The following is a 113,679-nucleotide window of genomic DNA, read 5'->3' as shown; positions in this document are numbered from 1 at the left end:
TACAATTTAATATACAGATAACACAGAAAACGGTACTCATCATTACCTACTCTTGCAATACGTGCTATGGGATCTTTAGTGATCACTGAGTTGGGACACTCGTTTAAAGTCCCATCTTCAATTTCATTGAGGAACATTCCATAGTTTGTACTTCAACATTATTAAAATTAAATGAATGTTGTGAAAGTGTATGGTTTAAACGACAGTGATCTGTCTTTGAACCGGTGATGCCACCTGGTTCATTGCAGCAGCATATTTCTCTTTGGCTTTTGTTTGTATGTCTTTCCCCTGGTGGCATGTATATGTCTCTGTGCCCACAACTTCCAACGGAACACCATTGAATGGGATATTTTTACTCTTCCAACTGAGTTTTTTCCCTGCCAGCTGCTGTGCATCTTTTGAAGGTCCAGAATATGACATGTCACTATTAGAATGAAAGGCTTGTAAAGAAACGATCAACGTTGGTCTATCAAATAGAATAACTCATTTTAGCCCTCTCAAACTCTTGGCTCCATTCTGCCATCTCTCTAGTTTTCAGCCATTAGCTTAGCACATATATATACATATATAATATACCTCATATAAAATACAATCCCAATGCTGTTTTTTAACGTTTAGAAACGTCAATAATCATTGCCTGCAATAAGGCTTTCGAAACATATGGACATGTTCTCTTTCATCAGCGAGAAAGAATCCTTAAAAAAAAAAATATTCACTTACTATAGCAGTTTTGCACAGATCCACACAGCTATGGGTGCATCCATCCAACAAAACTACACTTCAGCTACACTTTCAAAACAGGTGTTCGGAGCATGCTAGAAAGCTACAATTAACAAAAATATAAAACGCAACAATTTCAAAGATTTTCCTGAGTTACAGTTCAATTGAAATACATGCATTAGCCCCTAATCTATGGACGTCACATGACTGGGAAAACAGATATGCATCTGTTGGTCACAGATACATTAAAAAAAAGTAGAGGCGTGGATCAGAAAACCAGTCAGTATCTGGTTTGACCACTATGTGATATCTCCTTCACATAGAGTTGATCAGGCTTTTGATTGTGGCCTGTGGAATGTTGTCCCACTCCTCTTCAATGGCTGTGCAGTTTGTGCAGAAATTCTTCAGTTGAGCAAACCTATAGTTTCATTAGCTGCCCAGGTAGTTTGTCTCAGACGATCACGCAGGTGAAAAAGCCGGATGTGGAGGTTCCTGGGCTGGCGTGGTTACAGGTGGTGTAACGTACTGGGTGTCGTGAGTATGAAGTCAGGCGCAGGGAAAACAGAGAGTTCAATATAATGCTATTTTAATGCACACACGGTGAACCACGGCCACCCCACTAAACACTGGGTACTCAAAACCAAAATGCCCCAGACACGGGGAACGAAAACAGTCCAGCACTATATACGAACATACACCAACACGTTCGTCTGTAACAAACACCAGGGTTACAATAATCAATCCCGCACAAAGAAACGGGCGGGCCGGCTGACTAATAAAGCCCAACTAATTACAACCAACTCAAAACAGGTGTAATCAAAAAACACATAAGGAGGGGGAGAAAATAATCAGTGGCAGCTAGTAGGCCGGCGACGACGACTGCCGAGCGCCCCCCGGACGGGAAGGGAAGCCACCTTCGGTCGGAGTCGTGACAGGTGGTCTATGGTTGAGAGGTCAGTCGGACATACTGCCAAATTCTCTAAAACGATGTTGGAGGCGGCTTATGGTAGAGAAATTAAAATATCTTGCAACTGCTCTGGTGGACATTCCTCTTGTCAGCAAAACAATTGCTTGCTCCCTTAAAACTTGAGACATCTGTGGCATTGTGTTGTGTGACAAAACTGCACATTTTAGAGTGGCCTTTTATTGTCCCCAGCACAAGGTGTACCTGTGTAATGATTATGCTGTTTAATCAGCTTCTTGATATGCCACACCTGTCAGGTGGATGGATTATCTTGGCAAAGGAGAAATTCTCACTTACAGGGATGTAAACAAATGTATGCACAAAATTGAAGAGAAATACAACAAATATTTCAGCTCATGAAACATGGGACCAACAATTTACATGTTGCATTTATATTTTTGTTCAATGTAAAGTTGGTCGCTTCGTCTTCCGTAGTTTTCCGTAAATAAGCGTTATAACATGAAAATATGGCTGTGTGGGAAAACTAACCAAAACCCTATCAAGTTGTGTATCAATTTAACCTTTTTCTTTTTTGATAATTATTTCTCTCTGATATGAAAAACAAGGTCCTTATGCTTCCAAAACAGTACCGCAAGCATTGCATGTTAATGTTGGGACCAAACATGTTAATGTTGGGACCAAAACTTCCCACTACAGCGGACTCCATTCCAAGCACACAAGTTTAGTGCCGCGTTCAAGTGCTAGTCGGAACTCTGAAATTACCGACTTGCTAACTGGTTGAACGTGGTTCGTGTATGACTATAACCATTTAGCAAGTCATACATTTCAGAGTTCCGTCTAGCACTTGAACGAGGCACTAAACTCATGTGTGCTTGGAATGGAATCCCTTATTATACCAGTGGAATGGCACACCAAGCAGTGACGCAGCCAGTCAAGATGCTCTCAATGGTACAGGTGTAGAACTTTGAGGGTTTGAGGGCCCATGCCAAACCTATTCAACCTGCTGAGGGGGAAGAGGCACTGTAGCGCCTTTTTCACAGCTGTGCGCGTGTGTGGACCATTAAGTTCTTAGTGATTTGGAAACTGAGGAACTTGAAGCTCTCGACCTGGTCCACTTTATCCCCGTGTATGTGGATGGGGCGTGCTTGTCCCCCCGTTTCCTTTAGTCCTCGATCAGCTCCTTGGTCTTACTGACATTGAGGGAGAGGTTGTGTTACGGACCCACACTGCCAGGTCACTGACCTCCTCCCTGTAGGCAGTCTCATCACCGTCTGTATTCTGGCCTACCACCGTCGTGTCATCAGCAAACTTGATGAGGATGTTGGAGTTGTGCGTGGCCATGCAGTCGTGGGTGAACAGGGAGTACAGGAGGGGACTAAGCACACACCCTTGTGGGGCCCCCGTGTTGAGGGTCAGCGTGGCGGAGGTGATGATGCCTACCCTCACCACCTGGGGTCAGCCAGTCAGGAAGTCCGGGATCCAGTTGCAGAGGGAGGTGTTCAGTCCCAGGGTCCTAAGCTTGGTGACGAGCTTGGAGGGGACAATGGTGTTGAATGCTGAGCTGTAATCAATGAACAGCATTCTAACATAGATATTCCTCTTATCTAGGTGGGTAAGGGCAGTGTGGAGTGGAGTTGAGATTGCATCTTGTATGGATCTGTTGGGGCAGTATGCACATTGGAGTGGGTCTAGGGTGTCTGGGATGATGGAGTTGATGTGTGCCATAACCAGCCTCTCAAAGCACTTCAGGATTACAGATGTGAGTGCTACAGGGCGGTAGTCATTGTGGCATGAACAGGAATGATGGTGGTTCTCTCAAAACGTGGGGATTATAGACTGGGGACAAGGAGATGTTGAACATTACAGTGAATATACCTGCAAACTGTTTTGCACATGTTCTGAGAACACACCCTCAAATTGCTACAAGTAATATAAAAAAAAAGAAAAGACAACTTGGCCTTTTGCCCAAAACTTTCTCAATGTTATGAATTTTAGTGATGTTGTCAATTCTTGCTCCTGAATGTATTTACTAATTTGGTCTTCAAAACTTGAACTCAAGGTAGGCAATTTAGAAAATGAGGTGTTTCCTGCGAACTGGAATACGCGGCATCACACTCCCTCATCTGATTGGTTGAGTAAGCGGGCCTTCTGACTTTGTGGCTGTGGTAACTAGTGACTACCTCAACACGGCCCCTTTCTTGCATATTCCACCTGTGGGCTACTCTCGTTGGACAGAAGGAGTCTGGAAATGTTTACTCGAAAGTAAGGACAATTAGGCTAAATTTAATTTACCAAGAGTTTGCCATTAGTTTGCAGCCAGTGACAGACATTGTCAAACAATCCTCCGACTCTGTAGTAATCAGATATAGAAAATCAGGTTGATACATTTTCCTTTCCCAAGAACAGTAAGGCCCTAGTTCAGGGCTCTCCAACTTAGATTCTAGGGCTACTAGGTGTAGGCTTACATGCATTTATTCCAGCACATCATTAACACACCTTGTTAAAATAAAACATAGTGGTATTTAGTCCATGATTAGCTGAATCAGAGGGATGTAACGAAAGCCTGCTCGCTCTCCCGTACCATTATTTGCTTTGAATTATTAAATGAGCAAACTAAAAAGCCATTAACTAATTTACAGTAACTCAAGATCAATGTACTTTGACATGGGATAACGAAGACATAGGCCTAGATGTGGCACATTCAATTCACTTTGTTGGTTCTTCTTAGTTCACCAAAATGGAAAAATATTGGTTTCCTTATCTTGAAAGTCTATGTACCAGCATAGATTGTGATCCACACTCTAGGTTTGCATACCTAGCCACACCCAGTATTTACATACATTAGTATTACCAACAGGGTTGGGTAGGTTACTTAATACATGTAATCCATTACAGTTAGTTAGTTAGTTACTTGTCCAAAATTATAAATCAGTAACGTAATTTTTGGATTACACAAACTCAGTAACGTAATCCAATTACATTCAGTTACTTTTAGATTAATTTCCCCTTAAAGGCATTAGAAGAAGATGAAAATGTATGTTACCTATTGAACCACATCTATTGCAGGATACATCTATGTTAAAGTTTACATAGCTGGCCATATGGATATTAAATTTTACTTTATGGATTGGTTATGTAGGCTTCTTCTAACCCATCGCCTTCTATTACATATAATAATGATTAAATTATATCTTTACATTAAAAACGTCTATCAGAATTCCAGTCATTACAATAAAATGTTATACCCCTTGATCTTCAAGAATAGGATTTATGGAAATATGGAAGTATAGATTAGCCAAATTGTTTTACCTCAGCATAACCCCAAAACTAAGGATTTACCCTGCTGTTTATGATTTTGGTGTCATGCAGGACTGATTAGGCTCATTGATTCAAGATTAAAAAATAAATGTTGCGCTCATGCTTGGAGCGCTACTGAAAAGTGATATTTACATGTGAATAATGAATGCCATATGCTGCATTTGCTATAGGCCTATTGTTTAACTTTTTGTTGGTGACACTTTGATATCCTGATAATATGCAACTGTTTAAAGGGAAAAGGAACAGAAACAATAACAAAATGGATGCCCCGCCTGTTTTGGTAAAAAGCTGAGGGATGGGCCTGGAGAAATGTATAGAGCTATAGATGTAAGGACTGACCATACATGATATAACAATTATTGTTTTATTCATGTTATGAGGCTATACAGTGTTTGTTTACATTTACAATGTTTACACACATTGGAGAAAACAAGCTTATATTTTGGGTTCTCATGGAGTGTGACAGTTGAACTAAGCTCATGAGGCATTTATAAGTTATATTCTTCAAGAATGTATTTAAGTCCAAAAATGGTTGTAGCAACTACTGATTGCCCCTTTAAGTCTATCAAAAGTGTGCGAGTTTGAACATATATCCATTAGGCCTATGGACAAAACATTTTTACCAGCATGAATTACATTGAGCAATAAAAGCCCCACTTTTATTCCATAGGCTGAGATCCGCATTTTTCACTGGCTGTTCACTGGTTTCAAAAACAATGACAGGCAGCTTAATCTTCTTGAATTCAACCATTGGGTTCAAATACACATTTAGATTTGTGAACAGCCATCCACAACAATCACAATCCGTAAGGCGCTAATAGCTAAATGAGAGAGCAGCAGTGTGATTCACATCAATGCGCTATGTAGATAACAATAAGTGATATCCGTATCACCGTAGGCTACACCACTGCTGTCATTCTTACCTCCAAGCGTTTATTAAAGTTGGATAATCTTTGGATGCTGACAGCAGTCTCACCATTGGAAGACATAGCTTGGACTGTAGCCTACTCCTGCTCTTTTCCCGCGATCCATCAAACACATTTGGTGTGTCATCATAGTGGTCTCTGACTTCTGGTCAGAGTTGCTCAGGTGGAACAAACTTAAATTTGCGGCATTTTTCAATGCTGATTTGAATGTCTGAGAAAACAGAAGTGTCAAAGATTTTTCACAAACCTCATTTCTGAATAAAAGCAATCCATGAAGTAGTCTAGATTTTCAAAAGTATCTGTAATCTGACTACAATATTTTAGCTAGTACGCAATGGATTAGTTATTGTATTTTGTAATCCCTTACATGTAATCCGTTACTCCCCAACCGTGATAACCAACAACAATGAAAGTGACTGGACCCCAGGCAGCATGCTCATATATTTGCATGCACCTCACCTGAAATCAGAATGTGACGTAAACAAAGGCAGATTCTCTTAGTCAAACCAAGAGATGCAAAGCAATCACAGGCAAACTGCTATTATGGTGTGAAGGATGTCAGCGAAGGCCACTAGTTGACACCCCACTGTGTTAATTAGGGGGCATTATTGTCAGCTCTTTAAAACAGGACTGGCATTTATCATCTGTTGACACTTCATAATGAGGCCTCCAGTGGCACATCACCAATCCTGTTGTTCAGTTATAATTCTCTGCCAATCAGTTCCCAGTCAAGTAGCCTTCTAGAATTCACTCTTGATCCATCTGGCACTAACTGTGGCTATGAGCAGAATATTGAGTTATGCTTCACTACAGCCAAAGCTGTAGTGAAGGGCACGGCGAGTGACATGTCCCCTTATTCACGTTGGCATTTATAGACAGAGGTATTCAGAATGAGTGATTTGTGAATAGCATAGGTATATTCTAAAGACGAAAGTTAACCTGTCAGTTTGATTTATCATTCACTGTTATCCATCACCTTTAGATGGCTGTGACTAGTCAGACAGAATTACGACCAAATATTGATTATCTTCAAGTATTGTTTTAAGCATATATTTGTATTAACAAAGTCAAGTGAGAAATACAACAGGATATTATGTAGCTAATGTGATAGAAGTAAAAAAATTGAGTCGTTACATTTTAAGTGTTAAAACGGGCATAGACTTGGCCAAGGTACAATATGCAAGATGATAATGCTGGACCAGTTCACCCTGCACTGTCCTGTTTTAACAACAGAGGTCCAATTGATTTCCAAAATAGGCAAGCTCCTCGGCCCAAGGTCATGGAAGTTGTTTCCCAAAATAGCGGCGCGCAGCCGCGTCCCAAGTGCAACACTTTGTACGCGGTTATCTTTAGACATATAGATTGGAGCTGTATTCTTAAAGATGTGTCAACAAATATGGAGGCTGAGGATTTGTTTGAAGTCAAAGAGCCAGAGAGTTAAACCTCTTATCCGTCAGACACCTTCTGGATCATGTGTTCTTTCAGTTCTCATCAGGCACCTCTCACAATATCATCATCAGAAAGGTGCTCCTCACGGGAGAAAAATCTGTTAAATGGAACTAAATCTTAGTTTGGGATTATTCACAGAGAACATAACTAGCTAACTAAACCAGGATCAACACAGATTGGTTGAATTGAATCCTTTTAACTTTAGGCAATGAAAGCAGAGATGTTTTGATTACATTAAGAGATGAAAAGTACCTAAAATAGATAAAAAGCGAGACAGACTGATGAACTATAACTGGAGAACGAAGTACAGTAGTGAGATGAGTGAGAAGTCCTGGTCATTGTGGTAGAGCTTAGTGTACCAGAGTTGGCCCTGCGTTGACAGTCTCCTCCTTCTCACAGCACCAGCCTATCCTCACCGCCCTCCTGGATGACCTGACCAATGGAAACGTTCTGGGTTCTGGGCCCTCTGCCATGCACTTTCTCCTCTCTGGCCCCATTCTGATCAGGGTGAGGAAGAACCTAAAGTATGGCCACTGTGTTTGCAGGGGATCTATGTCAGATGCCATTGGCACTGTGCCTGCACCCTGACAAAGCACACAAAGCACCTATCTGCTCACCTTGCCCAGGGACTCCTGCTCTGCAACGTTCTTCATGTACTGCTCCCTGTGAAACAGCCGGAGGGTCAGTGGTCACGTGAGCCTATTAACTTTCACAAGATCACTGCTGCCATTATTGTTTCACAAGGGAAAGACTACCTGTTAGTTGAATAACACAACATACAGTAGCAAACATCCATAACAGATTTTATTAAACCAGTATTTTACTTACATATTTTTCTAAAGAAAAGCAATAGTTTTGGACACACTTTGAAATGCATAGATATAGTATATAAAATACCTATGAGGGTGAACCTACTAACGGACTGCTGCAAGTGAGGGAGGTGTATGGGGAGGTGTGTGGCAACATTAGCAGATGCACACGTGTTGTAATAGGAGCCTATGGGGGGGACTGCGGTAATAGAAGTCCTAAGCAGCAGGCAGACTCACCTGATGGTTTTCCTCCTCTCTTGCGGATCATCCTCTCTTCATCTCATCTGCTGCTTGCTGCATTTGCAACTCAATGATCTGTGAAGAACAGAGAGAGATGGTGAGAAGAACAGGAGCTCTGGTTGACTGTCGCAGCACAGATCAGGTGTTGTTTGCTACCTGAGCCCCTTACCTCTTTCATGCAGTTGATGTAGTGGTATCAGTTTTCCTCCCGAGTCGTCGCCTCCCTCAGAGCTCTCACCTCCTGCAAGAAGAAACTGAACTGTTCCTCTTGGAGAGAACATTGCAATTGTGTGGTGTATGTGAACCAATTACATATAGAAATGTCATATGTGGTGTTAGGTCAGGTGTCTACACATAGCATTTAATATTGTACCTGGTCCAGTGGATCGGTTACTCTCCAGACCTGCAGCACAGCTGTCATACTTGGCCTTCTTTTCCTCATACTCTTGAGTTAGCTCCTGTGAATAATGAAATCCCCATTCACAGATACATGAACAGAGAAGTACACATAGATGCGCATATTCTACAACATTTAAGTACAATGACAATACATTTCACTGTTATAGTATGTATGTTATGTACATTCGCAAAGTATTCAGACCCCTTGATTTTTTCCACATTTTGTTACGTTAAAGCCTTATTCTAAAATTGATTTCCCCTCATCAAATCTACACACAATACCCCATACTGGCAATGCAAAAACAGCTTAAGAATTTTTTTCAAATGTATAAAATAAACTGAAATACCTCATCTAACCGGTGCCCCCACACAGACTCTGTACATGTACCCCCTGCATAAAGCCTCGCTAATGTGATTTTACTGCTGCTCTTTAATTATTTGTTACTTTTATTTTTTACTTAGCACTTATTTTTGTTAAAACTGCATTGTTGGTTAAGGGCTTGTAAGTAAACATTTCACTGTAAGATCTACACCTGTTGTATTCGGCGTACATGCCAAATAACATTTGATTTGAATATCACATTTACGGAAGTATTCAGACACTTTACTCAGTACTTTGTTGAAGTACCTTTGACAGCGATTACAGCCTCGAGTCTTCTTGGGTATGACGCTACAAGCTTGGCACACCTGTATATGGGGAGTTTCTCCCATTCTTCTCTGTAAATCCTCTCAAGCTCTGTCAGGTTGGATGGGGAGCGTCATTACACAGCTGTTTTCAGGTCTCTCCAGAGATGTTTGATCAGGTTCAAGTCCGGGCTCTGGCTGGGCCACTCAAAGACATTCAGAGACTTGTCCCGAAGCCACTCCTGTGTTGTCTTGGCTGTGTGCTTAAGGTTTGAAGGTGTTTGAAGGTGAACCTTTGCCCCCGTCTGAGGTCCTGAGCAGGTTTTCATCAAGGATCTCTGTACTTTGCTCAGTTAATCTTTCCCTTGATCCTGACTAGTCTACCAGTCCCTGCCGCTAAAATACATCCCCTTAGAATGATGCTGCTACCACCATGCTTCACCATAGGGATGGTGCCAGGTTTCTTCCAGAGGTGACGCTTGGCATTCAGGCCAAAGAGTTCAATCTTGGTTTCATCAGACCAGAGAATCTTGTTTCTCATGGTCTGAGAGTCTTTAGGTGCCTTTTGGCAAACTCCAAGCGGGCTTGCGAGTGGCTTCCATCTGGCTACTCTACCATAAAGGCCTGATTGCTGGAGTGCTGCAGAGATAGAACCTTCCAGAAGGACAACTCCCATCTCCATAGAGGAACTCTGGAACTATGTCAGGGTGACCATCAGGTTCTTGGTCACCTCCCTGACCAAGGCCATTCTCCCCTGACTTCTCAGTTTGGCCGGGCAGCCAGCTCTGGAAGAGTCTTGGTGGTTCCAATTATGGAGGCCACTGTGTTCTTGGGGATCGTCAATGCTGCAGAAATATTTTGGTACCCTTCCCCAGATCTGTCTCTTGACACAATCCTTTCCAAATCATGTCCAATCAATATAATTTATCACAGGTGGACTCCAAATCAAGTTGTAGAAACATCTCAAGGACGATCAATGGAAACAGGATGCACCTGAGTTACATTTCGAGTTTCATAGCGAAGGGTCTGAATAGGTATTTCTGTTTAAAAGAAAGTATACATTTGCAAACATTTCTAAAAACCTGTTTTCACTTTGTCATTATGGGGTATTGTCTGTAGATTGATGAGGGAAACAAATTATTTTATCAATTTTAGAATAAGGCTGTAAAGTTAAAAAAAATGTGGAAAAAGTCAAGGGGTCTGAATACCCCCTACTAGTACAAATGTACTATATGCAAAATGTAGTTTCCCCAACCCCTTTCATATCACTATCAGATCAAAGCCCATGCATATATTTTCACCGTTTTACTGAATCTTAGCCCAAGCCTAGTATATTAAAATATTTCTGACGCATCTTTTCATCATTAGTTATTGTTAGCCCGTAAGATTTTATACCAAATTAGGGAACACATATTGGAAAATATGATCCCCTGCTTTAGCCAAGAGATGTGAGGGGCTTTCCCTATCGTATACTTTACATATAGACTCTATTGAAACTATCGTTAAAGTACTCCACAAAAATCCTGCAAACCTTATTCTTATTTCTCGTATGTTTTTGTTCTACCTAAAGTTATTTTTAGTGCTACATTGATATTGATGACTGTATTGTTGGGTTTGGAGCTTGCAAGAAAGGCATTTCACCATACTTGTGCATGTGACATTAAAACTAGAAAGTGAATAGCAGCTGGTGGAAGCATCAGGGTTTTCCCCTTCCTTTGATAAACCTATTGACCTCCTGTCATGCTTTGCTAATCTTCTAGTTTCGCATAATAATCTGGGGTTGTACATTTGGCTAATTCTATAGACACAGCTCTGTGTAATGACGCAATCTGAAGATGAAACTACAGACAACGTTTCACAGCGTGTGACGTTCACCTGACGTTGCTGTCTCAAAGGCCTCGGTTCCTTCATGGCCGGTGCAAGGGCAGACTTCTTCTCCACTATCGTCGAGTTTAGTTCTTTGACCTGAAAAAAAGTAACACATATTTTAACCCATATGCCAACATCCTGGTTTGGTGCGAAAAATTATCCACAGAAATGTAAGATTAAGATCAAATCAAATCAAATGTATTTATATAGCCCTTTGTACATCAGCTGATATCTCAAAGTGCTGTACAGAAGATGGATAACTATGCCCATAATAACATCTAATAATCATATGTCACCTGTGTTTTACACAAGCAGGGGTCGTATAGGGTGTGCATGGAGAGGCAGAGCTGTCTAAGGCCAACCAGGGGATTGGAAGATTGTGAGGTGAGTGAAAGTCTACTTTATAGCGACAGGTGTTGCAGGTCTACGCACTTTGAAGGGTTGAGCAAACAGGCAGGGCTCAGCTCGACACCTGAGAGTACAGGCCACCGTTCTCCAGTGTGTGTGTGTATAGCAGTGTGTGTGGTTATGTGGTCTATTGTATATGAGGAATGAGTAATCTGGAGTTGAGTGAAAGTCTACTTTATAGCTACAGCCAGGAATGCTTGAATCCATCATTGGGAGCGGCAGTCTACTATCTTCTAAGTGTGAAACCTGCCAGCTTCAACCACAAACCCTGACTAACCTTTAAAGAATTTCAAAAACATATTGAACTGGGGTCTAATCATTTGCAACTGGTTCTACTTGGACTTCATTGCAATGGAATGACATATTGATAAAACAGGTTGATTTGGTTATCAAACCTGGCTTGAAACCCACCAACTCCTCTTTTCCCCTGAATACATGTAACGCTCCGGGTGTCGTGGGTGTTGAGTCAGACGCAGGAAACAGAGAGTGCAATGCTGTGCTCTTTAATGCACTAACGCAACACTGGGTGCTCACAACCAAACGGCCCCAAACACGGGGGACGAAAATAGTACAACAGAAATACACGACCAGGAACAACACGTTCCTCTAGTACGGAACCGAAGGTCACAATAATTAATCCCGCACAAAGAAACAGGCTGTCTAATAAAGCCCAACTAATGATTCACGAACAGGTGCTAACAATAAACATACAAGGAGGGGGAGGAAAGACAATCAATGGCAGCTAATAGGCCGGTGACGACGACCGCCGAGCGCCACCCGACCGGGAAGGGAAGCCACCCTCGGTCGGACTCGTGACAGTACCCCCCCCCCCGACGCGCGGCTCCCGCAGCGCGCCGACACCGGCCTCGAGGTCGCCCCGGAGGACGAGGTGCAGGGCGATCCGGATGGAGGCGATGGAAATCCCTCAACATTGATGGATCCAAGATGTCCCCCACCGGTACCCAGCACCTCTCCTCCGGACCGTACCCCTCCCAGTCCACGAGGTAAGGCAGGCCCCTCACCCGGCGTCTTGAGTCCAGAATGGCCCGTATCGTATACGCCGGGGACCCCTCGATGTCCAGAGGGGGGGGGGGGGGACCTCCGGCACCTCACTGTCCTGCAGGGGACCAGCTACCACCGGCCTGAGGAGAGACACATGAAACGAGGGGTTAATACGATAATAGGAAGGGAGTTGTAATCGATAACACACCTTGTTTATTCTCCTCAGGACTTTAAAGGGCCCTACATACTGCGGACCCAGCTTCCGGCAGGGCAAGCGGAGGGGCAGGTTTCGGGTCGAGAGCCAGACCCTGTCCCCCGGTACAAACACGGGGGCCTCACTGCGGTGGCGGTCAGCACTCCTCTTCTGGCGTCCATTCGCTTGTTGGAGAGATTCCTGTACGGCCCTCCAGGTCTTCTTGGAGTGCTGTACCCATTCCTCCACCGCAGGAGCTTCGGTCTGGCTCGGATGCCATGGTGCCAGGACCGGCTGGTACCCCAACACACACTGAAAAGGGGACACGTTAGTAGAGGAGTGGCGTAGTGAGTTCTGGGCCATTTCAGCCCAGGGAATGTATCGTGCCCACTCCCCTTGCCGATCCTGGCAATATGACCGCAGAAACCTACCCACCTCCTGGTTCAATCTCTCCACCTGCCCATTACTCTCGGGGTGATAACTGGAGGTCAGGCTGACAGAGACCCCCAAACGTTCCATGAATGCCCTCCATACTCGGGACGTGAATTGGGGGCCCCGATCAGAAACGACGTCCTCCGGCACCCCGTAGTCCCGAAAGACGTGGGTGAATAATGCCTCCGCAGTCTGTAGGGCTGTAGGGATACCGGGCAACGGGAGGAGACGGCAGGACTTAGAGAATCGATCCACAATCACTAGAACCGTGGTGTTCCCCTGAAACGGCGGAAGATCGGTCAGGAAATTTATGGATAGATGTGACCATGGTCGTTGTAGAACGGGGAGGGGTTGTAACTTCCCTCTAGGAAGGTGCCTAGGAGCCTTACTCTGGGCGCACACCGAACAGGAGGAGACATAAAACTTAACGTCCTTAGCCAAGGTAGGCCACCAATACCTCGCCCGAAGGCTCCCCACTATCCTCGTCACCCCAGGGTGACCCGAGGAGGGTAGGACGTGAGCCCACCGAATCAGTTGGTCCCGAACACCAAGCGGCACGTACTTTCGCCCCGCCGGACACTGGGGAGGCACGGGTTCCGCCCGTAACGCCGGCTCGATGTCCGAGTCCACCTCCCATACCACTGGTGCTACCAGCCTTGAGGCGGGAAGGATGGGAGTAGGTTCGGTGGACCTATCCTCCGTGTCGTAAAGGCGGGACAGTGCGTCAGCCTTTACGTTCTGGGAGCCCGGTCTATAAGACAAGGTAAACCGGAACCGGGTGAAGAATATGGCCCACCTTGCCTGACGTGGGTTAAGTCTCCTAGCTGCCCGAATATACTCCAGATTCTAGTGGTCGGTCCAGATGAGAAAGGGGTGCTTAGCCAGCAGTCTACCAAGCACCTTGCATACCAGAGACACATGCGTGGTGTGAGTGGCCGAGTAGATCAGAATGTCATCGATATAAACAACCACTCCCTGCCCGCACAGGTCCCTGAGAATCTCGTCTACAAAGGATTGGAAAACGGCTGGAGCATTCTTTAACCCATACGGCATGACGAGGTACTCATAGTGGCCCGATGTGGTACTAAATGCGGTTTTCCACACGTCTCCCTTCCGAATACGCACCAGACTATACGCGCTCCTAAGATCCAGTTTTGTGAAGAACTGCGCTCCGTGAAATGATTCCACCGCTGTAGCGATGAGAGGTAGAGGGTAACTATACCCCACTGTGATGGCGTTTAGACCTCTATAATAAATACACGGACGCAAACCTCCCTCCCTTTTTCTTCACAAAAAATAAACTTGAGGAGACGGGTGAGATGGCGGGCCGAATGTACCCCTGTCCCAGCGACTCCGTGACATATGTCTCCATCGCCAGCGTCTCCTCCTGGGACAATGGGTACACGTGACTCTTGGGAAGCGCAGCGTTTACCTGGAGATCTATCGTACAATCCCTTCCCGGTCGATAAGGTGGTAATTTAGTCGCTTTCACTTTACTGAAAGCGATTGCCAAATCGGTATACTTGGGGGGAATGCACACCGTGGAACCCTGGTCTGGACTTTCCACCGACGTGGCACCGATGGAAACTCCCAAACACCTTCCAGAACACTCATCTGACCACCTCTGGAGAACCCCCTGTCTCCACAAAATTTTAGGATTGTGCCGGGCCAGCCAGGGAATCCCTAGCACCACTGGAAACGCAGGCGAATCAATAATATAAAGACTGATACGTTCCCTATGATTCCCCTGCGTCACCATGTTCAGTGGAACCGTGGTCTCCCTGACCATCCCTGACCCTAATGGCCGGCTATCTAGGGAGTGCACAGGAAAAGGAGAATCTATCGGCACCAGCGGAACCCCTAACTTAAGGGCGAGTCCGCGATCCATAAAGTTCCCAGCTGCGCCTGAATCGACTAGCGCCTTATGCTGGGAAGAGGGAAAAAAGTGAAGGAAAAAAGTTAAGACAAACATGTGGCCAACAGGGGGTTCTGGGTGAGTTTGATGCTGACTCACTTGGGGTGATCGAGAAGCGTTCCGCCTGCCATCTCTACTCCCAGACGGACCCCCCCAGCACCGATCGGCCGTGTGTCCTCTCCGACCACAGTTGGTGCAGGGAAGGCCTCCTCCTCCGGTACCCCTCGGCACGGCCCCTCCCAACTCCATCGGAATGGGAGCGGAGGGGCTGGGTGGTGGAACACACAGGACCCTCTCCGAACGCCCACGGGCAGCCAGCAGATTGTCCAGTCGGATGGACATGTCAATCAGCTCATCCAGGGAAAGAGCGGTGTCCCGACACGCTAGCTCCCTGCGGACGTCCTCCCGGAGACTACACCTGTAGTGGTCAATAAGGGCCCTGTCGTTCCACCCAGATCCTGCTGCCAAGGTCCGGAACTCCAGTGCGTAATCCTGGGCGCTCCTCCTCTCCTGCCTGAGATTAAATAGTCGTTCTCCCACCGCTCGGCCTTCTGGAGGGTGATCAAACACGGCACGGAAGCGGCGGGAAAACTCTGGGTAGTGCTCCCTCGCTGAGTCTGGGCCATTCCAGACTGCGTTCGCCCACTCCAGAGCACGACCCGTGAGGCAGGAGATGAGGACACTCACCCTCTCCGCTCCCCAGGGAGTGGGTCTGACGGTGGCCAGGTATAACTCCAGTTAGAGTAAAAACCCCTGGAAACCCGCCGCCGCTCCATCATAAGCCCTCGGGAGTGTCAGACGGAGGGTGCTGGAGTCGGGAGATGGGTCCGGAGTCGGGGGTTGCCGAAGGTGGAGAGAGGAGACCACTCCTCTCCCATCGGTCCATTCTCTCTATCACTTGATCCATCGCCGATCCGATCTGATGGAGGACGGTGGTGTGGTGGAGAACCCGTTCCTCCATCGATGGGAGAGGGTTGGCTGCTGCTCCTACTGATTCTGTAACGCTCCGGGTGTCGTGGGTATGGAGTCAGACGCAGGAAACAGAGAGTGCAATTCTGTGCTCTTTAATGCACTAACGCAACACAGGGTGCTCACAACCAAACTGCCCCAAACACGGGGGACGAAAATAGTACAACAGAAATACACGACCAGGAACAACACGTTCCTCTACTACGGAACCGAAGGTCACAATAATTAATCCCGCACAAAGAAACAGGCTGTCTAATAAAGCCCAACTAATGATTCACGAACAGGTGCTAACAATAAACATACAAGGAGGGGGAGGAAAGACAATCAATGGCAGCTAATAGGCCGGTGACGACGACCGCCGAGCGCCACCCGACCGGGAAGGGAAGCCACCCTCGGTCGGACTCGTGACAATACAAGCACAAAGGACAGTTGAAAAATGCATGAGGGGTTTCAAAGACACAAAATCAATGCGAAGTAATCAATGACACAAACAAAACAGCACAGTCAGACAAGGAAGGTTCTTGTAAAACAAATTGTGCATCTGGACAAGCATCTGAAGGCAATGAGCATGATCCTGTGACTGAGTATGGGGGTTGTCTGGAGTGGGTAAAGATCTGTCCCTGTGGTAAAGTGACATGCTACTCAGACAGTGGCTCCGATCCCCTGGTATAGTCACCATTTCAGACACGTCGTCCAGCGAGCGTGCCTTCATCTCGTCCAGTTCACCCCTTGATGGCCGACACCCTCTCCAGTTCCTCCTGGGTGTCACTGTACCCAGAGATCTGCTTCTGTGCCTCCATGGATTGCTACACAGACAATAAGAGCATGAAAGGGCATATGGGGTTCCAGTCATCCGTTAGTACACAAAATATGAGATCCTTGTGCCTTGCAATATGGCAGCATAACATGAGATTGTGTCCAGTTTTATAATCCTAAACCAAATGTCAGTGTAGGGACCTGGCAAGAGTTCATTAGAAACACCTGGCACTTAAAGCAATGTAGTCTATCTACACCCACAGGAGCTGCAAGGCAGTGGGATATTTTAATGAGTGTAATCAGTAAATACAAGTTAATATTTTGAGGTGCGTAAATCTCCATGTAATAACATACAATGGCTCAGCTAATTAATTGTTTATAATTAGTTTGCGCCATATCGACAAATGTAAGTCTATAGCTGTGACTCAGTGACTAAGTTACTCCCTCCCTGTCTGGGAGGATATAGCACGGAGCCTAATCCTGAACTGACCTCTGGCACCGGAGTCGCAGCTCTATGCACTGTGAAGCGTTGTGTCCACACAAACAGTCAGGGCTCAGTTCCACACATGGGAGTACAGGCCACTTTGTTCTCCAAGAAGAGAAGGTTACATGCGGTTGAGGTAGCAGTGTGTATGTGTGTGTGTGTGTGCAGTCTATTGTATATGATGAGTGAGAAATCTGTGACCTATGAAAATAAACACAATTTCCTTCACACGTATCCCCCAGCCCTCCATTGCAAATCTGTTCAAACACTGATAAAGACTGAATGTGAATGACCTAATTAAACTAAATGTATTCTAATATTTGGTTCTGATATGAATAGATCACAGTGGCAGGCTGGGATTCTAGCATGTTCTGGGTTATACGGTAGGCTATAACCAACATTGTTGCAGCGAATGGTTCGTTTCATGTGGGAGGGGTAACAGTTGGGAACAGGAATGCAGGTAGCGAGAGGAGGGGGCTCAGGCATCAACAGACAACCAGCCGTGGTGGTGGGGGGATGCAGCCACTGATAAAAAAAATACCAGCGTCATAGAGAGAAATAGATGCAGCCTTCGCAAATAGCAGCAGCCCAGCCCTCGCTGCGTCAACCAGGCTTTTAGCAAGTCAGGAGGTGGGAGGGTTTTGAGGTGTGAAATAATTTCCAGGAAGGTTATGTCACTTCACTTTTAATGCAATTTACATCAACATGGGCAGGATGGAAAGGCACGTGCAGCACTATAAGAGGGCTGATGCGGTATGGAGGAAAGCAGGTAGGGTGGATAGCTGCCCATAGCTGATAGCTGTGAAAGGGGATTGGTGAGGTGCATTACCAGTTGCTGTTGGCTGACCTCACGCCTCTGTTTTAGGATCTCCTCTGTCCGCTGCAGGATCCCGTGCTCAGCTCGGTAATCTCCTGCCTCTTCTTCTTGAACACCGTCCCCTTGCTGCGCAGTTTCCCAACAAATCGATTGAACTGAGAAGAACCGAGGGAGACTGTCATGAAAAAAATATGCTAAGAGAAAGGGAATTACTAAAAGTAGTGACAATAACATTGCATTTTTTTGTGTCTGAAAATGAGACTGACATGTTCTCTTTCTTCCCAGATACACACAAACAACCACATATTGAAGCAAGGTCATCCTCTCCAATTCCTACCAAGACAGACATGACCCGTGGCAAACACAAACATTGGCTCCCCTTCTCTGTAGGGGTATGATGAGAATCCTGTGCATGTCAACATTTATAGCTGTTGTTCATTCTGGAGAACCCCAGAAATCACAGAATGTTACGTCACTTCGAATATATGGTTTGTTTTATTTCAGGACATCAAGGGCAGACAAGGTTGAGAGGGAATTAGCAGGCAGAAGAATGCTGCATAGCATTCTCTCGTCACATACAATGTGTCCCCAGAACAACTGCTACTAAATTAGCCAGTACTTTGAAGAGCTTGAACTATTTATCATGACAGAGGATCGTTTTTGAAAATGCAGCACAATGGGGATAGTAGATAATTAAACATGGTACGCACTGTGCATATTTATAAATAGCAGTAGCCTACAGTGTATGTGAAATCTATTTCGGCAGGGTGAATAACCTTTCCAGATTGAGCAAACACATCTGTTATTTATGTTGGGGGAATTTGGGGTGTAAGTGAACAGAGAGCCAAGCAATGGATGATGGAACACTAGACACATGGTGGACCAAAACCAAGCTAACTAAGGATGGGCACCCAGGGGCATAATACAGACGCCCTCCTGCAGCTGCTGGGTGACATGTGATTACATGCACGCTCAGAATGGAAAATACCTCTGATAAGGTGATCATTTCCACCATGACCCATGACTCCAGGAGAGACTGATAAGTCCTTTCCATTTACCACAGAAACCCTTCTTGTTCTCACCTACTGTTTTACCACACTGAGAAGGAGTAGGTTTAGAGTTCCCTTTCCCATCAAAACACACTCACTTATTATCCAGGGGAGCAGATGAAACCACCCACATGAACAGGGCATTGGGGAGAGCAGGGAGGAAGTGGCTGCTATTTCAGACAGGCAGCTTATGTGCCTCGCCAGCCTGTCTCAGCACCATGATCTCACTGCGTGTGGAACTCCTGCTCTCAAAACAGTCAGACATGAACATATGGGTGCAGTACGTGCCTTTTATCCAACAGCGTCCACCAACTATATAGACCTGCTTATGGCCAAAGGTTGCTCTGAAAACAGGAACAGGCATAGTTTGAGATGTGAAGAGTGGTCGTTTTTCCTTATCATCCTTGAACTTATACAGCCAGGCACAGGGTGTGTTGACACAGGAGTGATGGCTCCTGGCACTGTGTTGCAGAGGCTAAAAAGCCACTCAAATTTGAGAGTCCACTCTCTGCCAGTGGTTCAGAGGGATCTAACCAAACATAGCGTCAAAGCTTGTGTCAGTTTGTTTCGATTGGGGTAAAATATCAGCCATCGAGTTACATTTAGTTGAAGGATTCACACTGCAATGGTTTGTGTTTTGCGGAATTAATTTAGAAGAGATTTGAAAACAGTTAACATTTCAGACAGTTTGTTCAATACTGTCCTGGTTCTAGGTAGTCCATGCTGTGGTCTATTTTTAACCTTGCATGGGAATGTGGGAGAGTGAGGGGAAAGGGATAAGTAGCTTTAGCCAGTAAGCCCCTCTCTGTTTACATAAGAGCAGAAATAGCATCTCACGTTCAGTGCGGCACACAACTCTACCGCGCTTCACTCTTATCAACAAAGTTTGACGTAAGCAAACAGTAGAATGTTTAATCCATCTACCCCTAAAGATGGAAAACATACCATCTCTGATGCATTTTGCTTTATCCTCAGAGAGTTTGGATAGTGATGTTCAGTTTTGAGTGGTGAGCAGATGTACAACGTAACGTGCGAATACAGAGCAGATGGTATCAGTGGAGGCTGGTGAGAGGACAGCTCATAATGGCTGAAACGGAGCGAATGGAATCAAACACATAGAAACCATGTTTGATACAATTCCACTCATTCCGCTCCAGCCATTACATGAGCCCGTCCTCCACAATTAAGGTGCCACCAACCTCCTGTGGATTGTATAAGGGTAGCAGTCTTTTTGCTGGACAATGACGATACATCACTCCCCATCGAAAAAGGCTCCGAACCTGTTCCAATGGTGAGGAAGGGGATTACTATTGGTGTGGATGATGATGATGTTCAGACCAGAGTACTGAGCTGTGAGAGGTGGTTAGCTACCCCGTCTCCCTCCAGGTCTCGTGCTTGGCTGTTCTCACCTAAAAGAGACAAAAAAATATTCAAATATCAATATGATAACCTGAATAAACCTTTTGATGATAAATAAAGCCGCCTCCCTTCATCAGACAACATCAATCATCCTTACAAGTTCAAAGAGCCAGCAAACGCTTAACAACACACAGACAGCCAGCGCATACAGATTCATATAACTGACAAAGACTTGTGTGATTTAGTATCAATGACAGGGAATGGCATTCTGAAATGGACATAACCTTCATCCTATGTAATTGCTGGTGTTATGTCATATAAATGTGCTGTATGTTTAGAGAATGTGAGACAAGGAGAAACAAATCACCTGCTGCCTGAAGAGACAGTTTATCATCCATTAATCATTTCTCATCATTCTTTTCTCAATCAGCAGATTTATTTCAATGGTGTTCTCTCGATTCTGGACAAAAAGGGGAACAGTCAGACTCAAACTTTCAATTTGTCAGAAACAACCTGTTTGGTTACTGTCAGTCATTCTTGAACCAAATTGACATGGCTCTATAGCTTAAATACCCAGGTAGGTAGATAGCTCACCTTGTCCTCTAGTTCCCTAAACTCAGCTTGGCCCATGTCTGGCTTGGACACCACCTTCTGCAGGTACTGCACCATCCGCCTCTTACTCTCCAGCTCCTTGGGCAGTTTGTCAGACACCATTTAGGAGTTGAACTTGATCTCCTCTTCAAGCCTCTTCATTAAGCCGGAGACAGTAACATAGACAGTAACAGAGACAGTAACAGAGACAGTAACCAACAGTAACAGAGATATTTGATCAGGCTACATCATTCTGAAAGTCTTTGAAACACAATGAGGCACACCTGCTCATAGAAGAAAAGGAGGATAATATGCTGATCTTGAGTTGAGCACATCTGCTCATCACAAGAATTAACATTAAACAAAATCAAGAGAGCGTATGCAAAACATTGTTTTAATTAATCAATGCAGGAGCATAACCTCAACATACAGTGCGTTCGGAAAGCATTCATACCCCTTGACTTTATCCACATTGTTACGTTACACCCTTATTCTAAAATTGATTCAATAGATTTTTTTCCTCATCAATCTACACACAATACCCCATAATGACAAATCAAAAACAGTGCTACTGAAATTTTTGCTAAATTATAAAAAACAGAAATAGTACATTTACATAAGTATTCAGACACTTCACTCAGTACTTTGTTGAAGCACCTTTGGCAACGATTACAGATTTAAGTATTGGGTATGACGCTACAAGCTTTGCACACCTGTATCTGCGGAGTTTCTCCTATTCTTCTCTGCAGATCCTCAAGCTCTGTCAGGTTCGATGGGGAGCGTCGCTGCACAGTTATTTTCAGGTCTCTCCAGAGATGTTCGATGGGGTTCAAGTCCAGGCTCTGGCAGGGCCACTCAAGGACATTCAGAGAGTTGACCCGAACGCACTGCTACGTTGGTTTGGCTGTGTGCTTAGGGTCATTGTCCTGTTGGAAGGTGAACCTTCGCCCCAGTCTGAGGTCCTGAGCACTCTGGAGCAGGTTTTAATCAAGGATCTCTCTGTACTTTGCTACGTTCATCTTTCCCTCGATTCTGACTAGTCTCCCAGTCCCTGCCGCTGAGAAACATCCCCAAAGCATGATACCGCCACCGCCATGCTTCACCGTAGCGATGGTGCCAGGTTTCCTCCAAATGTGACGCTTGGCATTCAGGCCAAAGAGTTAAATCTTGGTTTCATCAGACCAGAGAATATTGTTTCTCATGGTCTGAGTGTCTTTAGGTGCCTTTTGGCAAAATCCAAGCGGGCTGTTATGTGCCTTTTACTGAGGAGTGGCTTCCATCTGGCCACTCTACCATAAATGCCTAATTGGTGGAGTGCTGCCGAGATGGTTGTCCTTTTGGAAGTTTCTCCCATCTCCATAGAATAACTCTGAAACTCTGTCAGAGTGACCACCGGGTTCTTGGTCACCTCCCTGACCAAGGCCCTTCTCCCCCGATTGCTCAGTTTGGCCGGGCGGCCAGGTCTAGGAATTGTCTCGTGGTTCCAAACTTATTCCATTTATGAATGAGAGGCCAATGTGTTCTTGGGGACTTTCAATGCCTCAGACATTTGATAATACGCTTCCCCAGATCAGTGCCTCGACACAATCCTGTCTCTGAGCTCTACGGACAATTCCTTTGACCTCAGGGCTTGGTTTTTGCTCTGACATGCACTGTCAACTGTGGGATCTTATATAGACAGGTGTGCCTTTCCAAATCATGTCCAATCAATTGAATTTACCACAGGTGGACTCCAATCAAGTTGATCAAGGATAATCAATGGAAACAGGATGCACCTGAGCTCAATTTTGAGTCACATATCAAAGGGTCTGAATATTTATGTAAATAAGCTATTTCTGTTTTTATACATTTGCAAAAACCTGTTTTCTCTTTGTCTTTATGGGGTATTGTGTGTAGATTGATGAGGGGAAAAAAATATTTTCATCCATTTTCGAATAAGGCGTAACGTAACAAAATGTGGAAAAAGGGAAGGGGTCTGAATACTTTCAAAATGCACTCTATCTAGTGTTCTTCCATGCTGCTGTTTAACTGACGCACAGTAGACCTACATGAGACTGAAAACCTTTACAAGAGGGTCACATCATTTGATATGTGGTATTTTGAGTCATTGTATTGTCAAATGCTTTGTTGGTGTGACACTCACAAAAGCTTTCATGTCTGTCTGTCTTTACTTTGGTCATTTTGGAAACTATAAATGTGCAAATCTCCTGTGTAAAGAGATTGTAAAGAGACCAACACTAGATGATTATGGGGCCTTAATAGATGTGAATCTGTCACGTCCTGACCATAGAGAGCCCTTGTTTCTCTATGGTGTAGGAGGTCAGGGCATGACTAGGGGGTATTCTGGTTTAATATTTCTATGTTGTGTTCTATTTTATGTTTTCTATGTTGGTGTTTTGTATGATTCCCAATTAGAGGCAGCTGGTATTCGTTGTCTCTAATTGGGGATCATATTTAAGTAGATATTTTTCCCACCTGTGTTTGTGGGATATTATTTTGTGTTTGTGCATGTGCACCACGTAGTCACGTTCCGTTGTTTGTTTATTTGGTTTATTGTTTTGGCTTATGTTTCAATTTTGGAATAAATATGTGGAACTGCGCCTTGGTCCTGTTCTTACGACAACCGTGACAGAATCAATTAACAGAGATTCAGCCTAATCTGTCGTGTCCTTGACCTTTCAACCTTTTCAACCAGCTGTGGTGTGGAGGGTGATGCAGAACACACCTACTCACTCTTTGGCTTGGAATCTACTGCTGTTGCCTGCTGCAGGTTCTTCAGCTGCTGCTGAGATCTCTGCAGTCTCTGCTCTGCCTGGAAAAGCTGGACATATCCAAATGACAACACACCTTATCAGCATTTTAAAAGAAACCAACATCATGCTTATAAATCTACTTGTAGGTGAATTTGGAATGTGTAATTGACAACAATCTTTGATAATATGTCAACGTTCCTTTTTCAGGACCCTGTCTTTCAAAGATAATTTGTAAAAATCAAAATAACTTCACAGATCTTCATTGTAAAGGGTTTAAACACTGTTTCCCATGCTTGTTCAATGAACCATAAACAATTAATGAACATGCACCTGTGGAACGGTCGTTAAGACACTAACAGCTTACAGACGGTAGGCAATTAAGGTTACAGTTATGAGAACTTAGGACACTAAAGAGGCCTTTCTACTGACTCTGAAAAACACCAAAAGAAAGATGCCCAGGGTCCCTGCTCATCTGCGTGAACATGCCTTAGGCATGCTGCAAGGAGGCATGAGGACTGTAGATGTGGCCAGGGCAATAAATTGCAATGTCCGTACTGTGAGAAGCCTAAGACAGCTCTACAGGGAGACAAGATGGACAGCTGATCATCCTCGCAGTGGCGGACCACATGTAACAACACCTGCACAGGATCGGTACATCCGAACATCACACCTGCGGGACAGGTACAGGATGGCAACAACTACCCGAGTTACACCAGGAAAGCACAATCCCTCCATCAGTGCTCAGACTGGCCGCAATAGGCTGAGAGAGGCTGGACTGAGGGCTTGTAGGCCTGCTGTAAGGTCCTCCAGCATCACATCACCGGCAACAACGTCGCCTATGGGCACAAACCCACCGTCGCTGGCCCAGACAGGACTGGCAAAAAGTGCTCTTCACTGACGAGTCACGGTTTTGTCTCACCAGGTGTGATGGTCGGATTCGCGAGCATCACCCCTGGAATGAGTGTTACACAGAGGCCTGTACTCTGGAGCGGGATCGATTTGGAGGTGCAGAGTCCATCATGGTCTGCAGCGGTGTGTCACAGCATCATCGGACTGAGCTTGTTGTCATTGCAAGCAATCTCAACGCTGTGCTTTACAGGGAAGACATCCTCCTCCCTCATGTGGTACCCTTCCTGCAGGCTCATCCTGACATGATCCTCCAGCATGACAATGCCACCAGCCATACTGCTCGTTCTGTGTGTGATTTCCTGCAAGACAGGAATGTCAGTGTTCTGCCATGGCCAGCGAAGAGCCCGGATCTCAATCCCATTGAGCACGTCTGGGACCTGTTGGATTGGAGGGTGAGGGCTAGGGCCATTCCACCCAGAAGTGTCTGGGAACTTGCATGTGCCTTGTTGCCCCACTCTTCCACCATCTCACAGCAAGAACTGTCAAATCTGGTGCAGTCCATGAGGAGGAGATGCACTGCAGTACTTAATGCAGCTGGTGGCCACACCAGATCCTGACTGTTACTTTTGATTTTGACCCCCCCTCCCCCCTTTGTTCAGGGTCACATGTTTGTGGAACTTGTTCAGTTTATGTCTCAGTTGTTGAATCTTGTTATGTTCATACAAATATTTACACATTAAGTTTGCTGAAAATAAACACATTTGACCGTGAGAGGACTTTTCTTTTTTTGCTGAGTTTATGTGTACTCTGCATGCAGCAAAGTTGAAAATATGGGTTACAAAGCCTGTAAATTGGAAAGTTGGACATGCCATATCATTAGTTGGTTCTTCTGCTGAGCCAGAGACTCTTCTCTCTCCTGTTCCACAAGTAGTTGTCTGGCCAGTTCCAGCATCCGCTGGTGGTTGAACACTGACTCCACCTAGTGGACACAGAAAACAACTGTGATACTGTTTCAGCACCTGAGATTGAGTTTCACCTCACACGACAGCCGGGAGCCACTACCACTGACCTCAGTTTCCCTTCTGGCATGGCCTTAAATAATGGTCCACTAAAATAGCACTCTATTACTATTCTACCCTGGAAAAGGGTGATGCCGTGAGCCTCTCAGATGCCTGTCTAGTCTCTTTACAAAAAGGAATCTGTTGGCGTGTATAAGAGGTCATGTTTTCATTACTCTGTGAGTCCCTGTGAGTTTCAGGCATTAGGACAGGGTGAGCTTTCTCAAACAGATTGTCTGCCTTACCCTCTTCTTCAGCAACTCCACTCGCTTGATCAGCTGGTCCTTCTCCTCTTCCATAGCACCAATGTCCTAAGGTTGAAAAGGTGTCACACCTTTCCACTGATCTCTGCAGTGGAAAAGCCAGAGCTCTTCAGTTGCTCACACTCCTTATGGTAGGTCTTGAATCGTTCCATTAGTTCTTCATACAACAAAAACAACAGATCAAACACTATGCAATGATTAAACTTATCTTAGTTATGCATTCCATCACATCTTTCTGAGCCATAGTGAACTTAAAAAATAATAAAATAAAGTTTTTAATCATGGCATCATAGTGTGATCTCTCTAGTCTAGCGAGAGGAGGAGTCATTATCCCAAGTTCCCATTTTCTCATGTTATGCTTGCACCTTGATGTCAGTGTTAAACAAACCTGGTGACAGGTGTCAGTGATGACACCACCCTGCAGGAACTCTGCAGGCACCTCCAGTTTAACCAGGAAGCGAGCCAGGTAAACTCTCTTCTTCAGCTCTGTGATCCTCTGCAGCAACCAGAAGGATAGGGTGAATCACAGGTCACCAGGCCCTGTCTGAAACTGCTCCTGTCTGAAGAAAGAGGACAGTGAGAAGCAAACACTCTCAGTGTTCTATTCAGTCATTGGTTCTACTGCTGAAATCTGCTTTGATTTTGTAAGTTGTCTGTCAAGAATACTTACAGATCAGACATATTCCCAGGTGGTTTGTATTTCAACATCCCTAGCAAAGTGAACATTATCTTTGCTGTTTGGTCAGGCATTTCTTCACGGATATCAATAGCTTACTGAAATGAATAAAATATGATTTACAATTCATTCACACATTTTACACACACTTTGGGTGACTGACTGATAATTGGAAACACAATAATAGTGGGGCTCAAAATGGGGTAGGTGTCATCATCAACATTACATTTGAAACATAATATCAACTGGGACAACTCAAAAGTATGAGGTTGTTGTTTACATTATCTTACCTTAGTGTCAATTTCAGCCAGAACATAACTGAGAATCTCCAGCAGTTGCATTGGCTCCAGTGAGTCGAAGGTGATGAGGTTAACGTTTTTCTTGAAGGGGTCTTTATTCAGGTGCTCAACAATAAATGTACGTTGCTTGCTCATCTTAAAATCAACTGGTCAGCTAACGTTAAAGCGGGGTAAATAATTTTAGATAATGTTAGCTAGTCAAGAGGATTAGCAAAAATACAAAATCAAAACTAGCATTACGTTAGCTTGCTACGTACTGTAAAGTTAGCTATTTAGCTAGATACTGCTAGATAACGTTAGGTGAATAGCTTGAAGCATAGCTAGCTACACGCTAACAAGAGAGTTCGTATGCACAAAGTGGCCAGCTGGCTTGTCCCCTTGTTTATTTCTAGAAATACTCGTTTTAAACACCATAACAACGTTCACAGTCAGCAAAACAAGACCATTCGTATCCGTTTTGGTAACCAGGCACAAACGTACTCGAGCTGGTTGCTAACAGGAAGTCTTTCAGCTTGTTCAAGAGGGCAAAGATTGTTTGACAAGATAGTCGAGTGACTGCTCTAACAATGGATATAGCTTAAAAATAAAAGTTATCCTCTTACTTGACCACAATATCAGACATTATAGTGTATTTTGCCTGTTGCAAGATGCGTTCAGTTTCTCTGATTTTACCCTCCCCTTTTCATAGGAGGGATTGAAGCTTATTTTTTAGTTCTAGTGGTCTGCCAAGGTGAGTAAAATTAAATAAAAGATACAATCAGTAAATGTTTTAATAACGGGACATCGAAATGTGTTTTAAACAATAATGTTAAATATAAATTAGTTAAAAAGGAATTCTTGATTGAAATGTAAATATTCTTCATTAAATAATATCTGGAATAGTAGTTTAATTTCCATTCAACTAGATAGTACTGTCCCCATGCTGCTCCCCGCAAGGGGTCTGAGGATTCTGAAACTAAACTTAGGCTCTTGACACGCATCCGTGCATTGGTAGATGTGCTGTACATGGTTATAAACAGTTATTACACTGCTATAAACGGTTATTCTCACTGTTATCGAATGTTACAAACACGTATTACAAAGTCCCCCAGTGTCCGGTGTGAGGCGTGAAGTCAGGAACTCTGCTTGTCGGTTACTGCGTAGCAACCTTGCGGTGCCAAAAGCCCTGGTCTGCCCTAGAAAGCCTATGTAAATTACGATCGCCAGAACGGCCAAATCCATTTATTTTGGACAGCCGTTTTGGGATCTAAAATTAGCTTATGCTCACATACACCAATCACGGGCCTTCAGACATGGAGGCTCGTGGTCTCATGCCTAATGGTGCTTTAAGAAAACTGGGAACTCGGAGGGAAAAACGAGCTAAAATCATGACACCAGTGTGCTCCATGTCGGAAAATCGGAGCTCTAGAAAGAGTCCTGACTTGGAATTCTGAGTTAGATGACCGTTCTAAAAATCCGACCTGAAGATCACTGACATGAATTGACCTCGTATTTTTGAGTTCCCAGTTAGTCACCACGATAGGCTGTAACGCGACATCATCCAGGTATTCTTAAAAAAAACTCTCGATGGCGCATGAAGCTGAAAGTATTGGAATTTGAAGCATGCCATATTGTTGAATGGGCCTGCAAGGAATTGCTAAGGATCATGGTGAAAGTGGCCATAACTAGCAAAGGATCATGATGTCGTAGTTTTCATCCTGCCAGAGAGCGTCCGTTTAGGTGCACCTGCAAAGAGCCTGCATGAAGGCATGAGCCTCCTCGTAACCTGTCGGCCCATGATTGGTCTGTGTCAGCACGTGGTCATGTGTGACAACAAATGCAGTAGTTAGAGTGGATCACTATTTAATTAAGTATCGCGATTTGTAGCGAACTTTAAAATCATTCAACATGGGGAGCGAACTTGATCATTATATACACATTTTAGAGCCCAAAACAGCCTTCAATTTTGTGGGGTGCGGCCATTCTGGCGATCATAATTTCGGCTTGGCCCATAAGACCCTCACAAATTTCTACAGATGCACCATTGAGAGCATCCTGTCGGGCTGTATCACCTCCTGGCAAATGTACCATCCGCAACCACAGGGCTCTCCAGAGGGTGGTGCGGTCAGCCCAACGCATCACCGGGGTCCCACTCCCTGCCCTCCAGGACATTTACAGCACCCAGTGTATTAAATCAAATAAAATTGTATTAGTAACATGCGCCGAATACAACGGGTGTAGACCTTACAGTGAAATGATTACTTACGAGCCCCTAACCAGCAATGCAGTTAAAAAAAATATGGATAAGAATATATAATAAATGTAACAAGTAATTAAAGAGCAGTAGTAAAATAACAATAGCGAGACTATATACAGGGGAGGGTACCGGTACAGAGTCAATGTGCGGGGGCACCGGTTAGTTGAGGTAATATGTACATATAGGTAGAGTTAGAGTTATTAAAGTGACAATGCATAGATGATAACAACAGAGAGTAGCAGCGGTGTAAAAGGGGGGGGGGGGGGGGGGCAATGCAAAAAGACTGGTTAGCCATTTCATTAGATGTTCAGGAGTCTTATGGCTTGGGGGTAGAAGCTGTTAAGAAGCCTTTTGGACTTAGACTTGGCACTCCGGTACCGCTTTCCGTGCAGTAGCAGAGAGAACAGTCTATGGCTAGGGTGGCTGGAGTCTTTGACAATTTTTAGGGCCTTCCTCTGACACCGCCTGATATAGAGGTCCTGGATGACAGGAAGCTTGGCCCTGGTGATGTACTGGGCCGTATGCACTACCCTCTGTAGTGCCTTGCGGTTGGAGGCCGAGCAGTTGCCATACCAGGCAGTGATGCAACCATGCTCTTGATGGTGCAGCTACAGAACCTTTTGAGGATCTGAAGACCCATGCCAAATCTTTTCAGTCTCCTGAGGGGGAATAGGCTTTGTTGTGCCCTCTTCACAACTGTCTTAGTGTGTTTGAACCATGATAGTTTGTTGGTGAAGTGGACACCAAGGAACTTCCACTACAGCCCTACAGTCCCGTCGATGAGAATCGGTCCTCTTTTTCCTGTAGTCCACAATCATCTCCTTTGTCTTGATCATATTGAGGGAGAGGTTGTTGTCCTGGCACCACACGACCAGGTCACTGACCTCCTCCCTACAGGCTGTCTCGTCGTTGTCTGTGATCAGGCCTACCACTGTTGTGTCCTTGGCAAACTTGATGATGGTGTTGAAGTTGTGTCTGGCCATGCAGTCATGAGTGAACAGGGAGTACAGGAGGGGACTGAGCACGCACCCCTGAGGGGCCCCCGTGTTGAGGATCAGCGTGGCGGATGTGTTGTTACCTACCCTTACCTCCTGGGGGCGGCCCGGCAGAAAGTCCAGAATCCAGTTGCAGACGGAGGTGTTTAGTCCCAGGGTCCTTAGCTTAGTGATGAGCTTTGAGGGCACTATGGTGTTGAACGCTGAGCTGTAGTCAATGAATAGCATTCTCACATAGGTGTACCTTTTGTCTAGGTGGGAAAGGGCAGTGTTGAGTGCAATAGAGATTGCATCATCTGTGGATCTGTTGGGGCGGTATTTGGGATAATGGGATAATGGTGCTGATGTGAGCCATGATCAGCCTTTCAAAGCACTTCATGGCTACAGACGTGAGTGCATGATCACACAGTCATCCAGAACAGCTGGTGCTCTCATGCATGTTTCAGTGTTACTTGCTTCGAAGCGAGCATAAAAGTAATTTAGCTCTTCTGGTAGGTTTGTGTCATCATCTAGATGGCAGAGACTGTGCAGGTGCATCAAAGCTGGGGACCGAGAAAATAAAAAACAGCTTCCATGTCCAGGCCATCAGACTGTTAAATAGTCACCACTAGCCTGCCTTCGCCCAGTACCCTGCCCTGAACTTTAGTCACTGTTACTAGCCAGCTTCCACCCTGTACTCAATCCTGCACCTTAGAGGCCCTATGTACATTGTCATTGAACACTGGTCACTTTAATAATGTTTACATATAGTTTTACCCACTTCATATGTATATACTGTATTCTAGTATACAACTACTGCTGTACACACCTTTTCTATTCATATACGCTCCATACTGTCTATGCACACCGTCATATACTGTACATATACAGTGCACTGAGTATACCAAACATTAGGAACACCTTCCTAATATTGAGTTGTACATGACCAAAAACATTTTATTTGGATTTGATTTAGGCTTTCTAAGACACTGGGGGCCTGTGCCATAGACATTAAGGTTGGCTCTCTTTGGCAGGATGAAAATGACAACATTGACCATGATGCTTTGCTAGTTCCGGCCATTTTCACCATGATCCTTAGCGATTTTTGGTGCCATTTAGCCCAATTCAGCAATATGGGGTGCTTCAAATTCAAATACTTCTGGCTTCTTGAGTTTTCCATATAGGACACATTTTTTCTGTAATTTTCATTAGAAGAGCCCTTTTATATTTCTGGATTTGAACATTGTAAATAATAGTTCCACAACAGACACTATCCTATTGTTCTCTGTATAGTTGAGGGTATTTTGGTTCAACAATACTGAAGTCAGTTTTGGTCCCAGAGGGGATCTCAATGCTGTTACACAAAACCAAGTTAACCTGACTTAATGAAACCTGAATTTAAAAAATAAAAATGTACTTGTCATTATTTTAATTTTAACTTTACATTATATTATTATAGTAGATCATTGGTTAATACAGACTACACCTTATTTATTTCTACCCACATTTCTGTCCACAACTTCTGAATCAGGTAATAATTAAACAGATACATGTACTGCCTTTCCAATTGATGTAAACTTTCCACACAAATATTAATTAGAAAAACCAAAAGACCTGTTATTTTGTCTGTTGTTTTAACAATGTAATAATAATATATGCCATTTAACAGATGCTTTTATCCAAAGCGACTTCATACCAATTCAGGTTAGTCAAACAACACCAAATTTGTAGCGTCGTAATGCTGTAGCTAATATTTGACAGGAGGTCGTACGAATGGGGCTTGTACGGAGAGACAGGGTAAGGAGTAGTAAAGCCCTGACCAGGACCTCTCAGCCCTCCTGTCCAAAGTTCTTTGTGAACTCCCTGATCTTGAACAAGTCCTCCGTGCTGACTGTTGATCTTGTGGTGGATAGTGAGCGCAACATGTCAGACTGGATGACAGAGGGACACAGAGAAGACAAACAAAATCATGGTTCAGCAATTACACAAATATAAGCATCGGTTTGCAATGCCTGGATGTGTATGTTGAAACAGCATGTTCCAGTCTGTCAAATCAAATCAAATTTTCTTGGTCACATACACATGGTTAGCAGATGTTAAAGCGAGTGTAGCAAAATGCGTGTGCTTCTAGTTACGACAGTGCAGTAAAATCTAACAAGTAATCTAACAATTCCCCAACAACTACCTAATACACACAAATCTAAAGGGGTGAATGAGAATATTTACGTATAAATATATGGATGAGCGATGGCCGATCGGCATAGGTGCAATAGATGCTATAAAATACAGTATATACATATGATTTGAGTAATGTAAGATATGTAAACATTATTAAAGTGGCATTATTTAAAGTGCCATTGTTTAAAGTGACTGATCCATTTATTAAAGTGGCCAGTGGTTGGGTCTCAATGTAGGCAGCAGCCTCTCTGAGTTAGTGATTGCTGTTTAGCAGTCTGATGGCCTTGAGATAGAAGCTGCTTTTCAGTCTCTCTGTCCCAGCTTTGATGCACCTGTACTGACCTCGCCTTCTGGATGATAGCGGTGCGAACAGGCAGTGGCTCGGTGGATGTTGTCCCTGATGATCTTTTTGGCCTTCCTGTGACATCGGGTGCCGTAGGTGTTATGGAGGGCAGGTAGCTTGCCCGCTGTGATGCGTTGTGCAGACCTTACCACCCTCTGGAGTGCTTTGTGGTTGAGGGCGGTGCAGTTGCCGTACCATGCTGTGATACAGCCCGACTGGATGCTCTCGATTGCGCATCTGTAAATGTTTGTCAGGGTTTTGGGTGACAAGCCACATTTCTTCAGCCTCCTGAGGTTTAAGAGGCGCTGTTGCGCCGCCTTCATCACACCGTCTGTGTGGGTGGACCATTTCAGTTTGTCTGTGATGTGTACGTCTCACTCTCCACCTCCGACAGCTTCCTAACCATCATACAATCTGCCAGAACACTGAGGACAGACTCCCCTGCCTGGGAGAGAGAGAGACAGACAGACAGACAGAAGAGAACGAGAGTGAGAGCGAGAGAGAGGAGAGTGAGACAGAGATGGGGGAGGGAGATAGATAGCGAGAGAGACAGAGAGGATAGTGAGACAGAGATGGGGGAGGGAGATAGATAGCAAGCAAGAGAGAGAGAGAAGGGGGGGTAGAAACAGCTGGTCCGGGACAAGGTAACCCGAGAGATAATAGAGAGAAAGAGAGAGACAGACAGAGCCAAATTACAGAGAGAATGCATAAGATCACACAATATACCAGATAAGCCAGTTTTTGAAGCCGGTTTTTAAAGGGACTTTAAGAAAAAAATTGTTGTTTGGGTCATATAGTAAATAGCTCATTGATTTCTATAATATATTGTTGTTATTTTCAATAAATGTTTTTTAACTTTAAACAATTTTTTTTTTTTTGGTGATTAAAAAAAAACATCATCCAAGTAAGCATTTTTCAGAGGGACTTTTAATTTGAAAAAAAAATCTGTATGATCACGTGACTCATGGGCTCCCGAGTGGCGCAGTGGTCTAAGGCACTGCATCCATCTCAGTGCTAGAGGTGTCACTACAGACCCTGGTTCGATTCCAGGCTGTATCACAACTGGCTGTGATTGGGAGTCCCATAGGGTGGCACACAATTGGTCCATCGTTGTCCAGGTTTGGCTGTCATTGTAAATATGAATTTGTTCTTAACTGATTTGCCTAGTTAAATATAGGTTAAATAAAAATAAATAAATACAACTTTAATGTCTCTAGTTTCACATGGAAGTCAGGGGGGAGGTGAGATCAGGTGGGACCATTCTAGCCAATGAAAGGGCAGATACACGTTTGAATAAAGGGGCCAATCTGTGTCTGTGACAGCAAGGGCAGCGCCATTGAGACTATCTCCATTTTAAAGTAGTCAATTTCTTCTTCTTCATTGGCTGATTGCTCCCAACTCATAGGAATCCTCACCCAGTTGACTACTTTAAAATGGTGGAAAGCCTCAATGGCAATGTCCATAATAAAATCGTATATATCATGAGTCCAACTCCAATATCAAAGTTGTCGAAATGTTTATTGATCAAATAAGCCCCACGTAGAAAATTAGCATTTCAAGTTTTTCATGGCCAAATTGACAATCTTTCACTGGCCTCCATAAAAAAAAATATTTCGTGGTCGTGTTTAGTTTAACAGATAATTTGGCGGAGAAAAAGGTAGCCTATTAGTTAGCGCGTTGGGCCAGTAACCGAAAGGTTGCTAGATTGAATCCCCGAGCTGACAAGGTAAACATCTGTAGTTCTGAACCTGAACAAGGCAAGTTAACCCACTGTACCTAGGCCCTCTTTGTAAAAAAATAATTTGTTTGACTGGCCTAGTTACATTTAAAAATCTCGCTTCGCCTCTTTCTCTCTGAAGAGAGAGTGGGACAAGCTGCGCAGACTCTGCCACCAGCGCACACGCAGAGTTGTACACAGGTTCTTGTCTGTCTGGATTTCTCTATTGTACCATTAGATGGAGACAAATATCGATATTTCAGACGGTATATATACCGTAATAAAACATGTCTGTTTTTAATCTTACAAAATGGCAATAGATTAGTCTACATTATTACTTACATAATATAGACCATATCATTATCAGGTTTTCTTCAGCTTGGATTTCTTGTTTTGCCGACGTGCCTGTGTCTTTAAAACTGGACAGACCCTCAATCACATCAAAGTCCCTCCCTCTCTTTTCAGCACTAACTCAACCTAAATAAAATGAGCAAAACACAGTAACTGTAGCGTGCTATCCAACGAAGTGTATATCATGTGTGGTGGATTTAAGGTTAACGAGAGAACATTCGAACTAACTTTCAATTAGATGCGGAGTAACGAATTAACACGAGAAACAGGAATTACACTGGACATGTAAAAGTGTTTCACTAAATCATTGGACGGAACGTCTGGATATAGCACAGTGCTGCTGCTTTTACGATGAATGAAGGACAATTGTCTACTGACATTACTTACAGAAGATAAGGACACTTTCTTTATGTTTTTGTTGTTGCAGGTATCTGAAATGGGTCGTCATTCTCAGTCCTCATGGCATTCTCTACTATGCGAGCTGATATTATGTTGATAACTAACGTCAGAACCATAAGAAAAAAATGTGCACGAGTCTTCTGAAAACTGTATTCAGTCAGTGAAGTGTGGAAATAGCTTCTAATGGCCATTATAAGTCATACTTTAGAAATTATTTTGATTGGAAACTAATCATATCGTTGAGTAGAAATTTTAGTAGAAGTTTCTACTCTATTCTCAGTGAACAAAGTTATTAAAACAAAAATGGTTGAACCAGTGGGTTTTGTGGAGGCTTGGAAAGCCCAGTTCCCGGAGTCAAATCCCCCAAACATGGAGCTGAAATCATTGGGGGATGTTGAGCAGGAGCTGGAGAAATGCAAGGCATCTATCAGGCAGCTGGAGTTGGAGGTGAACAAGGAGCGCTTTCGGATGATCTACCTGCAGACGTTACTGGCCAAGGAGAGGAAGGCATATGATGGACAGAGATGGGGCATCAAGAGGATGTCCCTAATGAATATTGGAGACCAATCCAGTGTTTCAGACACCCAGAGATCCCACTTAGATGAGCATTCATTGGAGGAGCAGCCAGGAGAGGCAGTTGACACAGGGTGTAAACAGTATCCAGAGGGAGAGGTGGATGGGGTGTCTCCCTCCAAACAGAGTGGTGGCTTCTCCCCTCACAGGTCGACAGCGGGTCCTCCAGACACACATCTGGACAGGGTAGGCATGGGCTCAGTAGCAGCACTGAGGTCCAACTTTGAGCACATCAAGAGAGCCAACTCTCACACGGCAGGAGATGGGAAAGGGGTTGGTGGGACAGAGAGACCCTTCTACGTGAACATGGAGTACCACCATGAGAGAGGCCTCGTGAAGGTCAATGACAGGGAGGTCTCAGACAAGATCAGCAGCCTGGGCTGCCAGGCCATGCAAATGGAGCGGAAGAGGTCCCTGCACTCCCTGCCCGGGAACCTATCCACTGCGACGGGGGAGATCCGCAAATCTGTCCTCCGAGGCAGATCCACAGAGGGCGGCTGTGGCTACAATGGGCTGTTTGATGATGCAGCAGAGGTGAACCCACATTTCTTCAAGGACAGTGTGAGCCGTTCCAATGGGGGGAGACAACCGGCAGACTGTCAGCCCTACACCAGTGTGTATGTCGGGGGGATGATGGGGGAGGGGAGGATCATCCACATCAGGGACCACAGTGTGGAGGAGGACTCCCACCTCACCTGGCCAAGGCGCTCCTACTCACCGGGGAGTTTTGACGATGTTGGGGGCGGCTACACCCCAGACTGCAGCTCCAATGAGAACCTGACGTCCAGCGAGGAGGACTTCTCCTCTGGCCAGTCAAGTCACGTGTCCCCAAGTCCCACAACCTATCATATGTACAGACCGAAGAGCCGCTCTCCGTCCCAGATTTCCCAGCAGTCCTTTGACAGCAGCAGCCCACCCACCCCTTTGTCTCAGAAACGTCTGAAGCAGCAGGTGTTGGTGTCCGAGGCCTCCATTGTGGGTGTCCGTAAAACAGGTCAGATCTGGCCCGACGATGGGACCTCCACTACGTCTAGTAGGACCTCGCATGACAACAGTCTCCATGGAGATCTGGGTAGGTCTGCAAGGACATAGTCTCTGTCCTTTTGTAATCAAGATATTTTCTATCCTCTGTTTTAATTTCCATTTGATGAGACACTGTATAAAAGCACGAGAATTGTTAATGCACCCTAGGGCTCAATAACCACTGCCGTTTCATGTTTATTAGAGGTGCCTGTACTTGCCCTAACCTAGACCCCACCTCAAGCGCGGATGTGCTTTCAGTATATGTCCACCTGCAACATGTCGAAGGAAAGGAAGGAATTATTTAGATCTAGTGTACCATGCATCTGCCAAGAAGTTTTCCATATGAATACATTAAACCATTAGCACAGCCCAACCATTGCAAAGCACCCTAGTGCTTGTGTGGTTCTTTGTAGATTGTACGACTGTTTTCTTTTCACTTTGTAAACATGCCTGCCCCCCCCCCCCCCCCCCCCCCCCCCCCCTTCTGCTCTCCTATTGAGTGGCCTAGTGCTCTTGTGGACATGCCCTGATTGAGACAGTGCGTGCCCTCAGGCTGCCCAGTCACTCGGCCCTGTCCACCGAGTGTTTTTGTGTCAGCACACATCAGCGTTGTTGTCCTTGGCTAGAAGTAATTAACTTAAAGGGGCTTGTGTAGCGTGATGAATTTAGGGAGGCTCTTTGTTGGGGGTGGGGAGGAAAAGGGCTGATAACTCTCACTAAAAAGAGGACGAAGGGCTCAAAGTGTGTCACATGGCTTCCCATCAAAATCTCAGGCCTCAGTGTTTCCTGTTGTGATGTGTGAACACAATAGGAGAATCACTCATGCAGAGTATGTATTGACACTGCAACAATGTAGCAATGTTAAGTGGGATGGGGTGGTCTTACTAGGTGCTGCCAAGGACAGAGAAGAGAGTGAGTTCCCATGCAAAATATTTATGAAAGCTTTAATACATGAGAGGCTGTATGATTTGTCTATGATGGTGATTAAATTAAAGAAATACATGTCTAAGTGAAAAGGGGCGACTCAATGCCACATATTACATGATTTCACTGAAGCCTTAACTTCTGTTGTAGTGAATCAGGCAGGGTCATTCGTTGCTAGGCTCAACAACTAAAAAGCTATGCTAATTCATATGAGAAGAGCCAGAACACATTGTTTGACGCTATTACAAAAAAACACATGCTGTTTGGAGCAGATTTTCAGTAGCAATTGTTGAGAACAGGCTGTTATGTAAGGTGTTAGGCTGGAAAGCATTTTAAATCAAACATGCAATGAACAAGCAAATTGTCTGAGAACAGTAAGCCAGTGTTTGGCTCTTCTGACAGAAATAGAGATTCCTTTTGACTTGTGGTCAGATATTGAGCTTTTTGATATTACAATAACACTATCATGGGTTGTTTTCTACATTGTCTCACCACATTATTGTTTCTTCACAATAACACCCATTTACCAATGCTGCTTGACTTGTAGGAAATGGGGAAACGGGCTATCCGATACAAAGACACATGTTTAGACTGAAGCCTTAGTCAACTGGACAGTTAGCTTACTGTGATTGCTTACTGTGATTGACAGTTAGCTTACTGTGATTGCTGCTGGTTAAATGTTCAGCAGAAACAATGCTGCTGAGCCTGGCCCTGGAGTGGTGGTCTAAATGGCCGTGTTGCTGAGGTAACGGTCCTGCTGCAGGATCACTTCATGTAAACCGGGCTTCGTGGATTAATGGGAATCTGGATTTATTTTCTGATGTCGTAAGGACATTAGGGCTATTGCGCACATTGCTGGATCAGTGCTCTGGTAAGCAGTGGTTTTGAGGCGAGCATGACAATCCACTATTCTCTATTTTGGTCAGTGATTCTGAGCGAATATGGGAAAATCTGTTTTTCTTTTTGTTTTAAAACTCATTGCAACATTCAGTCAAATCCATTTAATCTGCTGAGTAAAGCTAGCTTATAATGTCAATGTTATAAAGGGCCACTGTGCTCCAGTTACATAAGTGTTCTGGTGACTATTTAGCTTTACAAGAATCAGATTGACTTTATTTGCCAAGTACATTTGCACATACCTGGAATTTGACTTTGTGAATAGGTGATGCCAGCCATAGACAATATGCAGACACAAAGCCAGCATAAATAATATAAATACAGTAAACGTAAAGCTGATTTACAGTGAGGATACAATTTACAGACATACACTGACTATACCAAACATTCGGAACACCATCCTAATATTGAGTTGCACCCCCCCCCCTATTTTTGCCCTCAGAACAGCCTCAGTTCGTTGGGGCTTGGACTCTACAAGGTATGCTGGCCAGTGGCGGGCAGTGCTTTTAAAAATGAATGAATTAGCATGACTGTCATTCATATTCCATTCACCCAGCTCAATGTAACCTTGATCGGTTTAGGCTACTACATGATACTCACGTTTTCCTGTGCCCATCACGAGGTTACTATAACCCTATAAAAATAAAAACAATTCAACAGAATGGGTGGAATGAACACACCCCTGATCACACGCAAACACAGTTCACTTTCATAGCAGAAATATAAAAACAGCATGATCACTTTGCTTCTTGCATATATAATTCCTTCTTGCAACTATCTACACGTTAGAGGTCGACCGGTTAATCGGAATGGCCGATTAATTAGGGTCGATTTCAAGTTTTCATAACAATCGGAAATTGGTATTTTTGGGCGCCGATTTTCAGATAAAAAATAAAAATAAATTATTTTGTATTTATTTAACTAGGCAAGTCAGTTAAGAACACATTCTTATTTTCAATGACGGCCTAGGAACGGTGGGTTAACTGCCTCGTTCAGGGGCAGAAAGACAGATTTCCACCTTGTCAGCTCGGGTGATCTAAATTTGCAACCTTACAGTTAACTAGTCCAACGCAATAACGACCTGCCTCTCTCTCGTTGCACTCCACAAGGAGACTGCCTGTTACGCAAATGCAGTAAGCCAAGGTAAGTTGATAGCTAGCATTAAACTTATCTTATAAAAAACAATCAATCATAATCACTAGTTAACTACACATGGTTGATGATATTACTAGATATTATCTAGCGTGTCCTGTGTTGCATATAATCTGACTGAGCATACAAATATCTTAAGTATCTGACTGAGCAGTGGTAGGCAGAAGCAGGCACGTAAACATTCATTCAAACAGCACTTTCGTGTGTTTTGCCAGTAGCTCTTCGTTGTGCGTCAAGCATTCGCTGTTTATGACTTCAAACCTATCAACTCCCGAGATGAGGCTGGTGTGACGGAAGTGAAATGGCTGGCTAGTTAGCGAGTGCTAATAGCGTTTACAACTTCACTTGCTCTGAGCCTTGGGGTGGTTGTCTCCCTTGCTCTGCATGGGTAACGCTGCTTCGATGTGGTGGCTGTTGTCGTTGTGTTGCTGGTTCAAGTCCGGGGTGGAGCGAGGAGAGGGATGGAAGCTATACTGTTACACTGGCAATACTAAAGTGTCTATAAGAACATCCAATAGTCAAAGGTTAATGAAATACAAATGGTATAGAGGGAAATAGTCCTATAATAACTACAACCTAAACTTCTTACCTGGGAATATTGAAGACTCATGTTAAAAGGAACCACCAGCTTTCATATGTTCTCATTTTCTGAGCAAGGAACTGAAACGTTAACTTTCTTACATAGCACATATTGCACTTTTATGTTCTTCTCCAACACTTTATTTTTGCATTATTTAAACCAAATTGAACATGTTTCATTATCTACTTGCGGCTAAATTGATTTTATTGATGTATTATATTAAGTTAAAATAAGTGTTAATTCACTATTGTTGTAATTGTCATTATTACAAATACATTTAAAAAAAAAAAAATTAATCGGCCGATTAATCGGTATCGGCTTTTTTGGTCCTCCAATAATCGGTATCGGCGTTGAAAAATCATAATTGATCGATCTCTACTACACGCTCTCCTCCTCTCACTTTTTCTCTTCACTTGTAGACTTCAGTGTATAACACATCCGCTGTCAGTGACCAGGTGAAAAAACCTTTCAAAGACAAACCTTCATATCATGACTGCTAACCGCTACGCACAGCTTGTTTATTGTCACCTCATAGTCAACATAGCTACTAGAACTAACACTTTAGTAAACCCACTACAATCATGCAATACAGTCAGCAAGCAGTTTAGCAGTTACAACAGCGGGCCCAGATGGTAATACATTATTAAAATCAAAAGCTTACCATGACTTGGAAGAGATTCAGTGTTGGATAGGTATAGTCAGTTAGCTAACATAACATACCACTCTCTGTCTTGAGCCAGGTGTTTGAGTAGGCTAAACTAACTAGCTGCATTCAGTTAGCTAAGTGAAAGTTACAAAAATAAAATACAACCAAATATAGCTAGCTCACTCTCTCTCCCACTGTCTCGCTTGTCCTTAATTTGGGAAGAAATTCATTTGTTCAAAACTGTTATGCTTTCTGTACTAGATTCATTCTCAGAACCTTTGATTGGGTGGACAACATGTCAGTTCATGTTGCAAGAGCTCTGATAGGTTGGAGGACATCCTCCGGAAGTTATAATAATTACTTTGTAAGTCAATGGAAGGGGGTGAGAACCAAGAGACTTCTAGGTTTTATATTGAAGTCAATGTACCCAGAGGAGGACGAAAGCTAGCTGTCCTCCAGCTACACCATGGTGCTACCCTACAGAGTGCTGTTGAGGCTACTGCAGACCTTCACTGCAAAATGGTGTGTGTAAGTATATATATATATATAGATAACATTTTTAATGTTTCACTATTTTTTTATGAAATTCACTGAGGAGAATGGTCCTCCTCTGAGGAGCCTCCACTGATGCTGGCCCATGTTGACTCCAATACTTTCCACATTTGTGTCAAGTTGGCTGGATGTCCTTTAGGTGGTGGACCATTCTTGATACACACAGGAAGCTGTTGAGCGTGAAAAACCCAGGAGCGTTGCAGTTCTTGTCACACACCGGTGAGCCTGGCACCTACGACCATACCCCATTAAAAGGCACTTCAATATTTTGTCTTGCCCATTCACCCTGTGAATGGTACACATACCCGATCCATGTCTGTCTCGAGGCTTAAAAATCCTTCTTTAACCTGTCTCTTTCCCTTCATCTACACTGATTTGAAGTGGATTTAACAAGTGACATCAATAAGGGATCATAGCTTTCACCTGGTCAGTCTGTGGAAAGAGCAGGTGTTTAGTATACACTTACCGGGCCAGTTTATTAGGTACACCCATCTAGTACTGGGAGATGCTCTATTGTGTTGAGGTCTGGGGACTGCACAGAATTTAAAGTTAACTGAACTCGCTGTCATGTTCCATTGCCAATGTTGTTCCACTCAATTGTCCAGTGTCGCTGACCGTGTGCCCACTGGAGCTGCTTCTTCTTGTTTTTAGCTGAAAGGAGTGGAACCCGATGTGGTTGTCTGCTGCGATAGCACATCCGTGACAAGGATGTCGTTCTGCACACCACTGTTGGACTGCGCCGTTATTTGTCTGTTTTTAGCCCGCTTGTTAGCTTGCACGATTCTTGCCATTCTCCTTCAACCTTTTTTCCCACAGGGCTGCCGCTGATTGGATGTTCTTTGCTTGTCGCACCATTCTCTGTAAACCCTAGACACTGTCGTGCGTGAAAAGCCCAGGAGGGTGGCCGTTTATGAGATAATGGATCCGGTGCGCCTGGCACCAACGACTTTAGCACGCTCAAAGTCGCTTAGATCACTTATTTTGCCCATTATAAAGTTAAATCGAATAGTGGCTGCATGCCTGTCTGCCTGCTTTATATTGCAAGATACGGCCACGTAACTCACTGTCTGTAGGAGCGATCCATTTTCGCTAATGGGGTGTACCTAATAAACTGTCCAGTGATTGGATACCCACAATATAAATGCAGAGGAAGGGATGCTGCTGTTATAAATGTATACAGTGTTGTGCAGAGGTTTTATATGTCCCTTTCAAATGGCAGTGGCTTCATTTGAATTCATTTAAGTTGCACTAAGTCATTGCTACATTTTAAGAAGAAAATACAACTCCAATGTTGTTTCTTTGGGGAGGGGAGGGGAGGGGGGCGTTTCTCTGTGACTGCATGAGCAGCGAACCTGTCAAACACATGGTGGCATTGACAGGCACCCTGCAGCCCTCCTAGTGTTTTACTACCTGGCATGGTGGCTGGCTCTGCCTGAAAAAGGTCAGCCCTGGCATTGGGTACAGTACTGACTAGCATAAATGGGCCTCAGTCCTTGCCACACTGACTCCACCAACCCTGGTTTACCTCTTGCTTGTAATCATGGGAAAACAGCCCGTCTAAAATGGTCACATCTCTAAGGTCTCTTATTCCTAGAATAGCACAGGAATAAGAGAATGAGCACATTCTCCTCGTTTGTGGATATCTAGGCCAATTGTCAGTCCTGGCTGTGAATAGAGCTGCTGATTAGCTGTGTGGCTTAAATGAGGCCACTTCTATGATGTGTCTGCTTTGCCATAGTTAATTATCACTATGACATTGACAGACATGCCAGTGGCCAGAGCTTTTTCCTACTGTATGGCTCACAGAAATGTCTTACGGCTAATGATGAGTACATTATAAGATGGGCTACTGGGACTTGTGTTGTTAGAATGTCTTCAGTTTGAGTGAACCTCTGCCAGGCCAAGAGTAGCCTCTGCTTAGTATCAATTAGACAGGTCTGTATGTCTCCTTTGACACAAATGTGAAGCTTTCACTCAGTTTGTCTTGTAGTGATCCTATCTTTCTGGGTGTTTGGCGTCAGTCCAGGGCTGTATTTGTAATCACAGCAGGAGGTAGAGAGATGGTGGTGGCCCACCCTCCAGGTTAACGGTCCAATCATTAATCTTTCAGAGCTCCTGATGAAGTTCACACAGGCTGGTTTTTGTACCTGAACATCAACATTCTCAGCTTTAAGTGGATAAGGAAGCAAAAAAAATGGGCCACTCCCTCCCCTTTTGAGTTTACATTCAAGACTTGTGTCTGTGGGGCCAGCACAGAAAAGGGACAGCGCTCTTGTGCACCATGAGTGAGCTCTGTGTATTCTGTCACCTGTCCTCCCAGGTGGTTAACTTGGGAAAATGGTGCAGTGGGAGTGTTCCTGGAGAGCTGGCAGGGGATCAGAGCAGCAGGCCAGGGCCCTGCCAGCTGCAGTCAGAGGGAGCACAGGGACAAACACATCATTAATCTCTCAAATGAGCAGACCCAGTTCAAGTTACACCAGCATAGGGGTAAATGGTTGGGCAGTAGCCTACTTGGCACGATTTCAACTCTCAACCTTGAAATACTTTCAGATCTAACAGAACATGGACAGTCCTTTACATTATTTTAAGTGCAGTCGGCCTACTACATCCAGGTTTGAAAGTACTGGTGTCACCCCAGGCTGTTTTCCATATCCAGGTATTTTCTTAAAGGTAATGGTAGAAAGGCAGAAATGTTTGAGCTTTTGTCCCTCGCTCCAGGCTTCCCTCTTCGCTCTAATCCTCACTTGTGCTCTGTTTCGCCCCTCTGGTCCCCTTGGTCTTAGCTCCACTCCCAGGTCCTACTCAAAGGGCCTTCTGTGCTGCTGGCTGGCAAGCCAAGTGTTTATGGAATGTCTCAGCTGCTTGTGGGGTGTAGGGGGAACACCGCTAATGAAATGTAAAGTGCTGTATGAGCTTACCTCTCCACAAACAACCTGACCCCTGGGGCTTGTTAGACAATAATTAGTTTTTGGCTATTGCTTCTGGCAGACCATACCCAGCTCCACGAGGGGGCAAAAGGGGGCCTAACCCCCTCAATTGAAACTTGTGCTCCCTCAGTTTTACAACAAGCTCGTTGATTTTGTCCATCCACACCAGACGCAATCAGGACATGCAGGTTGAAATATCAAAACTAACTCTGAACCTCTAATGTTTTCTGTAGTTGCAGATCAGACCTGCACAATGATCAGGAGGAAAACTGTTTCAGTTCAGCAATATTCTTGGTATGTCTGGTGTGGACTGGTCACTTGAGGTCATGCCACAGCTTCTCAAATTGGGTTGAGGTCAGCACTGACTGGGCCACTCCAGAAGGATCATTTTTCTTCTGTTCAAGCCATTCTGTTGTTGATTTACTTCTGCCTTTTGGGTTGTTGCCCTGTTGCATCACCTAACTTCTGTTGAGCTTCAATTGGCGTACAGACAGCCTTACATTCTCCTGCAAAATGTCTTGATAAACTTGGGAATTCATTTTTATGTTGATGATGGCAAGCTGTCCAGGCCCTGAGGCAGCAAAGCAGCCACAAAAACCATGATGCTCCCTCCACCATAGTTTACAGTTGGGCTGAGGTTTTGATGTTGGTGTGCTGTACCTTTTTTTTTCTCCATACTTAGTGTTGTGTGTTCCTTCCAAACAACACAACTTTAGTTTAATCGGTCTGCATAATATTTTGCCAGTAGCGCTGTGGGACATCCAGGTGCTCTTTTGTGAACTTCAGACATGCAGCAATGTTTTTTTTGGATAGCAGGGGCGTCTTCCATTGTGTCCTCCCATGAACACCCTTCTTGTTTGGTGTTTTACATATTGTGGACTCATCAACAGAGATGTTAGCATCTTCCAGAGATTTCTGTAAGTATTTAGCTGACACTAGGATCCTTCTTAACCTCAATGAGCATTCTGCGCTGTGCTCTTGCAGTCATCTTTGCAGGATGGCCGCTCCTAGAGAGAGTAGCAACAGTGCTGAAATTTCTCCATTAATAGACAATTTGTATTACCGTGGACTGACTAGAGCTACAGTTGAAGTCGGAAGTTTACATACACTTAGGTTGGAGTCAAGTAAACTTGTTTTTAAACCACTCCACAAATTTCTTGTTAACAAACTATAGTTCTGGCAAGTCGGTTAGGATATCTACTTTGTGCATAACACCACATTTTTCCAACAATTGTTTACAGACAGATTTTTTCACTTATAATTCACTGTATCAAAATTCCAGTGAGTAAGAAGTTTACATACACTAAGTTGACTTTGCCTTTAAACAGCTTGGAAAATTCCAGAAAATTACGTCATGGATTTAGAAGCTTCTCACAGGCTAATTGACATAATTTGAGTCAATTGGAGGTGTACCTGTGGATGTAGTTCAAGGCCTGCCTTTAAATTCAGTTTGACATCATGGGAAAATCAAAAGAAATCAGCCAAGAACTCAGAAAAACAAATTGTAGACCTCCACAAGTCTGGTTCATCCTTGGGAGAAATTTCCAAATGCTTGAAGGTACCACATTCATCTGTACAAACAATAGTACGCAAGTATAAACACCACGGGACCACGCAGCCGTCATAGCGCTCAGGAAGGAGACGCGTTCTGTCTCCTAGAGATGAACGTACTTTGGTGTGAAAAGTGCAACTCAATCCCAGATCAACAGCAAAGGACCTTGTGAAAATGCTGGAGGAAACCGGTACAAAAGTGTCTATATCCACAGTAAAACAAGTCCAATATCGACATAACCTGAAAGGCCGCTCAGCAAGGAAGAAGCCGCTGCTCCAAAACCGCCATAAAAAAGCCAGACTACGGTTTGCAACTGCACATGGGGACAAAGATCGTACTTTTTGGAGAAATGTCCTCTGGTCTGATGAAACAAGAATATAACTGTTTGGCCATAATGACCATTTATGTTTGGAGGAAAAAGGGGGAGATTTGCAAGCTGAAGAACACCATCCCAACCATGAAGCACAGGGGTGGCAGTATCATGTTGTGGGGGTGCTTTTCTGCAGGAGGGTATGTTGCACTTCACAAAATAGATGGCATCATGAGGGACAATTATGTGGATATATTGAAGCGACATCTCAAGACATCAGTCAGGAAGTTAAAGCTTGGTTGCAAATGGGTCATCCAAATGGACAATGACCCCAAGCATACTTCCAAAGTTGTGGCAAAATGGCTTAAGGACAACAAAGTCAAGGTATTGGAGTGGCCATCACAAAGCCCTGACCTCAATCCCATAGAAAATGTGTGGGCAGAACTGAAAAGGTCTGTGCGAGCAAGAAGGCCTACAAACCTGACTCCGTTACACCAGCTCTGTCAGGAGGAATGGGCCAAAATTCACCCAACTTATTGTGGGATGCTTGTGGAAGCTACCTGAAACGTTTGACCCAAGTTAAACAATTTCAAGGCAATGCTACCAAATACTAATTGAGTGTATGTAAACTTCTGACCCACTGGGAATGTGATGAAATAAATAAAAGCTGAAATGAATCATTCTCTCTACTATTATTCTGACATTTCACATTCTTAAAATAAAGTGGTGATCCTAAGACAGGGAATTTTTACTAGGAATCAATGTCAAGAATTGTGAAACTGAGTTTAAATGTATTTGGCTATGGTGTATGTAAACTTCCCACTTCAACTGTACTTTTGTAACCCTTTCCAGCTTTATGCAAGGCAACTATTCTTAATCTTAGGTCTTCTGAGATCTCTTTTGTTCAAGGCATGGTTCATATCAGGAAATGCTTCTTGTGAATAGCAAACTCAAATTTTGTGTGTGTTTTTTATGGGGCCAGGGCAACTTTAACCAAAATCTCCAATCTCGTCTCATTGATTCGACTCCAGGTTAGTTGACTGCAGACTCTAATTAGCTTTTGAAGAAGTCATTAGCCAAGGGGTTCACATACTTTTTACAACCTACACTGTGAATGTCTTTAAATTATGTATTCAATATAGACAAGAAAAATACAATTATTTATGTTATTAGTTTAAGCATACTGTGTTTGTCTAGTCTTGTGATTTAGATAAAATGTATGCAGAAATCCCAAGGGTTCACATACTTTTTCATGCCACCATAAATGTACTTCAATGTGTCTGTCGTATTTCAAGACATGGCATACGAGGGTCCAGTGAGATACTTGATGGGTTGGGCAATACTTTTATCATCCATCTTGAAAAAAAAGTATACTTAACTGGAAATCATCCATCGTCAACACAATGGAAAGGTCAAATGCTTTATTAACTAATGTTGAAAGTGCGTGGGTGACTTGTGGCGGAGAGTGATGCGGGCGCTGGAGATGGGGGGGGGGGGGGTGTGAGTAGGTGGGTCTGGGCAAGGGGTGATATTGTGGATTTTTGTTTTATGTTGTCGTTTGTATGTGTAGGTTTTGTTTTAAAACAAAAAAAAAAGAACATCTAAATGATTGAGTGACAGGTTGGTGCAAAATCTCTATCTGCGCTGTGTCGGCACAGTGGACAGAGCCTGCTGCGGTGTTGGGTTTCCATCTGTAGTAGGCTAATTGAATAACGTGATACGCCTGTAATATTTTGATTTTATAAGGGCTTGATCAAGTTTACCATTGAAGCTGCTTCACTCAACTCTTTCAAGCCCCACACCACTACAGAGTTTAGTTATCTTCTTAGCTAGCTGTAAAAGCGTTAGTGTTATTAGTCTGAGCCTATTTAGCTAGCTCGAAACAGCTAATCTGCAACTGCCACAATGGATATCAGAAACAAAGTCGGAGAGCGGTGAGCAGCAGCACCATCAAATTACTGAGGCCACGCGCCAAGCCGAGCAGCGACGATGCCGCCAAGCTCCAGCAGAGATTTGTATATAATGACAAGATACCTATGTCGATGAGGGGTATTGACGTCAACCGCCTGTTTTCAATGGAGAGATGCTATGCTACTAGCCACGTCATCAATATGCATAGCCATCTCGGGACAACTCCAATATAAAGTGTTTTTTCTCAAAGTTGTTGGGATGTCACGTGTCCTTATATCAGTACATTCGTAACAACCTAAGCATTATGAAACTTGTATTCGATCAAATACACCTCACGTAGCAAATAAACCATTACATTTTTTGTTGACCTATTTCGACACTCATACAAAAACTCCCCCGTTTGGTAAGTGAAAGAAACAACTCCACCTGCCGGAGAAGATAGATTTTTGTCCCAGTTGTCCATCTCGCTTCGCCTCTTCCTCTCTGGCTCAAGCTAGCGCCGTATGCAGAGCCTTCCACCTCTTCCACAAGCACCGCCAGGATAAGGAACTTGCCACGGTGTTGAGCAGCATACCCCGCAATGCCACATAGACATCATACGATATTCCAAATGAAATCATAGGGCTCATGAGTGAAATAGTCACTGAGGAAGCCACATCCGAGAACCAACTTTTTCACTTTGACAAACGTGTTCAGTCAGCACAGAAGAAGCATGCTACCCCTGAGGAAAGCTCAACTAATCCAACTGGCATTTGAGGGAGATCTTTCAAGAAGATTTCTGAAACGGTAAAAAAAACACAATTAGGTGGGGGGTTTTTTCGATTAAAATCTTGCTTTAGTTTTTAGGGCCCTGTCCATGGTGCTGATAGAGCGCAGAGGAGATATCGCGCCAACCTGTTACTTCTTGATCAAAATAATGTTATATTTTATGTTCATTGTGGTATAACGTGATATATATATATATAAGCAGAATTCAATATAATTCCAATGCAAGAACCCAAATGATGCCCCCGGGTATAGCTTTAAATCAGTATGTTATATCATAGAAATAGATACATTCTATTATGGTTTTCGTGGTTCCTCTTGCGACGAGCAATCCCAGATCCGGGAGCGTAATCATAGCTTCAAACGAATTAGCATAACGCAGCGGACATAAATACCCCTAGTAACTTTTCCTATTCATGAAAATCGCAAATTAAATGAAATAAATATATTCAAACACAAGCTTAGCCTTTTGTTAACAACACTGTCATCTCAGATTTTCAAAATATGCGTTACAGCCAACGCTAGACAAGAATTTGTGTAAGTTTATCATGGCATAATGCTATGCTAGCTCTGCTGGCAACAGGCAACATTTTCACGAAAATAAGAAAAGCAACCAAATTAAATAATTTACCTTTGAAGAACTTCGGATGCTTTCACTCAAGAGACTCCCAGTTAGATAGCAAATGTTCCTTTTTTCCCAAAATATTATTTTTGTTGGCGAAATAGCTCCCGTTTGTTCATCATGCTTGGCTGAGAAATCGACCGGAAAATGCTACCATTACAACGCCAAACTTTTTTCAGAATTAACTCCATAATATCGACAGAAACACGGCAAACGTTGTTTAGGATCCATCCTCAAGGTGTTATTAACATATATATTCGATAATATATCCGTCGAGGCAATTGGTTTCTCATAAAAAGCGATTGGAAAAATGGCTACCTCAGTATTTTACGCAAGATTTTCTGCGGGAGACACCATGTGACCACTTGCTAAATATGCTAAATACGGCTATTCTTCAATGGAAATGCGTAAAAAGACGTCACAATGCTGTAGACAACTTGGGGAATACGTGGAAAACGTAAGCTCATTCGTAGCTCATTCACAGCCATATAAGGAGTCATTGGCATGAGGCGGTTTCAAAAACTGTGGCACTTCCTGGTTGGATTTTTATCTGGGTTTCGCCTGTAACATCAGTTCTGTGGCACTCACAGACTATCTTTGCAGTTTTGGAAACGTCAGAGTGTCTTCTTTCCAAAGCTGTCAATTATATGCATAGTCGAGCTTGTTTAAAACGGGAACGTTTTTCATCCAAAAATTTAAATAGTGCCCCCTAAATCCAAGAGGTTAATGGAACTGTACGTATTGGAAAACCTGTTGATGGTAGGCCAGCATTGATTATCTGGGTCAATTGATTAGCACCGAGTGGCATGATTTTCCACGTTTGACCTAATTATTTGTCAAGACAGCTAGCTGTACATGACTGCATCTCATTTGCCTATGCTTGGATCTCCATTCACCTTTTGTGTAGTGTTTGTTTACTGTTAATGTTACTGGCCTACATAGATTGTGTCATGCCTTTATCGATCTGATATTTTGTTTACTAGTCCTGCTGCTTGGCAACGCTGTTTTTGTTCTGTTCACATTCACAGTTGTCAGTATTGTAAGTCAAGCTGCTGTTCAGTATTTTTGTTTGCATGCATGAATAACTAAGCGACTACTTTCAGCATTTAGTTAGCATTAGCATTAGGATAAGTCTCTAAACCTGGCCAGGCCTTCAGTGTGTTTCACTGATTTTATTAAGAGGTTGCCGAGGGTGGAAGGTAGCCTAGCGGTTAAGAGTGTTGGGCCAGTAACCGAAAGGTCGCTGGTTCAAATCCCCCCCAAAATGTTTATGTCCCCTTGAGCAAGGCACTTAACCCTAATTGCTCCTGTAAGGCGCTATGGGTAACTGCTAAAATGACAAAAATGTAAAAATGTCTCATGGGTGCATCATCTGTATAGGTTGAACCCTCATTGTCAAGCATATAATAGAGAAAATAACTAGGTGTGTGTGTATCCACAGTGTTTTTGTTGTGGTCCATTTTGAAAAGAGAAATTGGGACACAGGTGTTCATGTCTGAATAATTTATCCCTAATAAATCAGCAAAAAAGAAACGTCCCTTTTTCAGGACCTTGTCTTTCAAAGATAATTAGTAAAAATCCAAATAGCTTCACAGATCTTCATTGTAAAGGGTTTAAACACTGTTTCCCATGCTTGTTCAATGAACCATAAACAATTAATGAACATGCACCTGTGGAACGGTCGTTAAGACACTAACAGCTTACAGACGGTAGGCAATTAAGGTCACAGTTATGAGAACTTAGGACACTAAAGAGGCCTTTCTATTGACTCTGAAAAACACCAAAAGAAAGATGCCCAGGGTCCCTGCTCATCTGCGTGAATGTGCCTTAGGCATGCTGCAAGGAGGCATGAGGACTGCAGATGTGGCCAGGGCAATAAATTGCAATGTCCGTACTGTGAGAAGCATAAGACCGCTCTACAGAATAGACAGCTGATCATCCGCGCAGTGGCAGACCACGTGTAACAACATCTGCACAGGATCGGTACATCTGAACATCACACCTGCGGGACAGGTACAGGATGGCAACAACAACTGCCCGAGTTACACCAGGAATGCACAATCCCTCCATCAGTGCTCAGACTGGCCGCAATAGGCTGAGAGGCTGGACTGAGGGCTTGTAAGGCAGGTCCTCACCAGACATCACCGGCAACAACGTCGCCTATGGGCACAAACCCACCCTCGCTGGACCAGACAGGACTGGCAAAGGGTGCTCTTCACTGACGAGTCACGGTTTTGTCTCACCCGGGGTGATGGTCGGATTTGCGTTTATCGTCGAAGGAATGAGCGTTACACTGAGGCCTGTACTCTGGGGCAGGATCGATTTGGAGGTGGAGGGTCCGTCATGGTCTGGGGCGGTGTGTCACAGCATCATCAGACTGAGCTTGTTGTCATTGCAGGCAATCTCAACGCTGTGCGTTACAGGGAAGACATCCTCCTCCCTCATGTGGTACCCTTCCTGCAGGCTCATCCTGACATGATCCTCCAGCATGATACTGCCACCAGTCATACTGCTCGTTCTGTGCGTGATTTCCTGCAAGACAGGAATGTCAGTGTTCTGCCATGGCCAGCGACGAGCCCGAATCTCAATCCCATTGAGCACGTCTGGGACCTGTTGGATCAGAGGGTGAGGGCTAGGTCCATTCCCCCCAGAAATGTCTGGGAACTTGCAAATGCCTTGGTGGAAAAGTGGGTTTAACATCTCACAGCAAGAACTGGCAAATCTGGTGCAGTCCATGAGGAGGAGATTTACTGCAGTACTTAATGCAGCTGGTGGCCACACCAGATCCTGAATGTTACTTTTGATTTTGACCCCCCCTTTGTTCAGGGACACATTATTCTATTTCTGTTAGTCACATGTCTGTGGAACTTGTTCAGTTTAGGTCTCTGTTGTTGAATCTTGTTTTGTTCGTACACAATATTACACAATATTTACACAAGTTTGCTGAAAATAAACGCAGTTGACAGTGAGAGGACGTTTCTTTTTTTGCAGAGTTTATTAGGGGAAAACACATTTGTGCCTTCTTTTTTAGCTAGTATCACACCTTGTGTGTGTGTGTGTGTGTGTGTGTGTGTGTGTGTGTGTGTGTGTGTGTGTGTGTGTGTGTGTGTGTGTGTGTGTGTGTGTGTGTGTGTGTGTGTGTGTGTGTGTGTGTGTGTGTGTGTGTGTGTGTGTGTGTGTGTGTGTGTGTGTGTGTGTGTGTGTGTGTGTGTGTGTGTGTGTGTGTGTGTGTGTGTGTGTGTGTGTGTGTGCGTCCTGTAGGTCACAGATTGGAACAATTATTGCGCCTTGATATTCTGTTACACAGAGCATTACTGTGACCATCCTGAGCTATTTCAACACACTGATTAGTAGGTGTGCTGGTCTGGGCTGCTGAGTTCTGACCTACACTGTTCAATGGCTGGTGCTAATTTTAGGCTGTCCCATAACAGATCTGAGCAGAGCGCAGGTGGGCCTCACTACTCCTACTGGGCCTGTGGTCGACCTCCCTCCCATTTCAACAAAGTACTTCAGATGTGCCAGAATGTGCTGGTATTTGGTTGGCTCACGCTCTGCTGATCTCCAAAACACCCAGTCAGCTTCTTCCAGGGCCGGTGTGCCCCCGCCCTTTCGCAAATGCCACATTTTCAGGCCTGGTTCTTTTCAACCTGATGGGTAACGCTCAATCAGAGAGAAACCAGATGTGCTGATGTGACGTGACTGCAGTACTGAAAGGTCTACCCAGCCCAGTCTTTCCTGGGTTAGCTGTGAGGGACGTAAACATTCCTTTGCAGTATTGCAACTGTTTGTAGGCTGAGGATTCGTAAATTGGATTGTTATTGATAAACCAGTACACCCTTATAGTTTTCTATGTCTTTTTATATTTAGCGAGTAGAGCTCCAATAGTCATACCCGTTTTGATGGTAAAAGCCATTATCACACCCGTATCCTCCATGTTAGCTGACAGCTGTCTCCCCAGTGACCACACAATCAGGATGATAAATCCATTAGTGGAGGCAGAAAGTGGCCAAACCTCTTAACAACATCACACATTTGCATCGTCACTGTTTTTATATATATATATATATATATAAGTGCCATATCTCCTCTAATCTATAAACGTGCCGTCTGAGGCGACAGAGAGACTCATTGTGATACATGCAATACTGAAGTTATAAATCCTGGACCATAATGTCTCAAATAATCCGTCTTAAAGGGAATACTGTATTAGCCCTGTCTGTGGAGAATTGATGAACATTTGTGGCTCATTTTTGACTTTGTGGACCCGTTTTGTTCATTGCGTCCCATCACGGTTAGTGTGAGATGGGTCAAGCAGGGTCTCTACAGGCTGCCACTCTGGTCACTCTCTGGACCATTTCCCCCCTTAAGTTATTTTGAGAACTGCCGACCAGTTCATCTTTCTTTCCATAGAAATATTTAGTGTCCTCTAGCCAATGCAGTGAAGTGTGACAGTGCTTTGATGCATGCATCACACAGAGACTCTAAAAGCAACACCATTCAGCATCAACACAATCAAGTTCTCCGTCTTAATCCAAAGGAGAAAGACAATGGCCTGGAAACTATCCTTCAAGACAAGTTTTTTTTTTTTTTAGGAGTGCATTCATATGTAAAGGATATCCTGTATTCCACTGAAACGGACTGTGTGAACCCTGCCCTGTAAGCAAGGTCACATCTGTTGTGATCAGATTGTAATTGTCACATGCACCGAATACACAGGTGTAGACCTTACAGTGTAATGCTTCCTTACAAACCCTTAACCAACAATGCAGTTTTAAGAAAAATTGTGTTTAGTAAAAAATAACAAATAATTAAAGAGCAGCAGTAAAATAACAGTAGTGAGGCTATATACAGGCTGTACCAGTACAGAGTCAATGAGCGGGGAGCACAGGTTAGTTGAGGTAATATGTACATGTAGGTAGAGTTGTGATGTTGAATTGCTGTGTTTACAATTCTGTGGATGTATCTTGGTAACACGTCATTCCACCTCTGGATCATAGTCCGTTCATCTAAACTCAGCAACAACAAAAAACATCCCTTTTTCAGAACCCTGTCTTTCAAAGATAATTCGTAAAAAATCAAAATAACTTCACAGATCTTAATTTGTAAAGGGTTTAAACACTTTTTTCCCATGCTTGTTCAATGAACCATAAACAATTAATGAACATGCACCTGTGGAACGGTCGTTAAGACACTAACAGCTTACAGACGGTAGGCAATTAAGGTCACAGTTATGAGAACTTAGGACACTAAAAAGGCCTTTCTACTGACTCTGAAAAACACCAATTGAAAGGTGCCCAGGGTCCCGGGTCATCTGTGTGAATGAGCCTTAGGCATGCTGCAATGAGGCATGAGGACTGCAGATGTGGCCAGGGCAATAAATTGCAATATCCGTACTGTGAGATGCCTAAGACCGCGCTACAGGGAGAAAGGACGGACAGCTGATCGTCCGTACAGTGGCAGACCACGTGTAACAACACCTGCACATAATCGGTACATCTGAACATCACACCTGCGGGACAGATACAGGATGGCAACAACAACTGCCTGAGTTACACCAGGAATGCACAATCCCTCCATCAGTGCTCAGACTGGCCGCAATCGGCTGAGGGAGGCTGGACTGAGGGCTTGAAGACCTGTTGTAAGGCAGGTCCTCACCACACATCACTGGCAACAACATTGCCTATGGGCACAAACCCACAGTTCCTGGCCCAGACAGGACTGGCAAAAAGTGCTCTTCACTGATGAGTCACGGTTTTGTCTCACCAGGGGTTTATCGTCGAAGGAATGAGCGTTACACCGAGGACTGTACTCTGGAGCGGGATTGAGGTGGAGGGTCCGTCATGGTCTGGGGCGATGTGTCACAGCATCATCGGAGTGAGCTTGTTGTCATTGCAGGCAATCTCAACGCTGTGCGTTACAGGGAAGACATTCTCCTCCCTCATGTTTTACCCTTCTTGCAGGCTCATCCTGACATGACCCTCCAGCATGACAATGCCACCACACACAGAACGAGCAGTATGGCTGATTTCCTGCAAGACAGGAATGTTCTGCCATGGCCAGCGAAGAGCCCGGATCTCAATCCAATTGAGCACGTCTGGGACCTGTTGGATCGGAGGGTGAGGGCTAGGGCCATTCCCCACCACAGAAATGTCTGGGAACTTGTAGGCGCCTTGGTGGAAGAGTGGGGTAACATCTCACAGCAAGAACTGGCAAATCTGGTGCAGTCCATGAGGAAGAGATGCACTGCAGTTCTTAATGCAGCTGGTGGCCACACCAGATCCTGACTGTTACTTTTGATTTTGACCCTCCACTTGTTCAGGGACACATTATTCCATTTCTGTTAGTCACATGTCTGTGGAACTTGTTCAGTTGTCTCAGTTGTTGAATCTTGTTATGTTCATTCAAATATTTACACATGTTAAGACATTTACACATTTACACCTAAACGCAGTTAACAGTGAGAGGACATTTTATTTTTTTGCCGAGTTTATTTAGACTAAGTGTACAAAACATTAGGTCCACCTTCCTAATATTGAATTGCACCCCTGTTTGCCCACAGAACAGCCTCAATTCATTGGGGCATGGACTCTACAAGGTGTCAAGCATTCCACAGGGATGCTGGCCCATGTTGACTCCAATGCTTCCCACAGTTTTGTCAAGTTGGCTGGATGTCCTTTGGATGGTGAACCATTCTTGATACACGCGGGAAACTGTTGAGTGTGAAAAACCCAGCAGCGTTGCAGTTCTTGACACACTCAAACCGATGCACCTGGCACCTACTACCATACCCCGTTAAAAGGCACTTAAAAATGTTGTCTTGCCCATTCACCCTCTGAATGGCACACATAAACAATCCATGTTTCAATTGTCTCAAGGCTTAAAAATCCTTCTTTATTGGATTTAACAAGTGACATCAATAAGGGATCAAAGCTTTCATCTGGATTCACATGGTCAGTCTACAGTGTCTTCACAAAGTATTCATACCCTTTGACTTATTCCACATTTGGTTGTGTTAGAGCCTGAATTCAAAATTGATTAAATAGATTTTTCTCACCAATCTACACACAATACCCCACAATGACAAAGTGAAGACATGTTTTAAACATTTTTATTAATTGATTGAAAATGTAAATCTCATTTACATAACTATTCACACCCCTGAGTCAATACATGTTAGAATCACCTTTGGCAGAGATTACAGCTGTGAGTCTTTCTGGGTATGACTCGAAGAGCTTTCCACACTTGGATTGTACAATATTTGCTCATTTTATCATTTAAAAAATTCTTCAAGCTCTGTCATTGGTTGTCTAGACAACCATTTTCAGGTCTTGCCATTAGATTTTCAAGTAGATTTAAGTCAACTTCAACTCGGCCACTTGATAAGCAACTCCAGTGTATATTTGGCCGTGTTTTAGGCTATTGTCCTGCTGAAAGGTGAATTCATCTCACACTGTCTGGTGGAAAGTGTACTGAACCATGTTTTCCTCTAGGATTTTTCCCATGCTAAGCTCAATTCTATTTATTTCTATCCTGAAAAACTCCCCAGTCCTTATCGATTACAAGCATACCCAAAACATGATGCAGCCACCACTATGTTTGACAATATGGAGAGTGGTACTCAGTAATGTGTTGTATTGGATTTGCCCCAAACATAACACTTTGTATTCAGGACAAAAAGTGAATTGCTTTCCCACATTTTCTGCAGTATTACTTTAGTGCCTTGTTAATATTTTTTTAGTCTGTACAGGCTTCATTCTTTTCACTCTGTCAATTAGGCTAGTATTGTGGAGTAATTACAATGTTGATCCATCCTCAGTTTTCTCCAATCACAGCCATTAAACTCTGTAACTGTTTTAAAGTCCCCATTGGCCTCATGGTGAAATACCTCAGCGGTTTCCTTCCTCTCCGGCAACTGAGTTAGGAGGGACACCTGTATCTTTGTAGTGACTGGGTGTGTTGATACACCGTCCAAAGTATTGTTAGTAACTTCATTATGCTCAAAGGGATATTCAATGTCTGCTTATTTTTTTTAAATGTATTTTTTACCCATCTACCAATAGATGCCCTTCTTTAAGAGTCATTGGAAAACCTCCCTGGTCTTTGTGGTTGAATCTGTGTTTGAAGTTGATTGCTTGGCTGAGGGACCTTACAATTATCTATATGTGTGGGTTACAGAGATGAGGTAGTCATTCAAAAATCATGTTAAACACTATTATTGCAAACAGAGTGAGTCCATGCAGCATTTTATGTGACATGTGAAATTTGTTAAGCAAATTTTTACACCTGAACATATGTAGGCTAACCATAACCAAGGGGTTGAATTTTTATTGAATGCTTGTTGACTCAAGACATTTCAGCATTTTTTAAATGTATTTATAAACATTTCTAACAACATAATTCCACTTTGACATTATGGGGTATTGTGTGTAGGCCAGTGACAAAACAATCTCAATTTAATAGATTTAAAATTCAGGCTGTAACACAACAAAATGTAGATAAAGTCCATACCATCTGAAGGCATTGTATGTCATGGAAAGAGTAGGTGTTCCTAATGTTTTGTACATTCAGTGTACATATGGAGTAGGTATATGTGTATATATCCTTGATGCAGGGTTAGGGCCAATTCCAGTCAATTCCAGAAATACACAATTATTTTCAATTAGGAAGAATTTGAATCGGAGTTAGGTTAACTTTTTGATTTGACTGGAATATAAATGGAATTGACCCCAACCCTGCTGTCATTGTTCTCCACAAAACAGAGGTTTTCAGAGGTTTTCCGATTTTGTTTTATCTACAGGGACCGAGTGCATGGTGGCCGTGCCAAGGTTATTCTCTCTAGACAGGGATTTGAGAGCGTTTAACCTGTTATGTATAGCAGGTAGCCATAGCTATGTTTAGTGGCTCCCTCTGTAATTACAAACTTGTGCACTAAACAAACACCATTTCCAGATACAGGAAAAGATCTTCTAAGCCTGATGAACTTTGTGCTGATCTTTTGTGTTTAGTAAACCAGAGGCAAATTCGATAATGCTGAAAGAATCTAAATTCTGCAGCATTCTCTACTAAAAGTCCAGATAAATGTTTTCCTCTGTTCCTCAGCTGCTACAGTACCCTCAGAAAGTATTCACACCCCTTCACATTTTGTTGTGATACAGCCTGAATTGCACGATTTATAACCCTTTTGAGGTTAGTTGAAGGGAGACTGTCAGATTCCCTCTACCACCATCCACCCACAGTGTTTGAGAGTAAAGCCATCTTCTCAATGACTCTGTTACTGCACAGTGGAAACAGGAAAATTGCATTTGCTCTTTGTTTGTCCCACAGAGCTGTAGCTAAGCTTCTTTGGTAAATGTTTTAAAGTGATTTAACCTGTGAAAAAGTAAAAGCATTAGACAACTTACAGGGTTGGTTCAGGGACAGCCATCCTAGAGTTGATTATATTATATTTAATATGAATCTAAATGTGTGTGTGTGTGGGAGGAGGGGGGTGTTTGTGTGAACATTTGACCTTGTGCAGAATGTCTGTTTCCGCTTTGAAGTTGATGAATTGCTCAACATTCCGGACAGACCTGCCTGGACATTTCCTTAGCAACAGGCCTTGTAGTCCGAGAACTAAGCTTGATTGAGGATCTAGCCTATTGTGAAATCCTCTTCACTCAATGTTAGGATGTTTGCCTGCTTTTTCACGCTACCATGGAAAACTAATCTGCATTTTCTTTTAAAGTATGGCTATTCCAGGGCCATGTACATAACTGTCTCTGTGTAATTCCATAAAAAAATAACAATATTGTATTTCAGATTAGTTCATAAGTAAGAAATAACATTTTTAAGACATGTTTTATGGATGATAACATTGGATGGTCTATTATCATGATCGAGTCATATTGACAAAGTTGTTGTGAAGGTGGGGGGGGGTATGGCTGTCATAAAAATGTTTGGCGTTTTTGACAAATCAACTGTACTATTTGTTCGGCTCTGGTCTGGTCCCGTCTTGATAACTGTCTGGTAATATGGTCTAGTGCAGCAAAGAAAGACCTAGCAAAGCTGCTGCAGCTGGCTCAAAATAGAGTAGTACGCCTTGCCCTGAAATGCACATACAGAACAAACATCGACCACGTGCATGCCAGTCTTTCCTGCTTGGGGGTTGATGAAGAGAGTAACTGCTTCTCTTGTCGTTTTTATGAGAAGTATTACTGTGATGAAAATTCCCGTTTTGTCTGCAAAATCAAATAACATTCAGCTCAGACACCCAAACATACCCCACAAGACATGCCACCAGGGGTCTCTTCACAGTCCCCAAGTCCAAAATGAATTCACAGCAACGCACAGTATTATACAGAGCCATGATCGCGTGGAACTCCCTTCCAATACTCAAGAAAACAGCAAAATGACCTTTAAAAGACGGATTGAACAACATCTCATGGAACGGCGAGGACCGTGAGGAGGCACACACAGACACTCTAACAAGCACATCATTTTGTTGTATTGTTTATATATGGTTGTATTTTAAATCTGTGTGACTGTCCTTGTCTATCGGTGTTTTGTTACTTGTCATGTTTGGTGTTCTTTGTGGACCACAGGAAGAGTAGCTTCTGCAACCGCTAATGGGGATCCAAATAAACCGATAAATATGCCAATTTTACTGAAATGTATTTTTGTCTGAATGATGGGTTAGTATGTGTCCATTGACAGTGATTTCCAGGCCTCTGTATCTGTGTGAGAGGAAGTGTTTTTCACCCATTGTCACTGCTGTTGTATAATCTGACAAACACACACACAGTTTGGCCTTTCACATTGGCTTCCCCTATATTCCCCTGGCCTGTCATGCCCTGCAGTGGCCTGCTCCTCCAGAGTAAACACAGTGGTTTCTCTCTGCAGGGCGCAGTGTGTTTGTTCAGGCTGTCATTGTATCTGGGTGTCACATTGTCAGCCTGACTCGGCCAGGCCCCAGACACTTCACACGGCTGGGTTTGTTCTGCCCGCCATGCTTCCGGATTCCTTTTTCCTGTTTTCTAGCAGAGGTGAGCTAGTTATCTCTGTGTATCCTCTTCTGAAAATACAGTAGGTTCTGTCAGTGTCCTGCTTTTTCAACACTGAGGACTTTACAGACAAACAAACCACAGCTTGTATCTCCCACACAGAAACTGCCAAAGATGATATACACTGTTGGTGAGTCCAGGTATGAATAACAGGGATTGAGCACTACTTTATGCAATTCTAGATGAGTAATCTACACAACAGCAGCTATAACACCAAAATAGACCACTGTGTTGCATTGTGTCTGCATACACTTCCTCCCAGAATGTCCACTTCTGCTGTGATTATGAATAAGAGGGGGTGTTTCTGGTCGGTTGCCAACACTTACGAACCAAAAAGAATAGGAAGAGCTAAGATTAGTCCTCCCTCTGTCTGCTCTACAAACGGAGAGGTCTACTGTAGCCTTAGCCACTTCCCTACACCTTGGATGTATTCACTCAGAAGGAACTAGAAACACCACACAGCCACAATTAGACATGGTGGAGAAGGAAGGAGAGGAGAAGAGATAATAACGGGCGGACAAAGTCCCATTGACCCAATTATCTGTTCCACAGGTTACTGGTTTGATTCTGATCACTGAGTGATCAATAAGAAGGAATTCCTCTTAGAGTATTTTTTTTTGTTGTTGCAATCCATTGAGTTGATATGTAAATAAAGAATGACTATGGTTAAGCCCCTGTCCAGTTGAACTACTGGCATGTCTGTACAGTTACAGTAGTTTGTGTAGCCTACTCGGAGTAGAGGGATTGACATGAATGATTATCCCGAACCACACAAGTGAGTCAGTATTTTCGCTGCAGTTCTCCTGGTTTATCCTCTGCTGTGGAACTGACTGTGTGTCTGGCACAGTCTCTGTGGTAGATTTGGCAGAGCTGCACACTGCCTGCTGAAGGTCAGAGGGGATTTAAAGCACAGAGACATGGACTATATTGGAATGGAGCGTATTGGAATAGAGCACGTTAGAGGTTGAATGATACAGCTGTGTTTTCAGCCTGTGGGCCTTTTTATAAATATATTGAATATACAGTTTGCTATACAGATGAATAACTTTTTTAAGCCCTTGTGTTTGTATGATGTGAAACCTATTTTGGTTATTTTTGTGTCTGCATGATGTTCTCTTCTCAACAAAGGATTATGACTAGAATGTTTGAGAGGGTGATAAATGGTCAACCCATCCTAACTTCCTTCCACTGTCTGTTTAGTGGCATCTGTGGTGTTTTTAGATGAGAAGAGCACTTTTCTTGCCTGTGCAGTGATGTGGTCAACGAGAGAGATTCCCACTGTGCCACTGCCTGAAATGCCTTGCTGCCATGAAAATAGTTATTGAAACAGATATATTTTCAAATCCCCCACCTAACCCCCTTCCATCTGTGTGTCATTATTCCAGAAGCCCCCTACAGTGGGACCCCTCCTTCCTATGGATATCTGGAGCAGACAGAGGAGCACCAGCAGCACCATGACCTCCAGCCTTTCAGCACCTCGCCCTCCTCCTCACCTCGCCTCCGCTCCAAGAGCCGCAGCAGCCGGGACACGCACTCATCTGGCTCCCTGGAGTTCGCCTTGTCGGTAATGTTATCACCAGTCCTACTACCACACGCTTCATCTCCTACATTTTAAAACTCCGGTCTCGGATTTTCCATTCAGTGCAGCAATCTGTTAATGCTCCCGTCCTCTAGCACTGCTTCCACCTTTCTAAGTGTGCCCTGGGCTCTGCGTGTATTTAATAGAGAGATGTTCTGCTCTTTCCAACCACACTTTCACTCACCCTATAAATCTCAACCACCCTTACTGTACTGTACCTAGCCAATCTCCGGTGTCCCCTGGGTCGTCATCCTCTGATGTGCTCCACTCTCTGATCTTCAAAGGTTAAATTCGGGGTGGGGGCTCTCTTATGTCCCCCTTCGTCTTCAGGCTGTGGAATTGTCAGAGCTATTAATTCCTGCTCTGCTCTCTATGCACGAGAGCCATATCGACAGACTGTCAGAAACCTAACTGACTGATGCCTTTGACCCATCTAGAACTACAGGTCTCATCCTAGGCTAGGAAAACAATTGTTTCTCTACACAATACAATGGATCTTTGACCCTGGCCTCTGCTCTCTACATCTCCCACAGGGTTTCATTGAATGTGTTGGGTTCCCTAGAGAGGACGGTCTACTTGAACAACCACAGAGATTTGGAAAGATCTGCTCCGGTTCGAATTAGAATCCCAAGATGAGCCTGATAGAAGTGAAAACCCTGTCGGTCGGTCTGTCTCTCTCTCTCTCTCTCTCTCTCTATAATTCACTCTCTCTCTCTCTCTCTCTCATTCTCACACAGACAGAGCTGGATCAGGAGAAAGAGTTGGAGATGCGGAAATGGGTTCTGTCAGGGATCTTAGCCAGTGAGGAGATGTATCTCAGCCACCTGGGGGCTATCTTACTGGTGAGAGACTGAGGACTTTGAGCTGTGCTGCTGCTGTTAAATCCTATGCCCTAAGTAATCACTCAACTAATTGAATATGGCACACCTCACTATTGAACATGTTGGATAGACACACAGAGACCCATCTGTGTGTGTGCGTGCGTGTGCACACACACACACACACACACACACACACACACACACACACACAGTAATGCTTTGTCTTGCATTGATTGTCCCAGCCCATGAAGCCTCTGAGGGCAGCGGCCACCACCTCCCAGCCAATGCTGACCATCCAGCAGATAGAGACCATCTTCTTCAAGGTGACAGAGCTCCATGAGATCCACAAGGACTTCTACGATGCCCTGCTACCCAGAGTTCAGGAGTGGAGCCACAACCAGTGTGTGGGCGATCTCTTCCAGAAACTGGTGTGCAATATTATTGTTGTGTAAAGACTTAGGAAATGCTGTTGTGGTTCTTTTTGTGTTCTTCCGAGGGGCTTCTGTTCAGTACTCCAAAAACATGAGAATAAACTTCCACAGCCGTAAACAGCATTGTGCTCTGAGTAAGCTGATATGTCTCCAGTCTAGGGCTGTTACGGTGACTGTAGGAACACCATACTGGCAGTCACGAGTCATGACCGAAGTCAAATTCCATGTGACTAGGCTTCTCCAAAACTGCGCTCTGATGCCACTGATGGTTGTATCCTACCAAACGTGTTAATGGCCTGGTACTCAGGGCTCTATTGTTTCTCTAATCACTCTGACATCCATGCAAATACAATCAGGAATCTAGTCATGAGATCCCTGGCTTTCAGAGTTTGAGCAGAATAGGATCACCAGTTGGCAGTGAGATACAGCTCCTCAATAGCTGCTTGTTGCATGGAATTAAAAGTGTTCCTGTAAGCCCATGTTGCGCAACATTCTTATAGCCTATGCTATGCAATTGCGTGAGAAAACAACATAGTTTTGATGGCCTCTATTAAAAAGAGGAGGTTCCCATCAGCTTTCTATAGACTAGGCCTACTATATCTATTTCTCAACTTTCCTAATATTAAGCACATTGCTTCGCTTTACAACCGAAGTAGCCTACCTGGCTGGCATGAAAATAAACCGCAGGGAAAGTGTCGTCCTTCATTCACTATTCCACTACATACAGATTATTTTTTTCTGCCCCTGTTCCAGCAGGTGCATGATAATGTTCCATTCTAAATCAAAATTAATTACACACATATATTATCTAGTATCTAGTAAAGACATGATTACATTGAGAATAGTCTGATGGGTGAGAATATTATCAGTTGTGAATGATGCCCGTCGCGTGCAGTCTAGGCATGCAAAGTGGCCCGTAGCCTACGGAGGCCGTATCCTACAGAGCCTAGAGAAACATCTGTTCTTAGAAAGCCCAGTCATTTCGCAATCGCGTGTGAAAACAGAGTTTAGACTAGCCACAATTTAAAAGAGGATCCCACCTTTCTTGTGATGCTATATTTATTGCTAAATCCTTAAAATGTAAGCATATTCATCCACTTTACAACTGGTGTAGCCTACCTGGCACATACAGTACCAGTCAAAAGTTTGGACACACCTACTCTTTCCAGGGTTTGTCTTTATTTGACTGTTTTCTACACTGTAAAATAATAGTGAAGACATCAAAACTATGAAATAACACACATGGAATCATGTAGTAACCCAAAAAGTGTTCAACAAATCAAAATATATTTGAGATTCATCAAAGTTCCCACCCTTTGCCTTGATTGACAGCTTTGCACACTCTTGGCATTCTCTCAACCAATTGACTGATGGGTGAGAACATTATCAAGTACTTGTCAAATTGTGAATGAGAGACTGATGAAGTGTGTGCAGCCTGCGCAAGAAACAAAGCAGGTCTCATGCCTTTTCATGCAACCTTTTTCAAATCAACATTAATTGCATCATGCAGCCTTAGAATGTATTAAAAAACAAAATGTAGTGTATCACAACTAAAGTTTCATAAATAACTCTAAATTAAGCATATAGGAGGACCTGTTTCAAATGATCACTTTGTTAAATGCTCAACACAGAATAGCCGCATATTCGCACTTCCTCGGAAATGGTTTGGGGAAAAATATCCTTTCAATTTTATTCAGCTTACTATAAAATAATATCAAATAATGCCACAGGAATTCTAAGCAAATCTTGTCTGCTGAATGAACTAGTGTAGTCCACAGCCATATGGCATAGCCAGATCAGAGCATAACATAATGGAGACTCAGAATATGCTATTCGGTTCTAATGAAATAGGCTACATTTTCTTTGTATCATAATGTTTCTTTAGACCTGCCTAAAATAAACAATTGATTTATGGTGATGGTGTATATTAAATGGATTTATTAGACTTTTTCAAATGTACATGTTCCAAAGGTCTGCATCAGTAGCTTGTCGACAATGTGTGGAAACCTGGAGATGCTAAGCGTGTTTATGTTCATTAAAGGTCAATTACCATTAGACCGGCAGTTGTTTGCATGACAGTTATCGGCTGACAAAATGTCATGACCGACGCAGCCCTAATCCAGTCACAGTCAGCCACTTTTAGACAAAATGCATCATAACTCCCCTGTAAACTTCACTTGATCATTTTAATAATACTGAAGGAAGAGGAAGAGATTTAAGGAGTAAAAAATGGGAGTTAGACTGGCTGTAATGTGCAGTGGATGCTGGCTCCACGTGAGCAGACTGCCTGGAGACGTCTCCCGCACAGATAAAAGCCTGGCTTTACCACATGACAGCCAGTAAAGCAGGGCAAAACACTGAGGCTCCTGCCTGCGAAGAGCTGCCTCAGTGTGACGGTGGAGAAAAATGGAGACGCATGAAACAAAAGCACACAGACGCACAAAACGGATAACTTGTTTAAGACTGATAGGATGCATGTTATTTTCATTTTTGAAATGCTGTTTCTATTAAACTGCCATATCTCATCTGATCCCTATATGTAGCACGTTGAGACGGGAGAAAGAAACCGAACTAGTATCACGAGTAGAATCATGAATCAACAGCAGGTTAACTACCACATGCTACATCTTATCTACTCTCTATTGTCTCTCTCCACAAAAGGCTAGCCAGCTGGGGGTGTACAGGGCCTTTGTGGATAACTACAAGGTTGCTGTGGAGACGGCAGACAAGTGCTGCCAGGCCAACGTACAGTTTGCTGAAATATGTGAGGTAGGTATTGCACCACACACAGCAGGATAGGAGGGAGGGCTATTTGGGAAGTGGTGACTGGGCATTCTTAACTGTGAAAATTATGGTGAGCTTTTACATGGGTGATGTTTCTGTTAGAACACATGCTGTTGTTATGGGTAATGAAATTGTGTTACTGTGCTGTGTTGAAATGTTGTTCTTGGACACACTTGTATGACTTTCTCAATTCCTGATGTGGTCTCAGAATCTTAAGGTCAGAAGTTCCAAGGAATGCAAAGACCAGGCCAAAAATTCACTGGAAAGTAAGTGCGATTTGGATTATTTTGTACTATTCCGGGTCAAATGAACTAAACCTTACATTTTAAATATCAATAGTTCAAGACAATGAATAATTCAACCCTGTAGTTAATTTAATTCATTTCAGTAAGAGTGGTACATGCTTAAGCATATTGAATTTGACCCTCAGCCTCAATGTGTCCTATGCTGTTAGTTCTGCTTTGCCTTGTCCTGCCTTGGGCCTTATGCACTTTATGAACCTTTCCCCCTCAGCTCTGCTTTACAAACCAGTGGACAGAGTCACCCGCAGCACCCTGGTTCTGCATGTAAGTCAAATCAACACACTGGACATTTTTCCCCTTCGGTCCTGAATTTTCGATTTTTTTTAATATGGAAACAATGCCTCTTCACATCCATTAGAATAAGTCATCATAATTGAATTTAGATGAATCACCCCCCCCCCCCCCTCGCTCTCTTCTTTCTCCCTTCCAGGACCTGTTAAAACACACCCCCTCCAGCCACCCAGACTATCCACTGCTGCAGGACGCCCTGAGAATCTCCCAGAACTTCCTCTCCAGCATCAATGAGGAGATCACCCCACGCAGGCAGTCCATGACAGTGAAGAAGGGAGAGGTCAGTCAGTGTAAAAGGCTGCGACATCACAAGGTGACATGCTGTGTGTATGCATCTCTCCACGGATTAGCTTTTTCTATGGCTTCACGGCCTAATGAGAACATGTTTTCTTTCCAAACTAGATTTACATCCTGCTTTCACACTTTACACTTGCTATTATGGTTAGATTGAAGGCAGTACAGCTTGTAGATGTATTTCTGACACAAAGTCTGGAATAGAGAAAGATGTATTAAGTAGGAGGGGTACAGTTTGTTCCCTCCCTAGACATAGACCGGTTGTTTTTACTGCCAAGGACACATCCAGTGGTTTGACAAGTAGGCAAATAGAAGCACAGAGTAGAGGTCTTCTCGGGTCCAAAAAGTTGGACCTGGACCCTAACAGACCCGCACATTTTTTAAAAGAGATGACTCAGCAGGAACTGAGAACAGTCAAACCCGACAACCGACCTATACTCAGCCCGTACCCTAACAGGTCTGGGTCTAGACCGGACCCGAGTTACTTTCTTTTTTTAATCAGCCAAGTTGCTTTTCTGGTTAACGAATAGGTCTTTATATGTTGGCTAGGCCTTCTATAAGTAAATAAATTCCCCTTATTAGCGTAAAATAAATATGCTATGCAGAGCCGTGGTTGGGTTTACTCGGGTCTATCAGCTGTAGTTACATAGACCTGATGACAATCCAAACAGGACCCGACCCAGACCTGAGGGAAAAGTTAGAATTTTGGGCCTGGACCCACTCTTTGGGTTTTGGTGGATCCATTAAGACCTCTAGCACGGAGTCTGACACCCAGACCCGGACCTGTGACTCTCTGACCCTCCCTTATATTGCTTTCCTACTTGGCTTCATTTCATTCTGCCACTTTGATGTCACATTAAAAATTCCCGTCAACAAAATAGTGTCCTATTACACAGCTTGTTTCAAGATAAGGAATCATCAACACCAGTTCATAGCCATACATTAAGCATCTAAGAGTTACTGTAAATTAGCCAATCAGTGCTTCTCAGTTCCTGAAAAAGTAGTATAAACATTGAAAAGCCATGAGAACATTGTGTCTGGAAACTCTAATAAAACGGTGTTGTTAGTCAGATTCCTGCTGAGTCATCTCTGTGTGTCTGGTTTATTAGTGGAGGAAGTGGAGTGTAGAGGAAACTCATGATAAAGTAGTATAAACCGGGAGGGCAACGGTCTCCACGGTTCTGACCAGGAAAGCCCATCGCACCGCCTACATCCCTGTCCTGGTTCCCCCACTCCCATCCTCCGGTCCCCGTCTCTGAAGTCTGTTTCCCAGAAATGACCTGTAAGCACGTCTTATCAGGCATCTGTCCACCCTTCCGCGTGGACGCACGCACTGGTTACCCTCACCCCTGCTCAACTTCCTATATTATTACTGGAAACCTGCCCCACTATGACCATCAGACATCTTATCATAAGTGAACGTGAGACTGGAACTCAGACAAATATTACCGCTCTTTTGTAGTATTCCACAATTCATAGGCCGGTATATGCTAAAGACAAAATAAATGTAGTACTTGTGACTAGCTAAAAGTATATACTTACTGTGGTGATTGAAATCCAGGGTTCAGTTTAGTTGGGCCTCTCTTACCAATTTTGTCAGCAGATATCTCAAAATGGAGGATGACTATGTCAGAAAGTAACCAATGTCAATAATGTGACCATGAATTCATTAAGGACCCTCCCTGGTGGAGTCTTCCTTGTTTTTGCTGAAATGTGGTTTGGAAGGGTTGGTAGAGTCTCATGTGGGTACGATAAATATAAGTAGCGTTTAGACCGACGTGTATAAGGTCAGTCAGTATAAACAGTCCATGCGTCCACAGCCACGCTCTGGCCAAAGGAACAGCAGATGTCACTGCAGCACTCACCAACCGCCAACTGGAATGACAAACCAGGCAGGATTATAGGAAGTTCCGAGGGGTATACTACAAAGCAGGGTCAAGGATTTAGTCAGCTAACTTCCCCAAATGTTCTGAAATAACTTATTTTTTTCTTTTTTGGGGGAAGTGGTCATGGTCTAATTGACTCAACAACCTAAAACGTATCAGAAAATCAACAGTTATTTCTGGTTGTTTATCAAAGTTAGCTGGCTAACTATAATTGATCCTGCTTTGTGGTATACCCCTCTGGAATTAGGATCTATTCCTGTAAACGCAGGCTCTTTGATAACAAAGCCACTGATTAACCTAACGGCCCTTAATTTACACGTTTTACAACCAGGTCTCAACTTTGTTTGAAGACAAAGATTTTCGGAGGTTCTGTTCTTTCCTTGTGACAAGAAGAGAATATACTCATCTCAGCATCCACTAGAAGTTTGTTATTTTGCAGAACCAACAGACTGTCAGCTCAGATCATTGCTTAAATATTATGTTACTGTTCAGTGCAAGTAGTCATTTTGGAGATTCTTCTCCTGAGTCCTGTCGAGAGCCAATCATGCCACATTCATCAGATCGTAGTTCCACTTGGCGGCCACAATTACATGTTGTTACCATGTGTCGTGTGATGGTGAACATAGGGTACATTAATTGCTCTATCATTTAATCTCTACCATAGGATGACATTGATATTGAATCCTTATTCTTAATGTGAAAAATGATTCTGGCATGTAGTTTGGTTTGTTTTGCCGACTGGCATAAGCACCAGGAAACATCCTCTAGGTCTAGGATCCTCGTGATCTAGAGAGAGTCATTGTAAAAAGCAGCTTGACAGGGAATTTACTGGAAAACGGCTTTTCACTCTGTGGCGGTATGGTAACAAATTCTAGCAAATATATATATATATATATATATTTTTTTTTATTTATTTTTTATTCAATGAATGTGTGATTCACTGTTTGCCCCTGTAGAACCGTCAGCTGATGAGGGACTGCTTTATGGTGGAACTGGTGGAGGGATCTAGAAAGCTACGCCACGTCTTCCTCTTCACAGACTTACTACTATGTGCCAAGCTGAAGAAACAGACTGCAGGGTGAGTGTAGCTTTACTGATGGACTAGATGGTACACAAACCATCTCATGTCTGTGTGGTGTTCCTTACCTGTGTCTGTTGTTTGATCATTGTGTGTGTGTGTGTGTGTGTTTATCTCCAGGAAAGGCCAGCAGTATGACTGTAAGTGGTACATTCCGCTCTCAGACCTCACCTTCCAGACCATCGAGGACTCTGAGGCCACGCCCATCCCCCAGGTCCAGGAAGAGGAGATTGACGCCATGAAGATCAGAATCTCACAGATCAAGAACGAGATACAGAGAGAAAAGGTGACCGCAGACATCAGAAAGGGAGAAAATCACTTTATTTGAGTAATGTTGGAACCCTTGACCAGATCGTAGCTTCATAAGAGGAGCCAGCAATGACAGAGGCCGTGCGTTGATACAGCAACAAGTGTCTGAGTGCTGTTCTCCTGTGTGTGCAGAGAACCACTAAAGGAGGGAAAGCAATAGAGCGTTTTAAGAAGAAACTGTCGGAGCAGGAGTCTCTGCTGCTGCTTATGTCCCCCAGCATGGCCTTCAGAGTGGCCAACAGGAACGGCAAGGTGAGCCAGCCACGAACTGTTTTCTCTCTCTCTGCGCCTATGGTCCTGCAAGGTCATATCTAAATACACACCCTACTGTTTGTACTGTGAAATATTTTGGTCTAGGATCTGGTGCCCCCTACAGGTGTAGAGATGTGGTACAGTATTTCCAACAGGTCTACTGTGGGGCTACATGTTTCTGAGCTCTGTCTGTTTCAGGGCTTCACATTCCTGATCTCCTCTGATTATGAGCGTGCGGAGTGGAGGGAGATCATCCGCGAGCAGCAGAAGAAGTGTGAGTGTTCTCTGCAACACAAGCTATGGTTGCTACAGTCCCATGACTGAGCTGACGGTGGCTGTCAGTCTCTCGCTAAACTCCATTTTCGCCTGCAGGTTTCAAAAGCTTCTCTCTGACCTCCCTGGAGCTGCAGATGCTCACCAACTCATGTGTGAAGCTTCAGACGGTCCATACTATACCAATGACCATGAATAAGGAAGGTAGGCCATTGACACGAAACGGATACCGTATTAGTAAGAATGGAAGGCTGTTCAGTAATGTAACTTATAATAAGAGAGGGAGTTGTTTATTATTAATATTGTTTTTGATGAAACAACTCCTGACTATTCACTCTCCTCTCTTTAGAAGACGAATCCTCTGGACTCTATGGTTTTCTGAATGTCATTGTTCATTCTGCATCAGGACTCAAACAGAGTTTGAGTAAGTGGCTCAGCTTATGTTTCCCATATTGTTGGTGTCCTACCCTGATTCCCATGAAATCAGTATTGCCAAGGCCGCCCTTCCATTCCGCTGTCAGTCCCCTCCAGTCCGGTTGTCACCTGCTAGTCTGCAGGCATTCCCATGTGGAGCGGCTGCTGACATAAAGTCAGAACTCGCAGGATTAACGAGGAACACTGTGCTCCAGCCATGGTCGGTCTGGATGGAAAACCCCTGTCGTTTCACACTTTGTCCTAAATACAGTCAGGCGTACAGCTCACATGCATACAGTATCTCTTATCTTATACAAACTCCGACCTGTTAATCCAAATGTAATCTTCCTCTGGACGGGAACTATTTCCCTTAAAACGTAACAGATTCAGAGGGCATGACAAGTTCCATGGTGGAGATTGTCAGAAAGCATGGTTTAACAGTATAGCGTGAAGTACATACAGGACAGTCCTACTGTGATTCAGTAGCTAAGTATCCCTATTAGCCATTGTAACGGGCTCTTCTTCCACACAGATCTCTACTGCACTCTGGAGGTGGATTCCTTTGGCTACTTTGTGAACAAAGCCAAGACACGTGTGTACAGAGACTCCACAGAACCCAACTGGAACGAGGTGAGGATGCCATGTATCCGTTAGCACTCAGAACTCAACTTCCTGGTGTCTATTATTTAGCCTGATCTGCTAGATTGTCTCTTACCTAGTTTTTGAACGGTTTCCCTGCAGGAGTTTGAGATTGAGCTGGAAGGATCTCAGACTCTGAGGTTGCTGTGTTATGAGAAGTGCTACAACAAAGCCAAGCAAAACAGGGAGGACGGCGAGAACACTGACAGGATCATGGCCAAAGGACAGATACAGGTATGGAGTGAGGGTATGAAGCACATGTTGTGTTGCCTGTCACACCAGGCAACAGTGACATAGCTTAATTAAATAATAGGTGGTTTAGTTTATTAGGATCCCCATAAGCTACTGCACATGCAGCAGCTACTCATCCTGGGGTCCACATACAATATACAAATACATGACAAAGTACAGAACAGTTATAGACCATAACAACATAAGATATTACATATAATTCACACAAAAAAAAGTTAAATAAAGGAAAGACACAAAAAATATTATTTACATGCTATTCATATACATATTCTTTATATGAATATACAGTATATATTAATATCATAGCTGGTGAAAATGACATATCTTGTATGCCATCCCCAATAGCTGCAATGTTGCAGGTAATCCCACCATGTGTGTTTCTGTGGTGCGGAAAAGGGCTGTGGGGTCGCTGCTAGGTCACCTCACCCTGACTGGTGATAGGGTGTTGTGAGTGTGACAGAGGGGGGATTACAGTTGGGAAGGGAAATGAGCAGACCAAATGTAGCCCCTGGCACAGATCCAACCAATGGCAGTGGAAGGGGGAGACTGAGAGCGATTCTTCTTGGTCTCGTTAGTGAAGGGTTAACATTGGATGTTTATTGAATAGGCAATCTACTGTATGTGTTGTCTCTTTTGGACAATCCACAGCCAACGTGGTCCGTCACATCCATTAAGTTGGGCGTGATGACCCTCTGGCCTGGGTCTGATCTGTTTGTGGAATTTGAGATAAGTGCTGATTGGAGAGGCAGTCTGAACGTTGTGTGCGCATGTGTTCCGAAATGTTTGGGGATTAAAAAGAGACCGATCAGATGCGGGGGGGTTTGGTTGAAAGGAAAAAGGGTCCGGGGAAGTCAGGAGGAGCCAGGGTCACTAGAACCAAAACAGATCTACCAACTGGTGATCCATGAGGATGCTGTAGGAAGCTACCTGTGTATACCTGGGGCTGCATATAGTCCTCATAACCTCTGAGCAGCTGCCAGATCGTGGCCATAGTCAGGGGAGGAGGGGACTAATCCACAGATCCATCTAGGAACTGGGACAACAGGGAGGCAGCGTGGTCGTGGGGCTGCCTTTGTTTCCATTGTTTTTGTGCATCTGGTGTGCAAGGATTGATGGCATGACAGGGTTAAGAAGTTGATGGGACACCCAGACATTTTCCGGGGGACTACTGGACTATTAAAGGACTATAGTGGTCTCTGGATTCTTTGAGAAAATACAATATTTTCTGGACTGCTGCCTTGTTTTGTTTGTCCCATTGTTTTGAACCGTACATTAGCTAGTGAAAGTAGAGAGTGAGATACTGAGTCTTAAGTAGAAGAGTATGGGTGAGATCTGTGATGAAGAGCTGATACTGGATCAGACCAGCAGTCAGTTCACCAGCAGCTGTTCCCTGGAGGATGAGGGGGACACAAGTCCCAGTAAGCCCCCAGGCACAGGGGCACGGCTGTGGGGCAGGGTCCGCAGCACTCTGCTCAGACAGAAGGTAAAGACAGCACAAATAGGAGCGAGAATGAGCTATATTTCCTATCATGGATGGTCTGTGCTTCGGAACAGAGAGGGTATTGTATTTTTTTATATATCCTTCGTTGTACAGTCGCTAGTGAAAGTCTACACACCCCTTGCACAGTTGTCCCATTTTGCTGCTTTTAATCAAATTAAAACCAAAAAGAGATTAAATTGATCCCCCACCGATCCACACAACCTACTTTACATATTCAAAGTGATTTAATAGTTGGTGGGAGAACCTCCAGCAGCCATTGCTGCTGTGAATCATTGTGAATAAGATTCTACCAGCTTTGCACAACTCTTAGGAAAACAAATATCCATTGTGTTAGTCAAAATTACTCTAGCTCTGTGCATTTTATTGGGAACCAGCTGATGTACATCAATATTCAAACCATGTCTAATTTTCAAGCAGATTTAAGTCAGGACTGAGGCTGGACCACTCAGGAACTCTCCACAACTTGGAAAGACATTCAGGTGCGTCTTTGGCAGAAAATATGTTTAATTGTTCCTCTAAAAAATCTATCCCAGGGTTAGGTATTCAGGTGACAGAGGCAGGTTTCCCAGGAACTTTTTACCTAGGCGTTTGCCCCTTTCATATTTATTTTGCTCCTGACAAACTCCCCAGTCCCTGCCGGTAGCAAGCATACCAATAGCATGATGCTGCCACCACAATACTTGAAAATGCAGAAGGTTCCCCTCTGTGTTGTGTTGGATTTGATCCAAACCTGAAGATTTAATTTAGGCCCTGAAATACATGTATTTGTTGTTGATCTTCTGTATTTAAGTATTGTGGTGACAGCATCATGTTATGGGTATGCTTGTTACCAGCAGGGACTAGGGAGTTTGTTAGGATCAAAATAAATATGAAAGGAGCAAAGTCCGTTAAAAAGTTAGAGGAAAACCTGCCTCAAACTTCTGAATAGCTAACCCTGGGATTTTTATTTTTCAGCAGGACAATAACACAAATTTTAATGCCAAAGACACACCAGAATGGCTTTCAAAGTGGTGTTGAGTGGTCCAGTCTCAGTCTTGACTTAAATCAGCTTGAAAGTCAGAGACAGTGTTTGAATATTCCTATACATCAATGATTCCCAACAAAATTGACTGAGCTATAGCAATTGACAAAAACAATGCACATATGTTGCCCTAAGAGTTGTGCAAAGTTGGTAGAATATTATTCTGCCAGAGGTGCTTCCACTAAGTATTTACTTTGGGGTGTGAAGTCATACTCAATCATAATGGTTTTTTAAAAATTAATTTGGAAAATGTTCTATAATTCTATAACTTGAAAATGTGAAGTACGTTGTGTAGATCAATAGGAAGAAAATCCAATTGAATCCCTTTTTAGATTTCATTTTAAGCCAGAAAAATGTGACAACTGTACAAGGGGTGTGTAGACTTTCACTAGGCACTGTATATCATTTACATTTAAGTAATTTAGCAGACACTCTTATCCAGAGTGACTTACAGTTAGTGCATTCATCTTAAGATGGCTAGGTGGGACAACTACATATCACAGGCATAAAGTACATTTTTCCTCAAAGTAGCTATCAGTCAAGTTTGAGGTGAGGACTCTGCTGTCCTAGCTTCAAGGGGAAGCTGGTTCCTCCATTGGGGTGCCAGGACAGAGAAGAGCTTGGACTGGGCTGAGCTCCCCTCCAGTAGGGGTGCGGGGCCCAAGAAGAGACCTGAGGTGTCAGAACAGAGTGCTCGGGTTGGGGTGTAGGGTTTGAGCATAGTCTGAAGGTAGGGAGGGGCAGTTTCTATTGCTGTTCCATAGTTAAGCACCATGGTCTTGTTGTGGATACAACCTTTGACTGAAAGCCAATGGAGTGTGTGGCTGAGCGGGGTGACATGAGTGAACTTGGGAAGGTTGATAACCAGGCAGGCTGCAGCATTCTTGATAAGTTGCAGGGGTTTGATGGCACAAGGGGGGAGCCCAGCCAACATAGAGTTCTAGTAGTCCAGACGGGAGAGGACAAGTGCCTGGATTAGGACCTGCGCCGCTTCCTGTCTGAGGTAGGGTCATACTCTACGGATATTGTAGAGCATGAACCTGCAGGAGCGAGTCCCTGCTTTTGTTTGCAGAGAACGACATGGTCAACGACCATGGTCAAGCCAAGGTTCTTTGCACTCTGGGAGGGTGACACTGTGGAGTTGTCAACCATGTTGGAGAGGTCTTTGAGCGGGCAGGCCTTCCCCGGGAGGTAGAGCAGCTCCTTCTTGTTGAGGTTGAGCTTTAGGGGGTGGGCTGACATCTGTGATATCTGCCAGGCACGCAGAGATGCGTGTCGCGACTTGGGTGTCAGAAGGGGGGGAAGGAGAAAAGTAGTTGAGTGTCATCCGCATAGCGATGATAAGCAAGATCATGTGAGGATATGAAGGAGCTGGATAACTTGGTGTATAGAGAGAAGAGGGCCTAGAACTGAGCCCTGGGGGACACCAGTAGTGAGAGTACGTGATGCAGACGCAGATCCTCTCTATGTCACCTGGTAGGAGCGGTCTGCCAGGTAGGATGCAATCCAAGAGTGTGCAGAGTCTGAGACGCTGAGCCCTGAGAGGGTGGAGAGGAGGATTGATGATTCACGGTGCCGAAGGCAGCGGATAGATCTAGGAGGATGAGAACAGAGGAGAGAGAGTCCGCATTGGCAGTGCTGAGAGCCTCAGTGACCCAGAGAAGAGCAGTCTTGGTTGAGTGACCCGTCTTGAAGCCTGATTGGTTAGGGTCAATAAGATTGTTCTGAGAGAGAAAGTTGATCAGGGAGAGCACGCCTAAGTGTTTTGGAAAGAAAAGAAAGAGGGGATACAGGTTTATAGTTTTTGATGTCTGATGAGTTGAGTGTTGGTTTCGTGAGGAGGGGAGAGATTCCAGCCATTTTGAAGTCAGAGGGGACGCAGCCAATGGTCAGGGATGAGAGACGTGAGGAGGGCAAAGGATCGAGTGGTCAGGTTGTCTTGTGGCCAGGGGGGATAAAGAGCTCAAGGCATGTGAGTGAGACCTGTGGACACAATGGGCTGAGTGAATGAGTAGCAGATGTCGTCAACCTTCTTCTCAAAGTGGTTGACACATTTGTCCGGTGAGAGGGAGGGTGGTGGGGGAGCGGTGGAGGATTAAGGCGGAATAGAGTTTCCTAGGGTTAGAAGCAGAAGCAGGAAATGCAGAGTTGTAGAAAGTGCATTTTGCAGCGGATACAGTGGAGGAGAAGGTAGAGGGGAGGGAGTGAAAAGATGATAGGTCCTCCGGAAGTTTAGTTTTCCTCCATTTTCTCTCACATGCCTGCAGCCCTGTTCTGTACGCTCACAATGAGTCACTCAACCACAGAGCATATCCGTTAAGTATCCTTGAATGTGTTGTACAGTATTCTCATACTTAATACGTAATGCTATTTTCTTTTGATAAATCCACTGCATTATGTAAGAAGAAATTGATGTCCACAGAACAAAATGAAAATTATTTTTGGAATTAGATTGAGTATCTATCTATATGTTGGTCCCTAAGGTGAGAGGACATCTGTCATGTTAGCATTATCTATCACAATACTCGTGCTTGTTGGCAACTTGGTATTAGTCATATGATTCAAATAGATCAGTGACATGAGTTTGTGAGGACAAGGGCAAGTGAAGGGTAATTGTTACTTAAGACCCAGGCTTGCTGATTGGGGAGAAAGACAAAATAACCATCTTTTCTCTTTGAATCCATCATTTCGTACATTTTTTGCTTTTCTTCAGAGAAATGATACACTTTCCAATCTAATAGTTTCATTGAAGGTTTATTTTTATATTGTGCTTTAGATTAATTGGAAAGGATCAAGAGGCTAACTGTGCTAAACATTCATACAAAGCAGGATTTTGAGAGGTTTAAATATGTCATTGGTTCTTAATAATGGATTGAATTTCATTACTAGAGTACTATAACATGTCTGTACTGCGAATAAAGACTGCATCAGTCCTACCACGCCATCGTGTTGTCCACACACTGTCTATCAGAGAAGTTTGTCTTTACTGGGTTAGATGATTTTTCTGATTGATAGATGTCTCCATATTTTCCAGCTGGATCCTCAGACGCTACAAACCAAAGACTGGCAAAGAACAGTCATCACCATGAACGGGGTACGTATTACCAGCCTAAATGTAAACAATTATCACTGTTTTTCACAAAGCTTTCTGAAACCACACTGCCTTGCTTTTCTTGTTTAGCAAAAGCACTTTTTTTGGCACAACTTAAATAAGTTATGTATAAAACATGGTAATTACATGGGTTTTTCCACTGATAGTTACTGTGTAATACAGACTTCAATATGAAGTATGCCCCCTATATTAAAGTCTACTGTGTGGATCAGGATACATGCAAAGCTCTTAATTTCACTGACTCCTGGCTAATTCTTAACTTCACTTGGTAAAGATTGAGGTGAAGCTGTCAATGAAGTTCACCAGCAGAGAGTTCAGTCTGAAGAGAATGCCCTCGCGGAAACAGTCAGGCGTGTTTGGAGTGAAAATCAGTGTTGTAACCAAGTGAGTGAATAATGTGTGTTTGTTAGCCTCTGTATAACCTCCGCACCCAGATCCAAATCATACTTCAGGATTTTGGCAATGAAACCATTTTTATGTCACTGCGTGCAGTCTGACGTCAGTTGCTAACTAGCATTAGCGCAATGCCTGGAAGTCTATGGTAACTGCTAGTAGATACCATATACTTCTAGTCATTGCGACATTGGCGTGCGAAATTACCTCGCACTTGCTTCGTACTGGATGCAGAGACATACAAATGGTATCCATGAGTTCATCTGACTCTGTGGAAGTAGATAAAGGGCTCGATTGCCAAAATCCCGAAGTATCCCTTTAAGCCTGTCATGAAGGACTAGCCTCATGCAATGCATGCCACATTTCTATGACCAGCACAGATCAGACTTAATATTGTCAAATGGATGGGATACCTCCTACTACCTCCTTCACTTTAATCCAAAAACAACAGTGGAGGGTCAGGAAAAACTGTCAAAGACATGCCTTGTTTGTGATTTTCTATTTTCACAGGGACCATAAGTCTCTCATGATCATTTGTAAAAATAACTAAAGCCCCTTATGGGCATGGTCTATTTGAGAAACCTTTTATAGTGCTAAAGATGCAATACTTGCAGGATGGAGGTCTTTCTCAGTGTTTGCTTTACTCCGAAAGGAGAAAGAAAAGATGTGTAATTTATTCATAATTGGGAACAGGTATTACATATCAAAATTGAAAAATATTATTGAGTTCAGTTTATGCACTACCACAATAAAACAAACACCAGGTGTGTACAGAAGTAAGAAATTAGACACACAGTTTTGCAGTCACAGGTATTTTGATTCATTAGTGTAAAGCAACTAGACTTCTCTTGTTTCCTGCATTAATCCAATTTTAATCCTGCATTAAGTGTAACCACGTGTGTGTGTGTGTGTGTGTGTGTGTGTATGTTTGACCTCGACAGACGGGAGCGGTCTAAGGTGCCCCTCATCGTGAAGCAGTGTGTAGAGGAGATCGAGCGCCGGGGCATGGAGGAGGTAGGAATCTACCGGGTCTCAGGGGTGGCTACAGACATCCAGGCCCTGAAGGCTGCATTTGATGCCAGTGAGTACACCGACCTTGGATCTCTTCCTTATAGCAAATAATACATCATGCTATACAAGGAATGTATTACTATTATTCATACCGGCTTGCGACTTACTGTTCCCCCAGTTTATCGTTCATTCCCTTCCTGTGATTGACAGACAATAAGGATGTGTCGGTGATGATGAGTGAGATGGATGTGAATGCCATTGCTGGAACGCTGAAGCTGTATTTCCGTGAGCTGCCGGAACCTCTTTTCACAGATGACCTGTACCCAAACTTCGCTGGAGGAATCGGTCAGTCACTCCTTGTGACCTCAAAAAAGCTTACTATGGCATTTAGTCTCATCGTAGTGAATACAACATAAGAGTGACATTTAACAAACCATTAAACATCAATCAGGTAGTATTAAAAATACTAAAACAATTGTGTCCTCTTGCAGCCCTGTCAGACAGTGTGGCTAAGGAGAGCTGTATGCTGCACCTGCTGCTGTCACTCCCAGAACCCAACCTGGTCACCTTCCTCTTCCTGCTGGATCACCTGAAGAGGTATACTCCCCACAGTGACACCATGTTTGATCCTGTCACATTAATACAGTCTAGTGCTGAGTGATTAACCAATCCTTTAGTTTTTTGGGGTTATTAAACAACTAATTGACCGATGTCGGTTCATTTACTTGAATTCCATTTAGTTTTTGTTGTTTGTGGCCCAACACACGTTTCTCTAGAGAGAAATCAAATCATTCATGAAATAAATCAATTCAAGAACTATGTGGGACGCTAGGCTGAAGGGAGTTGTTGTTTTCATTAAGCAAATATTAAACCTAGTTCAGAGCAGAAACGGGGATAATTAACTACAATCTCAAACGGATCAGAGAGGAAGAGGCAAAGCAAGAAGTTCCACTCTCACCAACATATGCCCAAAATAAGCCCAATGCATTTTGATGGGTTTATTTTGGACTTCTCGCCTGCCTTCCCGCCTTTGGGACAATGACTCTCATTGTTAGGGCAGAGACATGAGCATCTTGTCATTATATACAGATCTCTGGACTGATACACTTTTACGCCTGCTACATTAGGTTAGATACGCACAAACCATATATCACACATGAGAGAGAAATAATCGAACCCGAAACCGAACCGACCTCAAAAAGCACTAATCTCTCAGCACTAATACAGTCACAGATCTGTCATTTCTAAACCTGTTGCTAATTTCTCCTTCCTTGTTCTCGGCATCCCACAATCGTACACTTATGACATCCTCTGTGTTCTTACAGGATTGCTGATAATGAGAGCGTTAATAAGATGTCTTTTCACAACCTGGCCACGGTCTTTGGTCCAACCCTGCTCCGCCCATCTGAGAAAGACAGCAAGATCCCAGCCAATGCCACGCAACCCATCACTATGAATGACAACTGGTCATTGGAGGTTATGTCACAGGTACTGCCAAAATCTGTGGAGGAAATCTGTGGAGACCTGTATCTTTTGGAACGTCAATGTTGATTTTGTTGCAGAGGTAGATTCAGAGGTATTCATGGAGCCCAAAATGATGTGCTATGGTTCTAATAATCTGTTTCCTTTGCTCTTTCCCGCTTCCCCTTCTGTCTGTGTAGGTACAGGTCCTACTGTATTTCCTTCAGCTTCAGAGCATCCCAACGCCAGACAGCAAACGTCAAAGCATCCTCTTCTCCACTGAAGTATAGCGAGAGCATGGACATTTCCATCTGTGAAAAACGGAGGGAGGAAGAAGTGGACAAAAGTATGCCTTCCATGGTAAATTGTTGGCTGCTGGAGCTAATGAACACTGGCTGGATTACAGGGCTCCTGCTCTATATGGCCCACCAGAGGGAGTCAACAGCACATTTCAGATTGGATCAAATACAGTACTTTATGATTATGATCATCCTTATCTTGCTGACCTTAAAACTGTCTTACATCAAACACAAAAAGCCATTTAATATGGTCAAAGAACAGACCATTCCTTTATTTGGTTTTTAATTGAAAAAATATTGTTACCAGATGAAGTGAGGCAAATTGTCATCTCCACGATCCCTCACATTAAGTGTGCTGAGCACTTACAGATAGTGTGTCAAAATCTTTTACCTATCTGACAATCAACTCATTTTAGAGGCACTGATGAGCACAATTATCAAAATGGTAAGATGGTTACAGTCCTTATTGTGGCATAAGGCCTGTTTTGTACATTGTTGGCACAAGTGAGGGTTACAAACTCCAATCTTTTCCCTGCTGAAGCCCATTGTAGGAAAATGTGTATTCACCAGGTGTTTATGCGTATGCTCTCTTTATTTAGTAAGGAATGTGAGACTGATCAAACTTATGTAGGTATATTTAACATGCAGGCATGTTGACTTAAATGTGTTTTGTTTTGTAATACTTTTCTCTTCAAATAACTGATGTTTGTGAGTTTCTGTTAAAAGATTTATGGGAGGTTGTATTTAGTTAAACAGTGGACCTCAACCATATCTCAGAATTGTGTTTTTTGTTCATTAGCTTATAGGGAGGGACCTGAAAGCTGGATACTGCTAAATCTATGTTGTAAGACCAACAGCATTAAGTAGTAGGCTGAAATGTTTAAATACAATTATGACAGTCCTACATTTTCCTTAAGAATTTATATTTTGATCTTATTCAATTAGAGACACACCACCCCTTTACTGGAGGAATTTAGTTTTTTTTTCTTTTTCAGATGGGTTAAAATCAAAGACTATTCAGTGCTGTCACGTGGAAATTAGACAGGAATACCACTGATAAGCTTTGGCTCTTTATTCAATTTTAGTGGTAGCCTACCTTGGTCCACTAATATCCAAATCTCCTGGGTATGAAAACAAATAATGGGCATTGTGAAGGGCACCATTGTCTTCTGTTGTGTTATTTTGTTTCTAGCTAAATATATAAAGGGTTTATTGTTCTCTGCCTGGTGAGCTGTAACTTTGAAAGCCCTTAATGTATATGTGCTTGCAAAATGAAAATAATTCCAAATGTTTACAGATATCTGAATTAAGATGTTAAGATATGATACCATTAGCACATATGAAACTGTTAGGCTAACTGACTGTTTGTAGTCTATCAGCAATCACTTAATTTACATTTTTTTCATTTCAGACAGTTGTAGTCATTATCCCAAGAAAGTCTAATTTATGTAGCTACAATAAAGAGTTGATTCACATGTGCTTTGTATTTTTTATCTTGATTCTCTGCAATCTGATAACACAATTTAAGATTATTTAACATGATTGTTGTCAGTAGAATAATATTTTAGTTATTTTCTACACTTATATTATATTATATATATATATATATATATATATATGTATATATATATACAAATAATGTTCTTTATTCATATAGAGCTGGGCTCTAGATGTAGATGGGCTAGAATGAGCATGCCGATCTTGTTGAAAAATACATCTATGAAGGATGCGGTCCAAGTCCAGGGCAAGGCTCTGGGAGGCAATAATCAGGCTGCTGTTCGCTGCATTGACAACTGAAAAGCATCGTGTCAGATGGACCGAATTGGAATAACCTCCAGTATCTGTCTCAGCTACAAAGCTGTCTTAAGATGTATTCGCAAACCCTTATTAATTTTCACTCTTCAAGGATCAAATAGAAGAAGCCACGGTATGAATTTTAGCTAGCGTTAGTAACGTTATCAATATCAAGCTAAGCTAGGCTAGAACACTAGCTAGCTACTGTAGTTATGTGAAAATGCATATTTTATCTAATAATTTCTTAGCTAATGTATTTCTGGAAAAGCTTGCAACTTTCACGTCTCCTGGAACATTCAATTTAGTCGTTTTTAGGCTAGTTATAGTAGCCAGGCTCAGACTATAAAAAACGAAGTTAGCTGAATAGTTTGACACAGTTAGCTAGCTAGCGATGGTAACTAGCTAACTTAACGTTAGCTGACAACTTCTCATGATTTGCTGGATGGAAATGTTGGCAGCAATCTATTTAGTTACTACTAAATAGTGCAGTTATTCTATTTAGCTAATGGTAACTAAAAGGGCAAGTGGGGTGACATTCTGTCAACTGGTCATATAGCCAAAGCTCATAGTTAGGTGCCAGAAGATCCCGACCCCACCATTACGCTTGTTTACACTGGGGTCTGAACACAATCATAGTTATATTAAGACGTTGGAACGCGCGCCAGATATAGATCAGAAAATCTCAATGCAGGGATGGGATATGCCTTTATCCACACTAATACACTGAGAAAGTTTAAATACGGCTAGTTTTCTCAGAAAACTGGCCCTTTTGCCCTCATGCTAGCTATCAGTAGTTAACATGGCCATTTTGGAATGGCAGTGTCAGCCAATCAGCTCCTTTGTTGTTCAACGCTAGCATGGGGACGAAAATGGCAGTTTTCTGGGAAAAATAGCAGTATTTCAATCTTCTCGATGGAGTAAGGTGGCATTTCCCATCCCTGCATATACAGCAAGGGAAAAAGCTATTTGATCCCCTGCTGATGTTGTACGTTTGCCCACTGACAAAGAAATTATCAGTCTATAATTTTAATGGTAGGTTTATTTGAACAGTGAGACAGGATAACAAAAAAAATCCAGAAAAACACGTCAAAAATGTTCTAAATTGATTTGCATTGTAATGAGGGAAATAAGTATTTGACCCCTCTGCAAAACATGACTTGGTACTTGGTGGCAAAACCCTTGTTGGCAATCAGAGGTCAGACGTTTCTTGTAGTTGGCCACCAGGTTTGCACACATCTCAGGAGGGATTTTGTCCCACTCCTCTTTGCAGATCTTCAAGTCATTAAGGTTTCGAGGCTGATGTTTGGCAACTCGAACCTTCAGCTCCCTCCACAGATTTTCTATGGGATTAAGGTCTGGAGACTGGCTAGGCCACTCCAGGACCTTAATGTGCTTCTTCTTGAGCCACACCTTTGTTGCCTTGGCCGTGTGTTTTGGGTCATTGTCATGCTGGAATACTCATCCACGACCCATTTTCAATGCCCTGGCTGAGGGAAGGAGGTTCTCACCCAAGATTTGACAGTACATGGCCCCATCCATCGTCCCTTTGATGCGGTGAAGTTGTCCTGTCCCCTTAGCAGAAAAACACCCCCAAAGCATAATGTTTCCACCTCCATGTTTGACGTGGGGATGGTTTTCTTGGGGTCATAGGCAGCATTCCTCCAAACACAGTGAGTTGAGTTGATGCCATCTGACCGCAACACTTTCACCCAGTTGTACTCTGAATCATTCAGATGTTCATTGGCAACGGGCATGTATATGTGCTTTCTTGAGCAGGGGGACCTTGCGGGCGCTGTAGGATTTCAGTCCTTCACGGCGTAGTGTGTTACCAATTGTTTTCTTGGCAACTATGGTCCCAGCTGCCTTGAGATCATTGACAAGATCCTCCCGTGTAGTTCTGGGCTGATTCCTCAATGTTCTCATGATCATTGCAACCCATTCCAGCCTTGTGTAGGTCTACAATCTTGTCCCTGACATCCTTGGAGAGCTCTTTGGTCTTGGCCATGGTGGAGAGTTTGGAATCTGATTGATTGATTGCTTCTGTGGACAGGTGTCTTTTATACAGGTAACAAGCTGAGATTAGGAGCACTCCCTTTAAGAGTGTGCTCCTAATCTCAGCTCGTTACCTGTATAAAAGACACCTGGGAGCCAGAAATCTTTCTGATTGAGAGGGGGTCAAATACTTATTTCCCTCATTAAAATGCAAATCAATGTAATATTTTTGACATGTGTTTTTCTGGATTTTTTTGTTATTCTGTCTCTCACTGTTCAAATAAACCTACCATTTAAAATTATAGACGGATCATTTCTTTGTCAGTGTGCAAAAGTACAAAATCAGCAGGAGATCAAATACTTTTTTCCCTCACTGTAGCCCCACAGTGGAGGTGTCATAATACCCATAAAACCTAGCAGTCACACAGGGAAATGGTTCCAATCATTTTTCTACCATTAATTTTTCCCATAGTGGATTTTAGAGAAACATAAAATAAGGGCTGTTTTTCGTGGGCTTATCCTGGCGTTTTGATAACCATATTAAATCTCTCTCGGACAAGGTGACTTATCAATATATTCGACTCTATTTACTCTGATTTGAAAATGGTAATAGAAGTCATGCAATCCCTGCAAGCACGCCATCTCTAGCTGACACATTTGATAGCAGGTATTGTGTCAATTTGAAAGAAATGTTGCCATTTATTCATTACTACATTTAGCTAACATTAGATAGTTAATTCAGAGATTCTTACCTTTGTCTCGATTCGGCAGTTTCGTCCAGATCATGATAGCCACATTAGCAGCTGATTTAGTATTTTATTTTTGGGTGTAAATACAGTCGAATATATTGATAAGTCACCTTGTCCGAGAGAGATTTACATAGTTATCAAAACATCACGCCAGGGTAAGCTTACACAAAACAAAGCCCTTATTTTAAGTGTTTCTAAAATGAATGGTGGAAAAACGATTGGAACCATTTCCCTGTTTGACTGCTAGGTTTTATGCGTATCACTCTGTTGTACACTATAGAGGTACGTTTTCCGACCCGTATCTTGCGCCGGCTACACAGTGTCTTAATGTAACCATGATTGTGTTCCGACCCCAGTAAACAAGCGTAACTGTAGGGTCGTAATCTTCTGGTAAGCTAGCTAGCTATGTCAAATGTCATAGCGGTAATGAACTTGTAGTCCTGATTGTGGTGATGCTTTCCATTGTATGTGCAGCATACCCACGCAAATGTACATAGTAAAATCCTAAACATCCCTTGTCTGTCACAGATGTTGAATGCAATCGAGTAAGTTCAAGTGTAATTGTATGTGGGGTTGGTCCTTCAGCTGGTCGAAACTTGAGACTAAAAAATGATAATATCCACTCATTCTACTAACCGAAGTCTTGCAGGTGTTGACATGGTTTTGGGCCTATGCCAGGTGATAGAAAGTTCAACGGCAGTACCGGCACTCTAAAAGTCTGGATATTTTGTCTCAAATTTCGACCAGCCGCACAGACAATCAGCAGAGTAAGTTCACATTTAGTTTGATTAAACATTCTGGCTGGTGAAAAAACTTTCCAAGTTTTTGCAGTGCTTTGTTTGACTGTATACCAATAATTAGTCTGATTTTTTTAGGCAACTTGTCATAGCTATCTAGCTACATTATTTATGTTTGTGATTCCCTGGGCCTGAAGCATGTCACTCTTTTTTACACATGCAACTTAGAGGTCTCTCTAAAGCCCATATAGCTACTTTATTTTGAAAATATGAAACACACACTTCTCATTATACAGTAGAAGAATTCAAAGTGAGCATATATTTCTCCTGACTATTCTTTATTTTCCTGAAAAAGCTGTACAGTCTGCTCTTCAATGTCCTGTCCAGGGAATGTGACTTATGCAATAGGAATTTGGCTACTCCTCCTTGTCTCTGAATCCTTCCTTTTGGAAAAATGTCCCAAAGTGAAAAATCTTCAGTTCTTGGAAATGTTCCTAGAGCTGGAGGTTACCTAAGCACCCGTTTGTGCGTGTGTGGTTGTGCATTGTCTGATCCTACTTTTGAAAGAAGCCGGAGTTGTTCACCTCACACTGTGATGTCCCCTTAGCTCTGAAACAGATTGTCCTAGCCATGTGTTTTGTGTTGTATGCACTGCATAGCTCAGTGTTTCTCCATCCTGGTCCTGGGGACCCAAAGGATTGGGAAACACTGGTATATCATAATAAGGTACATGAAGGATGGCTTGGTTGGATCTGTTAGGAGGACTGGGTCTTCGGCTATGATGGATGTTTTAGACTGAAGAGTTCAGAGGTTACACTGTCTGCTCTGTCTGAATCACACTGGTGCCTACTTGTCCTTGCACACGTTCATCCTTGTAGGATTTTCTCAGACGCCATCACAGAAGCAGATGTTATGGAAGAGAAGTAACGCCCACAGTCAAAGCACTGAATAAGGAAGAGGAGGGAGAGGCCGTTTGCAGTAGGCCTAACTCACTAAGACTCTTGCTCGCTCTCTCTTGCTCCCTTTTTCCCTGCTTTTAATGGTTTTGTTTCATAAGCAACACGTGGGCACTGACTGCATAGTTGTCCTCTGGGTCAGCCTTGGTTTGAATCCAAGGGTTCCATGCATCAATTAGCCTGACATTGTTGTAATCAAATAGAAACACTAGCCCAATCATCATGATCAACCCTTTACCCACCCATGAATGCATAGCTGGGATTGTCGTGTCCTTTCACTTTCTGTAAACCATTTGCACACAGAGCATTTTGCATAAGACCAAGGCCTTTATTTCTTCTTTGAGTATGCTGGGATGCATTACTAATATTTTGACTATAAGAAAGCCATTGAAGTATTACTGCACACCTGAACCTGACAGTCTATGGAAGGCATTCTGTCTTGTTACTCTATGAATAGACTGAAAGTCTAGGCTATACCCGCAGCCTCTCTCACTCAATCCCATTCATTCATAGCCAAAGAAAAGGGCAGCCTTCCAGGTTGTGTGTTTGGGTGATCTTTGACCCACATCTGAGCTACAGGAAGCTATACCCAGGCTGTGTGTTGAGAGCCCATGTCAGTAGCTGGCAACATGTCCTGCACAATCCAAACAGAGGTCAGCAAGAGTGTGAACACACACACCTGACTGGGGGTTGGAGGCTACAGTAGAACACTCTTCTGTTGCAAGATGTCCCTCTGTCTGTTTTGTTTTACATTAAAGGTGCAACTCTACAGGAATGTTCCAATGCCACGTTTTACATCAATATTCCACTGCCAATAAGGGTGTATGTTAGTGTATTGCATTTCATTGTTATTTCAACATTCACTATCTGTTCTGTCTCTTACCCTCTGGCTGTTCAAGAATGTGTACACTGCTAGGCATATTTCAATGGGGGTCTGAATACACAAGCACCTTCCAACCACAGGAATCACGGGGCTTCAACACATGCAGCTGAGAAACATTAGGCAGAGTTTACTCCTAAGGAGCACAAGCCCGCTGCTGCTCTGCCATAAATGAGAGGCGAGAGAGGACAACTGGGAGCTGTTAAAAAGCTCTGGAAAGATCTCATAACTCCAGCAGAGTGCAGAAAGACCCAAACGGACCAGACTGCGTGTTCCCTTTTTTGCACCTCTTTTTGACGGATTGTTTAAAGTAGAAAGACAAGTGGAAGGGTTTTGGCTGCATATCTGATTTTATTAATATGCCAAACAAAAGAGTTTAGAAAATGTTATCACAGGCACTGATTATTCTATGTAGACAGAAATACTCCCTATATAATGTATGTTTAGAAAAGAAACAAGTAATATTTACTCAACTTTGTCTGCTTACTTGATTAAACAATGATGGCCATCCAGGGAGGGCGTTGGTACATCCACCTGCACCCAGCTTGACAGCAGGCATAAAGAGATCCAGAAAGCCTGCTTGGTTTAATTGTCACATATGCTGTGCGGGATAGTATGGCCAGCAGGTTGGGTTACAGATCATAGGAATCGCAGGGGAGAACAGCACCACTAATGTCACTCAGCTGAGGGATATTACTGAGATCTGCCCCTCCCTGTCCCGTCTCCAGCAGTATAGAATTTCAACTATGCCTACATCTCTGAGAACCGTAGTCTGGCCGAGCCCTTTGGAAAGCCATTACTCTGCAAATTGGTTTATTTTTAGGCTCTCTTGCAATTATGATTTACTCTTGCGATTTATTGCACAATTATTCCTTGTAGACAAAAAATAAAAATGTCTTGTATTCAACAAATATAATATTTCTTAACTTCTTGGTATGCCCTAAAAGTTACAAAAAAAGACTGCCTCATTTGTCCTATAACGCTGTTTTATAACCTCTACTGTCATAGATAAAGCCCCAAATATTTTCCCTACCATGGTCATCTGGACAGCAAGGCAAGTTGTCCATGCACCTGGGTGAGACACGTGAACTAATACACATGGATTGTGTATTAAATCTTTATTAGTGACAGTAGGAACTTCTGGGCAGAGAACAACCCCGGTTGAACCCTAACCAGCCTATGACTGCCATCTGGTAAAGTTGATGACAGTCAGGATATCTGACACTGGGATGAAGAGAGATGAAGTCACATGAGCATGTAGTTGAAGTGAGTCCTTCCATTGATATGTTGTCCTTTCTCCCTGTGTGTATCCAGATTGAGGTGTAAATGTTTGGGCATCAGAGAGCCCAGTATGAAGAAGACAGGCAGGCCGGTGGTGAGTAAGGCTCAGAGTGGAGAGAGGGGGAAGACTGAAGGCGCTGCTACAGGAATCACAGGCAAGGCTGCAGCCAAGACCACCACAACGGCACCTCTGTCAAAGGTACACTTCTATCCCTCTACACATCTTGTCACTAAGCCAAGTAGACTTCTATCAAATTCAAAATTATATACAATGGCCTACTTTGCCAACACCCATTTGTACATGTTTATCATGGTACCGAACAATCCTATGTTATTATTCTGCCTGCTGACTGGATTAGTGGGCATTAAAATAATTGTTTTCATGTGATTGTTTTTCCATGTGATTTGTTCTCCAGGTTAAAAGCAATGATGATCTGCTAGCAGCAATGGCAGGGGGCACTCCAGCTATGACCAGCACTGTGACCAAGAACAAGAGGACTGCCTCCACAGGGACCAGCAGTGGTAACCCAGACAGTAAACCAAAGACTAGCTCAGGTAAATCTGTTTATATCTTTATGTTAGCTGACTAGCCTCTAATGACCTATGCTATTTTCATCGTACTTATTATTACTCTGCATTTCATGCTTGCTGGGCTCTGTCTCTCTTTACAAGGTTCTTCAGCCAAACGTGTGACGTCCTCTACCTCCAAGGAGCCCAACTCGTCAAGGGACCGTCTGCGAACATCCAGAACATCGGCTAGTAAGAAGCAGTCATTGTCAGGGACGGGGCAGGAGGATGTGGCCCAGGGAAAGCGCTCTCGCACCCAGCAGCTGGCAGAGTCGGAGGGCCGCATGAACAAGTCTAAATCAGACAACCAGATCAGTGTCAAGGTGGCCCTGGAGACCAAGGTGAAAGACCTGCTGGGTTTGGCCAAGAACAAAGACTTGGAGATCCTGCACCTGCGCAGCGAGCTGAGGGACATGAGGGCCCAGCTGGGCCTGGGAGGGGAGGAGGTTCCCACAGAGGAGGGAGGAGGAGGGGAGGAGGAGAAGCCCCAGGAGAGGGAGGTGTCAGCCATCACAGCAGCGGATGTGGAGTCCACACTGCTTCTCCTGCAGGAGCAGAACCATGCCATTCGTGAGGAGCTGAACCTGTTGAAGAGTGAGAACCGCATGCTGAAGGACCGGCTCAACGCGCTGGGCTTCTCCCTGGAGCAGAGGCTGGATGGCTCTGACAAGTTCTTCAGCTACCCCTCCCTGAGCCCAGACCTGGCAGTCAGCAGTGGGCACAGTGATGGCGGGGGCACTGGTACCCTCACCTCCTCTGTGGAAGGCTCTGCCCCTGGCTCCTTGGAGGACCTGCTGACGGCCCAGCAGCACAGTGGTTCAGTGGACAACCTGGACAGTGAGTCCAGCGAGGTCTACCAGGGCGTCACCTCCAGCGATGATGCCCTGGACGCCCCCTCCGGAGCCTCGTCCTCCTCCGAGTCGGAGAGCGTGCCCAGGCGAGAGCGCTCACACCGGGGCAGCAGCAACGCCAGCGAGGTGTCTGTGGCCTGCCTGACGGAGCGCATTCACCAGATGGAGGAGAACCAGCACAGCACAGCCGAGGAGCTGCAGGCCACACTACATGAGCTTGCTGACCTGCAGCAGATCACCCAGGAGCTGAACGGAGAGAACGAGAGGCTAGGGGAAGAGAAGGTAATCCTCATGGACTCCCTGTGCCAGCAGAGCGACAAGCTGGAGCACTACGGCCGGCAGATTGAGTACTTCCGCTCTCTGCTGGACGATCACCACGTGTCCTACGTCCTGGAGGAGGACATCAAGAGCGGCCGCTACATGGAGTTGGAGCAGCGCTACGTGGACCTGGCCGACAACGCCCGTTTCGAGAGGGAGCAGCTGCTGGGAGTGCAGCAGCACCTCAGCAACACGCTGAAGATGGCGGAGCAGGACAACGCTGAGGCCCAGGAGGTAATTGGGGCTCTGAAGGAGAGGAACCACCACATGGAGCACATCATGGAGTCTGAGAGGCAGGACCGGGGGGCCATGGTGGCAGCGCTGGAGGAGTACAAGGCAGCGGTAAGCTGTGAGCAGGTAGAGCTGAGCCGCTGCAGAGCCCAGCTGGACCAGGAGAGGCAGAAGGTGGCTGAGCTCTACTCCATCCACAACTCTGGAGACAAAAGTGACATCTGCCAGCTGCTGGAGGGGGTTCGGCTGGACAAGGAGGCGGCGGAGGCCAGGGCTGCCAAACTGCAGGAGGAGCTGAGCCACGCCCGCACTGATGTCACCAGACTGCAGGACACCCTCAGTAAGGTGAGTCCACCACACACACACCATCCTACAGAGGTAGTACATTTGATACCTGATCCCACCCTTTTGATAGTTTGCTCATGTTCACCATCAAAGTTGCGAGACTGCTTCTGTCTCCTGTATTCAACTTGTGGAAAAGTTCACGAAAGTCCACTTTCTTCCATACCACCTTAAAAGCTTTTCATAGAAATGCATGTGTCTGCTTTATATGTACCCTCACCACTGAAAAGAAGAATGAGCATTAATTTGGGCCATTTAGTTTATGAATGCGATATTGATTGATTCCCCTTGTGGTGTGTGCAGCTGGATCGGGAGTACCGGGACATCCAGGAGCAGGAGCAGAAGCAAATGGCAGAGCAGAAGCGTGGGCTGGAGAAGCAGCGCGGGGAGCTGCAGGAGAAGGAGACTGAGATCGGGGACATGAAGGAGACCATCTTTGAGCTGGAGGATGAGGTGGAGCAGCACCGAGCTGTAAAACTCCACGACAACCTCATCATCACAGACCTAGAGAGTGAGTGGGCTGTGGCCAAGGGGGAAAACATGTCACAGCATCATAGATCGATGCCAGGGAATCTTTTTCCAATTTATTTTCATAACCGTTTTAGAATAAATTCCTTTTCTGGACATGATTGGTTCATATTCCCAAAGTAGCCATACAACAAATGATCGTGTTCATCTCTCATGGGCCTATTAAATAGATAGACTATATGTATTTCAGGTTTTGCCATCCCATATGCAGCGCGGTTTATAATGTAGACCTACAGTTGAATTTAACAGGTGAACAGTTGATATTTTACGTTGCAGAAGGCCTATGTATGCTACTGTAAGTACTGTATTTGAATTTATTTTTATGTTTTAGAATTCTCAGGCTGTCTTATCATATTTAGGTAGGAGGAAAAGTCGATGCACAAACATCGTTGAACTCTGAAAATATAGTTTACCAAGCTACCATTACTTCACACTTGAGGAAGTTAAGCTAAAGTAAAGCTACCCTTAAAAAATATAGTTTACTTAACTAAAGTTACTTAAAACAATTAGTTCAGGACATCAAAATGACTTTGTGAAAAATGATCATATGTAAATCTGAAATGTCGTAGATGACCAATTACAAGGTCAGATCACTCTGTAGTCAGGTGTTAACAGAATGTGTAATTGTATTCTATTAATCACAAAAACAAGGTTTCAGGTGAGTTATGCAGGTCTGATGCTGAAAAAGAAAGAAAATGATTGCCCATTTTACCCATATTTTATTTTTGTAAAAAGAGTAGTGTGTAGTTCCAGTAGTTAGCTCCACCACTACATGGCAAAAACATTATTAACTACTGTTAACACTACCTGATTGGAATTTAGTTCCACTACCACCAAGCTACTGCAAAATGTAGTTAAATTACTAGTTGAACTTCATGTAGTTTACTACTCTCCAACACTGACAATAATCTATTGATAAACTAAATATTGAACAACAACGTGTATTTTGCATAGAAATGTGGGCTGTAGCATTTAGCCTAATTGTTTTGAATATGCAACCAATCTTGCAGAATTTGCAGACAGGCACTCACTATATAGGCAGCATAGCATGCATGTTTAGTTTGAAAAAGTCACTGCAAAATATTCAAACATTCTGCCCACACCTCTACAGAAATATAAATTGCCATTTCTCTTTCTTATAAAAACTACGTTGACCTAATTCCAATAGTTTCAAATTATACAGCAAATAAAGGGTTTTATTGTCACCATAAAAGGTGAATGGAGGCCGTTTTCCAGGTGGAGTTTTAATGCTCGTTCACGGGCGCACAGTTTCTTTTACGACAGTTCTGATTCGTAACGGGAAACATTCGAATACTATGGTGTGCGGCAATTTTTTCAGACATTTTGCTTTTCAGACATTTTGTGTGAAATTTCTGCAACGGTTACGAATGAAGCCCCTGGTTCTACACATAAGACATAACACTGGAAACCCACTGTGCATTTTCCACCTTTGGCCGGTGCCACATGGTGGCTGTGTAGAGCTGTGTCAGGCTTCTTGCAGCCAGAGGAAAGTGTGAACAGTACAGTAGGAGTGTGCCGAGTACTTGGACAAAACAAGTATTGTAATGGATATGGAGAATTTTCCGAATACGATTATGACGAGTCTTTTTTTAATGATCTGTGATCTGTAAAAGTTATTTTCAGCTGCCAGCACGCATCTCTCTTTCACTCAAACAGTGTGAAGCACTGTGTGCGCCAAACAACTATTGACTAGTATTTCTGTCTGTAAAGAAACTTGCTTAGTTTCGGTTGAGCCTCCTAGAACGATTGGATTAGAACAAGCTGCTCTCCGTCTGCTGTCATTTCATTTGACATTTTAGTCATTTAGCAGACACTCTTATTCAGAGCCACTTACAGTAGTGAGTGCATACTATTTCGTACGGGTCCCCCTTGGGAACCAAAAACCCACAACCCTGGCTTTGCGGGACCACATTTCCCCAGGCAGACACGCACAGATGTTTTCACAGAATGTCTGTCGTGATCTAAGCCCATGGTTCTTGCAATTATCATTTATTCTTTCCCAGGCATTTTTACCGATCATAAATAAATGAAAGTACAAATGTAGATAGTTTATTTTGATTGTACAAATGTTGTGGCATAAGTGTTGGGGGAGAGGTTTTGCTCCTCTCAAAAGTGAAACAATATATGGGGCAAGTGAATTAGCCTACCTTCATCTAAATCTGATTCAATAAATGTTTCTCACCCATCTACACACAATACCCCATAATGACAAAGTATAAACATGTTTTTTTTTTTACATTTCTTATTTTAGCACATTTATTGAAAATGAAATATATCTAATTTACGTAAGAGTCAATACATGTTAGAATCACCTTTGGCAGCGATTTCAGCTGCGAGTCTCTTAAGAGGTTTGCACACCTGGATTGTACAATATTTTCACATTATTCTTTTAAAAATTAATCAAGCTCTGTCAAGTTGGTTGATGACCATTTCTAGAAAGCCATTTTGAAGTCTTGCCATGAATTTGTCTCCTAGTGTCTGTTGGGAAGCAGACTGAACCAGGTTTTTCTCTAGGATTTTGCCTGGGTTTAGCGCTATTCCGTTTCTTTTTATTCTAAAAAAACTTCTTTGCCCAATGACAAGCATACCCATAACATGATGCAGCCACCACCATGCCTGAAAATATGAAGAATGGTACTCAGTGATGTGTTGTGTTGGATTTGCCCCAAACATAACACTTTAAATTCAGGACATGAAGGTCATGTCTTTGCCAATTTTTTTGCAGTTTTACTTTAGTGGCTTATTGCAAACAGGATGCATGTTTTTAAATAGTTTTATTCTGTATTTTTATTCTGTTCCTTCTTTTCACTCTGTCATTTAGGTTAGTATTGTGGAGTAACTACAATGTTGTTGATCCATTCTCAGTTTTCTGCTATCACAGCCGTTCAACTATGTAACTGTTTTTAAGTCACCATTGTCCTCAGGGTGAAACCCCTGAGCGGTTTCCTTCCTCTTCGGCAACTGAGTTAGGATGGATGCCTGTATCTCTTTTAGTGACTGGGTGTATTGATACACCACCCAAAGTGTAATTAATAACTTCACCATGCTCAAATGGATATTCAATGTCTGCTTCTTTTTATTTTTAACCATCTACCAATAGGTACCCTTCTTTGCGAGGCATTGGAAAACCTCCCTGATCTTTGTGGTTGACTCTGTGTTTGAAATCCACTGTTCGATTGAGGGACCTTACAGATAATTGTATGTGAGGGTTACAGAGATGAGGTAGTCATTCAAAATTCATTTTCAACACTATTTCACACAGAGTTCATACAACTTATTATGTGCCTTGTTAAGTGCATTTTTACTCTTGAATTTATTTAGGCTTGTGAATACTTTCTGAAGACACTGTATGAACTTGTTATTTAACAGAAAATAACATGTTAACTCTGATACACTTGGTAGATAAAGTCAATCATGTTTTGCCTTTTAGACTCCTTGACGTGTAGCTGTATTGCTATTGGCTTCAATGGGATTCAAGTTTACTTCATAGACTGAATTACACAATAATTAACCCTAACCTCTAGTTTCATAAGTTGGTGCTGCTAAGGTCAGTGTCTCTATCAGCTCTTGAATTGTTTGAAAGCAGATTTTCTTCCTGCGCTGTGTGTGAATATATCCTGTGGCCCGTTCACATGAACTCAGCCATGTCTGCTTCCTCCCTCAGACTCTGTTAAAAAACTGCAGGACCAGAAGCGTGACATGGAGCGGGAGATTAAGATTCTGCACCGGAGGCTGAGGGTGAGTGGGCCAGTGGACAGGGCCATCTGAGGACCAGAGGTCACTGACATGGTCAAGCACAGCAGCACTATGGTTTGGTTTAGTCCAAACCATAGTTACAACTGGAATCCACTCGAAAGCAATATGATGATATTTGCTTACACAAATTTTCTTATTAGCTTTATCATTCCCGGCTCAGTGATTGAAATGATGTTGCTCTGTGTGTACGTGCGCGCGCATGTGTTTGTCTGTTCAGGAAGAATCGGCAGAGTGGCGTCAGTTCCAGGCTGATCTGCAGACGGCCGTGGTCATCGCTAATGACATCAAGTCGGAAGCACAGGAGGAGATTGGGGATATGCGTCACCGTCTCCGCGAGGCCCAGGAGAAGAACGAGAAGCTTGGCAAGGAGCTGGACGAAGTCAAGAACCGCAAGTAAGAGACACTGAGAAACACGCTGTGCTTGATTCCAAGTGTCATGTGGGCCGACGCCAGCTGTCTTGTGATCATATCGGGGAGATGTACAGTACTAGTCAAAAGTTTGGACACACCTCATTCTATGGTTTTTCTTTATTCTTGCTATTTTCCACATTGTAGAATAATAGTGAAGACATCAAAACTATAAAATAACATGCATGGAATCATGTAGTAACCAAAACAAAAAGACAGCTTTGCACACTCTTGGCATTCCCTCAACCAGCTTCATGAGGTAGTCACCTGGAATGCATTTCAATTAACATGTGTGCTCAATGTGTGTTCAATTAATTTATGGAATTTATTTCCTTAATGCGATTGAGCCAATCAGTTGTGTTGTGACAAGGTAGGGATGGTATACAGAAGATAGCCCTATTTGGTAAAAGAGCAAGTCCATATTATGGCAAAAACAGCTCAAATAAGCAAAGAGAAGTGACAGTCCATAATTTAAGACATGAAGGTCAGTCTATCTGGAAAATGTCAAAACATTGAACGTTTCTTCAAGTGCAGTCGCAAAAACCATCAAGCGCTATGATGAAACTAGCTCGCATGAGGTCCGCCACAGGAAAGGAAGACCCAGAGTTACCTCTGCTGCAGAGGATAAGTTCATTAGAGTTAACTGCACCTCAGATTGCAGCCCAAATAAATGCTTCACAGAGTTCAAGTAACAGACACATCTCAAAAATCAACTGTTCAGAGGAGACTGCGTGAATCAGGCCTTCATGGTTGAGTTGCTGCAAAGAAACCACTGCTAAAGGACCCCAATAAGAAAAAGAGACTTGCTTGGGCCAAGAAACACGAGTAATGGACATTAGACCGGTGGAAATCTGTCCAAATTTGAAATCTTTGGTTCCATCCGCCGTGTCTTTGTGAGACGCAGAAGAGGTGAACAGGTGATCTCTGCATGTGTGGTTCCCACCGTGAAGCATGGAGGAGGAGGTGTGGGGGTGCTTTGCTGGTGACGCTGTCAGTGATTTTATTAGAATTCATCCCATCTGGTTTGTGCTTAATGGGACTATCATTTGTTTGTCAACAGGACAATGACCCAAAACACACCTCCGGGCTGGGTAAGGGCTATTTGACCAAGAAGGAGAGTGATGGTGCTGCATCAGATGACCTAGCCTCCATAATCACCAGACCTCAACCCAATTGAGATGGTTTGGGATGAGTTGGACCGCGGAGTGACGGAAAAGCAGCCAACAAGTGCTCAGCATATGTGGGAACTCCTTCAAGACTGTTGGAAAAGCATTCCTCGTGAAGCTGATTGAGAGAATGCCAAGAGTGTGCAAAGCTGTCATCAAGGCAAAGGGTGGCTACTTAGAAGAATCTCAAATCTAAAATATATTTTGATTTGTGTAACACGTTTTTGGTTACTATATGATTCCATATTCGTTATTTCATAGTTTTGATGTCTTCACTATTATTCTACAATGTAGTAAAAAAAAATAGTAAAAAAAAATAGTAAAAATAAAGAAACACTTGAATGAGTAGGTGTGTCCAAACTTTTGACTGGTACTGTATGTGTGCGGGGTTGGGTTAACAGTGATTGCCACATTGATGAAGCTGGATGTGGTGGTCTGTATTTGCATCCACATGAAATGGGTGAGGTGGGACCTGATATGCCTAGCTATGTATTGAGTGTGTTGGTGTTTGTCTCCTTAGGCAGGATGAGGAGAGGGGCAGGGTGTATAACTACATGAATGCAGTGGAGAGGGATCTGGCTGTACTGAGGCAGGGCATGGGCCTGAGCCGTCGCTCCTCTACCTCCTCTGAGCCCTCTCCAACTGTCAAAACCCTCATCAAGAGCTTTGACAATGCCTCCTCACAAGGTACCCCAACCTGCGAGTGTAAGATATGGACCACTTTTTTGTACTTTTATTCTCATTTCACCTGCATATTCCTAGTAATAAGCATAGCAGTAACACTGCTACTAATACAATGTAGTAGTATTACTGTGGGATGTGACTGATTTCTGTTCACAACAGGCCCAGTCCCCACGACCGCTGCCCCTGCTGCTCCGACAGCACCTGCTGCCACATTACCACGCACTCCCCTAAGCCCCAGCCCCATGAAGACCCCTCCTGCAGCCGCCATCTCACCCATACAGGTATGCCACCTGGAACCCATTCCAGTGTGTATGTTTGCATGGCAAGCTCTAAATGTAGGCATCAGGTCAAGCACACAATAAAAACCTGGCTTACACTAGACCAGTCATTCACACATAGCTGCAGTGCATTCGGAAAGTATTCAGACCCCTTCACTTTTTCCACATTTTGTTACGTTACAGCCTTATTCTAAAATGTATTAAATAGTTTTTTCCCTCATCAATCTACACACAATACCCCATAATGACAAAGCGAAAACAGTTTAAAAAACCAAAACAAGTATTCAGACCCTTTGCTATGAGACTCGAAATTGAGCTCAGGTTCATCATGTTTCCATTGATCATCCTTCAGATGTTTCTACAACTTGATTGGAAAGGCATAAACCTGTATATATAAGGTCCCACAGTTGATAGTGCATGTCAGAGCAAAAACCAAGTCAAAGGAATTGTCCATAGAGCTCTGAGACAGGATTGTGTCGAGGCACAGATCTGCGGAAGGGTACCAAAATATGTCTGCAGCATTGAAGATCCCCAAGAACATTGTGGCCTCCATCATTCTTAAATGGAAGAAGTTTAGACCCACCAAGACTCCGCCCGGCCAGCATCAAGTTGTGGGGATGTTTTTCTGCGGCAGGTACTGGGAGACTAGTCAGGATTGAGGGAAAGATGAATGGAGCAAAGTACAGAGAGATCCTTGATGAAAACCTGCTCAGGACCTCAGACTGGGGGGGAAGGTTCACCTTCCAACAGGACAAAAACCCTAAGCACACACCAAGACAACACATGAGTGGCTTTGGGACAAGTCTCTGAATGTTCTTGAGTGGCCCGGACTTGATCCCGATCGAACATCTCTGGAGAGACCTGAAAATAGCTGTGCAGCGATGCTCCCTATCCAAGTTTGAGAGGATCTGCAGAGAAGAATGGCAGAAACTCCTCAAATACAGGTGTGCCAAGATTGTAGCCAAGAAGACCTGAGGCTGTAATCGCTGCTTATGTAAATGTGGTATTTCAGTTGTTTGTTTTTAAGAAATTTGCAAAAATGTATATAAACCTGTTTTTGCTTTGTCATTATGGTGTATTTTGTGTAGATTGAGGAGAAAGAAAACAACAAGAATTGAATCCATTTTAGAATAAGGCTGTAACGTAATAAAATGTGGAAAAGGTCAAGGGGTCTGAATACTTTCTGAATGCCCTGTATTTATCAAGGTCTAGATCAAATGATGTGTTTCAGAACTGCCAGAGCAGTATGGCAAGGAATTGTTGTCTGTGCTGACTAGGTCAGGGAGCGGTGCAGTAGTGAAAGAGTTATTGTGACCATCGGGTCAAGAGCTGTCCTATATTCACAGTGTTTATAGACCTCCATTACTCCACAGATATCACTTCCTCCTCTTCCTCTGGCACATTGTCACAGTTGACAGTCTCAGGGCTTGCCTCATACACAGACCATGAGAGATTGAGTTGTTTGAGAATATGTCCCATAGCTCTAATTCCGTTACCTCACTTTCCCTTCATTTACATTTTGGTAATTTAGCAGATGCTCTTATCCATAGTGACTTAGTCAGTGCATCCAAATTATCCATATGACCCAAAGATTCTTTCTCATGTTTTAAACTCTCACACGTTTTTGCAAAATGTCAGCTGTTTGCCTCTAACACATTTTTCATGAACCTGCAATGTAGTGTTGTCACGATAACAGAATCTTGATTTAGATACCGATTCCAGGTTTTGTATCACGATACTCGATACCACGGGGGGAGGGGGGAATTAATCGTATTAGACAATGTCGTAGAGTGGCACTTGATCCAGACAGATCTTTTGAGTTAAATAGCATTACATTTGAAATGTTCTATTTAAAAAATGTATGAAAAAATTAAATTTAAATCATTAATGAATCAATTATATAATCATACAATCAATTTGACTTAGTTCTTTACCAATCTAACTACATAACAACATAATGGTAATCATTTATTTGAATGTTAAATCTCTAGTCTATTGATAATCTGGGTAAATCAAGATGTAGTCTAGGCCTATTTTACTATACAGGTGAATACATATTCAATAGGACTGTGTGCATGCATGGAGTTATTGATCTTGTTTTGGCTGATTTCATGTGGCTACAGATTAAAAACAATCTGTTTCCCTTCCATTTGGGACATATTTTATTGTACTGATCAACAACATTTGCATAGAAGAAGCAGTATCTTCTTATATAAGTGTGCGCTGTCTCTTTAAGGCCCATGACGTAAGCATTTCACTGTTAGTCTACACTTGTTGTTTACGAAGCATATGACAAATAAAATGTGATTTGATTCACACAAACACTCAGCTCGAGGGAAAGATGATCTTGTCCGAATCCCAAATGGACCCCTAAGCCCTACACCCTATGTACTCGTGGAGATCTGAAAGGATTTGACCGGTGTAAGCAATATGGTAATAGTTCCACCTAGGCTAGGTGGACATTTCACTGTATTGCTTATGCCAATCAAATCCTCTCAGATCTCCACGAGTGAATAGGGTGTTCGATTTAGGGGTCCATTTGGGATTGGGCGTAGTAGATTAAGTGAATGAATTAAGGTTTTGGTGACAATCAGCTTTAAAATCAGCAATAATTTTCCTTGTGGTGTTGCATATTATCATATTAGTAATAATGTAGTGAATTGATGTAAGCTAGTACTGTAAGCTAGTAAGGAAAGTTAGCCTACAACGCTGGAAGTTACGGGTGCAAATTATTGTATGGGACAATATACATTTGAGAAAGATCATTTGAAAAATACAATTTCGCTAAATGTATTTATTGGTTTCTTTTCATTTTGATAAGGGATGAAAATGCAATGAATTGAAGGTTATTTGTTGTAAAAGAAAGTTGATGTGGGGTGAGGTTGCGAGAGAACTTGAAGAAACAATGGGGTCCCCAGAAATTCTGTCCAAAGAAAATGGTGTTCCTGCTGAAAACGTTTGAATACCACTGCAATAGAGTATAAGGACAAATTCAGTCATTCCATGTAATACTGTGGACAGAGGGGCAAATCTGAGCATTGGATATTTTATATACATTATTTAAGCAGAGTATCAGATCTTCTCATATGAAAGGGGCAAAGTTCAGGGAGAGATTGGTTTTTCTTTTTCCTAGACAGGTTTCAAGTCTTCTGTCCTGCTTTTTCTCATCTATCCTCCTCTGCAGTCACAAGATTATTGCCAATGCCTGGCTGCTGGTGCTGCGGTCAGAATGGCCTCCTCGACCTGGGCATTTTTTCAGAAATTACACATAGTAGGCTACTTCTATAGGAATTGTGAAGACATTTTCAGGAGGTTTTTGGATTAAAAAAGGGGTTTATGTGGTGGGCGTGGCAATGAGCATGGTCGGCTCATCAGAGCGGCTACATTTTAGAGGCCCCCATCTTGTCGGTGTAGAGAAAGTGTTTGCATTTTTGCTCCATTTTCCTGCAATTCTACAATATTTCTCCATGGAGCTGTGAGAAAATGCTGCAGCTTTAAACCTAATTTCCTGCGATTCTACATATTCTGTCATGGCGCTAAAATAACATTTTGGTTTTAAAGCTATTTTGCTAAAATTCTATGCATTTTGCCATGGCAATGCTGTGTTCTTTTACTCAAAAATAATATTTTTTTTGATTGTCTTGCTTTTATATAATATTTTTCTCAAACATTATATTATTTTTTAAATATAGGTTAATTATCTTTTCTATATACTTTATATCTGCTTTCTAGCCCTTTATTATTTGTAAAAAAAAAATGTACACTATTTGACTTAGGTAACCTGAAAAAATGCTTAGACTGACCGCCCAAGGATTACAATGGCAGAAAAATCCCTGATTTTGTATGTATGTGAGCGAGTTTTAATCCAATGATTGTTGGCCTATTTCAGAGACACTCCATAACTGGGTCCATCTCTGCACCCAAACCCCTCTCCTCTCTGAGTGACAAAAGGCCCAGCTACGCAGACATCAGCATGCCAGGTGAGTCCGCAGAAACACCAACACTGACAGCAGAGCTCCATATCTGGATCTTATTCGGTCCCTCGTGAATAAAATGAGAGAGGAGTACTCCGTCACAGTCACTCATAAAGGAGGAAAATGGCTGCAGATATGACGCAATTTCATCTTAGACATCTTAGCTCCTCCTAGTATTAAGACTGTCTGTGTTGGGCAATGCAGTATGTGGATATATTTGTCATTTTAAAGTTTGGTGGTGCTTTGCGCCCAAAGCAGTGGGGTGGGTGTCTTTAGCCCCTAAGGGGGCGAGCATGGAGTCAGCAGAGCTTCACTTGACTTTGATGTGTGGGTTTAATAAAACACCATACAAAGTGTGGTGTCCCAGTGACTGGCCTCCCCCATAAATGTTGTCATACATATTCTAGTGAGTCCCAGGGCCTGGAATGTGAACGTGCTATAATGGTCATGCCCTCCGATGTTTAGTTAAATGTCCCTGTTGTTTTTTAACCTCATTCGATGGTACTTGACAGTTCCAGGGCCTGGAATGTTACTTTGATCCCTTGAGTATAAGAGGAAGAAAAAAATCCCTCTTGCTTAAACTAACATTTTGAAGGGAATATGAAGTGACTTTATTTCAATGCAATGTTTCTGTTTCCTCACTTTGGTTGTGGGGTTGTCATAATGTTTGTGTGTTTCATCCTGTCATCCTCTTCCCTCCACAGCAGAGCATCTTCTCAGGGGCTCCTCTGCCAGCCGCCCTGCCTCTGCTCTCCAGAGGGTGTCCAACATGGACTCATCAAAGGCCATGGCCATCTCAGGTATCACAAATCATGGACATATGAATAGGCCTTGAAATAGATCTATAATTCTTTTAAATGGTTGCCAGTAAAATTAAATGCATTTTGAGAAAGAATTCAATGACATTTGTAAAAAATAAAAAATTGAAATAAAAAACAATTTGGGAACGTATGTTGTCGCTGGCAGTGAAGACGGGTCACTCACCCTGTATCTCTGTCTGTCTGTGTGGTGGCCAGTGTCCCGTAGGAGCAGTGAGGAGATGAAGAGGGACATCTCTGCACCTGAAGGTGGCTCCTCCTCTCTGATGGCCATGGCCTCTGCTTCCTCCCTGTCCTCCTCCTCCCCCACAGCCTCTGTCACCCCCACCGCACGCAGCCGCCTCCGGTAAAACCCTCATCAGTTCCATGCCGTTGATACGATACATACTAATCCACTAAGTCCTTTTTATGTTTTAAACAATATTTTGACTATACCAAATGGGCTTTGTGGACTAGCTGGTCAATGGAGTCTGAATATGTGTGTTAATTCAAATGATTCTCTGTCCTCTCCAACGTGGTGTGTTCAGAGAGGAGCGGAAGGACCCCCTCTCAGCGCTGGCCCGGGAGTATGGGGGGTCCAAGAGAAACGCACTGCTCAAGTGGTGCCAGAAGAAGACTGAGGGTTACCAGGTATGTGTTGTTCAGTCAGAATAGACCGGTCAGGTCATTTCACCTCTCGGGTCACTCTCTGTTGATGAGGATTTATTTTCTCAATAGTGAGACTCTGGTGGGGGTTTTTAAAAGCTCATCTATCTGGAGTGACAATCTCATTCAATAACTTTGTCAGAATGTCCTTTATTCCTTCAGAGGTCTAGTTCAGTTAATTGTTTTTTAAAAGCCCCTCTCCGACACCTACGTCGGCGCATCCTTAATGCTCCCCTCTCAAGTCGTAAACTATTGTAGATGTTGTCATGAGGACTGTTGTCAGTTTTATTGTGTTGTCCTTATGTTTCCTCTCCTACTCTAAAGCATGTGACTGGACCAACAGTGCCTGGGAACGGCTTCAAACGTCATCCACAGAGGGAATAAACATTTGGCTACTTTGAAAACTTTATTTATTGGTTGAATTTGCTATTTAGGACACGTTTTTAAGACCCACTCTGTCATATTGAAACAGCCTTTTTTCATCCCTGTGGAACGCTTTTGACACCTTGTAGAGTCCATGCCATGATGAATTGAGGCTCTTCTTGAGGGCAAAATGTGTGGGGGGGTATACTCAGTGTACATTCTTTGTGTACTTTGGTATACTCAGTGTACATTCATGCTACACACACATCTCAACTGCTGCTACCAGACTCTTATTAGGATTGTTAAATGCTGCATAATTTTAACATTTGCCCCCAAATCTCCCCTTGCCAAAACACTTCTAAATAACAGACTATAAATGGTGCCTTCCTGTAATATAATTATGCTAAAATGTTTTCTATTCTACTGAGCCATTTTAAATCAAATCAAATTTATTTATATAGCCCTTCGTACATCAGCTGATATCTCTAAGTGCTGTACAGAAACCCAGCCTAAAACCCCAAACAGCAAGCAATGCAAGAGTAGAAGCACGGTGTCTAGGAAAAACTCCCTAGAAAAGCCAAAACCTAGGAAGAAACCTAGAGAGGAACCAGGCTATGAGGGGTGGCCAGTCCTCTTCTGGCTGTGCCGGGTGGAGATTATAACAGAACATGGTCAAGATGTTCAAATGTTTTTAAATTACCAGCATGGTCAAATAATAATAATCACAGTAGTTGTCGAGGGTGCAGCAAGTCAGCACCTCAGGAGTAAATGTCAGTTGGCTTTTCATAGCCGATCATTGAGAGTATCTCTACCGCTCCTGCTGTCTCTAGAGATTTGAAAAAAGCAGGTCTGGGACAGGTAGCAGGTCAGGATTCCATAGCCGCAGGCAGAACAGTTGAAACTGGAGCAGCAGCACGGTGTCATCATGCCAGGTAGTCCTGAGGCATGGTCCTAGGGCTCAGGTCCTCAGAGAGAGAGAAAGAAAGAGAGAATTAGAGAGAGCATACTTAAATTCACACAGGACACCGGATAAGACAGGAGAAGTACTCCAGATATAACAAACTGACCCTAGCCCCCGAACACATAAACTACTGCAGCATAAATACTGGAGGCTGAGATAGGAGGGGTCAGGAGACACTGTGGCCCCATCCGATGATACCCCCGGACAGGGCCAAACAGGAAGGATACTTTACTTTGTTCGTGTTCTTATCTTTTATTATTTCTTAGTGTTGCATTGTGGAGAAGGAACCTGCAAGTAAGCATTTGGTTGGAAAGTGTATACTATGTGTATCCCGTACATACTGTGTATCCTGTACATACGACTAATACAACTTGAAACTAGTAGGAAGATGAAACAACGAGGTGGTTTTATTATGTTTTTATTTATTTATTATTATATCCAATTGGTAGTTCCAGTCTTGTCCCATCGCTGCAACTCCCCTATGGACTCGGTAGAGGCGATGATGCGTCCTCCGAAACTTGACCATGTCAAGCCGCACAGCTTCTTGACACACTGCTCGCTTAACCTGGAAGCCACCCGCACCAATGTGTCGGAGTGAACACCATCCAACTGTCGACCGTGTCAGCGAGCATGTGCCCGGACCGCCACAGGAGTTGCTAGAGCGCCATGAGACAAGGACATCCCGGCAGGCCAAACCCTCCCCTAAACCGGACGATGCTGGTCCAGTTGTGCGCCGCCTCATGGGTCTCCCGGTCGTGGCAGGCTGCGACACAGCCCGGTCTCGAACCCGGATCTGTAGTGACGCCTCTAGCACTGCGATGCCGTGCCTTAGACCGCTGTGCCACTCAGGAGGCCCAACGAGGTGCTTTTAGGACCAATGTCTGGGACCCAGTATCTATTGGATTATCAATACAATACACTTCTGAACCCTACATGTCTTTACACTGTACCTTTGCAATACAATAATACAATACAATACAATTTCCCCTCTTTCTGGCAGAACATTGACATAACAAACTTCAGCAGCAGCTGGAATGACGGCCTTGCGTTCTGCGCTGTGCTCCACACCTACCTGCCTGCTCACATCCCCTACCAGGAGCTCACCAGCCAGGAAAAGGCAAGCTGATTTCCTACTGTAGTGATGATAAGTAACAATATATCATAGAATTGTAACCAGGTTTCTATCCAACCATTACATGTGGAATACCTGATCAGAAAAAGTCACGACAGGGCTCGTGGAAGCAGGAAGTCGGTACAATTTCATAAATTTTCGACAGATGATTGGTTTGTTCGACATGGTGGGATCTTTTTGTGCGAGTATAATTATTTGAGAAACGTCGGTGGAAATGCCAAATATTGACTTAATAACCATCATATTGAAGTGAACTTGGAGTCACGTAATGATATGGGCCTACTGGGAAAAGCATTAAATGCTTATAGGCAGAGGAAATAAGTTATATTCATGCTAATTCCCAATAGGCTCAATATCGAGGGTAGGCTATTATTTAGAATTCTGGTGACATGATGATCGGTTCTTGGCTGCCAATTATCAAATAAAATGACATTGCGCTCATCCATATCTCATCATATAGTCACCCCCCTGTCCACTTTATCAGCGAAGTCTCGAGAGCATGTGCCAAAACCAGATTGTGCAAGTTTACGTGGTTTAAATTGCAATTTAAACCCATATAACTAACGTTTTTTATTGGATACATGGGAACTTAACTGCAAACGTCATTTTTATCTGCACTGCATCATCAAGCACAGCCTTTTATCTGCAACAAGTCAGTTTGATGGAAACATCTCTGGTGGGAAAATGCACATTGTTTTTAATGCAGATTTTAGAATATATTTGCATGGAAATCTGTTGCCAATTGGATGGAAACCTAGCTATTGTTTAATCTTTTACAGTTGTCTCAATCTGTCATCGGGGAGCTTTATAGTGTGTGATTGTGTGTTTTTGTCTCCCGATCTTTAGAGGCGTAATTTCACACTAGCCTTCCAGGCTGCAGAGAGTGTGGGGATCAAGTCCACTCTGGTAAGATTCAAGTGAAAGATGACCTGAACTGTGAATAATCCAGAAAATCACATTGTAGGATTTTTTATTAATTTATTTGCAAATTATGGTGGAAAATAAGTATTTGGTCAATAACAAAAGTTTATCTCAATACTTTGTTATATACCCTTTGTTGGCAATGACAGAGGTCAAACGTTTTCTGTAAGTCTTCACAAGGTTTTCACACACTGTTGCTGGTATTTTGGCCCATTCCTCCATGCAGACCTCCTCTAGAGCAGTGATGTTTTGGGGCTGTTGCTGGGCAACACAGACTTTCAACTCCCTCCAAATATTTTTTTATGGGGTTCAGATCTAGAGACTGGCTAGGCCACTCCAGGACTTTGAAATGCTTCTTACGAAGCCACTCCTTCGTTGCCCGGGCGGTGTGTTTGGGATCATTGTCATGCTGAAAGACCCAGCCACGTTTCATCTTCAATGCCCTTGCTGATTGATGGAAGGAGGTTTTCACTAAAAATCTCACAATACAAGGCCCCATTCATTCTTTCCTTTACACGGATCAGTCGTCCTGGTCCCTTTGCAGAAAAACAGCCCCAAAGCATGATGTTTCCACCCCCATGCTTCACAGTAGGTATGGTGTTCTTTGGATGCAACTCAGCATTCTTTGCCCTCCAAACACGACGAGTTGAGTTTTTACCAAAAAGTTATATTTTGGTTTCATCTGACCATATGATATTCTCCCAATCTTCTTCTGGATCATCCAAATGCTCTCTAGCGAACTTCAGACGGGCCTGGACATGTACTGGCTTAAGCAGGGGGACACGTCTGGCACTGCAGGATTTGAGTCCCTGGCGGCGTAGTGTGTTACTGATGGTAGGCTTTGTTACTTTGGTCCCAGCTCTCTGCAGGTCATTCACTAGGTCCCCCCGTGTGGTTCTGGGATTTTTGCTCACCGTTCTTGTGCTCATTTTGACCCCACGGGGTGAGATCTTGCGTGGAGCCCCAGATCGAGGGAGATTATCAGTGGTCTTGTATGTCTTCCATTTCCTAATAATTGCTCCCACAGTTGATTTCTTCAAACCAAGCTGCTTACCTATTGCATATTCAGTCTTCCCAGCCTGGTGCAGGTCTACAATTTTGTTTCTGGTGTCCTTTGACAGCTCTTTGGTCTTGGCCATAGTGGAGTTTGGAGTGTGACTGTTTGAGGTTGTGGACAGGTGTCTTTTATACTGATAACAAGTTCAAACAGGTGCCATTAATACAGGTAACGAGTGGAGGACAGATGAGCCTCTTAAAGAAGAAGTTACAGGTCTGTGAGAGCCAAAAATCTTGCTTGTTTGTAGGTGACCAAATACTGATTTTCTAACCATAATTTGCAAATAAATTCATTAAAAATCCTACAATGTGATTTTCTGGATTTTTTTTCTCTCATTTTGTCTGTCATAGTTGAAGTGTACCTATGATGAAAATGACAGGCCTCTCTCATCTTTTTAAGTGGGAGAACTTTCACAATTGGTGGCTGACTAAATACTTTTTTGCCCCACTGTATGTGTGTGTGTGTGTGTGTGTGTGTGTGTGTGTATATATGTGTATATATATATGTGTGTGTGTGTGTGTGTGTGTGTGTGTGTGTGTGCGTGTGTGTGTGTGTGTGTGTGTGTGTATGTATATATATATATATATATATATATATATATATATGTGTGTGTGTGTGTGTATATATATGTATGTATGTATATGTGTATATATATGTATGTATATGTATATATATATATATATATATATATATGTATATGTATATATATGTGTGTGTGTGTATATATATATATATATATATATATATATATATATATATATATATATAATACAAAGATGAACACATGGCACAGCCTTTTTTCTAGGCATGATGTATCTTAATAACAAAGACCCTGTTTATTCAACCTGGTCTCATTCTCTGTTTTGCAGGACCTCAATGAGATGGCCAGTACTGAGAGACCAGACTGGCAGAGTGTGATGACCTATGTCACAGCCATCTACAAGTACTTTGAGACCTGATGTGATCTCTCCACCCAACATGGCAAGCACAACCTGCAGTCCAGCCTGCTAGCTCCTCTGACCTTAGAGCACCTCCAACACTTCAACTCGACATTCAACTCAGCTGTTATGCCACCCTTCACCCCAACACCCAGCCATGCCGCACACCGGCCGCTCTGTCTCTCGTCTAGACGCCTTCTAGTTTGAGTCACCATAAGAAACGTAGAAATAAGCTCACTGTTGACTTCCTAAAGTTGACTTCCTAAAGCTAATCATGGATATTTCTATGATGAACATTTTTCACTGACACGTTTAGTGTGATGAACACAGCCTAAGGGCTCTTCAAGCACCTGTTCAGGGCCTGCTCTGTTTGGGATGCTATTTTTACTCTTATCCATTACTGGATAACCCATTTGAGGTGATCCTCAGTGCAGATTGTCTGGTTAAACCAGTATAATCTGAGCTACGATAAGAGCCTGCAGATCTACGATAAGAGCCTGCAGATCTACTAGCTCTACTCTCCTTGACCAGAGTTGGGGAACATGCTACAGACTATCCCAGCCTTTGTGCCTTGCACCTGGCTTTGATTCTTCTAACCAAGTGGTTATCCCAAATGTTTAAGCCAAACTATACCCAGTGTGCAGTGTGTCCACCCTAGGAATCATGGGACAAATTTTCTATGGAAATCAGCCAAGGCATTTTTTGCTCCATTGTCTTCCTGACCCATTGAACACTTTGTGAAGGGGCCTCTTATATTATGGATTAAGTGCCTGTTTGATTTACATCGCTGGAGGTTTACTAAGAGACGGTTGGAGCAAAAATTGCTCAAATGAAACGTTTCAATGCTCCAAGCTTTCAAAGCAGCTTTGGAGGAATCTTAAGTGAAGCTTTTTAGAAGTGATTCTCCAGTTCTATGAACACTAGCTACATCAAAAGGGAAAAGCTGTCAGGTGCTCTCTTGGTCACCTGTAAGATTCAAGTTACAATTTGATGTGCTTTTGGACTATTTTTAGGAGAGTGATCATTGCTACGTTAACATAATTTGTTTTGCTAACAGAGACCAACTCATAGAAAACAATAGGCTATACAGAACCAACACACTGTCTCTCAGTGATGGTTTTCTCAAATAGAACTGTCTTAATCCTGAACCAAAAAAGTAACTTGCTCAAGTGTCCTATCTATGTGAAGTCAAGGGCTAGACTTCCAAAAAAGTCCTAGCTCTTGGTGATTTGATTGTGGTAAATGTTTCCCCAGCATGTTGAGTCTCAGGGTTGGATGTTCTCTTGTTGTTGTCATCAATCATGATAGGGGAAGAGTTTTTTTCAGATTCAGAACGCATCCGTTTTGCTGCTGGAGCCAAATGTATTAACACATTGTTCGTTTTGACACATTACTTCCACCCTTCCACCAACAGCAGACTGAAATTCCCAAGATTGGTCACAGTCCAGTTGTCTTGAACTGTAAGATTTGTGTGTTATTAGACCCTCTGAGCTCAACAATGACTAAGTTATTGTGTGTGTAATCTAACTCTGTGACTTGATATACTCCATCTTGCTAGTAACATTTAACATGGGGGGGGGATAACTACAAGAGATGCACAAGGAACTCAATGGTACATTTTATATTTGAGCTTTCTTCGTGTTATCACTTGCCACCCAATTGACTTTATTGATAAAGCTGTACTAACACTAATCATGTGTAAATCAATTCAATGTAGTTTACATAGTCACCAAGAAAGATATTGGAATGAAGAATGACTGTGTTATGTTATTGAGCCTCTGCTTATTGAAGTTTGTGTGGGTTAATTAGCATGGTTTAATCCATCTCGGAGTGTAGTGATGCAAGTGTTACAAATGTTAATGTAAACTTCATATAATGTGAATCTATGACTTTTCATCACACTGCTGCACTGATGTCTCTCCTAAACTCATAATGTATGATGACGATTTGCCTTTCATGTGGTCCCAGCCACACTCCTGTATCATTTCAGAATGGTACAGTATGCAATCGATACGCCCTCGTTGGTGTACCATTTTAGGCTTAGGCCCCCTTACGTCTATGATCTAACACACTCGCATGTGACCATAACTTTGTAGGGACAACATTTTTCTGAATATATTTAAAAGCACATTTGCGCCTGTCTGCTTGCCAAGCCACCTTCCCACCAGCTGTACAGGTGCACTGCATGGTGTTTGACAAAGCACAACTTGAAACACAATTGCTCGTTTTTTTTATGTCGATCAGTGTGGTTGGAGAGTAAGACTGGGCGGTTAAATGTTGTGTTGGTGGTCTATTGTATGGATAAACACTCATTTGTGAGAGCGCATGTGCTGTGACTGTTATTATTATCATGTACGGTATTTACTATTGAACAGTGAGCACAGTATGTCAACGCTAACTCGTCTATTTATGATTCCCATTGCTATACTGCAACCCTGTCTTAAATTTGATTTGCATTGGATCCAAACACCAGTTGGTCTGCAATTATTCTATTATGTGAAGCTACTTCTTGCCAAGTGTTAAAAATGGAATCTCTTGATCATGTTCCAATGGACATTGGTATTGATAAGTGGTCCTTCATGTTGTGATCTATGAGGACTTGAACCCTTGCCCTAACATTCTACTCAACTGTACAGTGTAGACAGAATGTAGTTGACCTATTAGATAATACAATGTGTTAAAATATCAGGATAATACCATCTTGACATATCATTCACCACTGAAGAACATTGGTCTGATTTTGCTTGATTTCATTTCCATATGTTGCTCATATTTTCCATGGCTTCTGTATTTCGCTCTGCATTTTCTTCCGTTTCTTTCTACACTACTTCACAAAAAAAAATGTGAAAAGGACTTAAAGCATGTTTTTATTTTTACGGGTCCGTTAGAGGTTCATTCTGTTTACTTGAAAGGTTGATGTTTTTCTAAGCTGCTTTCTTTTGGTTCTTGTTAATGGTGCCTTTTGCCTACAAATGTATGTCATTCTTGCCAGAGTTTTACTTGGTAATAAGGAGGCCAAGAGACCCATGTTTCCTTTTGTCTCATTCTGTCTCTAAGTCATGATTGCCACAATATGAATTTCCAATGGAGTGTCTTGAATCAAAATGTATCCTGTGGATTGGGTAATGATAATATCAAGAGTATGGTGTAGGGAAGTAAGCCAAATGCACATTATGATAATCAACAATTCGGTAAAAAAATGTAAAGGCTTATCTGTATTTATATTGTTTTGTTTTGCAGACCAGTAATATTAAAGAATCATTGCAACAGGAACGTGTTATGTTTTGTGAAGGCATAAATGAATTTGCCATGTGGTTAATTCAGTCATATCCCCCTTTTTATAGAGTAAGAGGCTATGATTTAACTGTTGCGCTGAATGTATTATCAGATTACTGGTCTAAAGTTAATGAAGGCACTGATAAACAAAAAGCATTCATCGCTTGTGAAACAGGCAACACTAATAGTAACTCTACTCTGTAGGGCTAGGGCATATTAAAACTTACTGGGATAATTTAGATCAAATTAGATTGTGATGAATGAAGTGTTTAATTCAGTCCGCTAGCCTGTGGGATTTGGAATACAGCAGCAGCCTTTGTTCTGATAAGGAGCGATATATACTGAACAAAAATATAAAAGCAACATGTAAATTGTTGGTCCCATTTTTCATGAGCTGAAATATAAGATCCCAGAAATGTTCCACATGCACCAAAAGCTTATTTCTCTTCATTTTTGTGCACAAATTTGTTTACATTCCTGTTAGTGAGCATTTATCCTGTGCCAAACTAATCCATCCAACTGACAGGTGTGGCATATCAAGAAGCAGATTAAACAGCATAATTATTACACAGGTGCACCTTGGGCTGGGGACAGTAAAGGCCACTCTAAAATGTGCCGGCCACTCTACAATGCCACAGATGTAAAAGATTTGAGGGAGGATGCAATTGGCATGCTGCTCAGGAGTATTTCTGTATTTTTGTTAAGTGGAATGATGTGATAATACCCAGATTCACCTGAATAAGCTGTTTCTCAATGAACTGTTTGGTAACTGTTGAACAGATGATGATTTGAAGGTTTTAAAGTAATGGTGTATTATTTTAGTTTGCAC

At 43.2% G+C, this 113,679-nt stretch overlaps 2 protein-coding genes and 1 pseudogene across 3 annotated transcripts; 2 read left to right on the top strand and 1 right to left on the bottom strand.

The window, feature by feature from the left end:
- Positions 1-7,955: 7,955 nt before the first annotated feature.
- LOC139390243 (intraflagellar transport protein 81 homolog) lies at positions 7,956-21,377 on the bottom strand (annotated as a pseudogene).
- Positions 21,378-35,074: 13,697 nt separating this feature from the next.
- On the top strand, positions 35,075-82,705 carry LOC139389874 (breakpoint cluster region protein-like). The gene is made up of 23 exons (XM_071136876.1): positions 35,075-36,995; positions 62,209-62,387; positions 63,140-63,244; positions 63,466-63,651; positions 66,316-66,423; positions 66,647-66,704; positions 66,952-67,004; positions 67,171-67,311; positions 70,168-70,289; positions 70,410-70,575; positions 70,731-70,850; positions 71,049-71,124; positions 71,223-71,327; positions 71,473-71,547; positions 72,070-72,167; positions 72,279-72,410; positions 77,985-78,044; positions 78,337-78,446; positions 79,397-79,536; positions 79,677-79,811; positions 79,958-80,063; positions 80,792-80,954; positions 81,128-82,705. The coding sequence occupies exons 1-23, from the start codon at positions 35,654-35,656 to the stop codon at positions 81,215-81,217; spliced, it is 3,870 nt and encodes a 1,289-aa protein (XP_070992977.1). The 5' UTR covers positions 35,075-35,653; the 3' UTR covers positions 81,218-82,705.
- A 258-nt stretch (positions 82,706-82,963) lies between these two features.
- Positions 82,964-112,847, top strand: LOC139389705 (cytospin-A-like). Of its 2 annotated transcripts, none has more exons than XM_071136604.1 (16): positions 82,964-83,153; positions 89,649-89,814; positions 90,032-90,170; positions 90,288-91,927; positions 92,228-92,435; positions 96,138-96,211; positions 96,447-96,622; positions 98,324-98,490; positions 98,647-98,768; positions 102,655-102,745; positions 103,444-103,539; positions 103,756-103,903; positions 104,085-104,187; positions 106,527-106,643; positions 107,505-107,564; positions 109,506-112,847. In XM_071136604.1, the coding sequence occupies exons 2-16, from the start codon at positions 89,686-89,688 to the stop codon at positions 109,593-109,595; spliced, it is 3,360 nt and encodes a 1,119-aa protein (XP_070992705.1). In that variant the 5' UTR covers positions 82,964-83,153; positions 89,649-89,685; the 3' UTR covers positions 109,596-112,847. The 2 variants fall into 2 exon arrangements, with proteins under 2 accessions (XP_070992705.1, XP_070992704.1); XM_071136603.1 differs by having other exon boundaries at positions 98,324-98,508.
- Positions 112,848-113,679: the final 832 nt, after the last annotated feature.

Source organism: Oncorhynchus clarkii, chromosome 30 (assembly GCF_045791955.1).
Source record: "Oncorhynchus clarkii lewisi isolate Uvic-CL-2024 chromosome 30, UVic_Ocla_1.0, whole genome shotgun sequence".
In the NCBI taxonomy this organism is placed as follows: Eukaryota; Metazoa; Chordata; class Actinopteri; order Salmoniformes; family Salmonidae; genus Oncorhynchus; species Oncorhynchus clarkii.
The sequence above is the reverse complement of the archived record's forward strand: the minus strand, read 5'-3'. Positions and strand labels throughout refer to the sequence as shown.

Coding starts and splice junctions, on each gene's coding strand:
- LOC139389705 (XM_071136603.1), top strand. CDS start 89,686: ATGAAGAAGACAGGCAGGCCGGTGGTGAGTAAGGCTCAGAGTGGAGAG. Junction 102,746..103,443: donor CGCAGACATCAGCATGCCAG/GTGAGTCCGCAG, acceptor TTCCCTCCACAG/CAGAGCATCTTCTCAGGGGC. Junction 107,565..109,505: donor TGGGGATCAAGTCCACTCTG/GTAAGATTCAAG, acceptor TCTGTTTTGCAG/GACCTCAATGAGATGGCCAG.
- LOC139389874 (XM_071136876.1), top strand. CDS start 35,654: ATGGTTGAACCAGTGGGTTTTGTGGAGGCTTGGAAAGCCCAGTTCCCG. Junction 67,312..70,167: donor TGACAGTGAAGAAGGGAGAG/GTCAGTCAGTGT, acceptor TTGCCCCTGTAG/AACCGTCAGCTGATGAGGGA. Junction 79,812..79,957: donor AAACTTCGCTGGAGGAATCG/GTCAGTCACTCC, acceptor GTCCTCTTGCAG/CCCTGTCAGACAGTGTGGCT.